Source organism: Vulpes vulpes, chromosome 14 (genome assembly GCF_048418805.1).
Source record: "Vulpes vulpes isolate BD-2025 chromosome 14, VulVul3, whole genome shotgun sequence".
Classification (NCBI taxonomy): domain Eukaryota; kingdom Metazoa; phylum Chordata; class Mammalia; order Carnivora; family Canidae; genus Vulpes; species Vulpes vulpes.
This window is the reverse complement of record NC_132793.1, coordinates 11595192-11739370: the sequence shown is the minus strand read 5'-3', so window position 1 is coordinate 11739370 and position 144179 is coordinate 11595192. Positions and strand designations below refer to the sequence as shown.

Here is a 144179-nt window from a genome sequence, read left to right as displayed (position 1 = left end):
TGGGGATTGGAGTCTCGACTTCAGAGGAGAGGTTGAGGCTGGAGATATTAATTCAGAAATTGTCAGCTTGTAAGTATTTAGAGCCATGAGATGGGATGAGATCACTAAAGGAAGAGCATGGAGAAGTGGCCCAGGTCTGAGTTTGGGGGCACTCAATTACTTTGAAGCCAGAGATGAGTAAGAACCACTTATGGGCTAAGAGGACAAAGTGCCCGATGGCATGCGACATTGCAGTGGCTGGCCTCCAACTCTGGCCCATCAAGAACCACACCCTCTGCTACTCACACTTTTGTGTGGCTCCGCCCATTTCCATTCCTGGTGGATTCTGTGCAACCAATAGAACAGAAGTGACGTGCCTGACCTCTAAGGCTTAGGACCTCATAAGAAACCCTGCAGCGGCCACCTTCTATTTTGGAATAGTGCTCTGGGATAAGCCAGTTGCCACTGAAGAAGTTTGACCACTCTGGGGACTGCCATGACGCGAAGAAGCCACGTGGAAAAGCTCTAATGGAGAGAAAAAGATGGCCAGCCAGTTCCTGCTCTCCCAGCCACTGCAGTTGAGGCAGTGGATGAGCAGAGAAGCCACTTTGGCTGTCCAGACCAATCTAGCCTTGAGATGATGTCAGTAGCAACTGTTTTCTGGCTGCAACTGTATGAAAGACAAGCAAGAAACACCCGGTGGAGCCCAGTCCACCAGCAGGACTATGAGGGATATTAATAAATTGTTACTTTAAACCTGCAAGTTCTGGGGTGGTTCATTATGCAGCAGTAGATAACCCAGGTGGGAGTGAAGAGAGAGGGGGCATCGCTCCTGCCCCCACCTGGAGCACAGTGCCCTGCAGCCCTGACCCATGGGAAGAGGGGTGTTAGACCTCAGCTGGCCAGCTCACTGCATTCGGATGGGTTCCCTTCTCCCTGCTAAAAGGAGAATAAGCTTCTCTTTGTGCACACAGATGTGGCATCTGCCAGAGTCCCGCAGCCCCCAGGACCCTCACAAAAGGACAGCAAGGGAGATTTCCTGGGAACTGGGTCACCAGTTACTTGGATGCTTCAAACCTGGCAGGACAGAGAGAGGCTACATATAGGGGGCTGAAAACTATGCTGGTCCTTGTCATGGGGCAGGCTCAGGGGCATGTCATGGTTGGGAATGGCTGCCTGCCCCCACTTGACCTTTATCAATAAAGACTGCCTTTCTTTTTCTCCGTTTCTGTTCTCTGCCTTTCTTCTTTCTTTTCTTTTTTTTTTTTTTTTTTTAAGATTTTACTTATTTACTCATTCATAGAGATGCAGAGAGATAGAGAGTAGCAGAGACACAGGCAGAGGGAGAAGAAAGGTGGGCAGCCCCAGTGGCGCAGCGGTTTGGCGCCTGCCTTTGGCCCAGGGCGCGATCCTGGAGACCCCGGATTAAGTCCCACGTCGGGCTCCCAGTGCGTGGAGCCTGCTTCTCCCTCTGCCTGTGTCTCTGCCTCTCTCTCTCTCTGTGTGACTATCATAAATAAATAAAGATTTAAAAAAAAAAAGGAGGGTGTCTTCAAATGCTTAGTTGGCATGGCAACCACTTCTAAACTTTGTAGCTATTTCTTCTAGTAGTTCTTATTTCTATCAAGCTAAATAATGTACTTATGTGGACATTTGTTGATTTATTAGCTTTGGACATTACTGATTTTTGCCCTAGCCTAGTATATGAGGATTTAGTTTACTTATAGTATCCCTGTATATCCTCTGTCTTTGTGTCCTTCCTTCCTTCCTTCCTTTTTATTTATGAAAAATATTCCTGACTTCTCACTTACAGCAGTGATTTCTTTTTAAAATAGACTTTATTAATGAGGTGCCTGGATGGCTCAGTCAGGTAAGTGACCAATTCTTACTTTTGGCTCAGGTCATGATCTCAGGGTTATGAGATGGAGCCTTCCATCTGCATCAGGATACTCAGCATCTCCCACTATCAACATCGCCCACCAAAATGGTACATTTGTTACAATCATCAACCTACATGGACACATCATTATCACTCCAAGTCCATAATTTATATAATGGTTCACTCTTGGTGTTAACAGTACATTCTATGGGTTTTGAGAGTGAATAATGACATGTGTCTACTGTTAGAGTATCATACAGAATAGTTTTATTGTTCTAATGATCCTTCATCCCTCCTTTACCCCAACCCTGGGAACCCACGGGGGTTTACTGATATTTTTACTGTTTCCATGGTTTTGACTTTTCTAGAATGTCATATAGTTGGAACCACCCAGTATGCAGTCTTTTCAGATTGGCTTCTTTTATTTAGTAATATGTCTTTAATGTGGGACCCAGGAAATTTAACAAAAATCCCCTACCCCTGGACAAGCAGAGCAGGACTGATTCCATTTTGTGCTACACCCGCCACCTCCCCTATGACCCCCACATAACCTGCTTATTGCTTAAGGCGCTGCCCCACCCTAGTCCAGCCGCTGGGACACCCTAATCGGAAATCAGCTCATAACAATGAAACCCCGCTTTGTGCCCGCCAAAACTGCACACCAGTTCTGACCAAAGTAATAGGGCAGCTCAAATGAATACTATAGGGTAAGATGTAAATCAATTGGCCACCTGCGTGTGGACCGACATGACTGTGCAACTTTCTGCGTATCCCATGGGCCACTGGCCCCTATAAAGCTGCTGCGCCTCTTAGTCTCGGGGTCCAAGTCCCTGCTCCGCTGTGTCGGGTGCACTTGGACCCAAGCTCGAGCTTGTAATAAACCCTCGTGTGTTTGCATCGGTGTTGGCTCCTTGGTGGTTTCTCGGATTCACAATCTTGGGCACAACATTTAAGTTTTCTCCATGTCTGTTCATGGTCTGATAGCTCATTTCTTTTTAGTGCTGAATAACTTGCCATTATCTGGATTATTTAACGCTTCACCTACTGAAGGACATCTTGATTGCTTCCCGTTTGGGCAGTTATGAATAAAGCTGCTATAAACATCTGTGTGAAGATTTTTGGATGGACATAAGCTTTCACTTCATTTGGGTAAATACCAGGGAATGCAATTACTGGATTATGTGCTAAGACTGTATTTAGTTTTGTAAGAACCTGCTAACCTGTTTTCCAAAGTGGCTGTGCCATTTTGCGCTTCCATCATCAATGTATGAGAGTTCCTATGGTTCCACATCCTTGTCCACCTTTGATGTTGTCAGTGTTTTGAATTTAAGCCTTCCTAGTAGAAGCATAATGGTATCTCGTTTTAATTTGTAATTTCTTAATGCGGTTTCCAATTTACTCACAAAATATTGAGCATCTTTTCATATGCTTATTTGCAATCCATGTATCTTCTTTTGTGGGGTGTCTATTTCAATCTTTTGAGCATCTTTATACTTTTTTTTTTAAGTTTATTTAAGTATTCTCTACACCCAGCTTAAGGCTCGAACTCACCACCCTGAGCTCAAGAGTCTCATGTTCTACCCACTGAGCCAGCCAGGGGCCCTTTGCCCATTTTTAAATCAGGTTTTTTTTTTCTTTCTCCCCTGGTGTTGAGTTTTAAGAATGTCAGTTTCAGATACGATTTCTTTTTTTTTTTTTTCAGATACTATTTCTTTATCAGATGTGTCTTTTGCAGTTGTTTTTCTCTTAGTCTATGGCTTATCTTCTCATCCTCTTGAGTAATACAGTGTTCTGTTTTAAAACAAATAAACTAAGTTTTAAAAGTGAGTCTATTCACAGAAAAATACTCAGGAAATAATGATTAAGGTATTAGAAATATAGCCAAAAATGAAGGTATACCCAAGGGACTTGTGTTTGGATAATATTGATGATACACCTAGAGTCTTCAACACATCTTGGCTCCCAGGCTCCCTTCCTGGCAATTATTATGGCTATCACTATTTTAAAAATATCAGTAGCAGGACGCCTGGGTGGCTCAGTGACCAATTCTTGGTTTTGGCTCAGGTCATGATCTCAGGGTTGTGAGATGGAGCCTTCCATCTGCATCAGGATGCTCAGCAGTTGAGCCTCTGCCTTCAGCTCAGGGCATGATCCTGGGATCCAGGATGGAGCCTCACATCCAGCTCCTTGCAGGGAGCCTGCTTCTCCCTCTGCCTATGTCTCTACCTCTCTCTCTCTCTCTCTCTCTCTCTCTCGGTGTGTCTTTCATGACAAAGTAAATAAAATCTTTAAAATTATATCAGCAGCTCTTGTTGGTATCATTGCTATTATAATTATGGTTACTAGCTGTTCCTAGCATTACTGCCACATGCTGTCCTACTCTTATCTCTTACAGGACACTGCTTTGGCGAACTTCCGTATTTCCTCTGTCTCTCTGGCACTTGGGGGCAGTGGGGCACCCTGCAAAGTTGTTGCGGTCATTATTATCGTTGCCTTGGTTTCATTCGCTGTGCAAAGTTGGGACAGGACGAGTTGGGGGTGGGGTGGGGCCGGGCGGTGGACATCAGCTCCGCGACAGGTAGGACGTGGGTCTGGGGAGGGGTCTGGCTGGTAGCCTCCGCCCCAGCGCGGGGCGGGCCAGGTGGGGTCGGTCCCCGTGGGCGTCCGTCCGGTCCCCAGCCCCCGCGGGCCATGGCTTTGCGCAGCGCGGCGCGGCCCCTGCGCCTGGTGCTCGGCCTGGCGGTGGTGGCCGAGGTGTCCCGGGCCCGCGGGTCCCCGCGCTGCTCCTGCGACCAGGTGTGCGGCGCGGGACTGCTGCGAGGACTACGCGCGGGGCTGCCCAGGTGCGCCCCGGAGCAGGAGGAGCGGCCGAGCGCGGGGCGCCCGGGAAGCAGGAAGGGAGCCGCCCTCCCGGGGGTCCTGGGGTGCAGGGGCGCGCGAGCAAGGGGGCCTCCTGCGCGCACGGAGAGGGCGCCGCCGGCTGGCACAGGTGCGCGGGGCACGGTCAGGGGCGCGCGTCTGGGGGCAGATTGGAGCAGTAAGCTGCAGGGTTGAAGCGGGTTTGGGAGGAGAGGGCTCAAGGCTCTCACATGGGCCCAGGAGGGCGGGCACGAGGGAGGGGGACTCGTGCAAGAAGAACCAGTGCGGGGCGCAGGCACCGAATAGCCATGGGCACGTGGAGGCACAGAGGGGTGCGAGAGGGGACAGGGCGCAGGTGCTCAGAGGGGCACGGGAAGCATCCAGGGGTGCGAGGAAGGAGAGGGCTTGGGTTGGGGTAGGGTGGCCGGATTTAGCGAATAAAAATACAGAAAGCCCAGATTTGAGATAATATATATTTTAGATAATTAATATATTTCAGATAAATAATATATATATATATATTTTTTAGTCTAAGTATATCCTAAATATTGCATGGGTCGTACTTAGGTTAAAAATTGATTACTTTTCTGAAATTCGAATCTATCTGGGCGTCTTGTATTTTATCTGGCAATGCTGGCTAGGGCAGGGATAGGGGCACGGAGGGGTGTGACAGGGGAGTACCACACTTGTTGCATCACCGGCAGGGAGCTCACAAGGTGCAGGGAGAAGGTGATGAGAATGGAGGGAACTGTTGAAGCCTAGAGTGGCTTGGAGCGGAGGGATGCCCAGAGTGGAGAGGGGATCGGGTGCTGGGTGCTCTGAGAAGGGCAGAGGAACTGGGGGTGTGGGGTGTGGCAGGGCACAGGTTAAAATTTGGGTGCGTGAGTGGAGGCAGAGGGTCCTGATCCAGCCAACTGACCAGGGTCTAAGCAGGTGACATATTAAAAACCCTGCCAGAGTGGTATCTGCCAGGCTTTAAAATCAGAGCTGGTTTTTCTTTGCTTTCTTTCTTTTCTTTTCTTTTCTTTTCTTTTCTTTTCTTTTCTTTTCTTTCTTTCTTTCTTTCTTTCTTGTACACTCTATGCCCAGAATGGGGCTTGAACTCACGATCAAGAGTCGCATGCTCCAGTGACTGAGCCAGCCAGGCACCCCACGGGCTGCTTTTGAGTCTGCAAGTGGAGGACTCTGCCCTTTTTATATTCCAGAAGTAAATTTTTCACATCCACTGGAGACAAAAATCTAAATTGCAGCACCCTGTAAAGTGGATGTGATCCAACTTTCCTTTGTCAGGGTGAAAAATGAATGGACTCTTCTACCCCGAGACATCAGTGGGGCTTCTTTCAGGAATTTACATTTAAAAGAGAGGATAATATTTAAAAATTCAAAATTGAAGGGACCTAATATTTATTGATCACCTAGCTACTCTGTGCCCTTGGGCTGCCCTGGGTGTCTCATCAAATCTGACTACTTTCTCCCAGCACACTGGGGTTCAGCAGGGGGGGAAAGCATAGCTCAGAGGAGAGGGTTTTGGCCAGCCAAGGCGATCCAGCAGGTTTTAGATCTGGATCTGAGCCTACCTCTTCTCGCTCCTAGGGCTAGTTCCTACGAGTGTGAGTGGCTAACAGTGGACCTTCAGGTAACAGCGAGAGGAAAAAGTCATTTTGGGTGTAGTGTATTCCTAAATCATAGCAAATGAGATCCTACCCCTCAGATTAAACTTGCTGAAGAACTGTTTTTAGGACATCTTTTATACTCACCTGCTTTCTATGCAGAGAGCGCATGCAGCCATGGGGTCTTTCGGAATTTGGGTCTGACATCACTGGTTTCCCTGTACCCACAGGGGCTCCCCTGCCACAGCACAGGAGTGAGGGGCCCAGGAAGAGGACCAGGCAGAGGGATCAGTGGCACTTTCCCACGATCTGATCCACACCCACAGAATCACGTGAAGTTATCAGCTCTCCAGCATTTTCCTTTGCATAAAGAGCTTGGGCTCCTGGGTCCTGGAGCCTCAAAACTGCACCTTCCTCTTTGTTGTGCTCCTTTGGGAAGGTGGCAAAAAGACAGCAGGCCTAGGATCTGCCCTTGCATCTGGGGGCAGAATGACCAAGTGTTGGTGAATGGATCAGGGAGAGGGTCATTTTCTTACCGCCCAGGGGAGCATGAGGAGTAGTCAGGAGGCAAGAGATGGGAAGGAGAGAAAAGTGTATGTTTTTTCTTTTTAAAAAAGATCTTATTTATTTATTTAAGAGAGAGACAGAGAGTGAGAGCAAGAGAGAGAGAGAGAGAGAGAACGAGCAGGAGCAGGGGAACAGAGGGAGAGGGAGAAGCAGGCTCCCCACTGAGCAGGGAGCAGGATGTGGGCCTTGATCCCAGGACCCCGAGATCATGACCTGAGCCAAAAGCAGACGCTCAATGGACTGAGCCACCCAGGTGCCCTGCAAGTACTGTTTTAAGTGCTTTAAATAAACTGTCTCCTTTAAGCTTCATAACAATCTGACAGGATAGACAGGATTGTTGTGTCTATTTTACAGATGAAGAACTGAGGCACAGAGAGGTAGTACCCTGCTCTGAGTGGCACGACTATTAAGCAGCAGATCTGGGATTTGAACTCCTCTTCTTCCTTCCTCCTCCTCCTTCTTCTTCCTTCCTCCTCCTCCTCCTTCTTCCTTCCTCCTCCTCCTCCTTCTTCCTTCCTCCTCCTCCTCCTTCTTCCTTCCTCCTCCTCCTTCTTCTTCCTTCCTCCTCCTCCTTCTCCTTCTTCTTCTGGCTCCAGAAGCAGTCTGGCTCCAGATCACAGTATTATACAGCTGCTCAAGGGCGGGAGGGACTTTGGCATGTTGGCAGAGAGAGCCTTGGCCCTGCAGGTGAAAGAGGAACACTTGGGATGCCTGGGTGGCTCAGTGGTTGAGCCTCTGCCTTCGGCTCAGGTAGTGATCCCTGGGTCCTGGGATCAAGTCCCTCATTGGGCTCCTCGCAGGGAGCCTGTTCTCCCTCTGTCTCTGCCTCTCTCTCTCTGTTTCCCTCCTGAATAAATAAATAAAATCTTAAAAAAAAAAAAGAAAGAAAGAAAGAGGAGACCTTGAGGCTTCCTATATCTAGTTCAGTATAATAGATGGCCACCTGTTGTGTGTCCGCCCAGCTAGAAGCAGTTGGGCCTAGGAAGATGGGGCTCTGGCTTCCCTCAGGCTTACAGTCTATTTTTGGGAGGCAGAGTAGTTATGAAAGAAATAAAGAATTTCAGTCAGAGCAAGATGAGCCTCAACAATGATTAGTGAGAATGGGGTGAAGACAGGGAGAGGGTGGGGCTGGAGCTATTAGTAAGGCTGTGAAGGATAGAAAACATTTTCATTTTCCAAGTTTACCAAATGTGTTCATGTATTTTATACTCTTTCATTCTCACTTCAATCCTGTAAGGATCAATGTCCTTGTTTATGCACTTGTGTCTTCATTGTACCAGTCAATGCTCTTAGGGTTGTAGCACAGTTCATACTGATATAAATGAACAAGGGGGTTTATTGGCTCAAGTAACTGAAAAAACAATCTATGGATTTTGGCTTCAGGCATGGCTGGATCCAAGGACTCCAAGGATGTCATCAGGATTCTCTCTTTCCACTCTTTAGCTCTCCTTGTGTTAGCTTCATTTTCAGGCATACTGTCACCAAGTAGTGGCAAAGATAGTAGCCAGTAGCTCCAAACTGATGTCCCTAGTGAAACAAGAGCATCCTTTTCCCAAAACCCTAGGGACGGTTCTGTTAGGCCCCATCAGGTCACAGGCTCATCCCTGATCCCATCAATCACTGAGCTTAGGGAGAAGGAATATGCAGTTGAAATGTGTCTAGGTCACATACTCCATCGTAGGAATACAGCCCTATTCGGACCATGTAGACGGAGAGTGGGGAAGGGTTGGTTCCTCAAAAGAAAACTTGAGCTAGTTCTACCAGAAGTTGAGGGTAGGGAGGCTGGGAGGGCAGACAGCTGGCCCAAACTGAGCTGTGGGAGACCGTGCATTTCAGGGAATTCAAGGAGAAAGCGTGCTGAGATATGAAATGGGAGGAGGAGAAAGGGAGTGACTGCGGATGTGTTGTGGGAAACACTTAAGACTTTTAGCTACTAGGCTTGAGGATCTCTCTGATCCACTAGCAAAAAAGACCTTTTGTGAACCATCTCAGTTGGAGACAGGAAACACCAAAGGATTTCAGGCAACAGGCTAGAGCCAGAACTGCATTCCAGAAAAATCTTAATGGGCAGTGAGAAGGATGGACACTGAAGGGGGTTGGGCAGAGGTTCAGCAAGGAAGGCGGGGGTTGCATGGTGCAGAAAGGCATTTCACCAGGAGCTTGGGTCTTTAGAAGTCCAAGGAGGGTCCAAGGGGACTGTGGGACGTTTGGCCCGGCTCCAGCAGGCTCGGATGGCACGATGTTATCTGGGTCTCCAGGGCTAGGTGAGCAACCTTAAACCACTCTCCACCCCTCTTTTTAAACTACACTGATAAGCTAGGATTTCTCCTCTACTCAGAAGACTGGGATGGCCTTTGTTTTGAGAAATACTGCCATCTGGTGGTCTCTTTTGCAATGCCAACCTGTGATCCTATTTCTTTTTCTTTTTTTAAAAGATTTTATTTATTCAGGAGAGATATAAAAAGAGAGAGAGAGAAAGAGAGAGAGAGAGGCAGAGACACAGGCAGAGGGAGAAGCAGGCTCCCTGTGGGACTTGATCCCAGGATCTGGGGATCACTGAGCCAAAGGCAGATGCTCAACCACTGATCCACCCAGGTGTCCCAGTGTGGTCCTATTTCTTTCATTGTTACTAAGGCAAGATTTGCTCCGCTCATTCACTACTCACTGAATCCCTCTGTGCCAGGAACTGTGCTTGGTGCTGGGATTCAGCAGGGAACAAGGACCTTGCTTCCATGGAGCTGACATTCTACTGGAGGGGGCAAGAGCTTTGAATAATCCCATGAATGTATCAAGGTCATGACCCTAGAGCTAGGTGAAGTGTGATGACATTTCCCTGGGAGTGTCATGTGTGCATGCTCCTTGGTGACTTCACAGATGCTGGCAACACGGAAAGATTATTGTAAGGTGTCATCTGCCTAATTTTCTGCAAAATCGCTTCCCTGCTTGGCTGGCTCGGCGGGTCGGGTCAGGGCAGGGCCAGGGATCATGGTGGGATTTGTGCTTCTCCTTGGTCCAGCTGCCAAGCCAGAGCCTGAATGGGATCTGCAGTCTTCCTGCCAGGTTGTCCAGCCACCCTGTGAGAAGTCCCGGTGACAAGAACTCATCTCTTCTAGCAGTCTCTTGTCTGGACAATTGCATTAGTGGTCTTGCTTGTCTCCTTGTTTCTGCTCTCACCACCCCCCCGCCCCCCGCCCCAGCAGCCAGAGACATCCAGTCAAAACCTGACATGTGGGCAGCGATTTAGCGCTGCCTGCAGCCCAGGGTGAGATCCTGGAGCCTCAGGATCGAGTCCCACGTCGGGCTCCCTGCATGGAGCCTGCTTCTCCCTCTGCCTGTGTCTCTGCCTTTCTCTCTCTCTGTGTGTCTCTCACGAATACATAAATAAAATCTTAAAGAAAAAAAAACCTGACGTGTGATCATGTCATCACTCCTCTGCTCAAAAACTGGCAATGGCTCTTCTTCACACTTAGAATAAAATCCAAATTCCTTACAGTAGTCATCAGAGCTCCATGAGTTCTCACTGCTCCTCCCTCTCTGACATCACCTCCTACCACTTTATTTTGGCTTGTTCTGCTCCAGTCACATTGTATTCCTCACTGTCCCTTCAGCATCCAACCTTGACCCTGCCTCAGGGTCTTTGCACTGCCTGTTCCCTCTGCCTGGAATGCTTTTCTCCCAGATGTCTACCCAACCCCTTTCCTCACCTCCTCCGATGTCCTTTGTCATGGAGGCCATCTGTGACTCCTCCATCTAAAAGTGTCTTATCACCTCACCATGGCTGCTCTTATTCTGCTTTGTTGTCAGAGCATCAATCATTGAAATTTAATGATATACTGTTTACTGTCTGTTTCCCCCACAGAGTGTCAGCTATTTGAGGGCAGGGCTGTTTCCGCTTTGCTCATCTGTGTTCCCAGCACCCAGGCCAATGCTTAGCGCACAGTAGGCCTTCAATAGTTGTTAAATAAATGCATCAAGACCCTTGTTGTATTGAGCATTTACAATCTGCTCAGTGCTTCTCATTTGTCATTATGCCAATCCTGGGAGATTGCAGTTTGAATCCAAGTGTGTCTGACGCCAACGCCTTGCCACGACTCCGATATTCCACCCCCTTAAGCCTCCCCTGTGATATGGATTTGACAATAGTGCAAATACATTTGGAGCCCGGGTCCTGGCAAGTGACAGATGGTATGCCCAGAACAGTTGAATGGAAGAGAATTTGATGAGGGCACTATTCACAAAGGTGAGGGCTGGGTGTGGGAGGAAACGGTGTTCGGGAGCCTGGTGAAAGCAGGATCCATGGCTGAGGCTCCCCCCACCCAGGGGTAAGGCTGAGGAAGGAGTGGGGGGACTGGGGGTACACAATAAACACCTGGGCTACACTTTCCTCCCTGTCAGTGGGCCCCCATTGCCTGAACTCAACTGGCAGCCAGCTGGCCAGGGACCCTCCGTGATGCACAGGTTTCTTGAGGGCACAGAACAGAAGAGGATCCAGGAGAGCATAAGATTGTGGTGAGGAACACGTGAAGTCAGTATGTGACTTGCCTGGTCCAGCACCGGTGACATAATTGACGTCATTATTAGGTGGGTGGAGAACGCAATCGATGATTGCTAGGTTGTCATACTTTATTCCTCCCTCCCTCCCTCCCTCCCTCCCTCCCTCCTTCCTTCCTCTGAGCTTTTCAACTCTGCTAAGAGTTGAGATCTATGCAAGGAGTATGTGGCTTCCTGAGGTGCCAGAAGCAACGTTGTCTGTTTTTATAACACAATAACCTCATTCCATCAATTCAAGGATGCGCACTTTTTTTTTTCTTTCACATTTTCATGTTGCTGAACTGGGCCCTGTCTCATAACTGATGAGTGCTTTTCATGAGGACAGACTTCATCTTTCTTGTTCACCCTGTATTTCCAGCACCCAGGACAGTGCCCGTCTCACAACAGACTTGGTAAATATTTGTGGAGTGAGTGAATGAATTCTGACAGTAGTAGCAGCTGTGTGTGTGTGTGTGTGTGTGTGTGTGTGTGTGTGTGTTGCTGTTGGCTTGCTGGCACATCTGTAGAAATGATCTTCCTGGTGAAGTCCTCAGATCCTGTGTTTCAGCTTGATGGCCTTCTCTGTCTGGCTTGGTCCAGTCCTGATCCAGGACTGTGGACTTGGATGAAGATGCTGAAGGTCCCAGGGGCTCCATCATCAGAAAATACCTCCCCACTAGGCCCCCAACTGTGGTAGGCACATCGAGCATCTCAAGGACATGGACACCCAGCAGCATCCTTCTTTTATTGTGATGAGCTATTTCAGACATACTCCAATATAGAGAGAATAATATAATAAACCCTCATGAAAAGCTAAGAAGTAAACCTTGATGAATGCCACTAGCGTTTCTGTATTCCTTTCCTCTCACCTCAGTAGCCCTCCTTCCTTCTCTCCTCAGAGGTAACTGCTATGCTGAATTTGGTATTTACAATTCCCATGCATATGTATGCATGCGTTTATATACATAAATATATACAATTGATATTATGTACAAATATACACATACAAAGAGAGAGCATGCGTGCCTATTCATGATTCACAGTAGTTATGTTTCTTTAAAAAAGATTTTATTTATTCATGAAAGACACGAGAGAGGCAGACACACAGGCAGAGGGAGAAGCAGTCTCCCTACAGGGAGCCCAAAGTGGGAGTCGATCCCGGGACCCCAGGATCAGGACCTGAGCCAAAGGCAGATGCTCAACCACTGAGCCACATAGGTGTCCCTAGAGTAGTCTTGTTCTATGAAATCATAGTAAACACTGAATTAATGAATACTCAATCATTGCTCCTAGGGGAAATAAATACATATATATCTCACATAGACTGTAATCTGAACCTAAAACAACTCATTTTGGTAGATTTTCTTTTCTTTGTTTTACAAAAGAGGAAAATGAGGTTCAGAAGTGCTAAGTGGCTGGCCCGAAGCTGCCCCACTACCAGGTTCCAGAGTTGGGATTCAAACCCGTTGCGACTCGTGCAACTGGCCCCGGAGCTGGAGCTCTGTGAGCTTCCCACCATCACCTGCAAGCCTCTGTCCAAGAAGGCAGACCTGGCTTGTTTGAACTCAGCTGGGAATGTGCACATCGGGTGACTTAAATTTTTTACTGCTCTGCACATATCTGCGAATGCCTGCAAAAGCACCCCAAGTATTGATTTGGGGGTTACAAATAAATTTTAACAAAAGGCAAGTGGGCAAATGCAGACTGTGAATAATGAGGATCGACCATATATATTCTCATATATATGATCCCTGTATGAATTCTTGAACACTGTACAGCACTGTTTTGCAGGTTCTAAAACTTTGTGTAAATCCTACACACCAGGAATAGCTTCTGCAAGGGGCTTCTTTCCACTCCATGTTGTTGGTTGTGCTGTGGTTCATTTACTGCTATAGAAGAGCTAATGTTTACGGAGCACTCGTTATGTGCTGGGAGCAAACACTCGATATTCGTATCTGACTGAATCCTCAAGGCCGCTCCCAGATGAATACTGTCCTTCTTCCTGTTTGATGAAGGAAGAAACTGAGGCACGGAGAGGTGACATCAGTTGCTGTTGAGAGCTTGGGAAATGTTTATTGGAGGAATGAGTGATGGAAACAGTCCAAATGATCACCAGCAGGATGATGGGTAAATATAACATGGAATTCTAAGTTTACTTAGATGTATAAATAATTGTCACGGAGAAACTTTCTAGCAAGGCACGGACTCAGGTTTGCAAGAGATCTAGAGCGTTTATGTGGTATTTCGGGGAGTTTGACTTGTGGGGAAGGTGAAGCCCTGGCTGCTGGTCAAATTCCATAGACATTGCCTGCCTTCTCTTCCAGCGCTCTCCTGCGTTGTGGCCAGTGGAGTGGCTGGAGTCGCTGTGTCAAACCCTGTCGGATCTCCTACCGCGTCCCCTGGAGACACGTCCTACAGGAGCCGAGGAACGGGGGTGCTCCCTGACCCCCTCTGGAAGAGCAGGCAGGCTGTGTGGCCAGGGAGTGGAGTGCCAACAGTCTTTAAGTGAGTTGGAGTGGCCCCCCGGGGTGGGGCAGGTGTCATAGGGAATGGACTTGAGAGCCTTCTGCGAGTTCCTGTATGGGGTGTGAGTTTAGGGTAGGATTTTGTCTTCCTTTACCCTCATTTGCCCTCCTCACCGGAGGAGTGAGGTCAGAAGCTCTGATTTCCTCTGGGCATCTCATGTCTTTTTTTCTCCTCGTCTCCCAGTGTGAAGCAGTCAGGCCTCGGTTTGTATGCAGGTGGTAGGAAACCCATCTTAAACTGACCTGAGCAAAAAGGTGTGGCTTGTAGTAACTAAAATTCTAGGGCCTGCCTTCAGGCATGGCTGGATCCAGGAACTCAAGGACCAGTGCCAGAAATCTCTCTTCATCTCTCAGCTGTTTTCCTCCAGTTGGCCTCATTGTCAGGCAGGCTCCCACCCCCCTCACTCATGGCCTTTGATAGTTCTAGGCTTCCCTCTGATTAGCCTAGCAGCTGACAGAAAAGGTCCTTGCCCCTAGTTTCAGCAAATGTCCTAGGATGAAGTCTCATTAGCTTGACCTGGGTCACATATCCACTGCTGACCCAATCAGTAAGGCCAGAGCGATGGACTCTTCTGATTGGCCAACCCAGGACGTGGGCTCCTTTTGAAACTGGGTGTGTGTGGTCAGCCCCACCTGAATGCTAATAGGGAGAGGTGTTTGTTGTTCCCTCCCTCCACGGAGGGAGCCCGAAATGGGACTCAATCCTGGGTCTCCAGGATCACGCGCTGGACTGAAGGCAGCGCTAAACCACTGAGCCACCCAGGCTGCCTAATACACAGTTTTTAGAAGCAGCATAAAGACTAGGCAATGCCGGGTGGCGCAGCGGTTTGGCGCCTGCCTTTGGCCCAGGGCGCGATCCTGGAGACCCGGGATCGAATCCCACGTCAGGCTCCCGGTGCATGGAGCCTGCTTCTCTCTCTGCCTGTGTCTCTGCCTCTCTCTCTCTCTCTCTCTCTATCACGAATAAATAAATAAAATCTTAAAAAAAAAAAAAAAAGACTAGGCAATGCCCATTTTACAGAATAAGTTGACCAAGGCAAGTGAGAGTGGTTTTCCTGAGCAGGCAGGGGGGGCCACATTGTCTCCTTCCAGTCTCTCCCCAGATTACAGCCTGGTGGGAGGGGAGGCCGTTCTATAACAAATCTTACCATGGTGCCACCTTCCTACTTTAAATTTTCCAATAGCCACCCAGCACCAGAGGGGTGAAGCCCAGACTCCTCATCAGGTCTCTAAGCTCCAGTCTCCTGCAGCCTCGTCTCCTTCCCTCTGCCTGAGTTTTAAAGGATCCTTCTGACAGCTGAAAAGGGTCAGAGGACAGCAAGGAGCCCAGGGATGAGGTAACTGCACAGGTGCAGGCAAAGGAGGATGGTGGCTAGACTAAGGTGGTGGCAACAGGGTGATGGAAGGAGAGAGTGACCGAAGTCCTTCTCCCTCTCTCCTGCCACCACATCTGACCTTGCCGGACTCATTTCCTGCATAGACGTTAGTTTTCCAGGAAGACCTTCCTGTCTGCCCTTACTACTGGGTGCCAGGCACTTTGCCACAATACTTGGCCCTGTGAGGCCAATGTTACTATTCTGATTTTACAGAAGGGGAAACCAAGACACAAAAGGGATGTCCTCTGGCTTCTTTATATTCCTGAGGAATCTCTACTCTGTTATGGACCGACTCCTTGTTCTCCTCTTTGTTCCCTGTCTGCTCCAGGAAGGAAAAGAATTGGAAGTTGGCTCAACAAAATACTTTTATTAATTCATTTATCCTTTCATTCCACTATGCCTCCTTTCTTCTATCCTTCCAACGTCCTATCCGTTCATTCATCCACTCATCTGTCCACCTTTCGGTCCATCTATTTCTTTTTTTTCCATTTGTCTATCCATCCACATGTCATTGTCTCTCCATCCATCCTTCTTTCCATTCATCAGCTCTTCTACCAATAATTTCTGTCTCTGCTTTTCTCCATCCTCCCACCTCCCTGTCTACTTATCCATCATCCATCCATTCTTCTTTCCTTTCTTTCTTCCATTCATCCATCCATCCATTCATCCATACACTCAGCTATGAACTTTCATCTCCTCTTTTTTACTCACTCATTCATCAAAATTATTCATTTGAGGGGTATCTGGGTGACTCAGTCAATTGAACATCCACCTCTTGATTACAGCTCAGGCCATGATCTCAGGGTCGTGAGATCGAAACCCGAGTTGGACTCTTCACTCAGCAGGGAGTCTGCTTAAAATCCTCTCTCCCTTCCTCTGCCCCTCCCCCATTCACATGCACTTTCTTTCCCCCAAACAAATAAATAAATAAATAAATAAAATCTTTAAAAAAATTCATTTGAAAAACTTCTATTGAGACCCACTATATAACCCACCGTGCTAAGCCCTGAGTGGCAAAAATCAATCCGACCCTGTCTCTAGCATTGTATAAGGGTAGTAGTGGGGACCACCTACCCAGGTGCAAGATCCCACAGTCTCCTTTGGGCTGCCATCTAAACAGCTCAAACACCAGCTCAAATAGCTCAAACACCAAAACCCTGCTTCATGTGGTGTCATAGTCTGGGGAGTGCTGAGCCACCTAACTCTTTTCTCCTTGGCCCACAGTCCCTGCTCTGATAACCACAGGCAGCTACGGAAAGGAGAGGAAAAAACGAGGTGTCCCCATAGAACAGGAGACGGAAGGGTAAGTTAATGCAAATGAACCCAAAGTCAAGCTAAAATTTGTGAACACTTTTCCTTGGATTAAACTGCCATCATGTCTCTCTTTTACTTTGGTAGTATCAGCATATCCCCATTTCTTGTCCTGTTATATCTATAACATGGATTTTGAAGTCTTTAATAATTGGTCTCAAAAAATTTGTTTCCATTCAACTTCACTCATTCATTCTCTCATTGCTTCACTCAATGTTTATTAGATGCCTATTTTATGACAGGTACTGGGCTAGGCTTTGGGGCTACAGCAACGAGCAAAAAAGGACGTAGATGCTTGTAGGGTATTCACAGGGTGAGGTCAAGAATTCTCCAAATAAACCACTAAATGGTGAATAGAAAGTGTGTTGGGAAGACAAACATTCCAGTTTCTACAGACTTCTGGTAAGGGACAGATTCCTGGGGGGTTCTGGGGCAGCTCAGAGAGGAAGGGGCTGGGGGCAGCTCTGGCTCCTCAGGCCTCCCCGAGGCTGCAGCCACCAGAGGGCAGCAGCCCCACACCAAGTCTCCCCAGAGTCCTTGACAGGCTGCGTCTCTTGCGGCAGGATGGGGGCGGGGGTGGCATTGACTGCTAATTGTAGAAAAAGTTGGGTAGAAGTAAAATTGTAATTGGCTCTTATTTCAGATACTCCAGAATGGGGAACTGCCCTTTTAAATACTTCTCACGACACATCTTTTCTATAAAATAGGATCTTTTGTGAAATGCAGTGGCGCGTTTCAGAGTGTCACTTTGGGCTTTTTTGGGTTTAGGTGGTTCCATTTTAGGCACTGCCACTTAGTAGCTGTGTGACTCTAGGCAAGTTCTCTCTCTGATGCTTAGTTTCCTAATCTGTAAAGTGGGGCAACACCTACCTCTCCGGCTTTCTGTATTAAATGGTTCATTCAGGGAATTTTTATGGAACCGGATACTATTCTAGGAGCTGGACACAACCGTGACCAGAACAAACAGGAGTTCCTGCCCTTCTGGGGCAAGCATGAGTGTGGGACATAGATTGAAAAATAAACCACACAGTCTTTTGGATGTGATGCTTAGAAGAGGCTTGACACGTGGAAGTCCTCAATGACGTTAGTTTCAAGGAGTAGAACTAAGTCTCTTGTCCTATGTGACCTGTTGATGAAGAGTGGGCTGCCCGAAAGGTTTCTGTTCTTGGGGAGAAGTTGTACCAAGCTGGGCTCTCATAAGACTAGGTTCCCAGTAGGTGTGCCATAAATGCTCACAGGTGTCTGGGGTGATGTCTCCCTGTGTGGCTGCAGGTACTGTGTTCAGTTCCAGCTGGGACCCATTCCCAGCTGCCGGCAGGTGAGGGCACCCCATGCCCAGTGGACAAGGTATCTGACCCAGGGCCACACGGTTTGTGTGAGGTGTGAGTGGCCGGCCCAGAATGCCAGGAGCCGGGGCTGCTATGGGGATGGCGGCGGGGCCAGAGGGTAAGCAGTAGAACTTGAGCTTGGGGAAATGTGATTGTAAACTCTGGGGTGTCTCTGCTACCTGAGAGACAAAGGGGCTGTAGGAGTGAGATGTTGACTCCTGTCTGGGGTGGGGCCCACGAGGGTCCTGGGAGGAGCAGCTCCTGCCTCTTCCAGCTGTGTGACCTTGGGCAATCTCATAGCCTCTCTGAACTCCCATTTCTTCATCTGAAAATGCAGCTAATAAGAGGGCCTCCCCATGGGGTATTGGTGAAAGTTAAGCGAAATTGTGCAAATTGAAGAGATAGCATAGTTGCTGGGACCCAGAAGGCACTCACAGAAAAGGGAGCTGGTATTATTACTGAATCCTTATAATTCCCTTAAGAGCCAGCTTTGGCTGCCCTTATTTTACAGATGGAGAAATCAAGGTTCAGAGAGGCAGTGTGACTTAGTCAAGATCACACAGCAGGTTTGGATTATATAAGCTTCTCAGACTGCCTCCCTCAAGGTCAGGTGTCTTACAAAATACTCAATATGCTAATTTTAACGATAGCTAATATTTATTGAGTGCTTACTATGTGCTGAGCATGATTCTAAGCTCCTTTTAAAAAATTCATTCATTTGGGGGACCTGGGTGACTCAGTGGTTGAGCGTCTGCCTTTGGCTCAGGGCGTGATCCCGGGGTCCCGGGATCGAGTCCTGCATCGGGCTCCCTGTGGGGAGCCTGCTTCTCCCTCTGCCTATGTCTCTGCCTCTCTCTGTGTGTCTCTCATGAATAAATAAATAAATAAAATCCTTTAAAAAATTCATTCATTCAATAAATATTTGTTGAGCACTTACTATTGAGCACATGCCAGGCAATGTTCTGAGCACTGAGGAGATGCAACCAACAAAGCCAGTGTGATTCCTTCTCTTACGGAAACAGCATTCTTCTATGTGGAGACAGACTTTGGGCAAATTAATCTATAATCTGTCAGAGGTGAGATAAGTCTTAGGGAAAGAAAGCAAAATTGGGGGAGGGATTTTGTTATTTTTCAAGGAAAGTGAGCTAAGGAGGTTGCATTTGAACTAGCTAACTAAGGAGGTTACATTTGAACAGGAATCTGAAGGAAATGAGGAAGGTAGCTGTGGGGATAACTGGGGGCAGGCATCCCAGGCAGAAGGAACGCAGGTGCAAAGGCCCCGAGGTGGGAGTGTTCACCATCATGTCCCGAGGGGAGTGAACAAGGAGGAGTGTGGAAGGAAGTGGAGTGGTGGCATCATTAACACACATGATGCCATTGAAACATTCCAAGTAAATGTTAAAGTGGATACTTTTAGGATCCCCTCTTTCCAGATGGGGAGATAGAGATGCAAAGAGGTGCCCAGGGTCACACACCCAGCAAGCAGCAGAAAGGGGATTTGACCCTGAACTCATTAGACCTGTTGCGAGCCAAGCTCAAGAGACTAGACTGTTTCCCACTAACAGTGCTTTCCCAGTGCGGGGATTATTATATGAGAGCTGTCCAGGGAGTTATTCTCACATTTACAAGGGTACATTAATTTCCTTCCTTTTAAAAGTGAGTGGCCCTGCTCACTGCAAACCTAGAGCAGGGAATGTCGATGCCAGATGGGGTGTTAGGGACAGATGTATCTGAACAAGAGGCATTAGGCCTACCCGATCTGGGTTCAAACTCTGCTTTTGGCCCTTACTAGCAGTGTGGTTCTGGGCAAACCCTCCTCCTGACCACCACCCGCTCAGACTGTTGGAAGGATCCCAAGCCCTTTGTACAGCACCTGGCCCCTTGTAGATGGTTAGTAGTGGAAGCTGCTATCATCACATCTAATCTATAACATGGGTATAATAATATGTACTTTGTGAAAATTAGGTGTAATGTGTATGATGACCCTGACACACAGTAGGTACACAATAAATAAATGGCAGCCAATATTATTACACTCCAGGGAGGCCCTCTCTGTTCACCCTCCTGTAGCTTCTCTCCCACTTTCTTGTCTTAGACCCCCAATTTTCCCATTATATATTTGTTCTTTGGCTTAGATGCTCACTAATTAGAGCCTCAGTTCATCCATCCATCTTTGGATAAGCCTTTTTAGCCCTAAAACTCTGATGACACTCCAATTTCTCTTTTGGATGCAAATACTCCAGGATGAAGAGCATGGTGTTTTGGTGAGGCTGAGATGGAGGTCACAGGAACTCCTGCCCCCACCAGGGACAGGCGGCATGGAAAGCAGAGCCAGGGCTGTGCCAGAGAGAGGCATCTCTCCCTGCCCCCACCCCACCCAGGGCCAGGCTCACAGAACAGGTGATGGAAGGTCTGATTGGGGCATGAGCTCACCAGGCAGGACTGGGCGGGGGGGGGGGGGGGGGGGGGGGGGCGGATCAAAGCGAGGATGGAGAGAAGCTGTCAGCCGGATTCTTTCCATGGGCAGCTGGCGAGGGCGGGCATGCAAAGGGCATGGGCCTGGGGAGGGATTAGCCTGTCAGTTGGGGATTTCAGGAGGGTTTATTTAGCCTGAGAAGTGTCTGTGAGTTTGGGACAAGCAGAAGGAACATCTGCCATAGTCATGCACCTACTGTGTGCTGGGTGCCAAATAGGTGCTTTACATGTGAATACTCATTCAGACCTCATGAGGCCTTTTGAGACGGGGTATGAACTCCATTTTATGTAAGGAGAATGGCAAAAAGAACGGTAACTTCAACTACTATCATTTGTAAAGTACCTGTTATGTGCCAAGCACTGTGCTTAGGCCGGTAGAACAGTGCCTGGCATGTAATAGGCGCTCCATCAGTGTTTGCTATTATTGTTAGTTATTATGTTGCATTTTTTTAAAGATTTGAATTACACCTACAAAGAATTGGCTAAAACATATATGAACAGGTTAACAAATGTTTGGAGAAGAGACATCCTGAGATAGTCACCACCCAGGGAAGGAACAGACCCTGGGCAGCCCCCTACGACCCTCATGCTCCTCCTAACCACAAGCCTTCCCTTCCCCATAAAGGAAACCACTGTGCTGACTTTTATGGTAATCCATCCTATAGTTTTCTCTTTTTTATTTATTTTTCTTTTATTTTATATTTTTAAAAGATTTTATTTATTTATTTGAGAGAGAGAGAGTGCACATGAACAGGGGGAGGGGCAGAGGGAGAGGGACAAGCAGACTCCTTATTGAGCAGGGAGCCTGATGTGGGGCTCGATCCCAGCACCCTGAGATTATGACCCGAGCCAAAGGTAGATGTTCAACTGACTGAGCACGCCCAGGTGCCCCGAAAATGATTTAATTTTAATTTCTTTTAAAATCAGAAGAAAAAAGATTAGCAATAATAATGACGATGAAGATCTAATTATAAATCTAGCTTGGATTCTATTTGCCTTTATACAATACAGCCATAAACTATGAATTTAAAACTTTTTTTGCACAGTGGAAGGAGGGGACAAGGCAAATGTCCCTGGAGCCCAGGAGAGTCCCGATGCCACTGAGCCTGCCCCATGTCTTGCAGGAACCAGCTGTTGCAGTGGCAAGCGGCCGGCCACCCCTGTTGCCGAGGGATCTGGGAGAGGCTCAGGCAGCTCCGAGACTTCCTGCCCCTGCGGTCCACAGCCTCGTCTTCATCTAGCACCTGTGACCCCCTAACTGTCCAGATCCCCTATTTCCAAAGACTCCCTGGCTGGCAGGGAAACCCCCAGGGCTTGGGATCCCACGGGATGAGGGAGTAGGGGAGAAGTCTGCAAATGTGACACTGGGGGAACAAGCTTTGTCCTTATGTTGATACTGAAAATAGCTTTATGCTTCCCCTCCATGCCAGCTGAGTCATAGCCTTACTGACATCTCCCACTAGTTCAGGGCTTCCCAAAGTTCATCTCCTAAACATACTCACGTGGCTTTTCCCCTGTTTTCCTTACCTGCAGGCTTCCTTTTTATTTTATCTTACTTTTTTTTTTACTCTCCATCCCTACTTCTTTCTTTTTTAAAGAAGATTTTTTTTAAAGAAGATTTTTATTTCTAAGCAATCTCTACCCTCAACATGGAATTCGAACTCACAACCCCAAGATCAAGAGCTGCATGCGTGCTCCTTTGACTGAGTCAGCCAGGTGCCCCCATCCCTATCTTTTTGCTGAAATACATTTGCTTTCAAAGGAAGCTTATGCTTAAATACATGTGTTTAAAGAGGAAATGTTTTATCACAGCTAGAAATAAAAATAAATAATAGTAGCTAACTTTTATGAAGTACTTATCACGTGCCAAGCACTGCCCTGACCCTTTATAGGTCATTGGATCTCATTGGATCCTGAGTTAGGTGCAATTAGTATCCTTACATGTGAGGACGTTGAGGCACAGAGAGGTTAAGTCACTTGTCCAAGGTCACACAGTCGGTGGCAGCGAGGGGGATTTGAACCCAAGAGCAACATCTCCTGCTAAGATTCCCTGCATGAGTAATAATACATCAGCAACGTGAGGGCAGGGTCTTTCCTTGCTTCCTGCTGTGACCCCTGTTATTTATTTTATTTATTATTTATTTATTTTTTTTATCCCTGTTGTTTAGAACATGGAATAATGCTCAGTACATATTTGTTGAATAAAAAAATGAATAAATGAATAGATGAATGATCGGTTGCCATATCACAAAGACAATCAGAAAAATAAATATAATGGAAACCAAGCAAGTCTGGGTAGATACTTCCTGCCCAAGAAGCTGAGCATGAAGCCTGTTCTCATCTCCTTCAAACAAGGAATTAGCATGTGTCTGAGAGATGGTAAGGCACACTCGTGTCTAACGGGGATTTATTCTTTGACAAATTGAAAGAATTATAAGGGACTTGAAAGAGGACTGATTTTCTCCATTTGGGAGTCGTCAGATATTAATATATTTTTAAACATCTTTATTGAGATAAAACTCACATGCCATACCCGTCCCTCGTTTAAAGTGTACCATTCGGCTCTTTTCAGTATATTCATAAGGATTCTATAAGCATCCAACGGTCTAATTTTAGAACATTTTTTGGTCCCCTCCTTACAACGGATCTCCTACCAGGAGCAGTTACTCTTTACTCATCAGACCCCTCCAGCCCTAAGCAACTACTAATCTACTTTTGGTCTCTACGAATTTGCCTATTCTGGATATTTCATATGAAGAGAGTCATACAAACAGTCTTTTGTGTCTGATTTCTTTCACCTAGGATTATGTTTTCCAGGTTCATCCGTCTCAAAGCGTGTATCCACACGAGAGCCAATTATGTAATGCCCCATCCGGGGTTCCAGTAAGATCATCTCAAAGATGGTCCCACTTTGGGAAGCACTCCTGCAATGGATGGTGAATTTGCGGGAGTTGTGGCTTGCTCCTGCTGCTTGCTCCCTGCTGGGGTGGTGCTGGTCCAGCTTTCCCTGCCTTGGGGTCCTGCGGCTCCAAGGATGGAGTTGGGGGAGGGGTATATCTTTCAGCTGTCCTTGGGGCCTGCCAGGGACTGGCCCACATGTTGATACTGCTATGTCCTCCTTCCTAAATCAGGACTCTGGGCACTCCTGGGAATCACTGTCTGTTCCCTTGTCCAGGAGTGCGAATGAGTCACTGGGCAAATATTTGAGTGACACCTGTGCATGCGAGCCTGGGGCAGCGGAGCCCGGAGAGGTACAGACTGGCCAGCAGGAGAGAGCCAGCGCGGCTTGACTTACAACCAGGCCGGGCTCCCCAGAAGCAGGCTTTCCCTGCCTCTGCCCCTACACTTGCTTTGACTGCAGGAGGCCATTTTTGCGTGTGTGGAAATCCTTTTGTGAGTTTAGTTGCTGTCTTCCCAAGCCAGATGTAAGTGCCTGAATTGCCCAATATACATTTTGGAGTCCCTCATAGGTACCATTTTTGCAGCCCCCAAAGAGCGATGCCTCTTTTACTCAACCCTCAAAGGCCATGTAAGTTAGGTGCTCTTTCCCCCCTTTTTCAGAAGAGGAAACCGAGGCTCAGGAGAGTCAAGTGGCAAGGTCTCATCAGAACAAGGTGTCCTGGTTAGGAGATGCTGGAGCTGGGACTCAGAGCCCATGCTCTTGACCAAACAGGAAAGCAGAAGCTGTGGTGGTGAGCAGCTTGGTTACAGGTGCCCAGAAGGCAGAGCCGTCTCTTGGGTTTCATAAAATGGGACATTTACCTACATCTCCCTCTGGAGAGTGTTGCTGGAGCTTGTGCAGTGTTGGGGAATCTGCTGGGGAGGGAGAGGTATCTCCATCCAGCCAATACTTAAAAAAGATCAGAAATGTGTTGAGGAGGGAGGTGGGGGAGCAAGCAGTGTGGTATTCCTGGAACCTTGCCCCACACCTAAGGAATTCAAGTAAAGGGCCTTTGGAGGATGAGTGACCAAAACTCAACTCAACCAACTTTAGCAAAAAAAGGAAAATTATTGACTTGTGCAATTAAAATATCTAGAATAGGTCGGCCTTCAGCTTTGGCTGGATCTGGGGTTTCAAAGGCTGAAGCTCTTGTATTATTTTCTTTTGGCTCTGCTCTCCTCTGTGTTGGTTTTATTCTTAGGCAGTTGTCTTGTGGTGGCAGAGATGGCTCCCGGGAGCTCTAGACTTTCTTCCTGGTTCAGCATCACCAAGAGGAAGAGCGCTTCTCCTTACCAATGGCTTTATCCTTAGCTAAAGTCCTGGGGTTGCTACTTATTTGCCTGGCTCATCTCACCTGCCCATCAGGCAGTGGGAAATGGATTGCTCTTTGACTGGGTCTGCGCCAGGGCCACATCCCTGGAGATAGGAGACGGATCAGTCCTTCCTGAATCATTTAGATCAAGAATGGGGAAAGGATGGATAGTTCCCTCAAGGGATGTGCAAGGTGCTGGTATCAGAAGCAGCAGGAATGGGATATGGGCAAATCCCAAGGCAACAGAAGCCATCCTCATGGGAAGTGGAGGGGCTACTATCTGGCTATCTGGCTTTGCCACCAACTTGCCGTGTGGCCCTTTCTCCTTCCTGAGTCTCAGTTCCCCCATCTATATAGTGATTATCTTCACAGATTAACCCAGCTCTGAACTCCTGAGGCCAAAACACTTCATTTAGCCAACGGCCCTGCATCCGAGCTTCACAGATGCAAGCCGTGGCTTAGGAATGCATGGCCTTCACAAACCCTGAGATTGAACTTGGGACAGGACACCCAGCCTCCTGTTCCTGCCCATCCTGGCAGGGTACAGCCTGTGATGGTGGGAGGGAAGGGCTCCAAGGAGGTTTCTTTGCACATCTCCAGTGTTCTCCATCTATAATTGGCTCCGAATGAAATGATCTCATCCTTGAACACTGAGGAAGAAGGGTGGTGGTGGTGGTGGAGGAACAGCTCGCTGGCAGCATCTGACATAATTTGTGACTAACCCGTTTCCCTCCGGAAAGAGAGATGATCTGCTCACTTGAAGAAGACGTAAAAGTTTGGAAAAAACATGTCTTGGTAGTCCATTGAGGAGACTCCAGCTTTTGGGGCTTCTGAGAAGCTCGAGGCATTTCTCCACTCCACCTAAACCAGGTATCTTTTGACTGTTGCTCACAAGTCAACTCGACCACCTGTCACATCAGCCACTGGTTGGGGAGGAGGTGAGCGTGGCCAGTCCATCAAGCGATTTAACTTGTATGGGTTTTTGATGGGGTTTTGTGGCCAGCTGAAACTCGTTTAAATGCCCATACATTAATTTTGAAAGATGGGCTCCTAATCAACTCTGAAAAAGCTTGTCACAGCACCATCTGTTTGGCGTTTGTCACTATTGCATTACATAAGAGGAAAGACATTTTTAAAGAATGCGGCTGCATTTAGTAATTGGATCGCCGGAGAGGAGCCAAGCTGGGGCGGATGGCACCGTGATTCAGAAATGCCACAGGCCCTTCTCCAGGGTGGGGCGGCCTCCCCAGATTCCACTTTGGTTCTGTCAGAGACCCGAGTGCAGCCCAGCTTGGGGGACAGGCCAGAGATGGCTTCTGTTCTTTTCTTTCCATTCCTCTCTTATGCTTCCCTTTCTCCCATTTGTTCTCTCTCACCTGCCAGCTCAGATCAGTTCCACCACATATTAGCAATAACCAAATGATTTCACATCCCTGAGCCCCAATTTCCTCATCTGGAAAATGAGGATGATAATATAGTGTTGCTGTGCAGTGTAAATGCATTAGTACGTCCAGGTTCACACATTGGGCTGACCTTCTTAGAGTTATGAACATCATTTTGAGGAAAAGGTCTTCTGTCCCTTCAACAGGCCAGCTCAGCTCTGCCTCAGGGCCTTTGCACATGCGGCTTTTCCTGGCATACTCTTTCCTTATATCTTGGCATGGCTGTCTTCTTATTCTGGTCCAGCTCCGATGTCACTTCCTCAGAGAGGCCTTCCCCAACCACCTTAAGTAAAGTACTGCCTGCCCTGTTTCCTCCAGTCATACACATTCATCTCTATTATTTTCTTCCCAGAACTTGTTTATCGTCTGTCTCCCAGAGGACCTGGTCTTTCTTGGTCGCTGCTGTATCCTCAGCACCTAGACTATTGCCTGGCACATGGTAGGTGCTCAATAATTATTTGTTGAATGAATGACTAAACTCATTAACCCTTCATGACCATCCTGTAAAGCAGGGGCGGGGGGTGGGGAGAAGTGTCTGCTCAGGGTCGTATTGCCAGGAAAGGATAAGAAGGGAGGTGAGGACCCAGGTGCCCTGCTTCCAAGCTTCCTGTGGCCCCCAGGTGGGAACAAGATAGATGTATGGACCTTTGGGCCCCCCCTGCCATCCAGAAGCATTCAAGCAAGGAGTAAGCCCAGGGAGCAGCCTCTGAGAGTGGTAAGAGTGAGCCAGCCAGGCAGCCAGGAGGCAAGACTGTTTACAGGAGCTGGGGCCATCTCCATGACAACTGGACAGCCTACAGCTTCCTGCTTCACTAGGGCGGAGGTGTAGCTTGGTTGGGATCCAGTGAGGACAATGGGGACAGGGACTGGCAGAGGAGGGGGGACCCAAAACACTCAGTATGTGGGAAGGAGGTCTTGTTTCTGAGAGTTACCTAAAGGCTGGAAGAGCCTGGTGATACATAAGTTTGTGTATGTGCATGTGTGTGTGTGCGCGCACGCACGTGTGTGCGTGTGTGTGTGTGTGTGTGTGTGTGTGTAGGGGAGAGTCTGGGCTGTGTGCAGCCAAGGTGCCTGGATTTGAACCCTGGCTTTGCCACTTCTGTACTATGATGTTTCGTACAAGTAAATTAGCCTTTTGGTATCTCAATCCCACCCAGTGTAAAGTGAGCATAGACAATAGTAGTGTCTTATAGGTAGTGTCTTATAGGGTACTTGGGATGATTACATGAGAGAAGAGGCGCCTGGTTGGCTGAGTCAGAAGAGTGTGTGACTCTTGATCTCGGGGTCGTGAGTCTGAGCCCCACACAGGGTGTAGAGATTACGTAAATAAAAGTTTCTTTTTAAAATGAGAGAATACTCTTAGAATGTACCTGGCAGGGATGCCTGGATGGTGCAGTGGTTGAGCTTTTGGCTCAGGTCGTGATCTGGGGGTCCTGGGATTGAATCCTGCATCAGATTCCCCACAGGGAGCCTGTTTCTCCCTCTGCCTGTGTCTCTGCCTCTCTCGGGGTCTCTCATGAACAAATAAATAAAATCTTAAAAAAAAAAAAAAAAGAATGTGCCTGGCGTTGTTATGTAGTTCTCGAAATCAACTTACATGTGACTTTAGGTGGCCTTCTTCCCATGCTGGTAGGGGATTTGGCTTCATCATTCTCAGGGATCTCCACTTTCCTGGATTTTTTCATTCATTTAGCAAATATTTATTGAGCATCTACTATGTGTCAGGCAATGTTCTAGAGGCTGGGAACACAGCAGGGAACAAAGCAGACAAAAATCTCTGCTTGAGCAGAGCTGACACTTTAGCAGGGTAGATAGACATTAAGTATGATAAAAAGGAAACATCCTAGGTCAGATGATTGTAAATATTCAGGAGAAAAATAAAGCAAGGTTGAGGGATGTGGACTGTGAAGTAGGGATTGCAATTTCAGACAGCAGTATGATGTGAGGGTATCAGAGCCTCACTGAGAAAATGGCCTTTGGGCACTAGTTGGAGGAGGCAAAAGAGGGAGCTACCTGGTTAACTGGGGCAAGGGCATCCTAGGTGTGCAGAATATAGAAAATGCAAAGGCCCTGAGGCAGGAAAGTGAGCATGTATGAGACTGTATCATGTGGTTGTACCTCTTGGCAAGTCTGCATGTGTGATGTTATGTGGCACACATTTAGTGGTAGATGGGTGGTTATGGATGGAGATGTTTGTACGTGTTTGTTCATGCACTGGACCGCTGTGTTCAGCCACAGAGGCTGTGCCTGTGTAATTCAGGGGACGCCATCCATGCAGATTGCAATGGAATGGGACATCCTAGAGGTGTGATGTGTAGTGGCCCTGTGCATGTTTATAAGTAAATATAAAAACATGTCTGTGAAAATGTCTATATGTGCCTGTGTCTGGACATTTGGATATAAGTGATATGTAAATGTGTGTATGTGAATATATCCTTATCCAAAATGCTAATATTTTATCATGGATTTTTGCTTTAATATTGATTTTTTAAAAATATGATTATCTTAATTGAGTGCAAGGCAAACCATAAGAGACACTGAACTCCAGGAAACAAACAAGGTTGCTGGAGGGATGGGGGGTGAGGGGATGAGATAATTGGGTGATGGGCATTAAGGAAGGCACTTGACGTCAGGAGCCCTGGGAGTTATATGCAACTGATGAATCACTAAATTCTACCTCTGAAATTAATAAAAAAATATGATTTATTTATCTGGTGCTCCCCTCCTCCCATTTTATGCCACAGTGAGTGCCTCACTCTCCTCACCCTGGTCCTGGCCCTCCTCTGCCCCCGGGGACGGAAAATGAATGTGAGGGAGGCCTGGCTGAGGCAAAGGAAGCCTTTCCTTCCAGTTTCTTCCAGTGTCTGTGCTCATCAGCACGTAACCAGAATCCAAACCCAGTCCCAGCACTTCTTGTTCCTTGGAGATAAGATCTGCTAAGTGCTAACTGCATGTGAGGGACTTGTATATGTTATTTAGTTTTATCCTTACAACTGTCCTCTGGTGTAGATATTTGTTCATTTGATGGAATATATTTTTATTTAGGGCCTACTATGTGCCAGGAGTACCATCTGGTATTCCTTCTGGTCCAGCATCTATTCCTTGTCTTTCCCAGTTTTTCTCTAGGGTACCTGGTCTCTCCCCAGCACGGTCCAGGTGGTCCAACCTGGGCTTTCTGTGCCCCTCCCCCATCTCAGGGTTGGGCATGTGACTCGGGTGACCCAATCAGCACAGTCTATCCATCTGGCTATAGAGATTGATTATGGGATGCGTGTATGATCCACATTGTTCCTGAGTGAATTCTGGCTCGTTTGCTGCTTTTTGGGGGAAGAAAGAGCTCTCTTCTAAGAAAGATATTTAGGTGTAAGAATGATATAACCCTGGAGCTCCTGGTGAGGATCCACCGCATGCAGAGAGGTGAAAAAACAAAACAAAACTTAGCCTTATGACATTTTTAGAGCCCCTAAATCCAGCCATACCTGAAGCCATTACCTTAAGACTTTCCAGTTCTAAAAGTTTACTTTTTTTTAAAAAAAAAGATTTTATTTATTTATTCATGAGAGACACAGAGAGAGAGGCAGAGACACAGGCAGAGGGAGAAGCAGACTCCATGCAGGGAGCCTGATGTGGGACTCGATCCTGGGACTCCAGGATCATGCCCTGAGCCAAGGCAGATGCCCAACCGCTGAGCCACCCAGGCGTTCCTAAGAGTTTACTTTTTAAAAATTCTGAATTAAGCCGATTTGAGATGGCACCTGAAATCCTGTGCTTGGCATCTTCATATATTATCTCCTTTAATTCAGAGATGAACTCTGTGGGAAAAGGGTTATGATCATAAAGAAACAACCTCAGGGAGATAAGTAGCTTGTCCAGGGTCACACAACAATTTAGTAGGCGGAGCTTGGACTTGAACCCAGGCTTTTCTGACTCCTGAGCTTTTCTTCCATTGCACATTGTCTAAGCTCCAGACAAGAGGGTCTGTGGGGGTAATAGACAAAAGGCCTGAGTCCCAAATTAGCTACCATTTCTCTGTGTGACCTCGATGAGGTCTTTCTCCAATATAAGCCTCAGTCTTGCCATCTGTAAGATGGGGAAAATAGTAGTGCCCATCCCATTAGGTTGTCATGAGGGTTAAATGTGACAACAAATGTGAGTAAAGTGCTTAGAACAGGGCTGGGCATGAAGCAGTGAACATGAGCTATTATTACTGTGGCTCTTTTTTTTTTTTTTTTTTTTTATGGAAGGAAGTGGGTCTTGGGGCTTCACCCCTTGCCCGTAGCCAACATGTTCCCTGCTTTCCGCCTGGTCACAGTCTCCCAGCAGCCCTCAGGTGGTGCCTTCACCCATCTCCAGCCAGATGCGCAGACCCGGCTCACTTAGCCGGGAAGTAGGCACTTAAGGAGTCACTTCCCCAGTTTCTCTTTTAATTTTCGTTACATAAATTTCACATTTCCTGGAATAGAGATCTTGAATGGCTGGACTCATTCGGAAATCGAGTCTGCAGAGGACCTCATTTATATTAATGGGGTCTTGAGTCTAGCTTGCAGGGAGGCCGAGACAAGGATGGATAGTAGGGCTCCCCAGGCCGAGCTGCTCCAGGTTGAGCCTTGGATAAGCAGATGCCTATAGATTTAGGCTGGGACCACTCCTATTATGTGGGAGGCTCCTGGATGCAAGGACTGTGTTATGCCTGGTTTGATCACCCCTCAGTGGCTGCCCACTGCTCAAAGGAACCCTGCTTGACAAGGTGCTGCGTGATGGGTCCCAGCTGACCTCTCCCACCTCTTGCCTACCCCTCTTCTCATACATCCCTCTCCAGTGAAGGTGGTCTCTGGAGAATATTCTTGCCTCAGGGCCTTTGCACTTGCTCCACCCTCTGCCAAAAATGTTGTTCTCCCAGCTTTTTGTATGGTTGGCTTTTTCCTGTCAATCAGATCTTGTCTCATGATCACCACCTCTGGGAGGCCTTCCCTGATTGCCCATCTAGAGTAATATTCCTCAGTCACCCTGTATCTTATAACTTGCAATCTGGGCAAGGGACAAGCTGCAGTAACAAACACACATGATTGACTATAACAAGGACTTTACAAAGATACAACACATTTAATCCACACCACAGCCCTTGGAACTAGCTGTTGCTAGTATCAGTTCATGCTGTAGGTTACACAGCCAGAAGTAGGCGAATCAGGATTTGAACCCAGGCCAACTTGCTCCCAATTTTCTGGGTTCACCAGCCCTGAAGTCACAGGAAGTTAGAGCTTACTGCCACAAGGGCTGCAATGGTGTAGGTTCAGGAGGCTGTGGGAAGCCAGGAAACCACTCCCCCTCCTGCCCATCCTGCCTTTGAAGGATCAACAAAACTTCCTAAAAGATGTAGTGCCTTAGCCATGTCTAGAATTTGTTTAGTTTTAACTTTACCTTATAGCCAAAGAATTTTTAATGTCTCTACACTGTCCACAGTTAAATTTTTAAGTAATGCATATTATTCCAGGGACAGACAGTGCTATTCATCATTTTTGGGCAGTTATGTGCTCGCAATTTTGATATTTTCCCAAATGCTACAAAGGACCAACTCCCTGAATTTAGTGAGGTAATGAAGGGCTTAAGAGTTGGGCTCCAGGGGTGCCTGGGTGGCTCAGTTGGTTAAGCGTCTGCCTTTGGCTCAGGTCATGATCTCTGGGTCCTGAAATCAAGTCCCACATCAGGCTCCCTGCTCAGTGGGGAGTCTGCTTCTCCTTCTATATCTTCCCCTGCTTGTGGGTACTCTCTCTCTCTCAGTCAAAAAAAAAAAAAAAAAAAAAAAAGAGCTTGGGCTCCAGACTTGGGTTCAAATCCCAGCTCCGCATGCCTGGGACAGGGACATCTCCAAAGTCACTGAGGTGGTTAGATCATCGATAACTAGAAGGCGCTGCTCCCACTCCACCATCTAGGCCTTGGTTCCAGGTGAGACCCAGGGGCGCTGAGCCAACCTTCTCCCCTGCTTAGCAGGTCCTTGGGAATTAGGTTAGTTTAAGAAAATAAAGCAATGTGACATTTCAACAAGAAACTAGTAAGAGTAGCTGTCTCTGGAAAGGGAACCTGGGTGGTGACCTGATGGGGTGAGAGAGAGAGATTTTCCTTGCATATCCTTTCATACCTTTCCAATTGACACCATGTGAAATTATTACCTAGTAAATAAGTAAACATTAAAAAAAACTTAAAAAGAAGGGAAAGTATTATTTTCACATATCTCTGTGGATTAAGCTTTATAGAGTATACTCATTTTCTTTATTCACCTCAACAACCTGGGAAGTAGTTATTATGCCCCTGCCTGACACCCCAGAAAACTGAGCCCTCGAGAGGGGCAGGGCCTCACCTGGGGTCACTTGGTGAATTAGTGCCAGAACTGAGACTCCAGGCCAGGCCTTCTGACCTTCGGCTAGGGCAGTCTTTACCCCACCAAGGACCTTTCTTTCCTTCCCCAGTGGAAGCCACGTTGAGGTGTAGATTGGGGAGTGCTAATACGTAATTATACATCAGTGTGTGTCATGGGATCAGGGTTCAAATCCAGAGTCTGTCACTTGCCTGTTCTGTGACCTTAGGTAAATCTCAAAACCCCTGGGGCCTTAGTTCTACAGTGGCTAGCCTGCACGATGGCCTCCCGTGATTCTCATGGCTCGTAGTCACTCCTTCAGGTCATCCCCTTCCACAGTGAATAGGGCTGACCTGTGTGGCCTAGGAGATATTGCAGAAGTGCCAGTGTGCATGACTTCCATATCTGGATAAAAAAAAAAAAAAAGACATTGTGATGGTGGAGTATTATTTAGCCTTAAAAATGAAGGGAATTCTAAAAAAAAAAAAAAAAAAAATGAAGGGAATTCTGACACGGGCAACAACGTAGATGAAACTTGAGGACGTGATGGTGAGTGAAATAAGTCAGCCACAAGAAAACAAATGCTGTATGATTCTACTTATATGAGGTCCCTAGAGTCATCAAACTCATAGAGACAGGAAGTACAATGGTGGTTTCCAGGAGCTGGGGGAAAGAGAGTGGGGATTTGTTGTCTAAAGGGTTTGGAGTTTTGCAAGGGTTTCAGTTTTGCAAGATGAAAGAGTTCTGGGGATGGATAGTGGTGATGGTTGCACAACAGTGTGAGTATAACTAATGCCACTGAACTATGCACTTAAGAATGGTTAGAAGGGTGCCTGGCTGGCTCAGTTGGAGGACCATATGGCTCATGAGCTCAGGGTCATGAGTTCCAGCCTCATGTTGGGTGTAGGGATCATTTAAAAATAAAATCTTTCCAAAAATAAAAAATAAAAATAAAAATAAAAATAAAATCTTTCCAAAAAATGTCTGGGGAGGGTAAAATTTATTTGATGTGTATTTTGTCACAATAACATAAGTGTGGAGAAACATTGTAGCTTCTGTCTTTCTGTTGGATCATTCACTCTGGGGAAGCCCTCAGTGGTATGTGAGGACACTCAAGGAACCCTATGGACAAATTCAGGCAGTGAATTGCTGAGGCTTCCTGCCAACAGCTCTGCATCAACTTGCCAACCATGTGAGGGCGCCATCTTGGAAGTTGGCCCTCCAGCCCAGTCAAGCCTTCAGATGATGGTTGTCCTGGCTGACATCTTCACTGCAACCTCATCAGAGAGTCTGTTCCAGGGCCATACAGCTAAGCCACTCCCAAATTCCTGAGCCACAGAAACTGTGTGAGATAATAAATATTATGGTTGTTTTAAGCCACTGAGCATTGGGATAATTTGTTACTTAGCAGAAGATAACCGACATATTTCCTCATCTATAAAATAGGGATGATGATCATTTCACAGAGTTGTTGGTGATGATAATTTTATGATGATACCCATAATGATAATTTCATAGGTTGTATTTTATAGGGTTGTTGCTAAGAATTAATTAGCAAATCACGTAAAGGGATGGGAAGAGTGCCTGACGTGCTGTAAATGCTCAGTAAGGGTTAAGTAGTATGACTTCATGTTCTCTGTGATTTCTGGCATTGGTAGGAGCTCAGCTAGACAATAGACTTCCATTAAGGAATGGATGTAGGCTGCAGGTTGCAGTAGCAATAAAACTTACAGTAATAGTAACAGCTACCATTATTGAGTGCTCACTGTATGCCGAGCTTTGGGCCAAGCAATTTATGTCTTTTCCTTGAAGCCCTTGCAGCTCCTTGAAGTGGCGGCTATAATTTTCTCATTTTACAGACCTGAAAACCTAGGCCCAGAGATGGAAAAGGACTGGCCCTAGGTCACACAGCAACGAAGTGCTGTTGCTAGAATTTGAACTCAGATACTTCAGATCCAAGTTTTCTCTTCAGCACCACAAGACTGAGCTGCAGCTTGATGTACCCCCCACCCCAAGCCCATTTTTCTCCTTTGGCCAGTTCCTGCTTATTAGCATGGGGGCGGGGAAATTGCCAACACATCTGACAAATAATTTCTTCCTTCATCGCACTTCTGCGAGTGTCAGACTCCCTTCTGCTCGGGAGACCAGAGAGTAGCTTCCCTTAGAAAATTTTCTTTTTCTAATTGCCATGTCTTCTCCCAAACTCTCTCCTTCCATATCCAGGACTGGGAATAAGAAGAACACACACATCCAGAAAAGCACGAAACTACCTGCCCAGCCTTCCTCTCCTGTGGTGTCTCCTCTGGGACAGTTTATTTAGCCCTGAACCTTTGCAGCCTGGCACCTCCAGACATGCCGCCAGCTGGCTCCTCACAAAAGCTCGCCTAATATTTGCTATGGGGACATGTGGCCATCAGGAGGGGCATGTCCCCAGACAGGCGATGAGCTCAGGACATGGGCATCGCCACACCTGCTCCTCTCCCCGAGGAGGGTGGAGGAAACAATTGTGTAACCCCTGACAACACAGCCTTTTTCGGAGCCCGTGTGTGTACTTGTGTGTGGGCAGGAGGGCAGATGGGGTCTGGAGGGAGGGACAAGGATGTTTGCACCTGCAATGTGGTAGTGGCTGTGCTGGGCCTGCTTTCTCCCATGTCATTGCTGCTCAGCTATTTCTGAATTGGAGGAAGAAGTACATTTTGCATCATGACCTGTAACACATACAATTGAAATGGAAATTTCATGAATCTGGACTCACATTGTGAGCAATGCATTCTATTCTATTCCAGTCAAATTGTTCTTTCATTTAAAAAAGTACTAGTCATGACCCATGAAATAAATTCCAAAGTCCCCTTGAATACAGGTTCCTGATCTGGGTCTGTGAACTTGCATGAGACAAAACTCTGTATCTTTATTTGCACTGACCTCCAGCTGACATGTAACATTTCCTTCGGTTACAAACACAGGCAACAAATCATGGTAGTATTAGCAGTTCTTGTGACATTCTCACTAATACAGATCATAGATTATTTTGTATTCCTCAAAAACAGCACTTATGCCCTTCCCTTCCTCAGTGTTTTGGTAATTACTAGACCCACTGCGAGATCTTGTTATTTATTAATAGAAGCACATGTATTACTACATCACATAAAACATTTTGATAATTGCATTTCAGTAGAATAGGTTTCTTTTGTAAACCTATGCATTTTATTTCATGCACTAAAATTATTTTTCTGAGAAGGTGTCCATGGGGTTCATTGGACTGCCTGGGGGGTCCAGGGCACACAAAGTTTAAGAACCCCTGCATCATGAGTGGGTCCCAGTTTATGAAATGCTGTCTCAAGCTGTAAACTTCAGGGAGCGGTGCCCTAGGGTCTCTAATCCGCGTGTGTGCCCTGAGCCAGCACCGAAACCACGTTGATGGCCGTTTGTGTAAACTTACCTGTGCCCACCTCTATACAAGGTGCTTTATATAGATCATTCAATTTAATATTGACATCAGCCTTGTGAGGTGGTTGCTATTTTGTACCTCATCTGTCTCTCTTTACCCAATTTCATTTTTCTTCTTCACACCACTGTGTCAGACATTTTAATCTGCTAATTGGCAGCGTTCCTCTCTAGGATGTGTTACTCTTTTCACATTTCTTGCAAGACAGGTCATCCAGTAACAAATTCCTTCAATTTTTGCCTGCCTTTCCCAAGGTAGTTTTGAAGGGTATAGAATTCTAGGTTGGTGGGCTTTTTTTTTTTTTCTCTCAACATTAGAAATCTTTCATTCCACTCCCTTCCTGCTTGCATGGTTTCTGAGAAGTCGTATGTAATTCTTATCCTTGGTTCTTATAGGTGAGGTGTTTTTTTCCTGTGGATTCTTTCAGGATTTTTTTCTTATCTTTTTCTCTAGTTTGAAAACGACATGCCTAGTGTAGTTATTTTGGGGAAATTTATGCTTTGTGGTGCTTCCTGGATCTGTGGTTTGGTCTGACATTAAGTTTTGGAAATGCTCAGTCATTATCATTTCAAGTGTTTCTTCTGTTCCTTTCCTTCTTCTCTTTCCAGTATTCCAGTTATGCAAATGTCACACCTTTTGTACTTGTCCCACAGTTCTTGGATCTTCTGTAGCTTTCAGTCTTTATTCTCTTTACTTTTTAGTTTTTGAATTTATGCTCTACTGGAGGGGGGTAAACAATAAAATATAGTGTGTCAGAGATGGTGTTATAGAGAACAATAAAGCAGAAGGGGACAGATTTTGAGAGGTGTGTGTGTGGGGGCGGGTAGGTTGCCATTATAACTAGGATTGTCAGATAAAGGGGATGCTGAGAAGGTGACACCTGAAGGTACTGAAGGGATGTGTCATGTGGCTAGCCTGGAAAAGATGTTTTAGGTATAGGGGACAGCCAGTGCAAAGACTCTGGGATGGAAGTGTGTTTGGTATATTGGAGAATTGAATGGTGGTCAATGTGTCTGAAGGGGAGTGAGGGAAGGGAAGAGTAAAAAGACGGGATCTAAGAGGACTGAGGGATTGGGGAGGGGGGCTGGGAAGGAGCAGCATCATGAGGTGACTCCACATTGCGCATGTTTGAGGCACAGTGAGGAGGCCAGTGACAATGGCACCTCGCACCCTCAGGGGAGAGCTGTGTGTGTGTGTGGGTGAAATCAAAGGGACAGGTGGGGCCAGGGGATATATGGCCTTGCAGACAGCACCAAGGATTTTGGATTTTATTCAAAATGTAATGAGAAGGCTTTGGAACTTTTTGACAATGAAGTGACATGATCAGGCTGACAGTTTGACAGGATCCCTCTGGCCACTGTGCTGAGAAGAGCTTGAAAGAGATGAAGGGTGGAAGCAGAGAACCTGGTCTGGAGGCTGTTGCCATCATTAGGCAGTAGATGGTGATGGTGTGGCCCAGAGCTGCAGCAGCGCAGGGGACGGGAAGCACAGATCCCAGATCTATTTTGGAGGCAGAGCCCACAGGAACCGCTGACAGGCCATTCATTTCAGCACTGTTTGTTATTACAAAAGTTTGGAAGCAATGTTCATGCTCAGCTGTAGGAGACTAGCAATTACTGTGTACAATAGAACACAACAGAGGCTCCCAAGAGAATGAGGGAGCTCTCCATGCATTAATACAGACATGCAGAATGATTTTCGAGATATATTAAATGACAAAAGCAATATGCAGAGCAGTGTTTATGGTATATTACTATTTGTGTGGGTAAAATAAAAAAAAAAAAACAAAGCAAAACACATAGAAAGACACACACATGGTCCTTGGATATTCTGTTCTGGGTTTTTTTTTGTTTTGTTTTGTTTTGTTTTCCAGTCCTTATTCTCTTTGCTTTCCAGTTCTTGAATTTATGTTCTCTTGGAGGGAGGAATTTACGCTCTGTTTGAAGGGAAGTAAACATTAAACAAAATATATAAATAAAATATAGTGTGTTGGGGTGATGTTACGGAGAACAGTAAAGCAGAGAAGGGGGATGGATCGTCAAAGTCATGTGTGTGACTCCCATAGGCACCGTGAGACGTTTTGATGAGAGAGAGGTGGTGGGGCCAAGAGTGTCCAGGCCCAGTTGACACGAGAGCCAAATAACCAGAATTTGAACTTTGGTCCGTGAATGCAGCATGGGGTGTGTTACCATTGCTTGCATATTGGGGTGACAAGCCAGTTACATTTTCATACCCTCTCTCTTTCAGGTGGAGAAATGCGGCCAGTGCTGCCCCTATAGGTCCCCAGGGATTTAGTCTTCCCCGCAGATCTTCACATCCCCATCTCCCTGAGCCCTCCAGAAAATAATACAAACTCCACCAAGCTTGTTTTCTCCATACCTTTTTATTGAACTGTGCATACTTCATTAAAGGACCATTTGCTTAGAAATTCTTAAACGTTTGGACATATTTTACAAGACAGGACAGCAGCTGGAGGTCACAATTTCATCTCATCACATGCATAAAAAGACACCGTTTTTTTTGTTGTTTGGTTTATGTGTGTGTGTGTTTGTGTGTGTGTATGTGCACGCACATGCACATACACACACACAATGCTCATTTTCACCTTTACAGGAAGGACTAGAGACATCAACTGACCAGAGATGAACAGGACCCACAAATGCGACCCCGAGAAAAGAATGGCTAAGGACATTGGTCTTTTATGGCTAATGTGATAGGCTTGGCCCCCATTATGGGTGGGGTGATCAGAATGGCTTTGCTGGCAGGAAAGCCTCAACATCACACCATGGTTCCTGGGAGAGACAGAGGGTCTTAGCTAATGGAATTGGGGCACACACGACCTTAGGGGGGCACTGGGGCTTGGAAAATAGGGGAAAACCCATTGGCTCTCAAAGTCGGAGGGCGGGTTGGCCCTCTTTTCCAGCTGGACTTCCATGGCTCAGGGAATGCAATCCAGTTTCCAGATGTCAGCTCCCAAATTCCTGCCCCCAGAAAATCCCTTCTTTGTGAGCTAAACTAGAACACGAGGCTGAGAATGCAGGATAGGAAAGTAGGAAGGAGCCTGGGGCTGCCCTGTGGGGCCCCTGGAAGCGTAGCTCTAAGAAGACTGTGGCCCTTAGGGCAGACGAATGTCAAATTTGGACATTCACTTGCCCCCAGCTGAGTCAAGGGGCAAATGGCATTGGTGGGGCTTACAGGCTTTAATTGGTGGGGTTTACAGGGGGGCGGGCATCTCCTTCTTTCCCAGTTAGCAATATCGTCAAGCCAGGCAAGAACCAATGAATTCCTGTATTTACTCACTCAGAAGCCAATCGTTTACACATTCACTCACTCAAAAGAGTACTGGTTGGGTGCCCACTATGTGCCGCAGGCCTACACTGGGGGACAATCCTGAGTTCCTGGCACAGAAAATGACGTTGCCAGCCCTTGGCCTGGGACTGAAGCCAGGGTAGGTCTGGAGAGCAAACAGGTCAGCTGCCCCCAGCCCAGCAGCTGCTGACCTTCTTCTTTCCTGTCCATTAGGCACATGGAGCTTCGATGTCAGGCCTATCGGAGAGAGCCCAAAACCCTAGTGAAGATCAGGGGGCCATAAGCCAAAGCTGTGGAGAAGTCTGAATCTCTTAGGCATCTTCTCATGTGCTTCCTTCTGTGTTTTCCAAACCTGGATTAGCTCAGGGAGGCAAGAAGTGTGGGATGGTCTGTGTAGGACCCTTGAGAGCATCTTGAGACAGAATTGGGAGTCTCCTTCGTTTTCCAGAATTGTCATGCCATTGTAGCCACCAATGTGACATATTTCTGCAGGACAGAGCCTCAAAGGGGGATCTTGGTAACTGGGTTTTTGTTTCATTTTGTTTTGGGAGAGAGTATCTGCTCAGTCAGTTCATGCCACCCTATTGTCTTGCCTCACTTCATGATAAAACCACCTACAACAGCCTGGACTTGGGGTCACCCTGAGGACAAAGCCTCACCTCCTCCAAGCCCACAATACACAATTAGGGGGAGGGAAGCCTCGCCTCTTCCAAACCACCTCTTGTATAAAATACTCTCCTTGGAGAATGCAGTATCCAGATTCACTCGGGAAGGGGCTACAGATGTGGGAGACTGGCAGCTGAAGCCTTGTTTTGCTGCAAAATTGGATTACAGCTGCCTCTCTCTTTTGGTCCTTCTGGACTTGCTTCATTGGGTGGGGAATTTCAAATGTCTTGAATGGGATTTTGTTTTATTTGCCAGAAAAAAAAAAAAAAAAGCCCTTTTGGAGTGGTGCCATTTGCTATTGCCTGGGCAGTTAGACGGCTGGCTAGTGGATAAAAGATAATTGCATCTCTTGTACAAAAAGCCTCAGGTCTATGAGGCCACAGGGTCTGGGCAGAAGAGCTGAAGCACCATGAGATGGCCAGCCAGAGATGGGACGATTTCTTGGCTGGTCTGGGAAGGTAGCATTAAGCCTTATCCTACCCAGTGTGGTTGGTTCCTGTTAGGGCACTGGGGATGGGTTAGATGAATGACTGGCAGGGTCATTAAAATTGCCCAAGATAGGAAGCAGCAGGGAAGCAGGGTATCCTGCTGCCACTTCCTTCCCTGGCACCCTTGCAGAGAACTCCAGATCCTAGAATTTGAGTTTCTGCTAACTGTACTCCCTCCTTTTGCCTGATGCCTTGAGCCTGCACCCAGATGTCCAAATCACATACAGACCTCCCTGGGGGAGGGGGATGGATTTCCCTGGTTGTTCAGTCCAGTTGACATGCAATGTGAGGGCCCTCTGCAACATCCATTTTGTGCATCATCTAGCTTCTTTTTAAGCAGCTCATGCCCCAACACAGCACCGACTTCCATGGTGAGGCAGCCCTGCCCATGAGAAGCACCTCCTTAATCCCAGCTGAAGTTGACCACTTCGTTCTCTCACACAACAGTGGCTTTTGGATACTCGCTCGCTCGCAGCCCTCCTCCAGGCAGATGGTTTCTTCTTTGGGAGAACTGCCCCCCTCCCCCCCACCCTTATCCTGGCCAGCCCTTGGATCTTTTCAGGATCTTTGCAGAGAGGAATGAACGTCACAATTGTGAGGGGAAAAAGATGAGGGACCACTGGATTCACCAGAGCCTCTTCCGAATCCACTTCTTCAGGTTGGTATTTGGGGATGTTCAGGAGAAATTCCAGGTTAAGAAAACCAGGGGCAGTAGATAGAAACCCAAACTTCCCAATCTCTCTCTAGATGAAAACAGCCACAGGATAGAGTATTTGCTTATCTGGGCATCAAACCTAGTGAACTACTGAGAGACAATTTTATTTTCTTCCTGTGCAAAAGTTTTAAAAAATCTAGTCTATTTTATTGGGCTCTGGTTCAAACCAGATTACCAGGAATTTTGGAGGTGGGAAAGCTCTACATTTGTCCTTGGATTCGTTTCCTCTTGGAGTTTATCCAAGGGGATGGTTCATTGCCATGGGGGCCTGGATTCAGCTCAGAACTCTGATCTGGGCAGAGGCCAGAGTCCTGAAGCTGATAGTGAGGCAGATGGGGGTATGAACACCTAAATAAATGCAAGTTGGAGATCATCTGGCCTTTCTTCATCTTCCTGCATGAGTTGAAGAGTGGAGAATTGCTTTCTGCTGAAGATCCTGCTTCATGAGATGTCCTCTGCCCCCCTGAGGCTGGAAGCTGCCTGGTGGAATTAAGACAGTACAGAAACTCCTCAGGGCCCAGATAGGTAGAAGCTGGAAAGACACCACTGCCCTTGCCACGAGTCTCTGGTGCTATGGAGGCAGGCAGCTGGGAGGGAAGGGGAGATGAGACGGTAGATTCTGGGGGACATGTCTTCTCAGGGTTTGGCTGCAAGCTTGTCTATTATTTTTTTATTTGCCTTTTTTTTTTTTTTTTTTTGTGAGGATGTTGGAAATGGATTAAAATAAGGAACTGATAAGAGGTTGATGAGATCTGAGGCCCAGCAAGTTCTCTGAGGTTTGTAAGAACCTGAAAATGCTCTGGCCTTCGGATCCAATTGATGTTACAGGGGAGTGGGGGACTGGAGATGGCAACAGGCCAGCCAAGAGGGGCTTGGGTGTGTTCTGGACCTCAGGGGGAAGTTTGCTTGCATGAGATTTTCAGTCCCAAGATCTCTGGGGATGAGAAAATTCAGTCTCTTCAAAATGCCAGCTGGGTGGGGGAGAAGGAGCTGAACCAGCCCACATTCCATCCTGATTTTGAGGGCCATCGGTAGCCCTGCTTCCCCTGGTCTCACTCCTGCATCTGTGCCCTGGATTCTTAAGAACAATAAATAGGAGAAACACACAGACAGAATGAGGATAGTAACAGTGTCCACAGACTCGAGGCCAAGTGTCAGGAAATGCCTGCATGAGGAAGTCAGAATCCAATGTCTTCCCCATCCTCAGAAAGTCAGAATCAAAAGGAAGAAAGCCCAAGGGGTGATGGGAGGAAATGAGAAAGACCAGAAAATATCAGCTATGAGAATGACCAACCATAAAACTCCTAAAATGTTATTCTATATTACAAAAGAAGCCATGAGACTTAATATCCCTATTACAAATTTGCTAAAAACACACATATGCCTACATACTTTTTATCCCAACAGATAAAAAATAGACTACTCTGAGACACATGGATATCCTACAATACAGCCCTGCATCAGATACTTCTAGAGCCAGAAACATGGCAACAGAAAATGCAGAGGTAACTGTTATTTTGGGGGCGGAGCCAGGCTGGTTTGGGTCCCCCTGGCTGAGGGAAAGCATTTGCATGCTGTCATATAAGCCGGGAGAAACCAGAAACAGGAAACTGAGCTCAGGGCTGCAGGGGACCCAGAGGTGACCCCTTCTTCCTCTCCTCACTGGAAAAGCCCTTTCCCAAAGGATCATGCCCTGGAGGCATGTCACTTCAATCTCATTGGATGGATTCAAAGTTACCTAAATGGAGGCTGAAGCCTGGGGTTGTGTTACTTGAGACTAGCTGGCAGAGAAATAAGGAAAGGGGGGCATGGAGGGGAGAGAAGAGAGGAAGGGGGAGAAAGAAGGAGACCTGGCTCTAGTGACCCTTGTCCATGGTGAAGTTTAAATTTCAAACCCTTGTCCGTGGACGAGACACTCCAGCCGTGACTTGGAACAAGACAGGTATGTTACAAACATCAATACATCACAGTTGTACAGAAGAGAATACTGTTGGTGGTGGTGTTTTCTCCTCAGAAAAGTGGGTCTTATTAGGAGAAAGGGCAGGGGTGAAGCTACAGTCACCAAGACGCGGTGGAGGAGAGCTGGGAGTCAGTTTGGCAAAGTTTGTCGTCACCAGCGCTACTCGGGGGCAAGCCGGGTGAGGTGAAAGGAATGGCCTCCTCAGGATTTTGCTGTTCCCCCCTCTTCTGTCTTCTTCCTTCTTGATCCCCAGTGCTTTTAGAGAAAGGGACTTCACGGAGACAATGTGTTCTATCCTCTTTTCTTCTTTCCCCATGAAGTGTGCTTAAGATAAAATTCCTAGAGAAGGCACTGAGAAATCTACTGCACCAAAGTCCTGTTGTTTGTCTTTACCCAAAGATAAAAAAGTGAAAACAAGCCGACTCCTCCAGAGCTCGCCCACCTCTCTCTCCGTGGGTCGCAGGCTCCCCCGTGTGTGATCGGGGACACACAGAGACCTGGTCCCTAGCCCTTACTGCTAATGGTGGAAGTTGGAAGCCAAGGTCCGCTGGGTTCTTGACCAGGGTTTCACCGAATTCGCCAAAGGGACCAGGCATTCACCAGCTCCAGCCCCTAGTTTGGTTTCTTTGGGTTGACTTGTTTTTATTTTTGTTTTTTCCCATTTTTGTTGGTTCAGGAATGGGTAGGACATGGATCACTGAGTTAAAGTGCTTATTTGCCTGCAGACCATGCTCTTTCCTCTCCTCCATGAGGACCTGTCTGTCTTGGTCAGCTTCTCCGTGGAGACTCTTAGGTAGATTTCCCAGTGCATGTACACAGGTACAGGTAAGGTGTACAACATTTTAAAAATCGGGGTACGTTCCTTTTTTGGCAGGTGGGGCCTGGGAAAACTTACAATACTCTATTTTGAGTTGGGCGCAGGATAAAAGCTATATTCCCACAATACATACACCAAGTAAAAGAAAAAAACCAAAACAAAATGCAATACTTTCTAAGCATAGTATATGCTGAGTTTCAATTATTCTGTTTCTATAAGAACTCTATAGGACTCTGGCTAGTAAGCCTGAAAAGGTAGGTTCTTAATGATACTTCTGAATTCGTCCTTCAAAAGTGACTCAATAAAATGCTACTTTAAGGTCAGACAAACTACACGGGAAACAGAGGGCCAGGTCCTGTGTGACCACACAAGGCAGAAAGGGCCTTTGGTTACAAGGAGAGTTGCACCAATTGGTTATTAGTTTAAAAAAAAAAAAAAGAAAGAAAGAAAGAAAGAAAGAAAGAAAGAAAGAAAGAAAGAAAGAAAGAAAAACCATATCCAATCTGTACACTTCTCATCTGCTTCAACCAACAAATGAAATGCCTTGATTTGAAGAAGGGGTGGTAAGTTCCTTCTCGCTATATATATGGCTATATTTAAACATGTTCACTTTCCTGATATGTAAAATAGACTCTATTATTATTGTTATTAATTTTTTACAGATAGCATCAGCTCTAAAAATATCTGAATCGGAAATCACAACTATTTACTTTTATCAAAAAGCATTTGTTTGTTTTCCCTGAATTTTCACGTTTGTGCTGACGGCCGACGGAAATGGTGATAAAAACAAGGAAGAGACAGGTGAGCTGACATGGCCTGGGGAGGACTGTCCGGCGGCCGCTCCTCTGGAGGCCCCCAGCCCGCACCGTGTGCCCCGCAAAGCACTCGGGCCCGCTGCTGCTTCCTCTCTCTGGCATGCCCCCAGCACGGGATGACCTCCCACTTTCCCTGCCCCTTTGCGGGTGCTGCTGGGGTGCTCTGAAGAAACCTCGGAGCGTCAAGATACTTCGGCCTCGTTTTGTGCAGTAACACACACACTCGGAGGGATCCGCGGTCCTTGGAGACGCTGAGAAGCAGTATGGACCAGGTACGTATTCAGTAGAGAACACTGTGTTTTTAAGGGAGGTGGAATGACTCCATGTCATCATACCTGTGACAGGTGGTCCAACCTCATGCCACTGTACAGAGGGCACGCAGAAGGACTCTGTGATATCTGTGTACTGACAGATGGATCGTGCCATCATACTAACAGGCAGACCAGTAACATATTGTATGAAGGACGGGCGAACCACTCCATGTTTGTTCCATCAGGAAGACGCATGTCTGTCACTGGATTGTGGATTGGCAGATCTACGCTACTGGACTTGGGACATCATCCATCAATGTTGTATTAAGAGAACGACATCGGTCCATTGTACTAAAGACAGGCAGATCAACGACAGGTCATCTTTACTGACAGATGGGCCAACAACATGGCATCATGCTGATCAGTGGCTCAACCCAATGTTTCTGAACTGAGGAATGGCCAACACTTCCATCCTGGACCCGACTCAGGCAGGCCAACGCCAGGTCATCAAACTAGGACAGGAAGACCAACACCAAGAAATACACCAGAACCATTCACAATGCACACGAATACTTATTGCTTTTGTCTGTACTGGCTGCATTGATGGCTGCAGAAAGGAGGGCTGAGTTTCCGTACAGACAGTGACACTGAAAACACACCAACAGCTGGTTGACAAGAAAGAGAACAGAGTAAACACCCAATGCCCACCGTCTACTGTACTCTTCTGAGATGTGCATGTTTCTGGTACACGTGACTCTGTGAGAGGCCCCACACAAGGGCTCAAGTACCCTTCCTCGCAAAGGGGGCTAATGGGAAGCTTCAGAGGGGCAGGGAAGGAGCCCACAGACTTTGACATGGCAGACGGCAATACCAGCACAAAATCCCCCACCGTGGCCGGACACAGGCATGGAGCAACCACCCAACTACAGTCCCAAAAAGTGGCCCACGGGAAATAGTGCTTGTTTTAAAGTGCAAGATGTTGACACTGTCCCTGGTAGAACCTATTTTTGAAAAACATAAAGTGCTTTTTATTTTAACTTTTTTTTAAAACTTGAATACCACAGGAAACAAAAAAGAATTTCTATTATAGTAGATGCTTTCCCTGCTGCAGCAGGAAGTATTCAAAAGTCTGAATTGGGCATTTCAATTGGGGATTCTTTTTTTTCCTTTCATTTTTTGCAGGTAAAAAAAAAAAAATCAGATTTTATTCTGTTCTTCGGTAACATACAGTCTCTTTGAATAAGCTATTTCTTTTGCATATTTGACACTTGCATATCTTTTGAGTCTACACTAGTGATGTACAGAAAGTGTTTTCCTTATACAACCCTAAAGCAATGCTCACAGTTCCTACTGTTGGCTGAGTGCCTGCCGTCTGAACCCTTCCCAGATTGCCAGGGGGCGATTAGAATCAAGTACAAGTGGTGCAACTCACCCTGATGATATTTCAAAATAAAATCTCAGGTACTACGGAACACTGAAGTCAATGAAGACATTTGAGTAAGGGTTTTGCGCTGGGATCGTGGCTTATGGCGCAGAAATTTCCCCATGACATGAGTATCTTCTGTAGCCTTCTAACAGTGGGATCCATCCAGGAGGTGATGGACAGGAGTTCCTAGAGGTGGCCAGGTAACACCCAAAACGAAATTGGTCAACCCAGCCACTTATTGTTCCAGAATCCTTCTCCAGCTGAAGCCAGGAGGGATGGTGATGCTGCCCCCACCTCCAACCCCGAGGCTGTGATGGAGAGCCATGACAGACAAGTGGGGAGTGTGTGGCCTTGGTTAGGTCCAGCATGTGGTAGTGGTGGCTGTGAGTTCTGCCCATGTTATCTTCCAAAGAGGGCAGTGGACTTGTTACAAGGAGACACCATATCCTGTGGCTTGGCCAACTTCATTCTGTCGTACCTGTCATGGCTCTCAAGGCCCTTGGAGAGCCTCCTCTGGAGTTTCACTTCTGTCTGGGGGGCTTTGCAGAGCCTTTCTGAGTTCGTGTGGAAAAGCTCTGTGGCAGGTAAGCTGAACAGCACGCCTCTCAGGTCTTGCGACAAGTCTCTGTTGCAGCTGGGGTAGCTCAGATGCTCTGATCCCGTGTGCTTCCATGGGCTCCTCCTCCCGGCAACACGCGGACGTCAGGGGAGATGTGGTTCTCGAGTTTGCACTTTTCCTGACCACTGGGGCCTTTTCCAGTCAATGCTTCTGTAGAGTAAATACAGTTCTGCCTCAAGAACTTAGGGGAGGTGGGTAAGGGGGAGCTTTCAAAGTGGTTCTTCTCTGATCTTGTCCCCACGCTGAACTTGGGACTGGTGCTCACATGGACGCCCTTGGGAGGGCTGGAATCTACACTGTAGAGCACCTGCCCCTCATCATCTGTGTCCGCATCAATGTACTGGTGGACACCTGCTTCGAAGTTGAATGCTATTGCTGTGTGTTTCTCAGGTGATCGGGGGGGCGTCCTAGCACTTGCTGTGGTGTAGATGGAGGACTCTGGACTCAGTACAGGCCTGTCCAAGAGTGTGGCACACTCCAGTCCAGCGACAGCAGCTGCAGCGCCCCCCCGGTTCCTAAGAGGGTCATGGTACATCCCCAGAACGGGGACTAGTGGACTAGGATCACCCTCCATGAAGTTGACTTTAAGTGCTCGGAGCTTCAGGGGGTTGTTGGTCTTCAGAGAACTCTTGGGGCTCTCAATGAAGAAGGTAGAGCGATGGCTGGCATCAGGGGTGGGGTTGGCCTCTACAAATCTACCGCCACTGGCACCCAGAGCTCCCCGCCAGCCCATTTCTGGGGCTATGCTGCCCCCAGTCTTGCTGGGAAGTGATGCCAAAGGGCTGTGGGAGAATCTGGTGGCTTCAGGGAAGTCTGTGGCACAACTAATGAAGCTATCAATGCTCGACATGCTTCGCATATCGATGACCCCTTCTGTACGTGTGGGCAGAGGGGCTACAGGGCTGGGGATGCTCTCCATTTCAAGTTCTTCCTTTGGTTTGCTCTGTGTTGTTGACTCCTTGGTATTGAGGATGGGTTGAGATTGGGTCTTGGCCATCTTATTGTACATGTCTTCCAACTGCTGGACGTTCAGGTGCTGAGGACTAGAAGAGGATCTGGCCTTCTCAGGGGACCCCTGCTCCTTGGTTTCAAAGGACTTACTTGAGCTAGTTTCAGATAGTGTCCTCTTTGTCCATTTCCATTTGTTGGGAGACAAGTGATTATCTTGCACTTTGTCCTTCTTACCCATATTTTCTCCATTTTTCTCAACCACAATGTCCATCATTTCGATGCTCCGGGCAAAAGCATCTTTCATGTTCATGGATACAATGCTGCCATTCCTCTTGGCTCTCTCCAGAGCCTCTCTCCGCTTGATTGCTTTCTCCTGCCTCTTCTGCTCCTTGTAGAACTCAGAGAAGTTATTGACAATGATGGGGATGGGAAGAGCAATCACCAGGACCCCTGCAATGCAGCAGAGCCCCCCGACAATCTTCCCCAGGAGAGTCTTGGGGTAGATGTCTCCATACCCAACTGTTGTCATGGTGATGGTGGCCCACCAGAAAGAGGCTGGGATGCTTTTGAACTTGGTGTCATCCTCATCCTTCTCAGCAAAGAAAACAAGGCTGGAGAAAATCATGATGCCCATGGCGAGGAAGAGGATGAGCAAGCCCAACTCATTGTAGCTCCTCCGCAGGGTGAAGCCCAAGGACTGGAGGCCAGTGGAGTGGCGCGCGAGCTTAAGGATGCGGAGGATACGCATGATGCGGAAGATCTGGACCACGCGGCGGACGTTCTGGAACTGCAGCACACTCTTGTTGGATTCGGTGAGGAAGATGGTGACATAGTATGGCAAGATGGCCAACAAGTCAATGGCATTGAGTGGGCCCTTGAAGAACTTCCACTTCTTGGGTGAGGAGAGGAACCGCAGCAGATACTCCATGGTGAACCATGCAATGCACACGGCCTCCACATGGGCCAGCTGGGGGTTGTCTGTGGTCTGGCCAAACTCGTCAAGGCTCTGCAGCTCTGGCAGCGTGTTGAGTGACAGGGCAATGGTGGAGAGGACGATGAACATGATGGAAATTATGGCAAGGATCTGCAAGGAGAAGAGAGTGGGATTTAGTTACCAACCTCCAATAGGCTGGTCATCCTAACACCCTGAGTCTACAGGATGCTCCTCAACATTCAAGAGTATTTTCACATCTCACTAGTCACTTGATGCCTGGATGTTTGAGCTAAAAAGGTCATTTATTCAAATCCATTTACTGTACGGACGTACAAACTGAAGCCCAGACACTGCAATGATTTAAGGCTAATACTTCCAGGCCGGGGGTTGGCAGTAAGGACACAGGAGATCTGAAAGACGGTGTAGGGGTGGCAATTTAGAGCTTGGGGTCTGGTGTCAGGTTGTTCTGGGTTTGAATCCCAGCTCTGCTGCTTGCTTACCTTGAGCCAGTTGTTCACTCTAAGCCTCATTTTATCTTCATCTGCAAAATGGGATGGTAAATAACAGTGTCTACCTCAGAGGGCTGCTGCAAGGAGTAAATGCATTAACATGGGCAAAGTGTTTAGGACAGCTTCCAGCAGCACACAGAGAGCATCTGATATATGCCGTCCATCCTTGTAGGGGGTGGTCTCTCAGTCTACAGCACCCCATCAGCCTAGTCCACCCAGCCTCCAAGTGGTCCAGCTCTTCTTTGCTTCCTGCCCTGTCCCGAAATGGCCTGCTATGTCCCATGGGACAATACCCTTGCTGCTCGGGTGGGCATGAGAGGCTCCGTTCTCTGCAATGAATCCCCACTCACCACACGGGGTTGTCAAGCCTACATTTTTACTTTGATCCCTCTCTTTGGGCCTCTTCTGCCTCAGGTTCCCAAATATCACGCTTCTCTGGCTACATGGTTTGTTGGTCAATCCTGCATGGCTGTGTCTCTTCTTTGTTCAGTGAACTCCAATCTATCTTTTAAAACCCGGCCCATGTGGACCCTCCCTGAGGTAGAGGTCAGTGATTCATCGACCTTATACCCAGTGCTCAGTAATCACTTTACAAAAAGAAATATCCGATACATACAAAAGTATATCAGATTTATATATATTTATAAACCATAATCAAGTGAATGCCTGTGAACCCATGACCTGGGTGAAGAAACGGTATGTGACAATAATGCTGACATTGTCTGTGGGTCCTTTGCCACCCTGTGGGTAACCACAATTTCTTCTCATCCCTTTTCTTTTCTGGAGAGTTTTTTTTCTTTTTTTAATTTATTCATGAGACACACACACACACACACACATACACATACACACACACAACACAGAGGCAGAGAGACACAGGCAGAGAGAGAAGCAGACTCCATGCAGGGAGCCCGATGTGGGACTCGATCCCAGGTCTCCAGGATCATGCCCTGGGCCGAAGGCAATGCTAAACCGATGAGCCACCCGGGATGCCCTTTCCTGGAGAGTTTTAAATACAGGGCTAATATGCCCCTAACAGATCACTATTTTGTCTGGCTCAGGACTGACAGCCTATTGTATGTTGTTTTGCTGCTTGTACTACTCTTCTACTCAGTAGCCAAATGCCACCACCACACACTGCTCACCTTGTCTCTATTTTAGCCTTGTCCTAAGAAATGACATTTGCAAAGATGCTGATTTTGCGTACTAGGGAAAGATGCGTTAAATATTCATTAAAATAAATAGCTGCTTATTGGAATAAAACATTCCGGCAGCATACTTTGGGAACTCCTTCCAGAGTTAGGAGTGTGGGCTCTAAAGGTAGAATCCAGCTCTGCTACCCTGTCGTTTCCTGGCTGGGTGGCCTTGGCATTGAAACATTCCTTGCCTCAGTTTCCTATGAATATTGTGAAATGGGGATATTCCAGTCATTCATAACTGAGAAGTGATTTTGTCCCCTCAAAATCTGACAAATGCCACAGGAATTTTTGGTTGTCATGACTTGGGGGTGGAGTGCTCCTGGCAGCCATTGGGTAGAGGCCAGCGATGCTGCTGAACACCCCGCTGTGCACAGGACTGCAATGAGGAATTATCTGGCTCAAAATGTCAATAGTACCAAGGCAGAGAAACCCTAGAGTATACCAGTAGCCAGTCCCTCATAAATTATAGAGAGGGGGACAAAGTGATTATGCATGTAGAATTATTAGCACAGGGCTAGACACAGAGTGGGTCTGGTTTTCTGGGGCAGCCAGCCAGGGCCTTGGGTGAGCCCTGCAGGTTACTGCTCTAGGTGGGTACAGACCAACCCCTACCCCCCTCCAAAGGAGGAAGCCTGTAGGAGGAGGAGCAGATTCCTGGGAAGCCTGTTCCTTTAAGAGCTGGGAGGTCCCATTCTTGCTCCCCCTCCCCCCAGGCTAGCAAGGGAAGCCTGCTCCAGTTTCTAACCCCTAGACAACTCCAGGGAAGGCCAACATAATTGATGTTCTGCTGACAGATGCATGAATTATGCACCCGGCATATTATGCACATATTATGTACAGTCCTTAGGGCCTGTTATTCTAAGGGCAGGCACCACCTGTGTACCTGAGAATGTGCCCTCCCCTCCCCTCCTCTCAGCCCCAGGACACCTAGGAAAGAAGAAAAGGGGGAAGAGGCCTCACTGGCTCCTGTGGGAGGGCCATCTGCTGCTCAGGGTTGTGTTGGGAGGGTCAGAGCACCTTGGGCCTCTTTCCCTGCCTGCTGTGAGGGTCTTCCCTCCCCCCCACCCCTGCCCAGAAAAGTTTCCTTTCTTAGACCCACTGAAACCTTTAGAGTCAGGGCCATACTTCCTGGCTGGGGAACTTCCAAGTGGGAGTTAAACCCTCTGTGCCTCAGTTTCCTTATCTGTAAGATTTGGGCTATTGGGGGGGGGGGGGGGTTGGAGGCTGCAACTAGAGTTCAATGAATTCATAAGGCCCTTAGATCAGCTTTTATTGCTGTCATCACTCTGTAGCCTTATATTTAATGTATGAGCTGGTTTTGGATATGGGTTTGAGTCCTGACACTATTATCCCTGGCTGTTGGCTTTGGACAAATCGTTTCCCCTCTCTGAGCCTCCATTTCTCCACTTTTATCTCTAGAAAGGAGATGAAAGTAACTGAGCACTTACCATATAACAGCTATTTAATATGTGTTATGTTGTTAAATTATTATCCAGGTGATTTATCATCATGCCCACTCCCTGCCCCTGGACTGGTTGCTGAGGTTTGTGGGCCCCAGTGCCTGCTAAGGCAGCAGACATCCCACAAACAGCCTGAAACCCAAACAAACAGTTTTGACCTGATCTCTGGGAAGGACCCTAGGGGTGGGGGGACCAGCCAGCACCCAGAGTCCTCCCAGCCCTTGTCAAACCCCTGTCTGGGCCTCTGCATTTCCAGCTTTGTTTTCCTGGGATCTGAGCCCAATCAAGTTTGGGCAGGACTCCAGGAACCCAGGGAGCAAAGGCAAACATCAGGACAAGGGACTTGGAGGCAGTCCTCAAATTCCCTCCCTGTGAGGAGATTCTGGATCCTGGAACCCACCTGTCTGCACTAAATGGGGGCAGAGGCTTTGGTCCTCTGGGGGAAGAGAAAAGCAGGTGGGAGTTCCCAGGGTGGGATCCAGGGGTCCTGGAGCTAGGCCCTCCTCCTAATTGTCAGCTCTGGTGGTTGATCACGGGGATGCCCACCTTTGGCTCAGCAGCTATAAATACAAACTGTTTATCATTTCCTCCACATACTCCCCTGCTCTTCCAGGAATGTGAACAAGGCACAGAATATCTGTGCATAAAAGGGCACAGGCTCCTGTGTGAAAGATGGGGAGACTCAAGCAGAGAAGGGAAGGGACTCATTCATGGGTACGCAGCCCATTGGGGTCAAACCATATAGGGACATTAGAAGCTCTAGCAAGCTGAGAGATGATCAGGGCTTAGAAATTGCCTTTTTTTTTTTTTTAACAAGTGTCATAAATGATTTAATAATTTTAAATTTTAATTCCAGGATAGTTAACCTACAGTATTATATTAGTTTCAACATACAGTACAGTAATTCAACAATTCTGTACATTATTCAGGGCTCGTTGTGATAAGTGTACTTTTATTTGGAAACTGCTCTTCATGCACAAGCAAGTGTATAGCAGCATTATCCCTAAATAAAAAAGTGGAAGCGACCCAAATGTCTATCAACTGATGATGTGATCAACTGTGGTATATCCTTAGAATGAAATATTACTTATCCATAAAAAGGGATGGAGGACTGGCACAGGCTACAATGTGGGTGAACCTCGAAAACATGATGCTGAGTGAAAGAAGCCAGACATGAAGGACCACATACTATAGGATTCCAGTTAAGTAAAGTGTCCAGATAAGGCAAATCTATAGAGATAAAAAGCAGATTAGTGGCTGCAGGGTAGGAATATGGATTAACAGTTGTAATGATGTCACTGGGGTGATAAAAGTGTTCTAAAATTGATTTAGGGTGATGGTTGCACAACTTAGAAAATTTACTAAAAGTCAGGGAGCTGCACACCAGGAATGGTTAATTAGATGACATGTAAAATAAGCCTTAATAAAACTATAAAATTTTTGCTTTCCATAAAGAATATCCCATTGCTTTTGATCCTCACAACCAGCCTGATAGGTCCCAGGAGAGAAGCAAGACTCCAACCAACCCATAGCCCTGCTGTAAATCCTGTAATGGCTCCACAAACTCTTGGATAAAGTTCTAATTCTTCACATTTAACTGGTATGTGTAATTATCAGGTGCTTTGCTAATTGCTGGGGATGCAACACGGATAAGAAAGACTGTTTCTATGGCCTCAAGGAGCTGGGAGGGAGAGATGGACAAGACAATCCATAAACCCATAAAAGAGCAAGATGATGTCAGATAGTATTAAATGCTACATGTTATTGAGAAAAGCAAACCAGTGGGATCAGTAGGGAAGCAAGGGGGTAGGTAGGGTGTCCACATAAAGTTGGGTAGTTAGGGCAGACCTATTTTAGGAGGTGCCCTGGTTGTTGAGACTTGAGGATGAGGAGTATATTGTTCGAAGACCTGAGCATTCCAGGCAGAAGGCATAGCATGTGCAAAGGCCCTGAGGTGGGAATGATTTTGGTTCTATCCAACAACACAAAGCAGCTCAGTGTAGGTGAGGGCTGAGTAAGAGGGAGAGTTGGAGGGGATGAGGTTGGAGAGGCAGGAGGAGCTGATGAAGAGTGATAGGTTTGGGTTTTTATATTGACTACCTTTCTTCTCACTCTCCAGACTATTTCCTGAATTTCCCACTGCATATTCTATACTGAATCCAGGTGAAACCACTTATAGTTCCTAAGCCTCACTGCCATGGTTGCACATACTTTGAAGTCCTCACCATACTGTTCCCTCTGCCTTCTGTGCCCTTCCTCCTCCACTTCTCCTGGCTGATTCCTACTGCCCCATCAGCCCTCAACATAGCGGCCAGTGAGCCTGCTCTGACCCCCAGGTCTGGGTTGGGCATGTCCATCCTCTGGACGCCCACAGCTCCGAAGCTTCGCCCATCATAGCACTGATCTTACTGAGCTGAAATTTCCGCTTCTGGGTCCTGCAAAACAACGTCGGCTCATGAGGACCCAGGCTGAGTCTATCTCGTACTGCTGTGTCCTTAGCTCCTGACACAGTGCCTGGCACAGAGTTGGTGCTCCCTAAATAGTTGGTAAGTGAATGAACAAGCAAATGAATGAAAGGGAGGCTCAGAGAACGAAGTGGCTTTTCCAGGGCCACATAACTTGGAAGAGGTAGATCTGGGACTTGATCTCTGGTCTGTGGGTGTCCACAAGACGGTTTCACAAGATGGTTTCAAGGACGTAGGAGGAGGCAGCTTCCGGACCAGCAAACCTTTCGCTCCTTTTATGGCCCTTCCGCTTCCCTAGCTTTAAAGGGAGATTATAGCCAGGGAGTTTTAATTAGAAGGGTCACTGGCTCAGATCCGATTAAGGGGATTGGGAGCAGACTGATGGTCTGCCCCCCTCTCCTCACTGCAGTGGGGGCCACCGGTGGGGGATTGGTGAGAAATTGGGAGTCGAGAGCCTGCAGGTGGCGCTCCTGGGCACAAAGGGACAGGATGTGTCTGGACAACAATGGATGAAGGCAGAGGCTCTGGGGTGAGCCAGGCAACAGCCTTCAAAAGGGGGCAACGGAGTCACAAAGGCAGAAAGGGGGTACAGTGGCATTGCTGGGGGGTATTGTAGGCATTATAAATCAGAGGCCTTTGGGCTGAAAAATTTATTTTTACTTATTTGCTCAAGTTTCAAAATTGGGAAGATTTCACATAAAAATCCAGATTTTCACATTCCCTTGGAAAGTCAGATGATGTCTACACTCAACCTGCATTCCCGACCACAACCATTGCCTGGAGCTAAGAAGCAGTGGCTCCTGTAGACAGGGCTCAGGCTCCCCAGTTTCCCACAGGCCCCTTCACTCCTTTCGTTATCTATCAGGTCACTGTAGGTGTTGGGTTTGCCATCCTGTACCCACACACATAATACTGAAGACTGCAACCACTTACTGCCCTTGCTACTGTGTGTAAAGAACTTTCCCGACGAGATCTGCATCTAATTGTGAAAGCCAGGAACTTAGGGTCATCCTTGTTTCCACCTCCAATCCATTACCAAGTCTTGCCAATTCTGGCTTACAAACATCTTTGGGTCCGTTCCATTCCCTCTCTACCTGCAAGCTACCACCCTGCCCCAAGCTACCAGCACTTGGTTTGGACCACTGCAAACAGACTCCTTCCTGGTTTCCCCCAAAGAAACTCTGGCCCACTGTGGCAAAGACCATTAAATATCCCCAATATCTGTTCTTCCCTTCATCCATTGTACAGTTTTAGCTGGACGTGAGGCTACCCAGAATAAGAACTGTATTTCCCAGCTTCCCTCGCAAATAGATGAAGCCATGTGACTAGGTGTGACCAATGGAATATGAGCAGAAATGATGCTTGCCCTTTGTTTTCTCTTTCTTGCTGGCTGGGAGGCAGATGTGATAGGCGGAGCTGAACTATCTTGGATCTGAGATGGAAGTTAATCCCAGCCCTAGACTGGTCCTTTTAGTGAAAAAGTTTGCTAACTCCTAGTCTACCTTATAATGTCTATCTTGTTTAAACCACTGTATTTTGGGGTCTTGTTGTTAAAATCACTTAGTCTATACTCTGCTGAACTCTCCAGGCTTATCCTGTACCATGCTCCCCTTTGCTCTTTCACTTCAGGTACATTAGTCTTCCTTTGGTCCCTCACCATTCTCATGATCCTTCCTGCCACAGGGCCTTTGCCCACACTATGCCTTCTGCCTGCAATGCTTTTTCCTCCACTCTGCCTGGTCAGCTCCTCCTCATTTTTCTTAGCTCAGCTCAAGTGATCCTCCTCAGGGAAGCCATCCCTGAACTTGATTTAATCAGGTCAAATTTGTAATTGCAGTCTTTCAGAGTACATGTCTTTCTCTTTATAATGCTATCGATGTTGCAATTTCACAATAATGTCCACCTCTGTAGAATGTAAGCAACTTGAAGACAGAAGTTTGTGTTTGATTTTTCTCAATCTTGGGTCCTCAGAGCACACAGTAGATGCTCAATATATATTTATGGAATGAAGAATCTCATTTCATTCTGAAAACCACCTGCAGGCTGTGCTGTACCCCTTGCCCTCATTTTATAACTGGGAAAACTAAGGCTTACAAAGACAATAACCAGTGTGACAACAAGGGAAGTGGCTGAGGCAGGGTTCGATCCTATGTCTTCTAGGCTCTGAAGCCCTTCTGTTTTAACACCTGAGGACCTTTTTAATCCCAGAATCCTAGGGTCTGGGTTATGGTTCTTTGCTTATGTCCTCACTTGAACCATCTTCCCCAGATGATCTGACTCTTCCCTACCAGATCTGAGCTGGGCATCCTTCTCCTAAGAGGTGAATTAAGTTCCCATGAGCCTTGTTAAATTAAAGTAGGGATTCTGGGAGCTGGTGACATTACGACCTGCCATTCTGAGGACGATGCCTCTGGTGGTGGTGGTGGTGATGGAGACTTGACTCTGGTCCCAGCAGAGGGAGGAATGCATAGTGAGAAATGTGATCAGAGTAATGTTCTTCCTGCCTGAGTGATCACCAATTCCCTGTATTTGCTGAGGGCACACAGAGTTGAGGAAGGGACTCTGGGTCTCAACAGTGATGAATGGTATCAGTCCACCCCTGCTGCAGTGAGCAGTGTAGTGAATAAAAAACAAGGAGCACAGGGAATGTTAGGTAAGGACAGTGTCCATGGCTTCTGCTGAGCTACAAATCTATCCCTTTGTCCCCTGAATCTGGCAGGATGGGGAGTGGAGTGGATAGCCTTTGAGAGCCTGGCCAGGGCAGTTGAGGGTGCTAAAGGAAGCGAAATACATTGGTCTGGATGCTGGGATTGGACACCACTCTGGCTAGTGTCAGAATGATGGCTCCATGGTCATTCTTCACAATAGCCCGATTTGCTGGTTAAGGTCCAAAATATATTTAGAAGGAAAGATTTGGGTGGCTTAACAACAGATCTTTTTCATGTAGCATTTTAGTCTCACTAGAGATTCACATTGAGGTGAAATGGATGCATGGGTAGTCAAGAGACTTACTTTCTATTTCTGGCTGGGCATCCTTAGGCAAGTATCTTCACATCTCTGGTCCTTCTCATGGAACAGCCATTGAGAATCTGCTGGCTCTCCAGCATAGTTCCTTTTCAAGCGGTGACTCAGGGAACCAGAGGCTCTATCATCCCAAATGTGACTTCCATTCTTGCCAAGGCAGGGGAAGGGATAGCGTGGAGAGGTCATGCTTGCCTGTGGCCAGAAGTGATTCGCATCATTGCCTCCCTTGACAGAGAAGTCTGAGATCTACACCCTGCTTTCCTCTTGGGGATGCAGTAAGTGTTCTGAAACCTATAAAATGCTTCACAAGGGCTATAAGGAGATGGTCTCCAATGCAGGTATGTCCACAGTATGATGCACCAGGAGGTGCAGAAAGAAGTGACTGGCATTTGATGAGTAAGTCTTAGAGACCTGCCATCCAACGCTGTACCCAGAGTCAACAATTCTACATAGTACACTAAAAATGTAAAGAGGGTAGATATCACGTTAAGTGGTCTCACCATAATACAAATAAAAATAACCAGGATAGATTTAATAAACATAATAGCATTGGAAGCAGATTTTTAAAAAGAGAGAAATTCCTGTTATTTCTACTTTAATAATGAAAAGAAAAGAAGAAATCCAGTTTTACTGATGTCGAGTCTATGAACCAACACTGGCACCCTGCTTGCTCTCTACAGCTATCGGGGAAACAGAAGTGCCCTGGAGGAAGAAGGGGAACCTCCATTCAGCAGGGTGGCAAAGAAACGCTCACATCTTTGCCGGCAGCCCTGCAGTGTATGCCTGGCATGGAAGGGACTTCTAGCACTCATTCCTCTCCCATTCCTGTCTTCTTCCTGGGCACACCGGAGGCTTCTACTTCCTCTGTGCAGAACTATGTGACTCGCTGTGGCCAATGGGCTTTGCACCGGGATGATGTAGATGGCTTCTGGGCTGAGGGTGAGTGGGTGTGAATTCCCTTCCTCTCCTCAGCAAGAATGGAGGTCTCGTGTTGAGATGACAGTGGATCCTGAGTCACCACCACTTGGAAGAGGGCCATGCTGCACTGTTACTGGGTCCTTAGTGGGAATCGCACAGTGAGAAATAAAACGTTGATGTGTAGAGTCATGAGATTGTGTGTTTCCTCATCACTGCAGGGTAATCGAGAGTAGCCTGACTAATTCATCTAGCTGAGTTGGGAGTGCAGATTCTATTCTCTGGTTTTAAGCAAACTAGTCCTCGCAGACAAAGGCAAATGGCTTACAAAGATCCTTGTAAAGAAACAACAGCTTGGAAGTATTAGTAAGGTGAACCCAGGTAAGCATCAAGATAACAGCTAAATTGATACTTCTGGTATGAGCCCAACCAGCGGTGACGACACAAGGTTAAAAACAATGATGATCTCATCAGATCTGACAAAAAGTTAACTGCAAGGGTCAAAGTCATCCGGAAGACTCTGTAATATGAATTTTCATCCTGTCTTTGACAGTGAACCCTGTCCTCATTCATTCATCAAACACAGGAAGAAGCATGATAAATGAGTAGAAAAATGAATAAACTAGGTCCAGTGGGAGGGAGGCACTAAAATGTATTGGTTAATGAACCCAGGCCTGGGGCAGCCCGGGTGGCTCAGCGGTTTAGCACCACCTTCAGCCCAGGGCGTGATCCTGGAGACCCAGGATCCAGTTCGTGTTGGGCTCCCTGCATGGAGCCTGCTTCTCCTTCTGCCTGTGTCTCTGCCTCTCTCTCTCTCTGTATCTCTCATGAATAAATAAAATCTTAAAAAAAAAAAAAAAGAACCTAGGCCTGCATTTGACTTCATTTTATTATTATTATTATTTTTAAAGATTTTATTTATTTATTCATAGAGGCACAGAGAGAGAATGAGAGGCAGAGACGCAGGCAGAAAGAGAAGCAGGCTCCATGCAGAGAGCCTGACGTGGGACTCGATCCAGGGTCTCCAGGACCATGCCCTGAGCTGCAGGCGGTGCTAAACCGCTGCGCCACCGGGGCTGCCCCATTTTATTATTTTTTAATAGAGTTTATTTATTTACTTATTTATTGAGAGAGAGAGAGAGAGAGAATGATCTCAGAACTCTGAGATCATGACCTGAGCCAAAATCAAGAGTTGGATGCTTAAACCAATTGAGTCACCCAGGTGTCCCACAGACTTGTGTTTTAATTCCAGCTTCCTGATTTTCCAGCTGTGAACCCCTGGAAAAATTAACCTCTCTGAGCCTCGGTTTCTTCACCTGCGCAATGGGATCAAACAGTTCCTACTTCATTAAGGATTCTATGCGATCATGCATGTGGTGCCGGGCATATAACAAGGGCCCAGGGAATGTTCGCTGCATATTTGTTTTAAACTGGAAGGAAGATGTGAGCTTCATATAAGACCATTTTAAGGTGGGGTCTATTATCATGAGCTATTATTACTATTCATTGGTGGGGGACTGAAGAGAAGAGTGGAGTCAGTGGGACCTGAGTTTAAGTCCTGCCCCTGGACAATCAATGTTCCCCATTGTTGTCGCCTCTCTGAGCCTAGGTTTGCTCGTCTATAAAAAGGATATAAAATACCTACATGGTCAGGTTTTTATAGGGATTAATCTTGTTCATTTGCTTATCTGTCTGTCCATCCATCCACCTGTCCATCCATCCATCTGTTCAATGATGCACCAGGCACCATCTTAGGCTCAGGATACAGCAGTGAACAAATCAGGCTGAAACCCCAGCTTGTGTGGAGCTGACCATCTTGTAGAGGGAAGGATGCAATGAACAATAACAGGTCATAGGATGATTTTGGGTGATGGTAACTGCTAAGAAAATATTCAGCAGATTGGTAGGAAAGGGATGAGTAGGAGATGTGTTTACCTGAGGTGGTCAGGCAGGGCCTCTCAGTGGACGTGACATTCGAGCTGAGACCTGAATGATAAGAAGGAGCTGGCCATGTGACCATCAGTGGGAAAAACATTCCAGGCAGAGGGAACAGCAAGTGCAAAGGACCTGGGGTGGGAACATGGTTGGAGCAGGGAGACTGAAGTGAAGAATAAGAGAGGATGAAGCGAGAGAGGGAACAGGGGCAGAAGTTCAAGGGTCTTCAAGACACATGCAAAGTGCAGCACACGCTGTGCTTCTTATTATTGGCAGCAGTCTTCCCCTGTCTCCCTTCATGCCCTGCCAAGGGCCCGCTTTGGATAATGAGGATAATCATTCTTGTGTCCCAGAAGAGTCCCTCAAATACTCAGCCAGAATCCCCCCAACAAGCCACCTTCTCCTCTCAGGGATTTTCCAAGCACCGAAGCCACCCTGCTCCTCAGCTGAAACTCCCACTTGGCAGTGCTGTCCTGGGATTCGGGCCCAACCCCTCTCCCTTCACTGCAGCACTCTCTGCCTGTTACCTGCTGCAATGTCCTGAGGGAAGTCTGCCCTACGGTCTATGACAAGTGTCATTAATATACCTTTTCTTTAACACCTTCCTTCTCTGGACCCCCACTAGCCTCTCATTTTCCTGTTTTAAAAGGCAAAGTCAGCAGAGCCCTCAGCACCTCCCATTTGCTGTCCCTTGGGCCTGGAGAGACTCTTTCCCACCCTCTCTTGCACACACACACACACAGCTGGCTTTCTCATTTCCTTCAAGACTTGGCAGAAATGTCACCTCGGAGAAGGCTTTTCAACTTCGCCCGGAGTGAGTTACATGCCCATCTATAAGGTAGGAACTAGGTCCTATCATTCCCCTTCTTAAAGCCCTCCAGTGGCTGCCTACTGCACTTAACCCAAGGTCCAAACTCTTACGGGGCTTATATGGCCATTGTCTGCTCTGGCCCCCATGCTGACCTTTCTTTCTTTCTTTCTTTCCTTCCTTTCTTTTTAAAGCAGAGTTGTTTTTTTTTTTTTAAGATTTTATTTATTCATGAGAGACAGAGACAGAGAGAGAGAGAGAGGCAGAGACACAGGCAGAGGGAGAAGCAGGCTCCATGCAGGGAGCCTGACGTGGGACTCGATCCCGGGTCTCCAGGATCACACCCTGGGCTGAAGGCAGTGTTAAACCGCTGAGCCACCTGGGCTGCCCCTGTGCTGACCTTTTAGATCTCTTCTCCTCTGCTCTTTCCCACTTTCCTCCAGCCACACTGGCCATCTATCAGCTCCTCAACATGCCAAGAGCATTCTTGCCTCAGGACTTTTGCACTTGCTGTTTTCTCTGCCTGTGAAGCTCTCCCTCCAGATTTCTCAATGGCTGGCTCCTTCATATCCCTCATATTTCCTCCTTAGAGGGGCTGTCCCTGACAACCTGATTCAAAATAAACACCTCCTAGGACACCTGGCTGGTTCAGTCAGTGGAGCGTGTGACTCTTGATCTTGGGGTTGTAAGTTCAAGCTCCACATTGGGTGTAGAGATTACTTAAAAAATAAAGTCTTAAAAAAAAAAAAAAAACCCACAAAAGTCCTCCCCAGCTACTCATTCCTCCCTCACTGCTTTTCCTCCTTGGTGATTTGCCACAAACTGCAGTTGTCTTGTTTATTTATTTGTTCACTCATTCATTTTCTGCTTCCCTACCTACCCAGACTAGCACTGTGAGGTCAGGGACTGTGTCTGTCTTGCAAAGCTGGATCCCCATTGCCCAGCACAGAGTTTGGTATGGTGTTCTCACTCCACAAATTCTGGTACCTTAAATGAAAAGTGAATGGGTAGATGGATGGATGAATTGTTGGTTGGTTGGTTGGTTGGTTGGTTGGTTGGTTGGTTGGATTGATGGGTTTAGAAGCCAGGGCCCCAACAGGACCACCCAAAATGCAATGTTCATTGAGTCCTCACCCTGTGAGGACTAAGGGAAATACAAGCTTGAATTAGCAGCTGAACATCTAATAACAATGACATAACAATAACAAGCCAACATTTATTGTTTTCTTACCATGCCAGGTACTGTGTCAGCTGCTCTACATGACTAGTCTCATTTCCTCCTTATATCAGCCCTAAGAGGTTGATATAATATCATAATCCCTGTTTGCAGTTGGGAAAACCAAGGCTCACAGCAGTGAGACTTCATGGAGGAGGAATTATTTGGACTGAGCCTTGAAGGATGGATTCCAGCAGGAGGAAGTGTTCAGGTAGAGGTGACCACAGGTGCAAAGCCTTGGAAGTGGGGAAAGACAGCCAGCACAGTTTGGCTGGGGCAGGTGTGCATAGAGAGAGAAGGCTGGTGAGAGCAGAAGCTACCACTTACAGAGCACCTACTGAATGCCATGTCCCAAAGCATTTATTTACAACCATCCCAGGAGGTAGGGCCTCTCATCACTGCCATTTTTCAGAGGAGCAATCTGAGGCCCAGAGCAACTAAATAACTTGCCCCGTGTCACACATCGGAATTAGGATCGAACTCAGGCCCACCTAACTCTGGGTACTCAGGGGTCCGAGAGGAGAAGACAAAGGCAAGCTATTAACTGAGCATGTACTAAGAACAAGCTCAATATATTATCTTGTTCAAGCCTCACAAGTAGCCAGGAGGTATGACTGTGGTGGATATGATTTTGGGCTGTGTGGCATTATTTTTTGAGAATCAACGCTCCTCCACTCTCACATATAGAGTGAAGTTGCCTCTATTCCCCAGTCCCAGTGAGTAAGAAGGAAGCCCAAGTTTACCATTTAGGATAATTCACCACCCTCTTCCTGGCCATAGTGATTGGTTTAGCAGTGTAGACACGACTCACACTGGCCGTTTAAGTTTTATCTTGGGGGCTTTTTTGTTTTGTTTTTTTAATTATTGGGGAAGTGCTCTCTTTTATCAGGGGCTGCTGAGTTATCACAATGTCTACCTGCAGGGGCCAGAGAGTCATCTTTGGACCTTTGAAAATAATCTTTCAAAGAATATAGCCAGTGCTAAGGGATTTTATGCCAAGAAACATAGGCAGGTTGGTGATGATACTAGTTAAGCACCTGGATACAGCCATTCCTGAAAACAGGATCCTTGGACTTTCCATTAACATGGACTGATGAATACCTTTTTTTGGTTAGGACAATTTGGGTTCGATTTCTGACCCTTGCAAATAAAGTGACCTGGCCAACAAAATTCTCACCTTCATTTAGCAGGTGAGAGAACGTATTCATAGAAGTAAAGTGACTTGTCCAGGATCACACAGCCAGGAGGTAGCTGAATCACATTGTGATATCATAGAGAAGGTACCTGGCATCTAAAAGGTCCTCAACAAATACTGTCTTTTTCCTCCACTGACCAAGAAATGATAGACCAAAGGACTAGAAGGGAACCCCCTGAGCTCTAAGCTGCTGGGCAGATTCTGGATTCCTTTTGGAATCTTCTGAACCATACTGGGGTCTGGCAGGAGCAGGAACCAAGATTCAGGAGTTGGCAGGGAAAGTGAACCAGCTGTCAGGATGTCTGCATTTGAACAAAATTCCTGAGGTTCCCACTCCTTCCAAAAAATGCCCTCTGAGGGTTCTTGCTATAACCCAGGGTTCCCAGGAAAGGACCTGAAGTCTTAGCATTTACTTATTTACTTACTGATTGATTTAAAATACAGGTGACCTTCCTGAATGGAGAGTAAGGCGTTAGCCCGCCAACTCTGACGTTGGACTTGCAATTGGCTTGCAATCTTGGCTCTTGCCAGCTTGGTGACCTCTGATATATTACGTAACCTCTCTGAGCCTCGATTTCCCTTTGTGGGAGATGAGTAGATTTGGAAGATGAAATAAGACAAAGCAGATAGATGTTCTTAGTACAGACGCTGGAACCTCTTTAGCTTTTGGGTTGTGCAAGGGAGTTTTACATACAGGCTGGGCCCTGGCATGGGTAATGCTGTCAGTTTTTCGAGCCTCAGTTTTCTCATTTGTAAAATGGGTGTTTGTGAGGCAGTAACGAAAATTGTGGGTGCAGAATGCATACTACCCCACGTCCTGCCACTCAGTGCCAGTGAGGGGTGAGTGGCCATAAGTGTGAGTGGCAGCCACTCTGCCAGCCAGAGGGCTCCACCTACCTGTGGGCAGGTTGTTTGGGCCCTCACACTGAATTATTTAGCAACATTTTTTCCGCTATGAATTCAGATTTCCAGCTTCTCAAAAAAAAAAAAAAAAAAAACCTCTAAAATTTGAAGCTCTGGGTACTCTGGAGATGTCCTCCTTTGTGGCAACTGGGCTGGATCTGAGCGCCAGCTAGTCCAGGACTGTGTGTTTTTTAAAATCTTCCACATAGACCACATGAGTTGTTTATGAGGCCTGCTTGGGATCTCTGCTGGGATCTTCGTTTGTGAGCCTAGGAATAAATCATTGCAAGCGTAGCCGGTGATGAGGGAAAGGACTCAGCAGTGCCAGGGACACAGTCATGGCTTCCTCAGAATGCTGGGCCTGCCACTGGGTCCACGGAGTGCTCTGAATCAGGACGTGTGGATGGGATCCCTGTCTGCTCTAGCCCCTCACCCATCAATACCGTGGCTTGATTGTCCTGGTCTGTGGGGAAGCCATGTTGTTGCTTCCTTAGAGTCCTTGGCTGCATTTTTCTCCCCTGCCCCTCCTGCTTCCAGACTTCTTGAAGCTTCTTCCCAATCTCCACCACCTGCTCTGCCAATTAAACAAAACAATGGCATAACAAACAATAGGGTGCCCCAGGAGGGTCTTTCTGAGGAGGTGACATTCATGTGGAGATCTGAAGGATGCACAGGAGCCAGGCATAGCAAGATCTGAGGACAGGGTGTTCCAGGAAGCAGCAAGTGCAAAGGCCCTGAGGCAGAGAAGAAATTGACATATAAGAAAAAGAGAAAGGAGGGGATCCCTGGGTGGCTCAGCTGTTTAGCGCCTGCCTTTGGCCCAGGGTGGGGTCCTAGAGTCCCGGGATCGAGTCCCACATCAGGCTCCCGGCATGAAGCCTGCTTCTCCCTCCTCCTGTGTCTCTGCCTCTCTCTCTCTCTCTCTCTGTCTATTATAAATAAATAACTCTTAAAAAAAAAAAAAAAGGAAAAGAGAAAGGAGAACAGTGTACTGAAGCCTGGGAGGAATGCAATGGGTGTCAGAGATGAGATTGCAGAGAGAGGTGAGGAAGGTCTTAAAGACCTGATGAAACATTTTTATTCTGAGAACCACAGGAGCCACAGAGGGCTTCTTAGCAGGCCAGTGATATGGCCTAATGTGGGTTTAAAGAGCTTCCAGGTGTGTTTGGTAACAGCCTGTAGGTGGATTGGGATAGATGCAGGAATCTAAGTAAGGAGGACAGGCAGGTGTCCAGGTGAAGGATGGTGGCTATTGAGAATAGAGAAGACAGGTTCAAGGCATATTTTGGAGGGGAAACTAACCAATCTGCTGATGGTTCAGATGTGTGGGGTGAGGCAAAGTCAAGGAAGAGTCCCAGGTACTGTCCTGAGCAACCAGGAAGATGACAGTGGCATTTCTTGAGACAGGAGGACAGGGTGGAGCATCCTGGAGAGGCTGCAGGAGCACCTGGGGTCAGATCATGACAGCTTGTGGATGAAGCCTGAGGGATCCAGATGAGACCCTGTAGGTAATGGGGAGCTACGGAAGGCTTTTGAAAAATAGCAAAACATTCAGTCATTCAACAAAATTTGTGGAGATAGAGGGTCCACATTCTGCTCCCTTCCTGACAATAACACTTCCCCCATCCAGCTAGGAGTTAAGGGGCACAGACTGCCAACCTGGAGCCTGGGTGTGGATCAAGGGATGTCCCCTGCTGATCTACGGGTTCCTTTCCCTTCCTCCTCCACCTCCTGATTAAGGAGCTGAAGTGCATTTTAAAAATCTTTAATTACTGACTGCTTGTTCCCCCTCTAAAAGCTCTACAAATGAAGGGGCTGTCTTCATTACTTCTGTGTCCCCAGCCTTGACCTGTGCCTGGAACATGGTTAGTACTTGATAACTACTGAGGAACTGAATTAAGAAGAAAAAGCCCCAGTCTGCCACCTTTAAGGATCAACTGAGATACTATAAAACCTGGTATACAGTAGGCATTCAATAAATGGTGATGAAAATGCACAGAAGATACAGTCATACTGTCTGCAGTCCTGGCCCAGTTTCTGGTAGGTCTGGAGGCTCTTCCAGGCCAGGATGGGCCTGAGGGGTGGGAGGGAGAGAGGCCTGTGACCTGTACTCCCGGGCCCATGTCTTGTGCCTGGACAGGATAGGCGTGGTGTCTGTACTAATCCGGCTAAGCAGCCGGATGTGTAAAGATGTGTAATCCAAGGCATCCTGTCCTGCCAGCTTTAGCCTGACCTTGGCTGGGGATGACCCCAGTCCAGGTGGGTGTCCCTGGCCTCCCAAGGCTCTCCGGAGTTGAGACCCTTTACACAGCCAGGGACAGAGACTAAAGGGAGGTCTTCTTGGAGGGGCAGAAGTGGCAGGCTCACCCAGGCCTCCCCCACCCTCCACCCCTGCTAAGTTGGGGAATGCATCTCTGCACCCCTCCCCTATTCCTGCATCTCTGTCTTATAGTCCTCCCTGTTGGGGGAAATGTTGTACAAAGACATTGTGTCAGAGAAGAAAAGAGGAATCCATCCATTCACCCCTTCAGGAAACATTTATGGATCCCAATTCCTGTGCCAGGCCCTGTTCTGGATTCTCAGGACACAGCGGCGACCGAAGTAGATCTCGTCTTTAGGAAACTCTGGGGTAGCAGGAAGTGGGGGGCAGTAGATATTAAATGAGGAAATGTGAATCAGCAAGGTCACTTTAGGCACTACAAAGACAGGCTCCTGGCATAGAGAGAGAGACCGGGTATAGGAAGATGTCATTAGCTATGGTGGTCAGGGAGGGCTCCTTTGAGGAGGTGATATCTGAACTGAGACCTGAAAGAGAAGGATCCTAGCTGTATGAAGATCTCAGAGAGGGGCACCCAGGCAGAGGGAAGAGATTTTGATCCTCACAATTCATATGATTTGGTACTATTACTTCCATTTTTTGAGCACTTACTATGTGCCAGGCTCTGTTCTAAGAACTTTCCATGCATTACATTGTTTAATATTTAAAGAACCCATGACTACCATCCAATTTTACAGATGAGGAAACTGACCCACAGTGAAGTTAAGTGCTTTGTCCAAGGCCACACAGATAGCAAGTAGCAGAGTTGGGGTTCGAACCCAGGTCTGCTCCATCCTACAGCCTATATATGCTATTCCCTATCCTCAGAGCCCAGGCAGGAGAAAAATTAATTGCTGTGCACCTACCAACCACCAGGCTGTTTGACTTCTTTTGTCTTTACCTGCCCTGACCTCTGAAGGCCACCCACTGGTCCCCTGTCATGCACATATCTTTCCTCCACTCTATCACCACCCAGTTTACCTCCAGCTCAAGAGTGGCCATGTGACCCCTGCTGATTCAACCTGCATAGTCCAACCCTCCTAGCCATGGTGATTAGCTCCGGGATGGGCATGTGACCACGATGGGCCAATGACAGTGAATCCTAGGAGGATTTGGCTGCTAGGGAGGAGCAGTTCTTTTCTTGAGGGGGACTATCTAGTTGGGAGATGGGAAGCGAGAAAAAACAGAGAGCTTGCCTGAGAGTGAAGCTCACCCACAGGAAAGCAGAGACAAAAGATGGAGAGAGAGTGAACTGCAATGACAAGTCCTGACGTGATGGCTGGAGGGCCTATATATGTGGGGCCAGAAGCCAGAGCTACTTCTGGACTTTCCAGTTGCTTGAGCTTATCACTCACTCCTCTCTTTCTTTTCTCGCTTATGCCAATTTGAATTGGATTTCTGTCGCTAGCAACCGAAATTAGAACTTTTTTTTCCTTCTGGAATGTCTTCCTCCTCCCTTGTCTTCTCCACTGCCACCAGCAGTATTATTCTTACTGCCACCAGGAAATAACCAGCACTGCTGTCACCAATACTGTTACTACTTCCATTAATACTTGCATTACCACCGCCAGTAATAACACCATCACTGCCACTGTGCATAATTTCCTCTGGGGTCATTCTCACTCCTATGATTGACGCTGGCACTACCGCTATTACCTCTGTTAATGTCGCATTCTCTACCTGCAAAACTCTCGCCAGCTTACATGGCACTTTCACCATCCAAGCTGGGTTCCACTGCCCTTCTGTTGTCGGGGCAAGAAAACTGAAGTTTGCAAAGAGGATGGCATCTACCTACAGCCATAGGCAACACTGCTCAAGACTTTCAGTCATTCGCTCCCTCATCCACTCATTCATTCATTACAGGAAAGTCACTGATGGCCTTCCTGTGGAGAATGGGCTCGGCTAGATAGATGCTAGGACGCTGTGGGGCACAGGGACCTGGTTCCTGCCCTCACTGAGCTGCCAGTCAGGTGGGCTCTAGGACTTTCCAAGGAGCCTCCCTCCCAGGCCGCACAGGGAGCCTAGCCAGGATCATTCTTTTCTCCTCTGGGTTCTGAGACTACGATGGAGGAGCGCAGTTTATAGGTAGAAAGGAAGGACTGCTGTGATTTTTCCCTCTTACTTAAGTGGCGGTGGGCCATGGCCAGCCTCTGAATCTTCCTTGTGGATATGTGTGGGGTCCGGTAGGGTTTCTCTACTGATTTCACTGCTCTGCATGGTGCCTTGCGTGGAGCCGGTCACACAGTAGGAACTTGGCAAACGCTTATTCATGGATTGTTTCTCAGAGGCAGAACCATGCTTCCTCCTTCCACTCATCTCCACATCCCTCCACCTACCCATTCTTTTTTCCCTTTCTTGCTCTCATCTTCCTCCCTCCAATTCTGTCCTCCTTCTACTACTTCTCCATTTTGGATCCATCCACCTTCCATGTACTTAGCCGGCATCTGACACGCTTTAGCCTTCTATCATCCATTCACCCCTTCCTCTCTCCCTTCCTTTCCTATGTTTGTCTTTTAAATAATCCACTACTTGAATCAATTCCTTATTCGTCCTTCAAACACATCAGGCCCTGCATCAGCTGCTCCAGATGCTCCAGAGAGAGCACACTTGAACCAGACCCTGTCCCCATAATCCTGTTTCCTGAGCTCTTTGAGGGGCCCCAGCTCTCATCCTGGCACACGAAGCTCTTCAGCCATTGTTTTTTTCTCTCTGGCCTATGTTTGGAATCTTCCCTAGAGTTCCAGCCCGTAGACCAGGAGAGGCTATAATAAACACAACCACTTTCTTTGGCTGTTCTGGGAGCTGTTCTTAACCCCTGCCTTTGGGGAACACAGCCCTGGGCATAGCCAAATCGCTACACAACTCTGCACAGCTGCATACTAACACACTATAGTTCTGCTTAAGCGCCGACTGTGTACTGGCATCCTGGAGAGTGTCACGAAGAAGATAACCTTCAAAATTTCTGAGCCTAAGGGGCCCTTCCCGGTTCAACTCTTCCTTTTTCTTTCACCCTTTCTAGGGTTGGAGGCCCAGAGAGGGGGGTGACTAACCAGGCTGGTCTGTGGCAGAACCAGGCCCAGAGTCAGGGGCTCCTGACTTGGCGCTCTGTCCCTCACCTGACTGTCTGCTTGGGCAATGATGGATAATTCCAGCCTCCAGGTTTTTGCTCCTGCTATGCTTCTTCCCAGCCTCCTTTCCTAGAATGTTAACGTTTTTCTAGCTCTTAGCAATTTGCAAGGAGCTTTCAGAGATTGAATAAACAAACAAAAACCCTGATTCTCACAGCCACTTTCAGAGGCACTCTGAATTCCTATAGGACTTCTTATCTTCCCTGACAACCCAGCCCCAATCCCATGCTTCCTTTTAAAAACCTTCCTTCCGGTTTCCTGAGTGGTGCTCTTTCCCTGGCCCTTGTGGCCAGCCCAGGGTGGTGGGGAGGGAGGGGGGGTTGAATCCGCAGCCACCCAGTGGAGCCAGGCAAGAAGCACAAACAGCTGGAGTGGGCCTATGTAAAATGCCTGGAGGGGCAAGGGGTGCTCCGATCACCTCTCACCAGCTCCAGAAGGGGACAGAGGTGGCACAAAGTTGGCCTGATTCTTCAACTTCTCAAGAGAAACAAACAAACAAACAAACAAACAAAAATCCAGTTTTTCCCCATGAAATCTTCCAAATTGTTAATGCTGGCAACTAATTAAAATACGTAAATGCAGCTCAGTTCTAACAATACACATTAACAGGCTAGATCTGCTCCCTTCCCTTGACAAGTCATCTGTGAGCTGCTTCCTCCTCCCCCACAAATTGCCACCAGAGAGCCTCTGCTCCAAGAAGAGCTTATCGCTTTGAATACAAACGATGTAATAACCACAGTGGCAGCTACCACACACTGGATATCCAAACACTTAAATCACTCCTCTGAGATACTGTTACTCTCATTTTACAAATGAAGAAAAGAAAAGGCTCAGAGGGGCTAGGGAACTTGCCCAAGGTCACACAGCCCAGTGGTGGTGGCACTGCCCCCCTGGGAGGCATTCTGGAAACAGGAGGGTGGGCAGGCATTTCTGATCATCACAGTGATGGCATGGGGATGCTGCTTGTCAGTGGGTGGGAGCCAGGGATGGGAGATGCCCGTGTTGTCCAACTAGCTCTGGGTCATGAGTTCTCATCTCAATCCTGTCCCCATGCCAACGCTGCCCCTACAGCTTTCTCTCTTCCCTTACAGCCATTATTGAGCTCCAGCTGTATGCCAAAGATTTTAGATCTAGTAGCCCAATGAAGTAGGTACTATTAGTATCCCAGCTTAAAAGACAGAACAACAGCAGTTGGGAGCTAGGGTGACTGGACAGGGGTTCCATGAAGTGGCAGCAGGGCCAAGCCGAAGGTGAAGGAATTTAAGGGAGTCCCCAAAACTCAGTAACCAAAATAAGTAACATTTTCATGCAATATTTTAGAAAATCAAACTCAATGCAAAAAGTTCATGTTGAACAAAATATCTAAGTCTTCCATAAAAGCAGTCTCTGCTATGTTGAGCCATCCTAGAATCTGAGAGAAAAGGACACATTGATCAGGCTGACCCTGGGCTTTTGTGCCTGAGTTGAGTGCTTCACCCTTGTCCTGACTCCAAGCCACAGAGTCAGGGCGTGAACCCAAGGCTGTAGGTACTAACGGTACCAGTACCGGGGAGGGGGGTGATGTCAAGGGGTGGGGGAAGCTCTCTATCACCAGTCTCAGTAAGATGGGAAGTGAGTGGGGCAGCCAGTCTTCTACTCTCAACTCGCCAGGCCTTGATTGCAACTGGTTAAATTATAGGCCCCTGAAAGCCATGATTTGTAAAGCAGAAGACAGACAGGCCTTTAATTAGAGCCAGGCGGGTGGGTGGCTGGTTAATACTAAGTTCCGTAATAAGTGCTGTATTTTTGAATTTGTTGGCTTGATCACACACATTCTGGAGGCCTCTTTGGAAACCTGTTCATAGAAAATAGGGTAAACAGCTATTTCCACCCTGAGAGACAGAAAATGATTTTGAAGCAGGGTGACTGTCAGGAGGGCAGGCGCTGGGGGCAGCAGCTTGGGACCTGCTGTGTGTGGCGCAGCAAGCCCTCCCTGAGGCCTGCTTCCTCACCTGCAGCCTGAGAAGACCTTCCCTGCAGGTGGCAAGGAGGACTAGAAAGAACACTAGGTAAGGGGCCCATAGCTCAGGGGCTTGGGCCTAAGGATGACCACAGAGGAGGAACATTTAGTCATTTACTCTTGAAAATCCCTTTCTGTTGCAAGGACCCAAAACCTGCAAGTCCAAAAGGCAAAAAGTATTGAACTTTATTTCAGATGTGGCCTTCTGAGGCAGGATGTGTTTATCTGATGTGGGGCGGGGGGTGGTAAGGGGAAGGAGTACATGAAGAATTTTTCTGTCTCTCTTCCTTCTCAAATGAGAGAAACCTACTTCTTATGCTGGGATAAGAAACCCAGTTCCAGCAGAAGTCTGGCATTTAGAAAAGCTCATTATGGTTCAAGTTCTAAGAAATAGCCGGCAGGGGTTCCAGACCCCATGAGCTCCCTGTTTCTGGCTATAAGCACTCGTGGAAGCTGGCTAACGTGCACACAGTTAGTCTGGTATGGTGGAGAATTCCTAGTGGATCCAGCAAGGGGCTGCTGACTTCCTTGGGAATCTCCAGTAGGGAGGAGTAGCAAGGCTGGTGAGGACTGGTCAGGAGATCATTTGTGCTGGTTTTGCCTCCTTGACTTCCCATGGTAATTACTAAGGATGTGCACAAATTGGATAAAAGGACAGACTACTCTCAGTGTGCAAAAACTCTAATGCAGTGTAAATAAACAAACCATTAAGTTGAGAATGGATGGAGTGACAGATAACAAACACGGACCTCTACTCAGAGACTGACTGTTGGCTGGAGGCTGGATGTGGAGATTCTCAGGGCTCTCAAGGCATGTTCTGGAAATTCGAGGCGATGTCCCCAGAATGGGAGAGCATGCCTCAGCCACCGAATGGGTTGGGGCTGGCCTGCCAGAACACCTGAGACAATCCTGAACCTAGACTCTGACTTCATTTTACATATAAACACACCAAACATCGGGGCACTTGGGTCGCTCAGGGTTTGGGTGTCTGCCTTCGGCTCAGGTCATGATCCCATCCTGGGGTCCTGGGATGAGTCGCACATCAGGTTCCCCACAGGGAGCCTGCTTCTCCCTCTGCCTATGTCTCTGCCTCTCTGTGTCTCTCATGAATAAATAAAATCTAAATAAATAAATAAATAAATAAATAAACACACCAAGTATCTTCTGCCAAGGTTTTAATATACCCAGAATCTTCCAGAAATGCAACTACTGGATAAAGCAGAAGAACTGTACTTTCTTCTTTTCAGAACTTTACCAAGAGTTAGTCACCACATCAGAAAAATCACGTGGCTGATGGCAATGCCAGTTGTGGTGTTTGAGCTGCCAACACACCTGTGGCTCTCTGTTTTTGTCACTGTCACACTCACAGTGCTTCTATGTATAGTGAAGGCATCTGACACTTTCATGGTGTTTTCTGGTGTCCTTGTCGTGACCATGCATTTGCATATTGGGATGCACACTGGTTTAATATAATTACTTCCCCCATGATTCTCCTTTCCATTAAAGGCAATGTGCTCCCTAGAGAAAGTTTTGATTGTCACCCTGGGTGTGGAGTAGGGTGGAGGTGGGTGATGGCTACTGGCCTCGTGAGTAGAGGTTGGGTGGCTGTTAAGCATCCTACAATGCACAGGACAGCCCCACACCCATAGCAAAGAATTTTCTTGTCCCAAACATCAATAGTACTGAGGTTGGGATGTCCTGCCTAAAAATCAAGTCTTTCTTCTGGGCTACATCAACTCCTGAGAAGGACCCATAGGATCTCATTGTCTTTCTACTTGGTGATTAATTGCCCACTAGGCCTGGGGATCCCACTAGACCCCAGTTCACCAGCTCCCACTTTGACTTTTCTGTTCAAACCTCGAAGCACCCTGGACATTGGTGCCTGGCTGGTAAGACTCCTCTAAACATGGGCAGACAGAAACACAGAGTGTCATCAGCCTGACCAAAGTCACACAGAGAAGGAAGTGCTGGGGCTGGGATTTGAACTCATGCATCCTGACCCCTAGCCCATTCTCTGAAGCTTTGTTCTGAGAAGTGACCTCCTTTGGGGTTTTCTGTGACCTCTCTGCTTACCACTTTCCATGCCTTTCTGGTTAGAAATGAACCCTCAAGTTACCATGGAAACAGAAAGGTAGGTGGTCTCTGAATCCTCTCCATTGGGGATGGGCTGAGGCTTTGAGCTAGCTCTTGGAAGGACTTCCTGATGATGGCATTTTGCCTATGGTGGGATGGAGGAGGGGCATGAATGGTGGGGCCCAAGGCGGCAGCACAATACGGGGGCTGAGAAAACAGTGTTTGGGTCCAAACTGGGGTCTAGCATCTGGCTTCCACCCTAAACCTCGGACAAATTCCTTCACCTTCCTGAATCTCAGTCTCCCCATCTGGGAAATGGGGTGGTGATGCTTCCTAAGTCATTGAGTTGTGAGGATTTGATGCGAATATTCATGTGGAAGCCTGGCTCAGGGCTTGCTCAAGGAGGTGAGCTAGGTGGCCATTAGCTCCAGGGTCTGTGGAGGCAGGGAAATGCTCTGGAGAATTCTAGAAGGTGACAGTATGTCCTCATCTCCAGAGGGCAGAGGAAGGCAAACAACTCCCTTGTTTTAAGAATTCTAAAACATCACTCTGTCCACTTTCATGCCACAAAGTTTTCTCTCTAGACCCTTAACCAGCAGCCTCCTAGGCACTGAGTGCTTAACCAAGAGGGGAGCCCAGAAGCTTGGCTCAGCCCTTCTCTGATTTGGGCATGTTTCCCATATTATATCCATTTGGTCACCATATACTGAGTACATTCTGTATGCCAGGCACTGCCCTAGGCTCTGGGGTCAGAGCAGAGAACGAGGCAGGAATTCACTGTCCTAAGAGGAAGACTCCCCCTCACCCGCTGACCTAAACACATAGCAGAGAGGGAGTTAAGGAGCAATGGGGAAAAAGTATCTGTGAGAGGGAGGGCCTCTGATCAAGAAAGGGCCTCCTGAGGATTCCTGCTAAGCTGAGGTCTGAGGATAAGCATAGCAAGATAGAGGGAATAGCAAGTGCAAAGGTCCTGAGGCAGGAATAAGGTGTGTTTGAGGCCCAGAAAGGCCAGTGTGGAAGCAGCAAGGGAAAGAGGATCCAGAGAGGATGACAGAGAGGCAGGCAGGAGCCAGATCATTCAGGGCTTTGGAAGCCAGAGTGGGGGGCTTCCAATTTACTCTAAGAACCTAGAGGAAGGGCTGCCTTATCTCTTGGGAAAACCAGGGCTCATGGGAGAACCTGTCACCTGCACCATGGAAATCTGGCTGGTTTGTGTGTAGCCCTCCCCTGGGTACGAGCCCTCACTGCACAAAGTAGCCTCATTCCTACCTCCCACCTTTGCTCAGGCAGGTTCCCCTGCCTGGAATGCCCTTCCCTTTACCCTAACTGGTCCAACTTCTCCTCAGTCCGCTGTCCTGGGAGGCCCTCCCTGACAGCTATAGCCATGGGGACCTCTTCCTCCTTTGGCCACCACTCTGACACTGAAATCCCTGGGAGGATTTTGCTAGCAATGTAGATTCCCGGTCCTTCCCTGAGAGACTGATTCAGGAGGTTGTGGTAGGACCCAGGAAACTGCATTTTAAACAAAATCTTCAAGGTGATCCCATTACAGGGCCTTGGTGACACCCAGCTGCCAGCATTTTCCCAGAGCCTCCCAGGCAGTAGGGTGTGAAGTGTGTGTATAGAGTCGGGGGGGGGGGGGCAGGAAGAGGGGCACAATCAGGGAATCAAAAGACTGTGGGTTCAGATCTTAGCTCTGCCTCTTACCCAGCTGGGTGACCTTGGACACATGCCATCAGCTCTTGGATCCTCAGTGTTCTCATCTATAAAATGAGGATAGTCATACCTAATTGAAGTGTTGTGAAGGAGAAGACAAATAACCATGTACCTCGCCCAGGGGGTGCCCTACCATGGGCTCCCCACCCCGTAGTTGCCTCCCAAGGACCAGAGTAAGAAGAGCTACCACACACTGAGGCTTGTTGTGTACCAAGCAATGTTCTCTAGCCCAGGGGTCAGCACGCTTTTCCTGTAAAGGGCCAGGCAATGAGTATTTCAGGCCGTGGGCCATGTGTCTGTCACAACCACTGCACTTTGCACCACAGCACAAAGGCAGCCAGAGACAAACAGAAGCAAAAGGGCGTGGCTGCGTTCCAGTAAACCTTTATGGACACTGAAATTTAAATTTCGTATCATTTTCACTTGTCATGAAGTGGCATTCTTCTTTAGATATTTTTCAGTGCCTTGGAAATGTAAAAGCCATTTTTAGCTTGCCGGCCACACAAACACAGAGTGGGCTAGATTTGGCTCATGGGCCCTGGTTTGCTGAGCCTTGCTCTAGACACTGCAGGGATTTGCTCCTGGGACCCTCATGAGATAACCTTCGTTTCGGATGGGGAGGCAGAGGCTCAGAGAGGATGAGACCCATGTGCAAGGTCCCATTGGGTCTGTGTTGAGAGAGAGAGCTGTAAGGTCTGAAGTCAGCCAGAGCTGGATGCGGAGCCCATGCTGTTCTCCACTGTGCTCCCCTGCCTCGCTGAGGTCACACGAGCCTCAGATGTAGACACCACCTTTCAAAAACCAGTGACCTCTTCTTATTGAGAACGAACTTTGATATCGTTTCAGCTGCTGCTATTTGAGTGTCTATCACAATAGCCCAAATCTGTATCCTACGTGATTCTGAGAATACCTGGGGGGCATACTAAGTGGGGTGGCCAATAATGGCTTTTCTGAGAGGAGGAGTTTGAGCTAAGATCTGACTGTGAGAAGGAGCTGATTAGGAGAAACGCGGAAGGCAGAGAGCCCCAAGCAGAGACCAGTAAGTCCAAAGGCCTTGGGGTGGGAGGACCCCCTCCCCCAGGGCTACTATAGGTTCCAATGGACATCCCACCAACAGGCTGTGTTATTATCATCCATGGGTGTTTTACTTCTGTGGCAGGTGGATTGATTTCTCTAAGCCTTAGTGTTCTCATCTAAGAAATGGGATAAACAGCACTCTCATCATAGGGCTTTTGTGACGGTTGATTGAGTTAATGCATATAAAGTTCTTAGGGTGGTGTCTGGTGCATAATGGGTGCTCAATAAACAGTGGATGCCTTCCCTGTCTTCTCTGAAAAGAGATGGCATCCAACAACATGCTTCCCAAGGTCAGAGGGAAACCTCACTGATGACTTAATGTGCAAGAGCAGCTTTCTCAGATGGAAATTATCTCTCATACCTCTTTAATATCCTTTTCTACTCCATCCATCCACCCATCCACTCATCCATCTACTTATCCACCATCTATCATTCATTCATCTGCTTGTCCATCTATCATGTATCTGTCCACCCATTCACATATCCATCTACCCATCCATCTACCTATCCATCCACCCATCCTTTCATCCAACCAGGAAGCATTTACGTCCAGCCTGTGCCAGATTCTGGGGATGCAGAACCTAAATAAACTCAATCTATGCCCTTGAGGAGCACAAAGGCCCTTGGGCAGAATAAGTATCTAAACTGCCTTATAGAACATGACAGAAAGTGTAGAGTTTGAGCCCCACTCTGCCACTTCACTCAAATTCAAATGGCCTTGAGACAGTGATTTCACTTCCCACAATCTTAACTCTGATCAGTAAAACGGAGGTGATAATCTCTACCTCCAGAGATGAGATGAGGTCAGCTAGTTAAATTACTTTTTACAGAGCTTGGCACATAGTAGGCATTCAAATGGTTCCCATTATTCTAGCGGAAACCAAGGAAGGTTTCTTGGAGGCTTCTAGGCATAAAAGGATGGAAAGAATTAGGATACGTGAGAGTAGTAGAAGGGAAGGGGAATCCCAGGCAGAGGACACAGCAAGAACAAAGGCAAAGAGGCAGAGAAATTCAGGGTTCAGAGAGGGTCAGTGGAAGAAGAATGTTCTGGTTTCCCTCCTTCGGTGTTCTTGGAGCAGCAGGGTCCCCAGAACTGAGAAGGATGGGGGCTGGGGTAGGATAGGGGTGAGGAACTGCAGTTTGGGTGACCCAGATAGCCACAGGCAGATAAAACTGGGTCATGGTAATTCATCTCTGCCACAAGGTGTGCTCCCCTCCACCTGCCTTCCGGGCTGGTGGGGCTGGGCTGGGTGGGAGGAGATTTGTTTGGACACTTGGATATCCCATGGGCTTGTCAAACTCCATAAGGTCAAGTGGAAGGAGGCCTGGCTGGCACAGTCGAAGGAGCATGTGACACTCTTGATCTCAGGGTTGTGAGTTTGAGGCCCTTGTTGGGTCTGGAATCTACTTAGGAAAAAAAAAAACACACACACACCAAAAACAAAAAAAACGTCAAGTAGAGTTCTTGGTTGGTCCCCTACTACCTGCTCCTTACTGGGTTTTTCCTGTTTTGGCAAATGGCAGCTTCTTCCTCCCAGATGCTCAGGCCACAAACCTGAGAGTCTTCCTGTCTATCAGCAAGTCCTGCAGACCCCACCTTCAAAGCAGATTCAGAGTCTGACCACTTTTCCTCACCTCATCACCACAACCTGGTCCAGGCCACTGACATATCCTGCAAGGACTGTTGCATCCCTGCATCCTCTCCCACCCCTACTATCTGTTCTCTACTCAGAATGATCTTTGTAAAATGTACATTGATCCTGTCACTGCCCTGCTCAGAGCTTCTGATGGCATCCCACTGCACCTGCAATAAAGGTCCAGAGGCCTCACCACGACCTCAAGGCCCCAGCTGAGCTGGGCCTGACTACCTCTCCTGCCTCACCTTTACGCCATCACTCACACTGTTTCAGCCACAATGGCCTTCTTGCTGTTCCTCCGATGCCCCAAACTTGCCCCAGCCTCAGGGCCTTTGCACTTGCAGTTCCCATTGCCAGGACTGCTCCTCCCCTGGATCTCTCTTCCCTTCCCATCCATCAGGTATCAGCTTGGATGTCACCTCCACAGGGAGGCCTTCCTGTCCACCTTGGTGAAGTGGCCCCCCAAATTTGCTATCACAAGACCGTCTTTCGGGGCTTTCAAAGCACTTAGTCATTTCCTTCTTGACTTGTACATGAGAATGTAGGTTTTATGAGGGGGCAGGGACTGTGTCTCTCTTGATATATCCTATATATCCCCAGCTCTCTGGTATACAGTAGGTGCTCAATACATGTTTGTTGGCTGAACGAATATATAAGGTCTGGGGTGTGGGGGCAAGCTGAGGAAACTTCTCAGAATGAGAATCATAGATTCACGGGAACATTTCTGAGACATCTGAGTGGTGAGCTCCTGAAGATGGTCACAGCCACCATGCCCATTGTACAGATGCGGAATCCGAAGCCCAGTGAGGGCAAGGAACCAGCCCTCAGGCACACAGCCCTGTTGGCAACAGAACACACCAGGCCTCCTGCCTCTTAACCCCTCAGCTAAGGGCTTGGTCCTGGTCATGGCCTCACAGAATCTTCCTGATTGTCCCTGCAGTCTGTGGACCCTGCCACCCTGGCCGCCCCTCCTCACAGCCCTGCACCAGCCACCCCATCTTCCCCTGCCCCACAGGTAACTTCTCTAGACTTGCTGGCTTCTGGAAAGCCCAGCAGGAAGCCAATAAAACCACAGCCTTTTTCCCTCAGCAACTGTAGAGCCAAGATCACTGGGTGAGGGGTCTGTGCTCCCTCTGGGGTTCAGCCAAGGGTGACCCAGCCTCAGAGGCCTCTGTCCTCTGAGGTGCTGCCTCCTGTAGATTCTAGACAGGATGGCAGGTGGCAGGCCAAGGTTTGTAGCTCAGCGTGGTGGAGTGGCCTTGGGTGGGACAGCCTCTTCTTTCCCCGAGCCTCAGTCAGTCTCCTTGTGTATAAAAGGGACAAAATCACTGACAGCAGTGAAATAAACAGAAAATATTTTCTTGCTCCTTCAAGAAAATATCAATGGCCACAGTTTGAGCACCTACTGTATGAACTTCTCTATGTGCTTTCATTGCAGCTTTCAAGCCTTCCAGAAGGGGAGCCAGAGTAAGAGACACATTCACAAAACAACCCAGAGAGCACCTCTCCATGGAATAAACACTCTGTCCACCACGTGGATCCTTACTATGCTAATGGACTCGGGCATTTTTTGTTCTCGTTTTTTTTCAATGGCGGTTGTGACTCATTAAGTTGCTTTTTTGACCCTTGGTTTGAAAAGCACTGTGTTAACCCATTTAAACCTCACCAAACCCTATTAGGGAGGGACTATTAATATCTCCATTTTATGGATTAGGAAAGGGCCCCAGAGAGTGGCAGCTGGCCGGAGTTAGTGACACATATTAGTTGTCAAGCCAGACCCCAAACCACAGATAGGGCCCTGTTAACCTTTCCACCAAACTGGGCAACTTCCCTTCCTTGGCCCCGGACAACTCCTCTCTTGATTTCTATAAGCAAGATGTCAGGTTAGTAGAACATATCCCAGGGTTGAATTAAAATAATGAGCTGTGCCAGAGGAAGGGTGCCAAGGCCAGCCAGAGTGGGGAAGAGGTGGGGAGGGAGGGGGAGAAGGAGAGAGAGAAGAGAAAAAGGAAGGGGGAGGGGAGGGAGAGAAGAAAGAAGTGGGGGAGAAGGGGAGGGAGAGAGAGAGAGAGTCTGTCTGACCTGAGAAAGGCAATGATATTTTGATTGGCTCAGTTTCCACCTTGGCCTCCTCTAACCCTGTCTGCCAGAATATCCCAGGTACCTTTCTGCAAGATATGACCCTGTCATTCCTCTGCTTTAGTGTTCTCGATGGCTCCCCAGTGCTTTCAGGATAAATCCACTCCTGACTGTGGCTGTGCAGACCCTGCAGCATCTGGCTCTTCTCTTCTTTTCCCCAACCCGTGTTGTCTCCCCATCTCTGGCTTGGCTGTTCCAAGGGGCCATGCATGGGCTCTGCTCTCTCTCTACTCCTCCTATCCATAATAATTCCAGCTCCTCCTTCAAGGTTTCTTTAAAAAGTATGTGGGGGCACAGGGCTAAACCCGGCTGGCAATACCCCCTTCCTGAACTAACAGCTGGGAAGGGATCCTGACAACACTCAAATATTGAATGAAAGGATAAAGGCTTGGGAAACCTGGGTGGTTCAGTGGTTGAGCATCTGCCTTTGGCTCAGGTCGTGATGCTGGGGTCCTGGGATTGAGTCCAGCATTGGGCTCCCTGCAGGGAGCCTGCTTCTCCCTCTGCCTGTGTCTCTCCCTCTCTCCCTGTGTCTCTCATGAATAAATAAATAAAATCATTAAAAAAAAAAAAAGAGGATTTAAGGCAGGGATTGGCATTGGTGAAAAGGCAGATGACTGACCTTTTCATTTCACGGTGGGCACTCTGTTCCGGGCCCTACTCAGAATGCTCCTTATGCTTTACCTGTTGCATCTTTTTGCACCAGCCCTAAAAGGTGGGTGCTGTTCTTATGTACAGTTCATAAGGGGCAGGATCCAGTTCCCTTTGGGCAGACTGGCTTTGAATCCACCAGGCTTCTTGGTGGCTCTAAACAGTGAGGACACAGATAAGGCAGGTAGGTGGGTGAGGGCAAAGAAGGGAAGGTAACTTCATATTTGGTGGCCTGAGAAGGTGACCCTTGAGCTGAGAATGACAGGGAGCTGGCCTCCAAAAGATGGAACAAAGAGTGTGCTAGGGTGGCGAGAGCACTGGGCGATGCCCAGCCCCACTCCAGCCCCCTGACAGGTTTCCATCTTTCCTAAAGTATGCTTGGCCCAGGCCGGTATGGGCACAAGCTGGGCCAGAGCCAAGTCCACTGAGGCCTCCTCTGTGGCAGAACACTGAGCTCTTTCCTTTCTGTGAGTGACCTTGGGGAAAGGTCTAAGGGACCCAAGAGGGGAGGGACTATCAGTCTCTCCAGTAACCAGAGGTCAGGAGAAGGCCATGCCTATCTCCTGGAATATGATGTCTTTTCAGTTGTCATAGATGTATGTGGCTGCATTTACTCATGGACTCCCACCTCATCATGGCCCACTAGTGTCCCCCCCACTATCACCCCTGGCCTCTTTAACCTCATCTTGTACTACTCAACCCCTCACAGGCTCCACTCCAGCCACAATGGCTTTCTTGCTGTTCTCCTACTATATTGAGCTAATTTCTGTCCCAGGGCCTTTGCACTGCAGTCCCAACTGCCTGGGATGCTCTTCCCCCGTTTTGTGATGCTATCCTTAATCTAACTTCAGCTTCAGGAAGTTAGGGATTGGGAGTGTGGAAGAGAGGGGGCCATTCCTCTTAGATCTCACAATCCCTAAGGGTCTTAAACAAGAGCCTTCACGATGTGGACATAAGGTCACTCACTGCATCATAGTTTATTAGATCAGAAAGTTTGGAAACAACCTCAGTGCCCATCAACAGAGGGAAAAGTTAAATCAACAGTGGGCCATCCACACAAAGAAATATGATGCAGCTGTAAAAGAGAACAAGGTGGCTCAATACGCATAAATAGGGCATAATTCCTGAGACATGTGGTTAGCAAACAAAGCAAGATGAGAACATTATGTATAACCAGCTCCCCTTTCAATAAAACAAGGGAAAAAAGAATATACGTATATAGGGATCTGGATTTGCTTATATATGGATAAATTATTTCTGGAAGGGGTCAGAAGAAATCGGTAACAGTAGCTGCCTCTGGCGAGGAGAACTGGAGACAGGGGCAGGAGAAGGACTTTTCACTGTGTGCTCTTTTGAACCCTTTGGCTTTTACACTAAGAAAATACATCACCTACCTATTCAAAAAACTGACATTCCAATATTTTTAGGATTTTGACCTTATCTTTAAGTGGGTTACATACACAAACAGGGACACAGTGACAGGGATGGGATAAAGTTCATCAAACCACGCCACCCTTACCTCCTTTACTGGCTCTCTCTGAGAGAACACCATGAATTTCAAATATAAATATATAGATAAGTAACACAAATCCTGGAGTTATTTTGTGTGCCTCACAATTATGTTGCATTGTAATGGTGGGTCCAAAGCACAAATTTGTTCAATTTAATATTTTAAATATACTGTAATTTTAGGGATGTTTTGTTTTGTTTGTTTTTAAACAGATTAATATTCCAAGAGCCTCGAAAAATAGAAGTCTCCCAGGCTTCTCTTGGCCTGAGGGGACCTTGTCCCAGTTCTTTTCAGGGAGAGACCAGGGAGGCTCAGGGGAGAGGAATAGCAAATCCACAGTTCCACATTTAGCTGCTCCTAGGGGACTGTGACAAGCTCACCAGGCTGCAAGAGGCAGGGCCAGGCCTGCCACTGGGAATGTGGCTCCTGCTGAATGTGGGCAAGAGGGAATTCCCAGCTTCTAAGGCTGGTCTTGCTGTATACTGGGAGGAACCGTGTGCTGCCTTTTAGCTGCCTCTTCTGGAAACAGCCCCTCACAGTATGGAGCTAGAAGCTCTCTACCCAGTTCTGTCCAAATCCAAGGCCCAGACTTTTGAGCCACTAGATCAAAGTGAGAGATGCTGATTTAGCCATGGCTGTGGCCTCACCTGAACCAAGGTCAAAGTTTCCCAGGAGAAATGATCAAATGGCCCTACTAAGAATGTAGAGGACTTTGACCCAATGTGCATGTCACCCTCTGCTGCCTTTGAAGCTCATGTCCAGCCTGCACCTCCCTTGATTCTCATGACTACTCTAGGAGGCAGCAGGGTTGGCTTCATACTGCCCATTTTATAGATAGGAAAGCTGAGATCCAGAGTGGGGAAGTGACTTGGCTAAGGTCACACAGCTGGGGAATATCATACATGGCAGGGTTTTCCAGTCCAGAGCTTTCTTGAAGACACTACCTGGAGGAAACCAGGGTAGGCCCAGCTTGGTGCCTTGGTCCCAGGGCATGGATGGGAGAAGCCCCTTCTCACCAGGTGGGCAGAGGCCAGATGGATTTGGCCAGCTCTCCTGCTGAGCCTGGTACAGGGGAAGCATGATGAGCCACCAACGACAGGGAATCACGGAATATCTATAGGCTCAGCGAGACCTGTCAGATCTGCCTCCAAGAGGTCATCTGACACACGCACGCCCACCTCTCACTTCAGACAGCCCACTGGGCCAGGCCACCATCCTTTTATTTCTGCAGGAACGCAATCACCTCCTCACCGTCTTCCTGCTCCTGCTTCCACATTCCTCCAGAGGGGTCCTGCTAGAACCTAAGCCACATCATCTGACTCTTCGTGGTTCAAAACACCCCCAGGTCTCCCAGTGAGACCCCCTGGTCTCCTAACAATGAGGCCCTGTATGGCCTGGCCCATCCTTATCTCTTTGACCTACCTCTCTTCATTCTACCTTTCCCTCATTCCATTCCAGCCACACTGGCCTTCTTGCTGCTCCTGAAACATTCGAGGTACTCTCCTGCCTCAGGGCCTTTGCACTTACTATCTTCTTATGCCTATCTCATTTCTTTACTCTTTCAGATCTCTGCTCAAGTGTCACATCCCCAGAACAGCTTTCCTTGACCCCTCTATTTCACCTGCCTTGATTAATAACTATCCCCTTACCTCTGACATATTACATCTTTGGGTAGATATTATATATTTAATCATATCTTATTGTTTACTGTACTTCCTTCCCTTCCAGGATGCAAGCTTCATGAACTGTGGGGTCTTGGCCCTTTTCTTGGCTGCTATATATCCTCAGCACCCAGCAAGGGGCTGGCATACAATAGATACTAAACAAAGACTTGTCAGAGGAACAAATGTGTGGATTCCAGGTCTCCAGGTGAACTCCCCAGGGCTCTGACTGGGCCAACAGGCTCTGAAATGCCTAATGGATCTTTTTCTCCAGGAAATGCAAACCTAGCTTCCCACCGGGGTTAGGCAATTCACCTGCTGGCCATATGTCCGAGTCACTGCAGTGATAGTACTGGTCACTATGTTTTTGTGATTGGAGGCAAAACACACTCTGCTTCCTCAAGGCAGTCCAACAAACACAATGCGAATTTTTTGGAGCCCAAGGTAAAATTTGCAGAGTGAAATCTAGCTCCAAATGTGTGGTTTACAAGGAAGCAAAGGGGAACCAGGGATTATTTCTTTGTAAATAGCAGATGAGATCTTATGTAAAGTTGGCTTCTCTTGGGGTGGCTCCTATTTCCAAAAACCTCAGAAAATAATCATTCATAATGATAGTTACTGTTAACTGAGCAGCTATTATGGGGTGAAGCACTGTGGACTATATTGAGTACATTGTCTACTCAATCCTCAAGATATCCTTGAGTAGTATCCCTGCCTGCATGAAAAGAAAACCAAGGCTCAGAGAAGTGAAATGCCTTGCTCAATGTCCTGCAGCTACTAAAAGGAGAAGTCAGCACTCAAACCCTGGTCTTCTAGCTCCAAATCCAAGACAAGATCCTCAGAGGACCTGGGCACAGGCAATTTGCTGCTAAGACAGCCCATGCAGATAAGCACAGGCCTGCAGATCAGGGCCTGAAAAAAATAAGATTTCTAGGTCATCCCAACAGCAAAGCCAGCCAGTCATGCAGCACTCCAAGTTCGGGCTGGGGTTACGACTCACTGTTGGTACGTTCCTGGAAGATATCCAGACAGCTCTGGCCATTTTCTCCTAAAAGCTTTGGTGAAAGGCAAGGGAAATTGTGTTTGGAAAGCTCTCTCTGGATTCCATTAAAGCAGGTGCTTAGGCCTAGAGCAGCCACATGTGCACTGTCCTAACTCACTTGTGGGGCTTCTCTATTCTGAAAAGACATTGTGACCCAAGGCTGGGCAAGAAAGCCTGCATTTTCAAATACACAGCCTATTGGGGGTGGGGTGTCAGCGGCATGGGCCTGGGGGCATAGAACCAACACAGCAGGGACTTGCTTCGGGCTTGGCCCATGAGGCAAAATGAAATTTGGTCCAAACCAACTTTGGCCAATATGAATGATAAGGAATATCTTGTGCTGGGATGGACCCTTATGGTTTAATAGTCCTGTGGAGCATTTTCCTCCAAAACCTCTTGACCTACTGATATAACTCTCCAGTCATGTGGGTCTTAAAACACATTGCTCACCACTCCTCCATCAAGAGACAAGCTTTATGCCCTTTCCTCTTGAATTTGGGCTCTGTAATTGCTTGTTGAGTAGACTAGGGCAGAAACAACATGGTGTCAGTTTCAGGGCCCAAACTTTGAGAATCTGGCATCTTTCACTTCCTGTTTCTTGGGATGATCACTCTTGGAACCCAGTCACCATGCTGTGAGGAAGCTCAAGCTACTTCACAGAGAAGAGACAGCCAGGAACAATTCTATGTCATATGGGTGAGCCCAGTTGAACTTTCCTAGTTGAGCTACCCCAGTGGACACGCTGTATGGAGCAGAAATGGACTAGCCCCACCCCCTAATGTACCCCCTGCACATGCTACAGACTAATAAATAAATTATTTTGTTTCAAGCCACTATATTTTGGGGGTGGCTTGTTACACAGTGATAGGTAACAAGAATACCTTCCCATACTGGAAGGAATTCCAAATCCAGTTGTCGGACTTTAATAACAGAGAGGCCTAGTCATTGGAAGAAAGGCTAATAAATCAGGCCACAAATCTTCATCTGTGGATGGTACCCCACCCCCCATCTCTCCCCAGTCTCATCAACTGGAATAGCTACGAGTAGTGTTAAGTTCTTCCCTATTTGAGACAGAATCTTCCTCTAGATCCTCTGTGGTCAGGTGTGAAGGTGACAAAGGTGGAGAATAGATGATTTCCTTAATTCAGGATTTTAGATATTTTTCATGGAATTATCTGGTAGTTATCGTCCTGTTAAGAATATCAAAGGAAACAAGGCCACTGTATAGGAAAGCAACCAGGAACCTTTCCTTCTGCTCTTTTAATGATTGTGTGGGGCTGCCATGGAGATAACTGGGAAGAGGTGCAAGAAGGCAGCCTATAAACTCTCTGTGAATGCCTCTTTTTCTAGGGCTTGGCCTGGCTCCATGGAAGTGGGTTTGTCACGTGATTCAAAAGTCTCCAGAACTCTGCAAAACTATCCCTCTCTCTTATTTTAAGTTAGCTAGAACTCCCAAAAGGCCCACGACAACAGGACAATGCCCAAGAAGCAGGAATAGAGGGATCGGAGGAGTTAACAGTCAATGCCTGCTCCATTAATGACAATGCCGCAAAAGCTTTCATCAACATTATGTTGGAAAATTCTTTCAGGAACCCAGTGAGGATGACTAGGTATAAACTATGGTCTGGGGGATCCCTGGGTGGCTCAGCGGTTTAGCGCCTGCCTTTGGCCCAGGGCGCGATCCTGGAGTCCCGGGATCGAGTCCCACGTCGGGCTCCCAGCGTGGAGCCTGCTTCTCCCTCCTCCTGTGTCTCTGCCTCTCTCTCTCTCTCCCTCTCTCTATCATAAATAAATAAATAAAAATCTTTTTAAAAAAACAAACAAACAAACAAACAAACAAAAAAACTATGGTCTCTCCAAGACAATGTAATACTGCTCAGCAATAAGAAGGAATGGACTACTGATAAATGCTGCAGCACGGATGAACCTCCAGAACATGATGCTGCATGAAAGAGGCCAGACTCAAAGGGCCACACACTGTGGGATTCCATTTGAGATAACCAGAAGAGGCAAATCCATAGAGACAGAAAATAGATTGGCAGGTGCTGGGGAGTGGGAATGGGGAGTGAATGTACATAGGCATAAGGTTTCTTTTGGAAATGTTCTGAAACTGGATTATAGTGATGGTTGCATGACTCTGTGAAATACTGAATTATATGTTTAAAATGAATGGATTTTATGGTATATAAATTATTCCCCAATAAAGCCACTAAAAAAAAGAACCCAGGGAAGTCAAAGGTAGGATACAGAGGTAGGGGCTGGGAGTGGTTAAAGCCATTGTGGAGCATAGAAGATAAATGGTTACATATTGGTCAGAAGTGTTAGAAACTGTGATTGTTTTGTCACAAACTGGGGAAATCATTGGGCAGAAGACCTCTGACTTCCTACTACTCAGAAAAAATTATATCATGAGCAGCATAAAAGCTGAGAATAATAATGATAACAGCTAACACTTATTAAGTCTGATTTCATGCCATGCTGTATAAAGCATTTTACACACATGGACTCTTTTGCTCCTCCCACCAGCCCTATAGAGGTGTTGGGGGATAATTCTCCATGGGCCTCCTGAAGTCTGCATGTTTTCTGAGCAAGAGACATGGAGAGCTTGCTATGGACTATTTTCTCAAGACTGTCATATGGCAAACAGCCTTGGAAGAGAAAAACTATCTCCCTCTGGGGTGGAGGGCAGAACTGTTTTTTTTTTTTTTTCAGAACTGTTTCTTAACAGTGTAATAAAGAACACTTCTCTCCAGGGCAAAGGCTGGGCAATTTTGCCAGGAGCCCCCTTCTATGACTGAGGGTTTCCTACCTTGAGGATCCCCAGTTGTGGCAAATCCAGGTGGTGTGCTATGTAGGCTGCTTTGCAGTGCCCCCGTGGAACTTAAGGGCAAAGAGAACTGATGGGAGTGTGAATTCATGTCACCTGCTGTGCTGGGAGTAATAAAGCCCTTTGTCTCCGACCCAAGAATCTCATATTTCCTGCCAACACCCATGAAACTGGCAGCTCACCTGTTAGCTTGCAAGCAAAGTAAAATCCCAGACCCTCTGCATTTCTTGACATTCGGCACTCACGTCACCCCCATTTTACAGATGAGGACTCTGAGGCCCAGAGAACTGGATGTTCTTGTTCAAGGTCACATAGCTAGCAAGTGACAGAGCTGGGATTGAAACTCAGACAGACTGGGAAAGGCAGAAGACCCGAGGAAGGGATTGGTGAAGGCATCAGCTGAGAGTGATGAGAGCTGAAAGCTCCAAAGATACACAGAAGGTCGTACCTCTCAGCCTCCCAACCCCACACACCCCCAGATGCTGCCTGTCCCCACATCCGGCTGCTGGGGCTGAGCAGCCAATTTGGGACGGCCGTGATATATTTAACGGTGAGTCACGCTCTCCCCCAGCAATCAGCAGTGGCAGGCTTGGAGGATGCAGGGAGCATCTCTGGGAATCCATGCCCGAGGGTCGCCATGGCAACCCCACCCGACTCGCTTGCCGGCAGCTGGGATGCCAGCGCCTGAATCGAGGCAGAAAATAGTCTCATGGCCGACTGTGGCCAAGGACAGTGGCAGGCCTGCCACACGCCATCACCAGTGGGTTCACCAGGGGTTGTTGCAGGGGGTGTGAGACTTGGTGATACGGAAGTCTGGTGGTTGTGCTGGTGAGCTCAGAGTCGGCCCATGGAGACCTGGAGTTCCTGTCTTGCTGGGATGAGGGTGCTTGGCTTGAGGGTTATTTTGGTGAGTGCCATTTCTTTCTGTCTTGGTTCCTCTTGGGTTGTCTGTCTCTCTCATACATACCCACTCTCATAAAGAACCCTCTCCATCTGAGGCTTCTAACCAAGCACCATTATGACAGCTAAAGACTGAAGGCAGCTTGGGATGTTCACTACAGATTTATCTTCCAGGATAACTCTGAAGACTCCAGAACATGATCAATCAGCCATTCCCACACCCCCACAGCAAATAGGAATATTCCAGTGAAAGCAGTTTGGAATTCATTCATTCATTCATCAATTTGTCCTCTTAACTGGCTGGACTTGGTGATCTCTCTATCCTCATCTCCTGCCATTCTCTCCTCTTACTCCACCACTCTAGCTCACCAGCCTTCCTGCTGTACCTTGGAACATACCAGGCACTTCCTGCCCCAGATAGCCACAGCCTGACTGCCTCACTCCCTTGAGTTCTTGGCACAAATCGCAGAGAGAGACTATCAAGACCAGCCCACGAGAAAGCACTCGATTCAGCTCCAAGAATAAGGGCCAAATATATACACCTAGAACCCAGATCGTGACTTAGTTTGTTCTGTGGGTAACAAAGAGAGGGAAATTGAAAATGAGTGACTTATAAATTGAATATGGCCCATAGATATGTTTTGCTTTGTCTAAATACTGTTCTGAAAAATTTGAATTCATTGCTAACATCTATAAAATTGGGGAAATTTCATTTTAAAATCCCATGTTTCAACTTCTCTCGAAAAACTTGAAGATCAAGCTCCACGTTCGTGCATATGTAACAGCAACTGGCTGGGGCTGAATAGTGGTCCCCTCTCTAGACAAGACATGAGCATTCCATCTGCCAGAGGCTCCATGGCCCTTTTCATTCACTTACGTGGCCACATGCAGCCTCCAGGAGCCTGTGCTTACCAAGTCTGAGGTCTCTAAGGTCTTTGGTTTGGGATGAAAGGAGTAGAGCATAGCAATTGCTTTGCTTCAATCAGAAGAACTGAGTTTCTGGACGGATCCAGGCATTCTAGGTGAAGGCTCTGGATAAACAAAAGCCCAGAGGTGTGAAATCGTAGGGCAAGCTGAAGGACTGCCAATAAGTAGTCTGGAGTGGGAAGAAGCCATCAGAGTCATCTGGGATTAGAACCCAAAGGGCCTTGAATACCTTGATATATCACTTCAACTTCTGAGGGTAATGGGGAGCCACAGAAGATTTTGGAGCAAGGAAAGATTAGAGTTCACAGTGACATGGGGATATGGGAGTGAGAATCACTCTTGATATCAAGTCTGGTGCAGGGTTCTCTTAGGACCTGACCCCAGTGTGGAGTATGTACAAGGGTGAGAGGACTGCTGTCACCCACCAGCACCCTTGGCTCCCCACTCCCTCCTGGTTGTCTTATAATAACAGTGTTTTCAATACGGACGTTCTGGGTCCCCTGTGGTGGATCTCTCAGTCATCCTTCCAGAGAGAAAACAAAAAACACTGTTTTTCCGCGTCTATTTTAGGTTGCTGCCTACATCTTTGTTCTTCGTGAGGAACACACACTCCTGGGGGGGCCCCTTTCTCAGCTGTGGCCTGGCAGCCAGGTCTGGACCACCAGGCTGGGTTCTGTCATGGGAAAGAACCAGCAGATGTAATGGAATCGTGCCAATTAGGCCGGTTGCTGCACGGGGATGATGGTGTCATTAAGTCCCAGAGCTGTGGAGGAGAGGGGGAAGGTAGCTCATTTCAGCCCATGTGCTCATCCTAGGCAGACTGTCTTTGACTATTCTGAGCAGCTTTGCCCCCAAAGATGTAGCCTGGAGTTTCGAAGTCTACACTGTATGGTACATTCATGCTCATTTTACTGAGAGGAGAAGCAGACTCGACTGTACCTGGATGGATCCAGCTGACTCTTTCTACAGATGATAAACTGAGGCCTGAAAAAGGAGCCTGGTTTGCTTAAGATTGCAGAGCAGTTGGCCACAATCTGTGACTGAAAAGACCAGAACGCAAAATCTCGCAAGCCATGTACTTTGTCTGCCTTGCTCATAACTCCATCCCCATCACCTAACATAATATTTGGCAAACAGTAGGCCCCTCAATACATAATGTGTCAGACGAATAAACAACATCTCGCAGCTCTTCTCAGCTTTTACAAATAATTCTCACACACATTCCCTGATTTTGACTGTCATGATTATTTTTCAAGCCAGGATGGCATTTGTCCTCATTTTGCAGGTGAGGTTCAGAGAGGTTTAGTTGCCTACCTGAGATCACACAGCCTGGAAGTGGCAACAGCTAGCTTTGCATCTACAAGATCTCACTGTGGGCTGAGTATCCCTTAGAACCATCGGGTAGAGGAAGAGACCTCGGAAAGCTCAGCTAGGCAGTAAAAGCCTGATCCCAAGGACAGCTCTGGCCTGAGTCTTGCTATACAATCTCGTGGGGTAGAAAGAGACTAAGAGAGTAGTTTCTCAAAATGTTAACCACAGTTGCCCTCTGACCCAGCAATTCCACTCCTGGGTATATACCCAACATAGCCACACAAAATTATATATCCACACAAAAACCTGTACATGACTGTTCACAACAGCACTATTCCTTATGGCCAGTGAGTAGAAACAATCCAAATGTCTATCCACAGATGAAGAATAGATGGAGTGTGGTCTGTCCACACAATGGAATAGGATCCCACCATGAAAAGGGATAAAGTGCTGACACACCCTAAACCATGTAGGAACCTCAAAAACACAATGCTGAGTCAAAGCAGCCAGACACAAAAGGCCACAGAGTACACAACTGCATTGGTATGAAATGTCCAGAAAAGACTAATCTATAGATTACAGGAAGTAAATTAGTGGTTGCCAGGGGCTGAGGGAAAGTAGGAATGGGGAGTGACTGCTTATGGGTACAGGGTTTCTTTTTGGGGTGATAAGAATATTCCAAAATTAGATTGTGATGATAGCTGCACAACCAGTTTTGTGACTACACTAAAAACTATTGAATTATACATTTTAAAGGGTGGATTTTATGCCATGTGAATTATATCCCAACAAAACCAGTTTTTATTTTTATTTATTTTTATTTTTTTTAAAACCAGTTTTTAAAGAGACCAAGAGAAGCATTTCCATGACAACAGAGTTTTAGAAGGGAGAACACACAAATGAAAAAATGGGTAATCCCGTACTGTCATCCTGTATGACTCAGGAAGGATTTCAACCCCAAGCCCCAAAGATTCACCTGAGGGCTTGTTCTCAGAAAAATGAAAATCTCCAGGGCACCTGTTCCAGGTAATCCTCCCAGATATCCCAACCAGGGATGAGAAGCGGAACCCAGTCTGATTACTGGGCATTATTCAGTGTCCAGGTGCTCTGTTTGTGACATTTCACTGAAGCCATGCCACAGCCTTACTCTATGAAAGAGAATATCATCACCCCATTAACCAGGCAAAGAAATGGAGGCTCCGAAAGAGGAAATGACTTGCCCAAGGTCCCATTTGCTGTGACCTTCACTGTCCTGGTGGTGGTTTCAGCCCAGAGCATCCCCATCTGCTGCTGATAGAGTGATTCTCCACATTTCATCAGATTTCAATTAAAAAAAGCCAAATATCTTTCTCAGGACCCTACTTGCCAGGGATTCTAGGCTAGATTGGTGCTGTTTTTCTGGATTCCATCCTGCTAATATCTGTTGTGCTTCTGTGCGCCATGGACTCTATAACCACTTCTCAAATAACCCTGATGCTGGGGTTCAAGGAAGAAGACAAGGCTGCTGCTTTGTGAAGTATTTGCATGATGCAATTTCACAGGCTTTTTCTCCTTGCCACTAAATGAAATGAAAGGCTCTACCTTCTTCTGAAGCCTTAGGTTCAGCCCTGGAGCTTATAGGTCTGAGAATTTTTTACCCACGTGCACAGGTAGAGCTGTAAATATATACCCTTTTGTGTCTCCATCTGTTTGTGCATTTGTCCAACCATCCTTCCATCCATCCATTTCCCATTTATTTCATGGGCCTACTATGTGCCAGGCACTGGGTTAGTCACTAAGTACAGTGGAAGAAAGGTAAAACAAGCTCCTTGTCCTCACAGAGATCACAGCCTAGTGGAGGAAGACAGGTCTCAGTAAACACACAAAATATCAACATATATTGGGATGAATGTCACCAAAGAAAAGTTCAGAATAATAAGGAGGACCTAATTTCTTTTGGGGAGCAGGAGAGGACTCTCTGAAGAAGTTGATAATGTTGGGTAAGTATGATGTATCAGAGAGGGATACTCTTGGTTTAAGAAGTAGAAAATGCTGACTAAAAGAGGTTCAAACAGGCAGGGGATTTATTATCCCACATAACAGAAAGTTCTGAAATAGGGTTACCCATAACCAAGGGGCTTAACAATACCATCAAAGATATCCACATTCTCTACCATCTGCTCTAGCATCCTCAGAGGTTTGTTTGCATTCTCAGACTGGCTCACTTCATGGATCAAAGGTGGCTGCCATTGCTCTAGCCATCACATGAAGACATGACCATATCCAAGAGCAGGAAATAGAAGATCCTCTCATTCTATCATTTCCTGAGATAGAGGAAAACCCTCCCAGAAACCTCCCAGCAGACTTGGTGACTGGCATGACATATCCCTGCATAAGTAAAAGGGATGATGCCATCATGATTGTCTCAAACAAGCAGTTCTTACCCAGGTGTAATTTTTCCCTCCAGGGGACACTGGGAGATATTTTTGGTCATAATAATTGTGATCTGTGTGTATATTTGTGTGTGTGTGTGTGTGGGGGTGCTATTGGCATCTAACAGGTAGAGGCCAGGGATGCTGCTAAACACCTTACAGTGTACAAGACATCCCACAATACAGCATGATCCAGATGTTAACAGTGCCAAGGTTGAAGAACTGCCTTAGACCAATCTGAATCAAATTCTGAATCACGGGGGTACCAGGTGGAAGCAGGTAGAGGAATTGGTTGGGAAAGGCTTCCTTAAAGGGTATAATAGCTCAGATGAGTCTAGAAAGATGGACATTGGGGATCCCTGGGTGGCGCAGCGGTTTGGCGCCTGCCTTTGGCCCAGGGTGCGATCCTCGAGACCCGGGATCGAATCCCATGTCGGGCTCCCGGTGCATGGAGCCTGCTTCTCCCTCTGCCTGTGTCTCTGCCTCTCTCTCTCTCTCTCTGTGATGACTATCATAAATAAATAAAAATTAAAAAAAAAAAGAAAGATGGACATTGGCTAAAGCAATCCAGGGAATGAGTCAAGCCTACCATCTGGCCATGTGGCTGAGCAGAAATGCAGACGAGCTCCTCCATCTTGCCTGCCTCTTCCAGTGGGAGATGCGCCCACATGGCAGGGACCTCGCCTATCCCACCCACTTCTTTATCCTCATTCCCAGTACCTGCCACAGTAGTTGTTCAACACTCTGATGTCAAAGAATAAGTGAATAGGATAGAGGAGACCCACTCTTGACATTGAAACCCCAACAGAGGAAATTCCCGGGTGTCACACAGAGTAGACACATTCTGGAATAAGCATGGGGGGGCAGCCATTTGGCACCAGCAAGACCCCACCATTATACAGATGGGGAGACAAAGGTACAGAGAATGGGACAGAGTAGTCCAAGGTCACTCAGCAAGTTGGGGGCAGATGCTGGCCAGAATCCATGTGCCCCTTTCCTAAACCTGGATTACCACCAACTGATAGATCTGAAATGATCATTTGGAGACACATGAACTGGCTGATCAGTTTCTAGTTACTAAATCTAAGTCTATTTTGGGTCCCAATTCCTTACAAAGCTGTCTTTCTGGATTCTCTTCCCTCATGACACCAAAAGGATGCTGAGTGGGCTGTCATTCTGTCAGTGACATGCCCTGCTCAGACTGCAAAATGGCAGCCAAAATGGCCAGCCCATGAATATGTTTTGTTTGGCCCACTCAGTTCTTTAAAAAAATGTATTATTTGCCTTCTTTGCCAACAATAAAAATAATTGGGACAATGTGCCTATACTCCAAATTTCTCACATCTCTTGGATAATCAGGAGATCTGGAGAAACTGTATCCATTTTTTTGCATGGCAGCCATTCATTGGATCTGGGTGGTGGCTGCCCCTTCAGTAGGGATACACTGCTCCATTCCATTCCATGGTCCTCTTGGCATGTCACTCACTCATGTACGGGCCCACCTAGCCCCAAAGGCATTCTGAAACTGCAACCTAGCCCCATTGATGGGGCATGAGGTGAGTGGGCAAGGCCACGCGGGGATCCCAGGCAGGGCACTCTCCCCATCTCTCAGAAGGAAGCCCTTGGTAGCCATGGCAACACGTTGCCATTTGTAAACAGATCTTCCACCTGAAATGCAGTGACAAGTACATCTCCTTTCTCAGCTCAGGCAACATCAGCTCCTGGCACGCCCAAAACCCAAGGCAAGAAGGGGGAGGAGTGTGATCTGCCTTCTCCAATCTGGCCCCCAAATGCAGACGCCCCAAACACCCCCATGTGTTCAACCAAACCAGAGATGGGGCGTTGGGGGCAGGGAGTTGGTTTAGATTTCATCTTATGTAAAAAGACCAGAAAATGTTTGATTAGAGACAGAGGAAGGCGTGGGTGTCTGAGCGGGGCTCTGATTCTGGGCAAATGTACACATTCCCCAGCGCCCGCCCTCCCCTTCACTTCCTCTGGGCAAAAGCAGACTCTCCTTGCAGCTCAACACAGCCAGCTTCCCCTCAGCCATGACCCAGCCCTTTGTCGGGATTCTGGAGTCCCCAGCGCATCCACATGTTTCTAGGCTGCTTACACAATCCAGAGGAAATAAAGGAATGAAATGAGAATCAGCCAGAAATAAGGAAATGCCCCACGCAATATTTCCCTTTGAAACGGAGAGGCTGAAACCCAGAACAGCAGCAGAAATTGGAAGCCTCATTGAGAAAAGACACACAGAGAGGAGTGCCAATTAGCACCCAGGTCCCCTTCTGGGAGTGTCAACCATAAATATTAATGGCCATAATCATCTGGTATTAGTCATAATGCCTTGTAAATTAAGGTCACTTTACTGGGGGTAAATAGCCGCATTAATAGCAGCAAAAGGTAACAGTGCTGCTGGCTGCTGGCCAGGTGTAGCCCTCAGAGGCGACAGCATAAATCAGAAGAGACAGGCTCAATCTGTCAAGTGGAGCAGTGGCATCTGGGGCAGCTGGGGTGAGGGGGCAGATCTGATCTGAGAGGTGCAGCTTCAGGCAGGTGATGTCGGGGGAGACAGAGCTTCCAGGGAGGGGTGAGGCCAGGTAGGCAAGGAGAGGGGGGCTAAAAAAAAGGAGTGAAGGCTTGGGTTAAAGGGCAGAGGGTGGGGGTTTGAGCTGCTGCCCATCATTGTTCATTACGGTAGGTCAGACAGCTGTGATATGCGATGCAGCCTCTGGCCTTCCTCCTCCCTCCCTGCCTCTCCCCTGCCAGCGCCAGAGTCTCTGGAGGCTTGGTTAGGCACAGGAGACACAGAGCCTAGAACTCACAGACACCGGGGTCTCCTCCCCAATGTTTTCATTTCTTTTATAATTAGAAGGGGGGGGGGGATGAACTTTTAGACTGCAGGAAATGTTTTAATATAGTAGTTAATATATTTGTCTTTATACCAATGCAGCTATAAAATAAAAGCTTTAACTTTTTTTTTACCGTGAAAGGCAAAGTGCCCCAGGGCCTGGGAAACTCCTCCTGTGGTCCTGCTTTCTGCTGCCCCCTCCTCTCCAATGCCTCCATTTTTTCTTTCTCTATCTTCTCCTCCCCTAACTGTGGAATCTTAAGCAATCAGCCCTGCTTTATGGAATCTGTTTCATCCTGTGCAAAACAGGCTAACAATAATAATTAATAATAGTCACAGTTAAGTGAAATAACAGCAGTGGAAGCTTTTGACACAAAGTGGTATTCAGGGGTGTTACTTCCCTTTCTTTCCAGGAGGTTCTGGGATCCTGGGAGTCAGAAGCATGATTTGTTTGAAATCTTGGGGGAGACAGACTCTCCGGTAATATGACCCCTTCAGCTCCCCTTGCTAAGTGCACCATCAGGCTCGCTCTCTCTCTCTCTCTCTCTCTCCCTATTTGCTGGGCTCTCCCATTTCTCTAAAGGGCAAATGGTCTTCTTGACCTGAGAAAACTCATGAGGCACTTGATGAGGCCAGCTAGATCAAATAATGCCCCTAAATTCCATCAGAAAGAAAGAATCCATTAGGGCTGGCTCCGACGAGGGAGGGGGGCTGCACAGCTCCTGTCAGCCAGGACTGGATACATAATTGGCAGAAAGAAAATGCTGGTCCCTTGTTACGCAGTTATTGAGTTTCAAGACAGTGACAGCAGAGTATTAAACAAAGTGGGGGGCCCTTCTGAGCAGGGAGCCCCTGTAGGAGTTGAGTGTCCCTGGCAAAGCCTGAGAGTGGCTGTGGCAGTGGGAGTGGGAGGGGACTGCCCTAGTGTGCAACCTTCTGGCCCATTGCAGGCCCTGGCATGTAACAGGTGCCCATCAAGCCCACTCACTCATGGTTCGCTCGCTCATTGCTCTAGAGTTTGGCCTGCAATATCAGAGGACACCTGGCCCTACCAGTGGACATCTGGGCCAGGCTTGCCACCCCGTGTGGGGGTTAAGACTCCCTTTGCTGGGGCTGCGCTCTGGACCCTTTCTCTGTTCCCAGACACAGTGATCCCTGTCTCCAAGTTATGCTGACCACAGGCTCCTCCACCCCTGCCAATCACAAACATCACAAGCCACGAGTACAAATAAAACAGAATCATAACAGTCAAGATAGTAAATCTGCAATTTCTCAAGTACCTGCTGGTTCCAACCTAAGTACTCAATCTATCCTGGCTTATTTTAGTGCTCATGCCAACCTTCTGAGATGGGTTTATCTCCTTTGATTATCTCCTTTGGGCAGGGAGGAGTCTGAGGCACAGAGAGGCAAACTCTCTTGCTTAAGGCTACACAGTCAATGAAGGCTGGTGTTGGACCAGAGCAGGGAAGGGAAAGGTGGGTCCTAGTGCCTCTTCCCAGCCTGTAGGCAGGAGGCCCACAGACCCATAGGAAATGCCTTCTCCTGGAAATGGAATAGAGAGCGTGGCTGAGAGAAGAGGAGAGTATGGCCCTGGTAGAGTGCTGGGCTGAGTCCTGAGACCTGTGTTGGAACCTGGGTTCTGCTACTATGTTGGCCTGGAAGGTTATGCACCCTCCTCTCTGCCTCTCTCCAACTTTGCTGACTTCACCTTCTACACCCTCCCTTCATGCACTCCAGGCCAACACACTGGGAATCTTCCAAAGGCATTCCCACCTCAGGGCCTTTGCACTTGCTGCTTCTATTTCCAGAGCACCCTCATGCAGCTATTCACGTGGCTAGTTATTTTTCTGGTTTAAATTCAAGGACTACAGAGCATGTGTACATTAGGGGAGCATGATGTATCTTCTCTGTAAGAGAGAGGCCTCCGATTGCCTCACTTGGTAAGATATGGAAAGTGCTTCAAACAGCGCCTGGCACTCAGTAAACACTGCAGAAGTGCCCATCTAACTTTGCAGCACCACCGCTCCCCCCACGTGTTACTCAGATCCCCTTTCCTTCTCTATTTTTCTTCATCACACTCATCTGTTCCTGAAATTTACCTTATATGTTTATCTACTTTGTGCTGTTCGTCTCTCTCCCTAGAGGATGAGCTCCATTGGGCTGGCACTTTGTCTTAGGCACTTTGGACCTTGAGTTAGCAAAGGGCTCAGCTGGTGTCCTGGGGCCAGGAGATCACTTCTCTGAGCCTTGCTTTCCTCACATGTACAAAGGAGGTACCATAGCCGCTGCAAAAGCTGAGGAGCAGAAGGAAGGAGAGGAGACCCTGCCAGGATTCTGTGATGCTGGTAAGGGAACTGCAGTGATGTCACAGTTTCTAGAGCTTAGCCCTGAAAAGCTAGTCACAACTGCTGGTCAGTGGCCCAGACCCGCCGAGGGTGTCAGGACATGGTGCCCACTCAGCTGGCTACCAGTCACTTGAGTGAGCATGGAAGGCTAGCCTGGCCTGACCTCGGAGGGTCACCTGGGCTCCAGGTTTCAGCACTGCCTTGGCCTGGAGGGCAGCTGAGGGGGCAGACCCCGATAGGGATCCCTCACCTCATAGCACATCATTCAATTCACAGGGAAATGCATATCAGGGCAGCCTGGGTGGCTCAGCGGTTTAGTGCCTGCCTTTGGCCCAGGGCGTGATCTTGGAGTCCCAGGATCAGGTCCCACATAAGGTTCCCTGCATGGAGCCTACTTCTCCCTCTACCTGTGTCTCTGCCTCTCTCTCTGTGTCTCTCATGAATAAATAAATAAAATCTTTTAAAAAAATGTAAATCTAAGCCACCAGCAACGACCACCTCACACCTAGTAGGAAGGCTAGAATAAAAAACCAGACAACATGGGGGGCCTGGGTGGCTCAGTTGGTTAAGCATCTCTGCCTTCAACTCAGGTCATGATCTCAGGGTCCTGGGATTGAGCCCCACGTTGGGCTCTCTACTCAGCGGGAAGTCTGCTTCTCTTCTCCCTCTCCCTCTGTGCTCTCTCTCTCTCAAATAAATAAAACAATTTATTTACAAAAAAAAAAAATACACAGTCAGAACAAAACAAAAATACGAGACAACAGCAAGTGTTGGCCAGGATATAGAACTACAAGATGGTGCAGCAACTTTGGAAGAGTCTGGCAGTCCCACAAAAGATTAGACACAGAGTTATCATATGACCCAGCAATTCCACCCCTAGGTGGATACACAAGAGAAGTAAAACCCATGTCTACACAGAAATTTGTATACAAATGTTCATGGAAACATTACTTAGAATAACCCAAAGTGGAAACAACCCAAATATCCATCAAACGATAAAGGGTAATCAAAAAGTGTGCTATACATACAAGGGGATGTTATTCAACCATAAAAGGGGAGCTAAGTACTGATACAAAGATGAACCCAGAAAACATTATACTTATACATTATAAGTAAAAGAAGCCAGACACAAAAGGCTGTACATTATATGACTCATTTATATGAAATGTCCAGAAAAGGCAAAGAGACAGAAAATAGATTAGTGGTTGCCTAGGACAGGGACATCCGCTGGTGGGGAAATGCACAGTGATTACTGATAGGTATGGGGTTCCTTTCAGGGGTGATAAAAATGTCCTAAAATCGATTATGGTGATGGCTGCACACTCTGTATATACTACAAAGTATTGAATTGTACACTTTAAATAGGTGAATTATACATTTCCCTAGTAATATCTCAACAAAGCTGTTGTATGTATGTATAGAGATAATGTTTGTGAAGTATCTACTATGAGCCAACTGAGCCAAGCAAAATAAAGTCCCTGCCTTGTCAGAAAGTTAACAAGGAGACAAGAGAACATATGAAAGTGTAATTTGACTCATGATGATAAGAAAAATAAAGCAGGAAGGGAATAGTGTAATGGATGAGGCTGGAGCTGCTTTAGATGGCAGAGGAGAGGTATGATATTTGAAAAGAGATCTGAATATAAAGTTAGAAGGAGCCATACTTAGTGGAAGGGCACCAGGGGAAGCAGCAAGTACAAAGGCCCTGAGGTGGGAGCAGTAGGCCAGTGCGGCTGGAACATAAGGAGCCAGAGAGAGGGTAGAAGGAGATGAGGTCAGGGAATTGTCAGGGGCTGGATCATGGAAGGCCTGGTAGGAACTGTTACTTTATTGTGAGTGAAATGGGAGCCATGGGAGGGTTTTAAGCAGAAGGGTGACGTGTTCTCACTGAAGTGTTCACGAGATCCCTCTGGCTGCAAATAGAGAATGGACTTGGGGGAAGGACGTGGGCAGGATGGAAGGTGGGAGACGAGGGAGGAGGCTACCACAACAGACCAGGTGAGAGTGAGAGATGATGGGGGCTTGGCTCAGGGGGTGGAGGTGAAGACGGAGAAGTGGAAACGTGGCCAGTGGATAATCCCATCTGTGGTCTCACCCCAGCCACCCCACAACCCTGATATTTATAGGGACACTGGTTGCCATTTAACATGAACTAGCTGTCAGCTGGGAGCGGGGTTTTCTAGAACAGTCTGAACTCCTCACACTCCCCAAAGTCAATCCTGCATCCATCTGCCCAGAACTCTGAAAAATCCCATAGATTCATAGACTCCAGGTCCTTGTTGCTTTGATCCCCTGTGTCCAAGTGTCCTGACCCCATTTGGGCCCTGGTTCACCCCCCAATACCAATTTCCATGAGAAAGCCAACCCCATCCAACTCTTCATCATTCTGGTAGACTTAAAAACTCAGTTTCTACATCTATAAGATGGGGATAATAATAGTAGATGCTTCCAACAACTGTTGCCAGGGTTAAATGAATTAGTGTATGTAAAAGCACTTAGGACAGTGCCTGGCACTCCATAAATGTTGGCTGTTACTTACTATTGTGTGGCTGTATTCCAATCAGTGGTGAGGGGTATTTGGTTGGTCTTTAGGGGAGGATGTCATGTTGGAAAGGACACCCACCCAGAGCTAACTCTCTTCCCTCTCCCTACTCCCACCAACAAATTCTTCTCTTGGTCTCCTGTAACACAATCCTACCCTCTTTCTGGGAAGCACTGACCCCACCCATCCACACCCCACAGGGTCTCAGTCATTTCAAGAGGTCTGGAGAAGCCAATTCCCCAATAGCACTGGGCCCCTAGGAGGAATTCTCCTGCCAGCAGCTAAAAGAATATTTATTATCTGTATCTTGTTCAAGCATGGAAAGAGGGAGAAATATGCCCAAAGTCACAAAACTTAGATGCAAGAGCTGGGAATGTAATCTACAGCTGATGCTAAGTGATTAAAGATGGAAAGCTACTTTTATTACATGCTTATTATGTGCCAGGCATTTTGTATGCATTGCCTTTTTAAATATTGTATTTTTAACATAATTTTTTTTTTTTAGAAGGTAATATGTGCGGGACGCCTGGGTGGCTCAGCGGTTGAGCGTCTGCCTTCAGCTCAGGGCGTGATCCCAGTCTGGGATTGAGTCCTGCATTGGGCTCCCTGCATGGAGCCTGCTTCTCCCTCTGCCTATGTCTCTGCCTCTCTCTGTGTCTTTCATGAATAAATAAAATCTTAAAAAGAGAGAGAAGGTAGTATGTGCATACAGTTTTAAAATAAAAAGGTACAAAGGGATATACAGTTACAAGGGGAGATGAGATCTCTCTTCTGCCTCCATTTGTTGTCATTCAATCACTCCCCAGGTGATTACCATTCCCATTTCTTACAGATCCACCCAGTGACGTACTAGGAGTTGTAGACTCTGCTTGCCTACCTCTTGCCTGTCCGTCCTCCACCTAAGAGAACCCTAATTTTGCTCAGGTAGCAATGTGTCTAGATAAAAATATTCATGTTCCTAGACTCCCTTGCAACTGGGAGCAGCCGTGCTCTGTACATTGAAGTGTAGGTGGAAGTCCCTAGGCAGGGCATTCTTTTCCACTCTCTCACCCCCACAAGACCAGGCAACTGGAAGACTTTTGTCTTTGTATTTTCCTTTTGCCCTTCCTTTTTCTTTCAGCCTGGAATGTGGACTTGATGCCTGGAGGCAGAGCAGCCATCTTGAGAGCATGAGGATCAAAGCCGCATGCCCAGAATGGGGGATTGGGAAGAAGGAGGATGTACTGAGTCCTTGAGAGGCTGTGCCAGCACCAGTCTCCCAGCTCTGGATTTGTGTTTGTTCAAGCCATGACTTGAGGCTTGACAAGAGGTCAATTTTGAATTCAATGTTGAATTTTCTGTCCCTTGCAGCTACATGTCTTTCTAACTGATGTGCTGTGCATACATAAGCATTTATATTTACATTCTTTCTTCCCCACAATCATGGTAGCATACACTATGCCCACCCTTCGGGATCTTACTTCTTCACTTAATGATGTATGTTGGAGGTTGTTACAAATCAGTACACACATAGCTGCCTCAAGCTTTTTAAACAGTTTTTTTTTTTTTTTTTTTTAATTTTTTTTTTTTTTTATTTATTTATGATAGTCACAGAGAGAGAGAGAGAGAGAGGCAGAGACACAGGCAGAGGGAGAAGCAGGCTCCATGCACCGGGAGCCCGATGTGGGATTCGATCCCGGGTCTCCAGGATCGCGCCCTGGGCCAAAGGCAGGCGCCAAACCGCTGCGCCACCCAGGGATCCCTGCCTCAAGCTTTTTAATTAATGTGTCAAAGACTTTGTACAGATGCCCCAGAGAGCTTTCAACCAGTCCCCTCTTGTGCCACATTTGGATTGCTCTCAAATTTGCAAAGATTATCCAGGTATATATTCCATTTCCCACATGTGAGGGAGTATCTAAAGGAGTAGAACTGCTAAATGAAAGAGGTTTGGCCAATTTGCATGCCACCAGCAATGTGCCAGTCTACCTACACACTGTCTCTAATCCCTTCAACAACAAAATATGATAATGCTGAGGGAATTGTACGTGGCCTTCCCAAGGGCATTATAGGTAATTGGTGCAACTGGGATTCAAATCAGGGCCTGTCTGATATCGAAGCTGTGCTTATGAATACTTCTATGACATTGCTTTCCAAGTAGGGTAGATTCCAGGGCCTCTCCACAAAGAGGGAAGAGTGAATATGACTGGGTACTGGTCTGTGCCTGAGAAGGAGTGGACTAGAGTGGAGCTATGAAGAGACCCATGTGTCCAAGTCTAGCTTCCAGCTCAGGTCTGCCACTGCCTTGCTGTGTGAGCAAGTCCTGCCTCCTTGTTGGGCTTCAGTTTCCCCATCTGTAAAATGGACAGCTTGGAGCTGTTGATCTCTAAGACCCTCTAGTGCTCAGCTTCTGGATTATCACCATGTCTGAGGGTCTCCTGGGAGCTGCTTTTCAGCCCCTAAAATGGAAACAGTCTTCTAAGTGATTTTTTTTCCTCCATTCCCGACCAATCAGAGGTCAACAGCATCCAGGGGGTTCTATTTCTATCTGTGGTCACAATCCCTGGGGGAGGCCATGCTGAGGGAGCAGGGAACGGCCTGATTGCCCTGTTTTCTCTGCGGATCACATCTTCCCTCAGCTCTCTGACACCCAGACTCTCGGGGCAATGATTCCAATTATGGTTTCATATACTGAGAGCTTACATTGGTCAGGCCCTGACAAAGTACTTTACAAATACAATATATACAAATCCAGAAGAGAGGAACTATTCTTATCCCCATTTTACAGATAAGGCAAGAGAGAGGCACAAAGTGGAGAAACAACCAGCCTAAGCCCCCTCAGACAGTAAGTGGCAGGCCAGGGTTTGGACCCCAGAAAGTCTGGTGCTCTTACCACAGGATTTCTCCACCACCGCACTGTTGACATTTGGGGCTGGATCATTCTTTGCTGTGGGGGATTGTCTGGAGGATGTTTAGCAGTGTTCCTGGCCTCCGCCCACTAGTTGCCAGTAATACCCATTCCCCTGATGTGACAACCAAAACATCCCAGACATTGCCAAGTCTCCTCTGGGGAGGGGGGTCCCAAGTCCCCCCGGGTGGAGAACCACTGCCTTAACCACAGCTCTGGAGGAATGGATTCTGGGTCCATCTGGAGACTCCTAGCTTCCTGAGCCCAGCTTTGCTCCTGGGAGGCACTGCCAAAGGCTGAGAGACCCTTGTGGGAGGACCATGCCCTGTCAAGAAGTGTTGCAGAGCAGCTTTCTCTGAGGAGAATCATGGGAAAACTCAGGGAGGGGCGCTGATGGGCAGCAGAGAAAAGGCCCAGGTGGTAGGGTGGGTTTGGAGGTGAGCTGTGTGACCTGGACAAGCATCTTCACCTCTCTGAGATGCAGTCTTCTCAGCCAAGATCAAAGATAACTGCTTGCAAAATTGAGGTGTGATGCTGAAGTAGAGTGTCATCATTACGGGGGAGGAAAAATGAAAATCAGAAACTGCCTCAATGCAGGGTCTAGTTAGATAAATTACATAGCATGGAAGATTATGTTGCCATTAACACAAATGAGGTTAATGTGTTTTTGCTGATGTGGAAAGATCTCTAAGATTTATTAACTTATTTATAGTTATAAAGCAAGGTATGGAGCAGTATATATGACATAATCCCATTGGTATTAAAAAAAAAAAATAAGGGACATCTAGGTGGCTCAGTTGGTTAAGTGTCTGCCTTCAGCTCAGGACATGATCCCAGGATCCTGGGATTAAGCCCCATGTCCGACTCCCACCGCCAGCAGGGAGCCTGCTTCTGCCTCCCCCTCTTCTGCTCATGCCCTCTCTCTCTCTCTTGCTATCTTTCTCTCAAATAAAATCTTTAAAAAAATAGAAAGAAAAAAATTGAACTTTCAACATATCCTTATTGAAAACCTACTACTTGCCAGACACTGTTCTAAGCAGTGGGAGGAAACATGGACAAAATAGACACAAATCCCTATTTCCATGGAGCTGGTGGAACGTGAATATGAACATACAAACACATGAAGATTTTATAAGGGTGTATAAGAAAGGCTCCGATTTCGAACCTGGAGAGGTGGAGGTGAGATTTCCATCTTTCCGTGGCAGATCCTCTGGTATTACTTAAATGTCTTCTCCATCTGTATGCATCTATTTTCATTCTCAGTTTTAAAAGGCTGCATCAAAAAATTAGAGGGAATGCCAAGTGCAGTACCTGGTCCACTGTAAATGATTGCTTTTAGTATGATCACATAGTAGGTGACTGTTTCTTGGGCACCTACTATGTGCAGGTATGTGCTGGGTGCTGAGGACACAGTGGTAAAGTAAGAAAGGTAAGAAACTGCCCTCAGGGAGTGGACACCCTAGTTGGTGGGGGAAGACAGCCATTAGAGAAGTAACTACAAGTGCCATTACTGTTACAACGGAGTGGATCATGGAGCCATCAGAACCTAACACTGGGGTGGCCGACAGATCTGGGGAGCTGGAGCCTGGGCTCTAGCCCTCTCTCACTGATGTAACTTCTACCCTGGATTGTTCACAGAGTGTGGCCCCTGCAGGGCTCTGGAACTAAAATCTTAATAAAAACAGCCAACACTGATTGAGAACTTACAACCAACCAGGCACTCTGTAGGGACTTTATATGTGTTCACTTATTCAATCCTCAGTACAATCCTATGAAGTAAATACTACGTTTGTCCCTGTTCTACAGACAAGAAAGCTAAGGCACAGAAGGGTTGAGTAACTTGCTCAGGGTCACACAGCTAGTAAGTGGCAGACCAGAACTGAAACCCAGGTGGTCTGCTCCAGACTCCACACTGTAACTACACCCCTTCATGACTTTCTTCTTTTTCTCCTCTTCAGGAACCCTCCTCTGCCTCCACACCCTCCCCAGACATGAGGATGGTCTTCTGGTCCCACCTCCAGCAGAACATGCAAGGACTGGAGAACAGCCCTCTGCACCTTCCCCTGTCCCAGGGGCTCACAAGGCACCTCAGCTATGCCCTCAGGGCCCGGGCGGAAGAGGGATAAGGATAAGCAGAAACACCAGGAGCTTCCCAGCCTCTCTGCCTTCCTGTCCTTGAGGAGTAAGGACCTCAGCTGACTCTTAAACAGCCAAGCATCCAGACTAAATATAACCCCAGCCCCTGAATGAGCCCTGCTCTGAGTCTTTATTCTGGTCATATTGAACCCTGACTCTGGCCAGATTCCTTCATGACCCTGGTCCTAATTTTAACTCTGACCCTGGCTACAAGAGAACCCTGATCCTAGGCTGAGCCATGACCCAGGTCATACACTAAACCCTGGGCCTTCTCATTGGTTGAGCCCTGATCCTGGTCACACATTGAGCTTTACTTTGACCTCAGATACACAGCCGTCTCTAAATGCTAGGGGTCTGGAGAACTCCCAGAATGCCCTCTTCTCACCTCCCCCAGAGCTTGGATCAGTCATCCCCTCCACCTGTGCAAGGAATGTCCAGCCTGCTGTCTCCGAGGGGACCTGGGAAGTCCTAAGAAAGACAAAGACAAGAATGTAGACAGAGCTAAATACTTGGGAGGTCCCTTCCTGTCCAGATGTCCATGTTCATGTACATATTTATGCCCAAATAAAATTCATCAGCAGACTTCTTCTGTCTTTAAGGAATGGAGGTCAGACAGCAGCCTGCCCCGCAGCTGGACAGAATTCTATCATTAGAAGGAAGTGCCCCCAGCAGGGAAAGACTGTGCCTCCTCCCTCCCAGCAAAGCATTACTCACTCTGCCCTGGCTCTGCTTCATTCTGAGGGGCCAAGGAGTTCCTGATGCTAGAGACATACTGACCCAGGGAGCCTGTCCTCCCAGTGTGGCTGCCTGCCCCCGATCCTGGGAATCACTCCCAATGTCTGAACAGCAGGGGTGTCAAGATTTGTAAAGCCCCCCCCCCCCCCCCCCCCCCCCCGCCTGCTTCCTAGGTTGCAGGGCTTGACACTTCAGGAGAATGTCCTTGTGGCCTTGCTGAGGAATGAAGTTGCCTTCTTAAGGCCCTGAGGGTTCCCTGAAAATGGGGCTGGGGATTGGGGTGAAGAACACACATTCATCATGCCTCCCTTTTTCACAGAGTGCAAACACTTGAAATCGAGGACACTGAGCAGATGCTAAGTTTTCTGCCCCCTTCTCTGGAAAAGACTTTAGTTTCTCTGGGTTGAGAGTGGAGAGTGGAGAGCCACAGAGGGAAGGAGAGAAGCGTGGGGGTGTCCTAGATGTGCATCATCCAAGCCCTACCACTACCTAGGACAGCCCATGAGTTGCAAACTCTTTGGAGAGTCAGGAGTCAAATACCCAGTGAGCACATCAGGGGGACCAAGAGGTGGAAAAGCGGCAAATCAGCCTGTCAGCCATCTTGTGGGTCAGCTACAGAGAGGCGATGGTCAGTCACTCATCCATTTCAACAGACACATGGTCAGTTAGCCAGACAAGCAGATGGACAGACTTTCTGTCATCATCTGTTAGATACAACAGACCCGTAGTGGACAATCAGGCTGTCAGTCATCCTGTCAGTCAGACCAGGAGATGGAGAGAGAGAGAGACTCAGTCTTTCATCTAAGTACCAACAGACTATTAGCCAGTCGGACAGACACACAGACAGGCAGATTAACTGTCAATCATTCAGTCATTGGGTCAGACATCCAGGTAGACAGACAGACAGATGACCAATTGGTCAGACATTCAGAAAAGCATTTAAACAAGAAACGGGCACCTGGATGGCTCAGTGGTTGAGCATCTGCCTTCGGCTCAGGTTGTGATCCCGGGATCCTGGAATCAAGTCCCACATCAGGCTCCCTGAAGAGGAGCCTCTGCCTCTCTCTGCCTATGTCTCTGCCCCTCTCTCTGTGTCTCTCATGAATGGATAAATAAAATCTTAAAAAAAAATAAACAAGGAAATGGACAGACAGGCAATTCATTGTACATGGAATTAGATACAACAGCCAGTCAGGTAGGCAGACACACTGTCTGTCGGTCAGGCACCCATTCGGTCAGAGCTCCGACAATGCAGGCAGACAAGGAGCTAGCCCGTTCTGCGACCACTCAGTCAGACACGAAGACAGACCGATGAACCTCCCACCATCCGTCAGATGCACAGCAGTCACCCAGACACCTGTGTGGACAGAAAGACACAGCCAGACAGCCCTCCATCTAGTCGACCAAACTCCCAGGCAGGAAGACAGACAGTGATCTAGACTTGCAATCAGTTTGTTAGTTGGACAGATCATTGGGTAGGCAGGGGACAAATCAGATGTCAGACACTGTCAGGGAGATCCACCCCTGCCCCCTGGCCAGTAACACAGCTGGTCACTATAGTGACATCCAGGCTGAGCAGAGCTGTAACTGGACCCTGGGAGGGATGTTGAAGAATAGGACTGGTGGTCCTGAGCTCACTGATAACTGGGGTCAGAACATGCCTCTCAAGACCTTGACACAGCCCTATAGGCAGTCAGGGAAAGCTTCTTGGAAGAGGAGGGAGGAGTGACAACATAGCATTCTAGGTGGGCTAGTTGCCCATCCCCCAGTCAGGATTTGAGGCAGTTTTCCTGTTTGTGTCCTCCTTTCCTTAACCCAAGTGTTCTTTTAGCTAGGGAGATGGGGTCCACACACATTCCCCTACCTTTTTATCCACACTAAGCTGTGTGGGACCCCAGGAGCCACCCCTTCTCCCTCTGAAGCACAGTGAACACATTGCCAGGGCCTGGGAAGATCTGAAAGGCTTACTATTTTTATAGGTTGCAGGGATAGAGAAGGGGCTGCAGTATGTGTGTCTGTGTCTGTTGGGGGGCAGTGTGTCATCACAGTTGTGCCCCCTTCTTTCTCCCTGCTCCCCTGCCAAGTTCTCCCTTCCTCCCTCCTCCACTAGAGCTGGAGGTTGGGAGGCCCTCTCAGGCCACTTCCCATTTTGGGAATTGGGCTGAGAACTATGCAAGGAGACCGAAATAATTCCTTTTTCGAGCCTGGCCAGGGCCATAGCAGCCCAAACATTGGCACCAAACCAGTGCGTGGAGGTGGGGGGGGGGGGAGGGGGGAGGGGGGTAGCTCTCTAGGAGGGGGCGGGGCTGAGCCCTGGGGCCCAGAGAGACAAAGGCCTGGGTGTTTCCGCAGAAAAACTTCCTCTCCCAGCCCCAGGGCTAGTTACCAGGAACCTGGAAGACTTAGAAGCTCCCCACTGGGAGCCACCGGGCCAGAAAAGGGTGGGGAGGAGGGTGGGGGAGGAGGAGGGAGCCGGAGACAAAGAAAGAGCAGAAAAGGAGTCACGCAGGCCGCACTGGCAAGACAATTTGAAAAACAGACCATTTCTGGCATCCAAGAAGGGATCTCTGACATCTTCTGAGAACACGGCGCCCTCCTAGGAACAGATGGAGCATCTGCGAAATGGGGCTGACCCACTGACCACGCAAGTAAGAGATGGTCGCTGGGCAAGTACTGAGCACATAGTAGATGCACAGTAAACAGAGTTCAAACCCAGCTGGCTTCGCACCTCACACCTGGGCGACGCTGTCTCCTGCCTGACCTGTAACCCTGCACAGGCCACCTCTGCCCGCTTGGTCCCACGTCTCCTGTCCTCTCCTGTCCGTAAGACGGAAGCAACGACACAAGCCACTCTCCAGGGGCTACAGGATTAAATGACACGAAGGTGTAGAAAATCCAGCCCGTGGTAGGTGTGCGACGCATCTCAGTCTTTCCTCCTGCCCTTCCCCTCTGGAAGCATTCTTATTATTCTTTCCAGGGGGATTTGCAGCAACTCCACCAAAGGCAGATCTCAGTCCACATTTTCTAGGTGACACCCACCTGGAACCAGCCTCTCTTCTCTGAGCCTGTTTCCCCCTCGCGTTAAGTGACAATGAAGGGACACCTGGGTGGCTCAGCGGTTTAGCACCTGCCTTCAGCCCAAGGTGTGATCCTGGGGTCCTGGGATCGAGTCCCGCGTCGGGCTCCCTGCATGGAGCCTCCTTCTCCCTCTGCCTGCGTCTCTGCCTCTCTCTCTCTCTCTGTGTCTCTCATGAATAAATAAATAAAATTAAAAAAAAATAAATAAACGACAATGAAGATAAGAGGAGCCGTCCCTGAGCTCTTCCATCACTGTCATCACCAGAGGGCAAGTCTGGGAATTTTAACTCCCAGCATGCAGTGGTCTCCCGGGTCCACTCGGGAGCCAGTTGGTCTGGAGGAAGCCAACGCCCCTCTGCCAGGGATAAGCCAATCAGCGCATTCCATCTCCAGAATAAGCCAATCAGCGCATTGCATCCCCAGGATATGTACGTGCCCTCCAGCCATAGTGATTGGTCAGAGTGGAGCATGTGACTTAAACTCATCCAATCGGATTGGCTTCTGAGACTTGGCAGGGATGCTGGGAGTTTTCTTTTCTTCTGGGGGCATGGTGTGCAAATGTGATTCAGGGCTCCCCGGAGGGCACCCAGCCCAAGAACCAAACTGACAGAGAAGGGCGTAGCAGAGTGGATCGCAGACAGTGTGAGGACATCCTGACCCCCTCCTTGACCTGGCTCGAACCTCATTTATTCCATCCAACAAATGCCCTTTATTGTCTGCGTCCGTTTGATTTGACTTTCCCCTAGAAATGTCTTATGCTTCTTTCGTGACTTCCCACATCTCATGCAACTCTGAGCAAAGGAGAGGGAGAACAACAGCGACAACTCCATTACTCCAGTAATAATTGGTCCAAGGAAGACAAATCTAATGTTGAAGTCTGGAAGATGCTTAGAGATCACCCTAGTTGAACTGTGGTCAACCCTCCCATTTCAGAGATGGGGAGACTGAGGCCCACAGAGAGGAAGGAGTACCGGCCAGGGCCTGTGAGGGCCTGACTGAGCCAGGGCCTGTGAGGGCAGAGGGATCATTATCTCTTTCAGGCCTGCCTGGTGGCTTCCTTCGGGTAAAGATTCCTCGCATGCTTTTTGGGAAACTGTGCCTTCACTCTGGAGCTACCTGGCTTACATGAGGCTGACCCTGGCTCTGGCTCCAGGCCTGGCCAATCAGAACTGTGCATTCCTCTGGCAATGACAATGGGCTCAGTTTGGGCAATGACAATGGGCTCAGTTTGGGCACTGACTCAATTAAGCCAATCAGAGTGAGTCCCGGGACTGGCACTACAGGCAAAAAGATGCTCTCAGTCCTAACCAAGCCCTTTTTTTAGGATAGAGAACAGGCTCCAGCCAGGTTCAGAGCCTGTGGCGGGCTGCAGCAGCCAGTTACAGTTTAAGGATCTAGTTAATTTCCATGGTGTTGATTTTTAAACTTGACTTCCACTCAGGTTGACCAACGCAACCTGGTTTGCCAGGACCATCATGATTTTAAAACAGAAAAGTTCCATGTCCAGGGAATTGTTTCAGTCCTAGGTAAATGGGGATAGGGACAGCTGGTCACCCTACTTCAATTTATGGGTATCAGATACTAGCTATCCATTAATGGCAGATTCGTTTTACAATAAACTTACATAAATTTAAAAATGGAGCCAGTTAAAGGGAAAATACTAACAAAATAGTGTACCTTTAGTGCAAGGAAATGGGAGAAAATCTTGAAAGCTGCCTTTGGATGTGAGTCATCTTTGGGAGATACGCAATGCCTGCAAAGTTGGAAACCCACGCCTAGTCCCTGGGTCAGTAGCCTACTAGCTGTTTGATCCTGGATAACCTGCTCACCCTCTCTGAGTCTTTGAGTCCTCTGCGGAAGCAGGAATGGTGTGGGCAGGCAGGCTCTGTTAACTCACTTAGCATGTGGGCTCCTCCCAGGGCAAAACCTGTAGCCAAGAGCAGCTCACAAATCCTCGGGGAGGCCCGTCATCTCCCTACTGCGCTTGGCTGATTGGACCATATCTGCAAATTAGCCACCATTCATCGGAGACGCCCTTTAGAGATGCTAATTGCCCGGTGCCCATGAGTCCCCACTCCTCCCTGGCACAGGCGGCTGGCTGTCAATCCCCTGCCATTATTGTCTGATAACAGTGCTTGATTCATCCACATAGACCAGGATGCAGGCATGCCATTAGCATCTAACTATGGCACAGTGCACAGAGTGTGGTTTACTGATGCTCGTGCATGTAGCACACAGGTGCCAGCAGGCATCTCTTCCTGTGGACACACGTGTGCCCTCATGTATGCCTGCTTAGCCCCCCCAAGTGTGGAAGTGAATTGATGTATATATGTGCTCTGTGAACCACTCATAAGCCTACACAGAAAGAGTTCCAGACAGGTCCACACAGGACCCATGGACATGTGTGTGCATATAGGCATGCTACATGGGTTTGCTGCCAGGATTAAATGACAGATGCCTGGAGGGGCCGAGAACAGTGCCTGGCATGTGATTAGTTAGCTTTCAATAAATGAGATCTCTATTGATCATTTTTCCCCAATACTCTTGTATTTGTGGAGGTATGATTTATACCCAATAAAATATATAAGTTTTAACTGTTCAGTGCAATGCCTTTTGATAAATGGATATACCTGTGTAACCCCCACCCCAACTAAAGTATACAGCATTTCCACTACCAGAAAGTTCCTTCAGGCCCCCTTCCAGTCAATATCCCCAAAGTCAACTGCTGTTCTGACGTCTTGCACCATAGTTTAGTTTTGCCTACTCTTGGAGCCCATATAAATGGAATCATATCATATGTTCTTGATGATAACTATTTTGCATGCTCGGATGTTGGCCAACAAACATTCACAGACACAAACACCCGCACATACGTGCATGGGAGCTCATGGATGTACCTATGTACACACTCAGTATTTCCAAGCTGTAAAATCTCTTGGTCTTAGTCTGCAGCTCAGCTTGACCTCACTAGGTCCAAGTGGCTAAGGGAAGTGAAGGAGCTTGTGGCAGTGGGTCCAGACTCTGGGAGGCTCCTTCAACATCTCAGTCAGCTCCTTCTTGCTCGATGACCTCAGGCAAGCACTTAAAATCTCCATTTTCCCTTTGTAAAATGAGATGATTGACTTCCACCTTGTAATAACTCCCCTGGATTGACTGCTTACTATGTTGACACATAGTGTCAGCAGTGTTTTAAGGGCTGTGGCAGTCCAAACCCAAGTCCATCCTTCCAGCCACCTTAGAATCTAGGTATAATTATGACCCCCCTCTTATAGGTGAGGAGCCTGAGGCACAAAGAGGTCCAGCAGCTTGTCCGAGGTCACACAACAGAAGAAAGAACAGAGTTGTATTTGAACCCAGTCTGGCTCCAAAGCTTCCACTCACCACTATTACAGTATCATTCATGGAGAGACTGTAAGGATATTGGCTTTGTCCATATACCCCGGCACAGAGTAGGTACTTAATATTTAATGTAGCTGCTACCGAAAACATTTGCATCCATAATCTCAGTAATGTCTCAGAACAACCCCATTTTGCAGATGAGGAAACTGAGGCTCAAATAAATCAGTTGCAAAATCCCAGATTTTCTAACTCTGAATCCCACATTTTTTCTATTCTCCTGACTAGAGATGTTCTATTCCACGGGAGGACTTTGCCTGTTTTGCTTATTGTTATGTTCCCAGCACCTAGAAGGGTGCCTGGCATATATTCAGAACTTGACAAATGTTCTTCTAATGAATGGGTACAGCAGGGAGCCCAATGCCCTCCTTTATGGTGCAAGGACCTGAGATGGGTGTCACTTGTCCAAGGTCATACCATGTCTTAGCACCACGGATTCTCCCTGCCTGGCTCACCCTCCCTATTTACTGACCTGAGCAGGCCGAAAGATTTGGGAGCCCCTGAGGCACTCTCAAAGGCCACGTTAATGGGGAGCTGGCATGGAGCCTCTCCCAACTTCATTACACCATCCAAGGTCAGGGCGGAAGGCTGCCAGGCTAAACCTTAGAAAATGCTGGCCAAAAGGACACAAGGCTGCTGCTTGCCAGAGTTTCTGCACTGGGGAAGGGGAGCATTCCTGGAAGAGAGTGAGGAGGGAGGGCCCAGCCAGCCTTTAAAAGCAGTCCACAAACAAATGCTTGGTCTGCAGCCGGCTCTGACTATCATCCCCACCAAGCCAGCAGAAGAAGCAAACCTCCTGAACCCAGCAGAACACTGCAGTGTGGCCTGGGGTGTGTGCTTGTGGGGACCTGGTCAATGAGAGCCCATCCTGAAGATGGAGGAAGATGAGGAAAAGGCTGCGGGGCAGCCTGTCCCTAGGATTTGTCTTTGGATATGTTTTAAACACACTGATCACTTCCTCTCAGGACTTAGGTGGGTGTCTGCAAAAGCAGAGCCTGAGGGGAGGATTGTTAGGTAGCAGATGCATTGAGGGAGTGCCTTTAGGAGACATGGAGAGGGAAGGAATCCGACCTGGAAGGGCAGGAGCTGTGCTGGAATGTGGTCTCTGCAGGCAGCTAGCCCCAGCTTGACCCCGTAGGGAGCTCAAGGGCTTGACCACACTGGGGTTGGTCTCACCTTCAAGTAAGAAAGCTGAGCTTCTGCCTCCCTGATTTGTTTGTCCTTGGCTACAGGCTGCCTGCAGGGAGGCTGGAGCGTTGGAGGCTTCGGTCCCCCAGGCAGCTGGGTGGGGTGTGGGGTGCAGCAGCCAGGAAAGGGGATGTGGGTGAGGCCCCCTCATTGCACAAACTCATCAGTGCCTACACCTGCCCTGCATAGGGCCAAACCTCAGAAGAAAGAAGAAAAGGACTGAACAGAGATGAAACTGTTTCCACTACTTTCCGCGACAGGCCACTGCATCTAGGGTTTGAAAAACAAAAACATTCAAAAAAAAAAAAAAAAAAAGGCACTTCCCATATCAGGGCTGACGGGGCCTCTATTATGTCTGTGGGAGGCTGGAGTCTACCAGGCACTGTGGGTGGGGGTAGCACCCGGGAACAGCAGCCCTCAGTCCCCTGAGGAGCTGGGCCCACTGGCCTGACCCAGGACAGGATGGGGCCTGGCTCCAGCACCAGGCAAGGTGGATGAAGTTACAAGGTGAAGAAAGACAAGGTGGCCTGGCTGGGCCTCAGGGGAGGCCCGAGGACCAGCCCTGGAGGGTGGCTGGGAGATCTGACCCTGTGGGGAGGAGGGACAGCAAAGCAGGAGCAGGGTGCAGAGAGTCCTTGGGAAAGAGAGGGCTGGGCCTGCAGGCCCCACCCTCACTGCGAAAGGCCCCAGACCCTCTGGCTCTGAGCAGGGCCTCCCTCACCTTCACCTCCACCGGAGCTGAACCCTCTCCCCTGAGCACAGCACTCTACAGTGAGCAACGCCCCTGTTACCAGCTCAGCAGGTGGAGGGAGCGAGCCAGGGGCTCAATTCTACATGAAGGGACACGGAGGTACACCATGACCCCTTCATTAAGTAAGTACCTGCTGTGTACCAGGCACCATGTCAGCTACTCAACATAAACAGACCAGAAACCCTGCTCGGATGGAGCATATATTCAAGTGGGCCAGGAGTGCGGAAAGCGAGAGGTAACAATTACTATGGAGAAATAATCATAAAAGCAGGGAAGGGAGAAAGAGGGCCATGGGTGGAAGTTGCCACTTAAAAATGGACAGTGAGAGACAGGATAACACCAGCTTTGGAGTTTGGCAGGTTTGAGATTCGAATCCCAGCCCTGACAGAGTCTTGGGCACCTGACTTGGTCTCTCTGAGCCTGTTTCCTCACCCGCACAAAGGAGGCTGCTGTGCAGAGGCCATGGCTAAGGGGCTTTCCTTAGGCAGGGGCAATAAGCTTTTGAAGTGTGCTTTGAGGGGCACCTGGATGGCTCAGTCAGTTAAGCATCTGCCTCCAGCTCAGGTCATGATCTCAGGGTCCTGGAATTGAGCCCCATGTCAGGCTCCCTGCTCAGCGGGGAAACTGCTTCTCCCTCTACCCCTGGCTCTTATTCGTTGCTTTTACTCTCTCTCAGATAAATAAAATCTTTAAAATAAAAAAGTTTGCTTTAAGGGCCACCTGCATCAGCATCAACTGAGATCCTTGTTAGAATGTAGATCCAGAGCTGCCATAAGAGCCCTTGATTCTCTGGCCTGGGGGAAGACCCAGGAAATCTGAATTCTGCTAACGTTTGGGAGCCCCTGACCAAAGGCTTGGATGTGGGGTTAGCCTGTGGCTGCCTCCCTGATGAAAACTCACAGGTGCCCCTAGGGGAAATGCCCTTGTGGATCACAGGCTCAGCAGTGTGCCCCCATTATGCAGATGAGGAACCAGAAGACCAGGGAGGCTGAGTGACTTGCTCAAAGTCACACTGCTGATGAGCAGCAGAGCCCGATCTGGGATGGTTGACAAATGGATGCAGAGAGGTAGCAGCCGGTCCAGGTAACAAGCAGTGGGTGCCAGATAGTGAGAGTGGGATCAGGAAGAGAGTTGAATCTTGTCCCAAGAATCTAATCCTTCTAGGCTGGGAGAAGAATGTGTGCTTCCTTCCCATTGGAAAGTGTTAAATGACCCTCCCTGGACTCCAGTTCATTCCTTGAAAAAAACAGGATCCTACTCTCTGTCACACGGACCAGCCAGGGCACCCCAGGCTCCCAGTGAGCCCCTTCCTGCAGCCCAGCGGACCCTGGGCATGCCAGTGTGGGACACACACCACCAGTAGTAGATGCATTGAAATCTGGATTTCTCAACCTCCCTGCACAGTGGAATTACCTTGGGAGCCTTGACAAATACCAATCCCTGGGAGCCACCCCTAGAGATTCTGATTTAATTGGTCTGGGGGTGACCTGGCATTGGGACTCAGATGATTCTCCTGTGTAGCCAAGACTGGTGTAGTTGTACAGAGACAAGACCTCTAATCACATTGATTCAGCATCAACAGTGCCAGCCTTGCCAATTCTCCTTCAAACCTTCGGACTCCCTTAAGGGGAAAGTCTAGTTTGAAGCTAATGGGATTTTAACACCTCTCTAACACATGTACATCCTCCCTTTTAACTCAAAGAGAGCAGGTGTCAGGCTCCAGCATCTGGCTAGAATTTCACAACATGATTTATAGTGAATGGTACCAATTCTTCACAGTACCAAATTTCCCCTTAAAACAACCCGATTTGAATAAAATAAGTGAATTAATTTAAGGAATAATATTAAGCAAACCTATTTCAGGTATTTCCCCTGGATCCAGTGGCAGTTTATGACCCAGGCTGGTCCAACCCCTCACTCATGTTCTCCTCTGGCCACAGAAACGGTTTCAGAGATGAGCACATCACTAAGGTGCATCCAGTCAGAGCCAATTCTGGAACTTTTGCTGGAAGAGCCAGGAAAAAGGCCTCTCTTTCTACTCACCATGGTGGTTATAGGATGGAGTTTGGAGAAAATGTCAGTTCAGAGAGGGAAGTGACTTTCCAAGGCCACTGGCACTAGTGGGGAACTGAGATTTGAACCATATTCACTTGCCACTAAAGGTAGTATGGCTTCATAATAAACCACATTTCTGGTGAATTCACTGGGATCCCTCAGAATTTCTGTTTCCTGGGTTTAGAGTCTTTATATGCAGCATTTGCTTAAGGAAAATTCAATAGCACCCTTTAGAACCAAAGTACGGACCTTTGGTTTAAAGCTCTTAAAAGACACTGTAATTATCATTCAATACATTTTGAGCACCAGAGAAGATGTGGCTATTTGTAAAGATATTTGGTGCCCTTATTCCTTTCAATTTTGGATAGTAAGAAACTTCTGGTTGGAGTCTCACCTAGATATTTCAGACTATCTTACCCACTCCCCACCAAAAGAGTATGATGTCTGCTTCCTGCCTACTGTAATAACCTTTGAATTCATCCATTCATCCATCCATCTATCCATCCATCCATCCACCCACCCACCCACCTATCCAACATAATTTTACAGAATGCTTACAGGGAGGGAGGCACAGTGCCAGGTGTGGGAGAGACATACAAACACAGCAGACAAGTCCTGCCATCTGAGAGCTCACAGTCTACTCTGAGTCAAGGAGGGCAAGTAGTAATCAGATCATTCTTTGCCTTGATATGAAATTACAATGGGAACAAGGGCCACCCAAGAGAGGCACACAGAACTTTGAAAACCATAACTGGGGATTTGACCTTTTCAGAAATCAGAGAAGGCTTCCTGGAGGAGGGGAAGCTTCAAGGTGAGCAGGCAATAACTGAGTAAAGAAGAGAGGAAAAGTATTCCAGGTAGAAGGAACAGACTGGGTTGCAGCTCTGAACTCCTCAGAGTCCCCAGAGAGGCCCTACTCTCAACCTGGACAGGTGGAGGGTGAGAAGTAACTGAAAGGACAGGGCGCCCATGGTGATGGGCTATATGGGACAGGCTTTGGAAGGCAGCTAAGAAATCTCTTTGGGAAGCCCAGGTTCTACAGTTTTCTGAGTAGAAAGGAAGGGGATCTGGCCACCTCCTTCATAAAAAACCTCCGTTCAGGGAAGATTATCCCCCATTGTTGAACTTTGGAATCCATAAACATTGACCAAGGGGAAGTAATGACAAATTTTTAGAAGAAATGCCAGGGCCCATCATGAGGGAAATGACATCAAGTTTGGGAAGTCAAGAGAAGGATGCTTATGTAGAGTCAGAAAAGATGAATTAGGCAGCCGGGTGGCCCAGCGGTTTGGCGCTGCCTGCGGCCTGGGGTGTGACCCTGGAGACCCGGGATCGAGTCCCACATCAGGCTCCCTGCATGGAGCCTGCTTCTCCCTCTTCCTGTATCTCTGCTTCTCTCTCTGTGTCTATGAATAAATAAATAAAATCTTAAAAAAAAAAAAAAAAAAAGAGGGATCCCTGGGTGGCGCAGCGGTTTGGCGCCTGCCTTTGGCCCAGGGCGCGATCCTGGAGACCCGGGATCGAATCCCACATCGGGCTCCCGATGCATGGAGCCTGCTTCTCCCTCTGCCTGTGTCTCTGCCTCTCTCTCTCTCTGTGACTATAATACATAAATAAAAATTAAAAAAACAAAACAAAACAAAACAAAACAAAAAATAAAAGAAAAGATGAATTAAGGTGGTCAAGGGGGCCAAGGTGGAGGCTGCAAGATTGTTCTAGTCAGCATAGCATGTGCAAGGGCCCCGAAGTAAGACTCAGAATGGAGTTCTGAGGATCTGCGAAAGGAGATAAGAGCCATATAATGTGTGTAATATGAAGGTAGGTAGTAGTTCATATAGGGCCTTGGTAATAGGATAAAGGTTTTGGAAATTATCCTGAGAGCAATGAGAAGCCATGAAGCCATGAAATTAATGCCCTTTCCTACTACCACTTCCTCTCACCCCCATCCAAACCTCTGTATAGATGAGTAGATAAGATGGGAGGCAGACTCAATGAAATGCTATGAGGCCCAAAAAACTCTCTAAGACGATATCTGAAGGGTAAATTCATCCATCCATCTATTCATTCATTCACTCAACAAATTTTATTTAGTAACTACTATATGCTAGGCACAGATTTAATACTGACAGGGTAAGCAAACCCTGTCCAAGTCCCTCTCTGATGGAGCTTATAATGTAGTGAGATGAGCCAGATAAACATATAATATACCAGGTAGTGAAAAGGGCATGAAAAAAATAAGGAAGGTAAAGGAATGGAGCATGAAGGTGGGGGAGGGGGAGTGAGAAGGTGAGGGAGGGGGAGCATGAAGGTGGGGGAGTAGAGCTATAGTCATTTACTAGGGGATGAGACCCGGCCACTCGCCCCTATCAACCACCTTTCCACTGAGTGTCCATCACGGGCACTTGCACAGTGTAAGTAGAGTTTAAAGATGATTTTGTAGCACCTCCCGGTCCCACCATCAATGAAACTCTCCCTCCTGCTGGCACTAAGTGCATTCGCAATGACCACAGTGACCAACCAGCACAGTATTCCACTTCCCCACAAGCTGCTGCCAGCCACACATCTCCCAGGTGGGGAAGCCACAAGCCCTTGGCATCTTTTCGGACCCTTGCCTGACACCGTTTGCCTTTCTTTGGAGAACAGGGCGCTGAGATCATTCAGGAGCCCTGCCCCCACTCTGGGGTTGGCAGGGCTGCTTCCCTGGGCCTGCTCCAGGTCAACCAGCAAGAAAAAGCAAATTAAAATGGGGTTGAGAACAGGTCAGGGTCTTGGGCAGGGGTGAGGCAGTGGAGTCATTGCTCAGCTGCCTTCCTGAGGATCATGTCACCTCTAGGATACCTCCTGAGTGGATGGGTGTCAGAAACACCAAGAAGAAAGAGGCATAAGTCACAGAATCCTACCAGCTAAACAGAGGTTTGGGGACCTTCTGTGGTTTGCATTTCTTCGGGAACTGCTGCCAAGGGGGTGGACAATGAAGCATGAATGATACACATGAGGGACAAGGCCCACAAAATAATGAGTCAGGGACAAGAGTTCTGACTCCAAACACCGAGGTTCTGATGTGCCTGCCAGAATTGCAATCATGAACGCCACTGAAATGTCCTGACCTTGACCTTCAAAATTCAGACTCTAAACATGAGTTCCAGCCTGGAATGTCAGCGTTCCGACCTTGCCTGCTAGAGTTCCTATCACAAGTGGCAATACCCTGGCCATGTACTCCTTGGGTCCAATTACAGATTTGAGGATTCTGACAATGGATGACAGCCTTCTAACCCTGAAGCCCAGAACTGTGACCCTGAATGCCAGCATCCCAACCACGAACGTCGCTGCTGTGATCTCGAGCAGCGTTAATTCCAACCTTGAGCATCAGAATTCCCATCCTGGGGACCCAGTCTCTGCCAAGAATTCCTAAATGCTCAAGCTTCCCAGCCTGATTTTGTAGAGCCAACACTACTTTGCAAGGATCTAAAGCTTAATTCTACACAACACACTCTTCCATGGGCCCGCAGCCCCTAGAAATAAGCCAAATGCTCAGATGGGGAGGACAGGAAGATGAAAATGAAAATAACACCAGCTTATATTTTTTGCATACCAGACACTTTGCTGAGCACTTTACATGCTTTTTCTCATTCAGTCCTCTGGACAACCCCTGGTACCTCGCTATTCCCATTTTACAGATGAGGAATCTGAGGATCAGAACCAGTTCAGTTTACTGACTTAATATCCAGTGCTTTTTACAGCCTTATAGCAGTCTTTTCATCCTGCTCTGGTTGGAGGTTGGATAGGGGAACATTGGTTCCTATTAGCTAATTAGTTAAGGATTTACCCATTCATTTCCCTGACTTGTGTTGGCACCAGCTGGGGGTGCCTTGAATTTTGAAGCCAAGTCCCAGGTGGTTGGGACAGTCATTCATTCAACAAACACCTGCCACCCTGTCTTGTGCTTGCTGCCAGGAGGGAGGGGAGGGGGACCTGCTGCTTCTGTCACCCAAGCCCTGTTCTCATTTCTTCCTTCTAGAATGGAGAGCCTCAGAGGCAAGAAACAATTCCTCTTCCTATTTCTAGCCATCAGAAGGCTCTGTGCCTCAAAGGCCAAAAAGTAGCGCCCTAACAGCTAAAAGTGGTTCACAGGACTATTCAATTTGGCCCATTCAAATGTTTTTAATTTTTTAAAATTATTTGCCAATATTAATAACTTGGGATATCTCAAATGAAAAATTAAATCTCTGGGGGTGCCTGGGCGGCTCAGTCAGTTAAATGTCTAACTCTTGATCTCGGCTCAGGTCATGATCTCAGGGTGGTGAGATTGAACCCTCCACTGAGCTCCTCGTTCAGTGGGGAGTCTGCTTCTCTCCCTTTTTCTCTCTCTCTGCCCTTCCGCCCACTTGCATATGCACTCTCTCTCAAATAAATAAATAATTCTTTTTTAAAAACAGTAGGTATTTATTTGACAGAGAGGAGAGAGAGAGAGAGAGAGCGAGCGTGCACAAGCAGGGGGCGAGCCGCAGGCAGAGGGAGAGGGAGAGGGAGCAGCGAGTCCTTGCAGAGCAGGGAGGTAGATGCAGGGCTCGATCCCAGGACCCCAGGATCATGATCTGAGTCAAAGGCAGATGCTTAACCACCCAGGTGCCCCTCAAATAAATAAATAATTCTTAAAAAAAAAAAAAAAGAAAGAAAGAAAAAAGAAAAAAAGAAAAAGGAAACCTCTGGCAGGGCCCAGAACTCAGCCTGGAGCTGAATGGCAGCTGCCTCTTTCCATGGGCGTGTATGCTCCAGCCCCTGCTTCCTGACACGGAGGCTGAGTGTTAACTGTCTCGCTCATTGAGGTATCACAGTTCTCCCAACCAACTGCTTTGCTTGTTAACACTACCTACCTGGCCCCTGTGGCCATCTGAGTTCCAGGTCCCTGAGGAGGCACTTTTTCCTTGACAGATTCTCCAGGACTAAAGGATCGTCTGCTCCTCCCCCAAGACTTCTGAGTCTTTCTTCCTAGTGGGCAGGGCTGCCTTTATGGGGGTGCAGTCTACATGGTCCCCCAAGGCCCTGTGATTAGAAGGGCCCTGAGCCTGGTTGCACGCTCTGCTGTCACTGTCTCGAAATTCTTATGAATTTTTGAACAAGGGGGACTGCATTTTCAGTTTGCACTACACCCCCTCAAATTCTATAGCCAGCCCTGCCAGCATATCGCTCAGTAATTAGGGGCATCCAGCATACACGCACGCACACATGGACTTCTCCAATCTGTCTGGAAAATTACCCCTTTGGATTGGTCTATTCTCCCAGTCATGAGGCCAGCAAGGGTCTAACATTTTTATGGAGGGGTGTGGGGCTTGGGGCCAGCAACGTGGAAGGAGAGGGAGCTGGACTATGGGACTTGCCTTGGTTCGCATTTGCATAGAGCTTTATGTAAGATAAAACTGCCTACCTTCCGGGCACTCCTTGGCACAGTCACTGCATGAAGCATTTGAGCAGGCAAGGTGTCGTAGTCAGAGGCTGGCTTCTGGCAAGGTTTGGGGTAGACCATCTTTCCCTCTCCTTCTCGAGAAAAGGAGGAGGAAAGGAAAACCAACAATGCGAACAAAGCACTTGCGCTTGGCCTGGCACCATGTTGGACGTTCTGGTGCACTGGTCTTTCCTGTTTGGCAGAGCTACCAGACCTCACACCCATTTTTCAGCTGGGAAAGCTGAGGCCAGAGAGCTGAAGGGCTGTCTGCCCAGGTTCTCAGAGCTCATATATGTGACTGTGTTGGGATTATGAAGCCAAGCCTCCAGAGTTCCAAACCAGAGTTCTTTCCATTTATCCTACCAGGGACGTGGCATAGGAGACAAGAGAAAACATTGGTGAAGAGGAGGGGAAGGACGCCTGCCCCTGGTTAGGTGGGCCTAACCTCAAAATAAACCATGAGACATTTTATCGTGCAAAGAGTATAAATGCCACCACATCCAAATTGGTCATTCAAGGTCAGGGAGGGCCCTTCTGAACAGGTGACACATGAGCCAAGATCTGAAGGATGAGAAGAGGCAGCTGGCATTGCAAGATATGGAGCCAGAGGCCCAGAGAGGTTAAGTAATCTGCTCAAGGTCGCACAGCTAGCTAGTGCCTTCATTTCCTCCCTCCGGCCCTCCAACAAACCCCCTCTGACAAGGCCCCTCCTCTGCATCAGGCCCTAGGGCTATGGCAAAATATAGGTCAGCAAACTTTTCCCCTAAATGCTATTGTAACTCAAAGCGGCCTTAGATGATAGGTAAATAAATGAATGTGGCAGGTGTTCCAATACAACTTTATGAACTAAATGAGCAGCCCACCCACCCTGCTTTAGAACACAGAAATGAAGAAGATACAGTCCTAGACTTTGAGAATTTCCTGCTTTACTTGGGGAGATAAAACAAACTCAGAAGAAAATAGAATCCAAAAGGGAGCCTGCTAAATGACGTAAGAGAGAAAGACAGAATGTGAAAGAAAGGTCATTTCTGCAATTTGGGAAGGAGAGAAGTCAAGTTCAGGTTCTCAGAAAGGGCCACCTGCACCGAGAGGCCCTCTCTGACCACACCCTGTTGTTCTCTATCAAAGTATCTTGCTTCTCTCCTTCACAGCATACAGATTATGCTGTGTGGTTATTGTCATTTACTTTTTTTTTTTTTAAGATTTTATTTATTTATTCATGAGAGACACAGAGAGACAGAGACATAGGCAGAGGGGGATGCAGGCTCCCTGCGGGGGAACCTGATGTGCGACTCAACCCCAGGACCCCGGGATCACAACTTGAGCCAACTTGAGCCAAAGGCAGACGCTCAGACCCCTGAGCCACTCAGGTGCCCTGTCATTTACTTTTTTATTTGTTTAATGCCCATCTCCCTCCGGGTGGCTAGAAACTTCATGAGGGCTATGGATTATTTTTGCAGCTTACTTTTATTCCCCCCTCTCTTCGTAGTAGTACCTCAATCTCTCCTTGGGGTACCACCTCTTTTACTTCCATCTCTTGGTCTCTTCCCAGGTCCAGTCACTAAGATGTGATCCAGACTTTGCAAAGTGATTGGCTTGGAGATGAGCAATGAAAACCAACCCATGGATTTTGCTGGATTTATTTGGAAAGAAACTTGCTTTTCTTTCCAGGATGGAAAGGAGTTGCCAGAACTTATCTTTCCAGTCGTGTTGGTATAGCCTGCTGAGAAGCCAGAGCCTAGAGATATTAGAGACCAAGTACTGATGGCATAATTAAGTCCCTAGATCCAGCCTTGCCTGAAGCTATTCCTAACCCAGGACTTTTCAGTTACATTTTTTGCATAGGTTTGTTTGAGCTATCAGTTACCTGCAACCAAAAGAATCCTAATAGTAGATACACAAGTGCTTCTCAAACCCCCAGCACAGTGCCTAGAATACAGTAATACACAATGGATATTTGTCACACAAACAACAGGTGGCATTGAAGCAGGACCTCAAAACATGCACATACACCCACATAAAGTTATAAGGTCCAGAGAAGCCCAGAATGGAAGCTAACTGGGAAACCAGAAAGATTGTCTCAGGAAGAGGAGAGGATGACTGAATGAAATTGCAGTCACTATATTCAAGGAATAATAAGTGATGTGTAAACATATCCATAGCGTGGGAGACAAAAGAAAATCGATCCCTTCAAAGAGAGTGGGAATTCCAGGCATGATGAACAAATGCAAGGCAGGTCCAGTATCATCATCTTATGTCTATCTTCTTTTTGCTTCCCACACACCCGTGGCAGGGCAATCATGGGCTGTGTCACTGGCACACTTGGGTTTACAAGGACTCTCAGAGGCAGAGCTGACCAAGGTCAAGGGCCCAAGGATCATACGGGCCTTGAAAGACTCAAGGATAAACCCTGAGCAGCAATTAGTGAAATATGATGGTCTAATTTTAGAAGCTGTTTGATTCCAGGTCCATTACCTGGTGGATGTGAGTGATGGTGTGCGATTGGCAAATGTAACATTATTCTCTCAGACAGAGTCCGCCTGCCAGGCCACAGTGGGCAATTATGGTGGAGACTGGCCTTGTTGTAGAGGAAAACACCTCACATGTCGAATTTAATTGTGTCTCCTCGCTGTGGATGGAAGGCTAGAGGTCACTTCTTTCTGGCCTAGGAAGTGTGAGCATGGCAGTGCGCAGGTAGAGACAAGGAAGGTGGGAGGAAAGAGGGGGGTACACCTGGGAGATCTTTGCTTTGTAGGCAAGATTCCTCTGATCAGTCATCACACAATCATGCAAGTTTGCTCACTCATTCACTCAACAAACGTTTATTAACACTTATGCAAAAACAACAACAATAGTTATCTTGTACTGAATACTTGCTGAGTGCCTGGGACTGCTCTGAGTGCTTCATAGAGAACCGTCACCCTGGCTGTTGTGAGACTCCCCAAATGATGGATCACGAAGTCAAAGCCCAGAGAAGTTAAATCATCCCCCCAAGGACACACAACTTGAATCATCACTGAGCTGGGATCTGAATCCAGGCAGTCAGGTTGCAGAGCCTGCTTTTTTAAGCATCCCCATCTCTCTGTGGGCTAGGCCTGGCATCCACAGAACAGCCCATAAGCTACTCTTCACAGTGTTTTGTGAGAAGAAGGTATGAACACCAGGTTTTTGGAGCACAGAGGAGGGAGCAGCCAGTGCTGCCTGAAGAGGATGTGGGTGGTGAAGGGAGGAAAGAGAGGCTGCAGCAGACAAGAGGAAGAAGGGGGTGCAAGGCAGAACAATCAGCCTGGGCAGAGGTGTGGAGCAGGACTAGGGAAGGGTGAAGTGGTCCGGGAATGCAAGAAGGTGGGTGTGGTATGGGCAGAGAGGTCACAGAGAAGGTGTGAGAAGAGGTGAAGGTGAGAGGTTGGCTGGAGCCTTGAAAGTCAAGCTAAGGAGTTTGGACTTTATCCTGGGAATAGTAAGAACCACGGAAGGGTTTTTGAAAGGGGGTGACATGAGCAGATTATACTTGAGAAAGGTGGGTCTGGTTCTCTACATAGGATGGACTGGAGGAGGAAGGCAAGAGGTAGGGAGGCCAGTGTGGAGGCCCAGTGGAAAGGCCAAGGTCCAACAGTGACAGACAAGGTCACCCCTCTAATTTTATCCCCCCAGCTCCCCGCTGGCTCACTCTGCTTCCAGCCAGTGGTCACCTGGCTGTTCCTTGACTAACCCAGACATACTCCTGACCCAGGGCCTTAGCACATGCTATTTTCTCCATCAGGAACACTCTTCCCCCCAGAGTCCACATACCTCCCTCTCTCCTTTTCTGCAGGTCTTTGCTTAACTGGCTCCTTCTTGATGAGCCCTTTTCTGATCATTCCTGTTAAAGTCCCCACCCAAACATGTTCTCCCCTTCCTGCTGACCTTTCTTCATGGTGTATCACCAACCAAAATATTACATTGTTTGATCCTGTAATTTCATCTAAAATATTTCACCTTGTATCTCTAAAAGATGACTATTTTAAAACATAACCACAGTAACATTATCATACCTAAAAAATGGCATTAATTTCTCAAGAGCATCAAATATCCAGTCTGTGTTCATCTTTCCTGATTATTTCCTGATTCCTTTTTCACAGTTACCTTGCTCCAATCAGTATCTGTTTTTGTTTATGCTTTGCCTGATTTCACTCTCTCTCCTTCTGGAGTCTCAGTGCCATGAGGACTGAGATCTTTATTTTGTTCTCTACTGTGTCCTCTGCACTCGGCACAGTGCCTGGCATGCAGTAGGTGCTCAGCAAATCTCAGTGAATGAATAAACGGAGCCCATCATAATCATAACATCTGATATTGGTCTTGTGGGCATTACATGTTTCTTGTTGTTATTTACTATTTCACCTTATCTATTCCTCACAAGGTTGGGATGCCTGGGTGGCTCGGCAGTTGAGCATCTGCCTTCAGCTCAGGGCGTGATCCTGGAGTCCTGGGATGGAGTCCCACGTTGGGCTCCCTGCATGGAATCTACTTCTCCCTCTGCCTGTGTCTCTCATGAATAAATAAATAAAACCTTAAAAAAAAATCCTCAGAAGGTCTTCATGCAGTAGGGCTGTGATTAGGTCCATTTTATAGACAGGGAAGCTGAGCCATGTGGCTCAAGGACTCACACCTAGAAAATGGCCAGGGCCTGAGACGCATGTCATGGACTAGGCATGCCATGGAGCTTGAGGGTTTGTGTCTGCCCAGGTACTGCCTCCACATCCATCATATATCCAAAGCCACCACTCTTCACGGACTCCTCTTCCCTCCCGCCTGCCAAGGCTGCGATCTCCTCTTGCCTAGAATGTTGCAACATCCTCCTGGCAGCTGCTCGTCCTTTATTTCTGTCATGCCCACTTCCCATGCAACATCCAGTGGGTGGAGGCCAGGTTTGCTGCTAACCGTCCCACAGTGCACAGCACAGCTCCTCACAACAAAGAATTGTCCATCTCCAAATGTCAATAGCGCTGAGGCTGAGAAGTAGAGCTCCAGTTGAGAAACGTTGCGTTCTGCATCCCAAGTGTGGCAGAGGTTGATGGGAGTCTGACTTCCAGAAATGTGTTAGTAATAACAATGAAAGCCCCAAAGTTTGTAAACAAATTCCTTTTTTTAATTGGGAGTGTGTGTGTGTGTGTGTGTGTGTTTTTTTTTTTTTTTATGATAGTCACACAGAGAGAGAGAGAGAGGCAGAGACACAGGCGGAGGAAGAAGCAGGCTCTGCACCGGGAGCCTGATGTGGGATTCGATCCCGGGTCTCCAGGATCACGCCCCGGGCCAAAGGCAGGCGCCAAACCGCTGCGCCACCCAGGGATCCCTCCTTTTTTTAATTGGGAGTGTGTATTCTAAATTATCTCTAGGACAACATCATTCATTCATTCGACAAACCTTTATTTGAGTGCCTCCTCTGTGGCAGGCACTGTTCTAGGTACTTGGGGTACATTAGAGAACAATGGAGACAAAAGCCCACCTCTTTGAAGCTTGGACCCAAGTAGGGGACAGAAAAAGTGATTTCATAATAAATTGCATGCTATGTCAGGTGGAGAAGAGTAAAGCAAGAGAAGGGAATGGAGAACACTGGGGGTCCTACTTTATAGGGTAGTCAGAGATTGCCTTGCTGAGAAGATGACATCTGAACTGAGATCTGAACAATATGGATATCTACAGGAAGACTATGGGCAGAAGAAACAGCAAATGCAAAGGTCCTGAGGTGGGGGAGTGGTATGCCTGAGGAATAACAAAGAGGCCTCTGCGGGTAGATTGTAGTGATGGACAGAAGGAGAGTGGTAGGGAAGGAGGTTGGAAGGGTGTCCTCTGGAGGACAGGGGAAACATGCTAGATGCAGGCAGATGATAGATAGGATTGGAGTTTTTTTTCTCTGAGGGAGATGGGAGTAATGGGAAGATTTTGAGCAGGGGAGTGAGCAGATCTGACTAACAGAAGTCCCTCTGGCTGTGTGTGGGGGACAGACTGTGGGGTGTGGTGGGGTGAGAAGGTGGAAGCACAGACAGGAAGAGGCTCCTGTAGTGGTTCAGATGGGAGAGGATGGGAATCTGAGTTAGGAACACAGCAGTGGGGCAGTGAGAAGTGGCCACAATCTGGACAGGTGTCACCCACACTTGTATTTCCCTCTCTCTCACTTGCATTCCACAGAGCTTTCATGAATGAAAGAGGAATGGTAGAGCCATGCTGGGTATGTCAGGGACTATCCCTTATCTCTGCCAACAATTACCCGGACAGCACCTCCCTATGTCCCCGGCACTATGCACATAGGTCCTTTGCCTGTTAGGACCTCTGATGCCCCCTGCCCTAGGGCTCTCCCCAAGAGTCAGTCATCCAGAGCAGCAAATGGAGCTAAAAAAACCAGGCGCCCACATGAGAAAGGATAAAGTTGGTCCCTTACCTCATACCACACATATAAATTAGCTCAAAATGTGTCAAAGACCTCAATGTAAGACCTAAAAGTACAAAACTCTTAGAAGAAAAGGTAAGAGGAGAGCTTCATGACATCAGATTAAGCAATGACTTCTTGGATATGACACCAAAAACACAGGCAACCAAAGAAAAAATGGACAAATAGGACTTGATCAAAATTAAAGATTTAGGTGCATCAAAGACACAATCACCCAAGTGATAAGGCACCCTACAGAATGGGAAAAAATATGTACAGATCATAGATCTGATAAGGGGTTAATATCCAGAATATATAAAGAACTCTACAACTCAACAACAAAAAACAAACTTGATTAGAAAAGGGAAGTTACTTGAATAGACATTTCTCTAAAGAAACATGCAAATGGCCAGCAAGCACATGAAAAGATGCTCAACATCACTTGCCATTAGTGAAACACAAATCAAGACCACAATGAGACACCACCTCACACCCAGAAGAATGGCTATTATCGAAAGAACAGAAAATACCAAGTGTTGGTGAGGATGTGGAGAAACTGGAACCCTTGTGCCCTCTTGGTGAGAATATAAAATAGTACAGCTGCTGGGGAAAATAGTATGGTGGTCCCTCAAAAAAAAAAAAAAAAAAAGAATTACCATGTGATCCAGCAATTCCAGTACTGGATATGTACCCAAAAGAATTAAAGGTAGGGTCTCGAGAAGATATTTGTATACCCAGGTTCAAAGTTGCATTATTCAGAGCAGCCAAAAGGTGGAAGGAAGCAAGCCAACCATTGATGGACTGATAAATGGTCACACCAAGTGTGGTAAGTACTACAATGGAGTATTATTGAGCCTTAAAGAGGAAGGAAATCCTGACACAGGCTATTATGTGGATGAACCCTGAGGACATCACACTGAGTGAAATAAACCAGTCACAAACGGACAAATACTACATGATTCCATTTATATGAGGTACCTAGAGCCGTCAACTTCTAAGACAGAAAGCAGAATGGTGGATGCAGAGGCTGAGGGCTGGGGAATGGAATGCTATTGTTTAATAGATACAGAGTTTCAATTTTGCAAAATGAAAAATTTCTGGAGACTGGGTTGCACAACAACGTAAATATACTTAACACCATTCAACTATATACTTAAAAATGGTTAAGACAGTGAATTTAATGTTTTATGTATTTCGCCAGAAATAAAACAAGAAATCATCTAGGGGTTGTGTTCTAATTGTGGGGCTCAGGCATAAATGTTTTTCAAAGCTCAAGTGATCTGAGTGTGCAGCAGGGATGAACGCCACCGCTCTGTGAAGTTCGCCCTATTTATTAGGTCTAGTTCCCAGTCTTACAGAGGGGAGGTGCCTCGTGAGCTTGTACAGCCAGGAGGTGGTGGAGGTAGGATTTGAACCCAGGCCCCTGTCTCCCATGGTAACATCACATTTTATTTGCTATTTATGGTACCAGGGAAACATTTTAAGGAGAACTGTGCTCTGGACATCAACATGTGAATTCTGACTTCCTGGCTCCACCTCGTCATGCCCACCTTTACCAGAGACACTTTACCAGAGAGAATCTCTCTCTTCCTCAGGGAGAAGATTGGGCCCTTATCGATTAAATTACCTATTAAAATAATGCTTAATGCAAAAAAAAATAATAATAATAATAATAATGCTTAATGCTGACCCTGTGTCTCCAGTACTTCCACTCGGTAGCCTTTAGGGGCAAGGTCATCATGGATCAGGAGCCAGGAACATTCTCAAGTCAGGTGGGAGATTTCCTTCTTCTTTTAGGAGGATCTCCGGTAGGGGTTTTATTGGCAGATGCTGTTAGCCCACAAGACAACCAGGACACTGAAGACGTGACATTTCCCACAGATCTGTGATTTGTTCCCCAAAAATCAGACCCTAAGATAAGGATCCAAGTCCCAAGTAGCTTCTGTGGAAAGTGATCCCAGAAACACTGGTAGGGGAGAGGAGCCATGAGACAGGGGAAGGAAAGAGCCAAACAGGGTGTATTATCAGCCAAGGAACTACTGTGGGCATCAGGAACTCCAGGGCCCTGTGTGGACCGGGCACTTCTGCGTTACACCCCTATCCAGGGGTGAGAAGCTAGGGTGTTTATATAGCTTCCCTCATTGGTCAGCAGTTGAGGGCTGCTCTGGATAGGGCACTAGGTCCCTGTCTTACTGGACACCACTGGCCAGAGGAAGCCTTCTAAAGGCAAAGAACTGCAGGTGTTGGCAGGTGGGAGTTGGGCTGGTGGCACCAAAGTGGTAAGAGCTAAAAGGATTTGGGTGGGACACTGCATCTCCTCTAACGGGGCTGAGTCCCCATTCAGCCCCAACTCCCCCTCTGATGTTGCACAAGTTATATAACCTCAGCTTACAATGAGCACGTCATTTTAAAAGAAGAATTTTTTTTTAAAGGAGCTTATTTATTTGGCAAGATCATCAGGAGGGTTAAATAAGACGATGTCAATTAACAACAACAACAAAACCCTCTAAAAGTCACCAAAGGCTTTCTATGTGCCAGGCCCTTTGCATGGATTAACTCATTTAATTTGGTAGCAATTCAGTGAGACAAGCTCTGTCACTGACCTCACTTTATGAGTGAAGGGACGGGGCCAAGAGAGGTACAGTAGTTTGTCACAAATCACACAGTTAGTGAGGAAAGGAACAGACAGACTTTGAACTTGGGCAATCCAGCTCTAAAATCAGGGCTCCTGTCCATGCTAACATCAAGCCTAGGAAGTACACAAAGTGCTGGGTATGGAGTTGGTGTTGACTGCATGCTTGTTCTCTTTCAGTTAATGAAGCTTTGGCCAAACTGCTCATTTGGCCAACACTTCTCCTCCATAAGCATTTTCATATTTTCACATTTCGTAGCCTTTCAAAACCCCCAAGAGACCAGCTTCCAAGGTACGATCCTGGTCAAAGTTCCTAAAGGAGGGGAAAGATCTTTGAGCCTTGGTGAGGATACCAGTGAGGTCCCAAAGGCCTGGAAATGGTCCCTCAGCTTTCACTGACTTGTTGTGACCCAGGCAGGTCGCTGAAGCATCCTCTGTGTTTCCTTTTATCAAATGGGGATACTGGATTTCTGGAGCACAGCTTCAATGCCTGGCATCCACTATCATACTTAGTTCCTTGGGCAGCCCTGTGAAGGGGGTTTTATTGCCATATTCATCTACAGATTTGGAAATGGAAGCTATGGGAGGTGAAGTGATTTGCCTAAAGTCCAGAGCTAGGAAATAGCAGGGCAGGGATTCCAACCCAGGACAGTGTGACCCCACAGCCAGGATTCCAGATCTCTACAATATTGTTTTTGAGGAATAAACACAAACATCTAGGATGACCAACCTGGGGCTGGCAAGAGCCTCAGCCAGATGACTCAGAGCACTGAAGGGGCCCATAGATTCCAAGTTGGTTTCCCTCATTTTTTCATTTTTACCGCCCCCCCCCTCATTTTTTCTTGACGATAATACACGAATCCCCCTGGCTCAGGTTAAGGAAACAGAAGCATCATCACATTACAGGCATGAAATCTCAAGGGGCGGGCAGTGATTCGGCAATCAACAACACTGGAACAGGAGATGTTGCCAACCAGGGGTGTAGCTAGCATAGAGGAATCCCCTGATAATGCTAATAATTGCTGTTGTCATTTACCAAATGCTGACCATGTGCCAGACACTTTGTGCAGATTATCTCCCTGTAGCCCTCTCCGGTGGGCTCCATTTTATTTCTCATTTTCTAGATAAGAAAACTAAGACTCAGAGAAGGGAAGGCTGTATTCCTGGTAAGCTATGGATCTGAGAATTGAATCACATCTGCAGGAGCCCAAAGAGGATTCTTTTTTTTATTATTTTTTTAAGATTTTATTTTTCAATAATCTCAATACCCAACATGGGGCTACAACTCACAACCCCGAGATCAAGAGTTGCACACTCTTCTGAGACAGCCAGGTGCCCTACCCTCACCCAGAGATGATTCTTAATCAGATCTGTGGTGAGCAAAACACTGACCACTATCTTTAAATAAGGACCACTCCCACTTTTGAACATAATAATATATAATTATTATCATTATTCACATTTATAAAGTACTTTCCATTTGCAAATTATAATTACATCTGAAATCTCGCTGAGTCATCGAAACAGCCCCAGGAGGTGGGCATTGCTATAAATGCCATTTGGCTGATGAGCTCACTAAAGTTCAGACAGCTTGAATGATCTGCCCAAGATTCCAGGATTAAGAAACACAGGCTGGGAACCACACCAGCTGGGGTTCAAACCCTAGCTCTGCCATTTTCATTTCTTCAACAAATATTTATTGAGCATTTAATTGTGTGAGTTCCAGCAAGTGATTTCACCTCTCATAGCCTCAATTTCCTCTTTGTGAAAAAGTCTTAATATCACTTATCGAAGCCATTTCTTCCTGCATCTGAAAATGCCAGACACTTGCCTGCCCTGGCTTCCCTGCAGTGAGAGCATGAGCATGTGACCTGATCCTGGCCAATGGGATTTGAAAAGGAGTCTGATGGGGCTCCTGGGAAAGGTTTGCCTCTCAGGGAAAAAGGTGGCACATGGGATGAATTGTCCCTCTTCATGGGTTGGACCTCATGGGTCTACATTAGCCATCTTGCAACATGAGGCATCAAGCCTGAGGACCAAGCCACCAGTAGCGGCTGGAGAAGCAGAAAGATGGAAATATTCTAGAATCCTAATGGCATCTTGGAGCCATTAACCTGAAACCAGCTATCTTGGAAATTTTTGTTGTTACATGAGATGATGCATTTTCCTCCTTGTAGAGGAGGTTCAGACAGTTTGAGTTTTCTATTCTGTTACTCGTAGTCCACATTGGCAGACTACCATAGGATTGTCGAGGATATTTCGATGAGATAGGGGATATAAAGTACTGCTATTCGTACCTGGCATAATCAATAGTAGCCAATCAGACCGAAATACATGCCCTGAGACTATTCCAGGGAGGGCAGATACTCCTGGCCTGGCAAATTATTTCCCTCTCTATCCTGCTAAGAAAAGCCTGGAAAGTTTTCCAAGAAAGCAGAAACCCCGTGGTGTCCCAGGACCACAACCTCGCCGCTCTGATGGGGCTGACCCAAGTTTCCAAACAAGAATCAATCACACTGCCTTTTGCCTAATGGATTTTGATTTTCACTCCCCTGATGGTGAAGGCTAGAGTCTGTACTTTGGTTTGTCTCCACGTTGCCAGAACATCCCATCAATTATTAACAGCATCAGCTCAGTCTCCCCGTACTGCTATCGCAAGGAAAGAGTTTGTTGCAACTCAGCCCACCCAGTCATAGAGAAAGGACTCTTGATCCTATTTATAGCAACAAGCTCCACCTACTCCGATGTGCTAGGCACTGTTTTAAATCTTGACAAACATGATTTCATGACGACCCTGCAAGGTGGGCCTTTTATCTCCATTTTATAGGTAGAAGGTGAGGGCTTGCTTGCAGAGGTGAAGAACCCACCTGAGACCAAAAACTGGGGAAGTAGTGGGACTGGGCCTGGAGCCCTGGTCTGTCCTTGCTCTAAACATACAAGGTACGGTTGTTCTTACATCTCACAACCACCCAGAAATGATCCTCCATTTGACCATTTCATTCTGTGATCTCTGAGAAATTTCCATAGGCTTTGCTGTTCTGACAAGCAAGGCATCTAACTTGGGGGATGGATGGTGTGGGGTGGGCAGAGTACAGATGATCAGAGGAGGCCAGAGGCCCAGGAAGCTGGGTTGCAGGCAGGCAGTGAGGAATGAGAGACAGATCTCCAAAACCGGACATACACTGACTGACTGATTGCTTGATCCATTCATTTGGTCCACATGTAGTTATTTGGAGCCCCTCTAGGCCAGGCACCTTGATGGGTGCTGGGAACAGAGCAGTGAATATAACTCAAGGCGCTCACACTCTGGAGGCGGAGGAAGAAAAGGAAGCAAATACAATTTTAGATGGCGCTTAAAGCCTATGCAGGGAAGACACTGAGTGAGGTTGCCGAGATAAAGAGGAAGAAGGCTGTTTTAGACAGGGATCAAGAAAGTTTCTTTGAGGAGGGGTTATTTGAGCAGAGACTTGCTCAAATGAGGAATGAGGAGAAGCAGTTGGCCACCGGACAAGCTGGTAAAGAGCATTCCAGACCGCAGGAATAGCAAGTGCAAAAGTCCTGAGGTAGGTTAATGTCTGCCCTGTTTAAGGAATAGCTAGGAAGCCAGTGGGGCTGGAGCCCAGTGAACCACAGGAGAGTTGAACAGATGAACTCAGAGAGGACATGGAGACCAACTCAGTAGGGTCTAGTATGCCATGGTGGAGGGTTTGGATTTTATTCTGAATGTGGTGGGAAACCTCTGGAGGATTTTAAGCAGATGAATAACATGATCCAATTTATATTTTGAAAAGCTCACTCTAGCTGCTGTGCGGGCAATGGATTGCAGGGGGCAAAAGAAGAAGTAGGGAAACTGGGGAGAAGCCTGTGGCATTTAATCATTACGGAAAGAACATCTTCAAAAATCACACTTGGGTTTGAATTTCTGGCTACTTCTGTTTGCTTGCTGCGTGACCTTAGGCAAGTTACTCAACCTCTCTGAACCTCCCTATTTGTGAAAGACGGGATAATAACAGAGAGCTAGCGTAAGGACTAATTGTGTTGTTACATTCCATACACAGTAAATGTTTGATCAATGGTGGTCAGGGTTTCTATACTGAGGGACCAATGAGCCTGCCTGCCTCCCCATTTCAGCTCTGGTTGCAGAATGTCCTAGACCGTCCATCTGCCAGGAATGTGAACTGACAGCCTGAGCCTGGGATCACGGAGAGGTCATGAAGCTCGTCCCTGCGAGCGGATTAACCCGAGGGCAAGATGAGGCTGTTTATTCCCAAACAGCGCCTTTTGCAAGCCCGAACTCCCCTTGCTGCCAGACTGCCAACCCAAACACAGCCCTTTGCTTGCTTCTTCTCTGGGAGGGTGCTCAACCCTCCAGGCCCCTCATTCTCATGTCTTAGGGACAGAACAGGGAGGGGGAAGAGTCATGTTTGGGCCTCAACAGGGTATGTGTAGGAGGAACTCGTGTCAGGCCTGGAAATAGCAAAATAAGTCTGCTGATCCTAAGCCGGTTAAGGGTGAGTGACTGTCTTAAGAGGGAGGCTTTCTGGACACAAAACCTAGGGCAGGATTACTGTCAGAGGCAGCCCACAGAAGAGGAAACCAGGCCTAGAAATCTCTACATTCTCTTTGGGGGTTGCCAGGGAAAGGAGAAAATCTTTAGGCCTCCCTCTACCTTCCTACCAGCCACCCCCTCCTGCATCTACTCTCAGAGGAGTCAGGTCTGGGGAAAGGACTCCAGAGGGTCCCCTTCAGATACAGCCTTGTAGGTGGACCTTCAGTGAGGACCAGCTAAGCCAGAGGGATCCCACAATGAGGGGCCAAGTGGGACAGGAGGCAGCCCGAGCAAATACACGATGCTGGTATATACGTTTCCTCCTGCCTTGTTCCTTTTTCCATGAACACATTTACCTACCTGCCCACCCCAGCCCCACCTGCTCTTGGCCCCACTCTTCGAGAGTGAGTTATGTTCAACATGTCTTTCCCAACAAGGTCTTCCTGGATTTTGACATCAACGTTTCTCTTTTCTGGCTCCCTCTAGGCCTCACGCAACCTCTTTTAAAGCGCTGCACACACTGTGTTGTCATTTACACCCCAGCACGTTGGCCACCTGAAGACAGGCCTCATCTCTCTGAGGCATTCTTGGAACCCAGCCCAACACAAAGCAGCAGCTCATCAACCACTGACCCCCTTCCCTGGCCTGGCCCCCTACCCCAAGTCTTTCTCAGGCCATCATAGCCTCTGCCTTTACCAAAGAGCACAATGGCCCACTTGGTGTGATCTAAGCCTTCCTGCCTCCTCCTGCTTCATTTTTCCCATTGCCTCATTTTTCTCTCTTATTTCAAAATTTACATCCTCTTCTGACAGCCAAAGCATCTTTACAAGCAGCACCAAATCATTCTTGGAATAAACTCACCAAATAAATAAAGAAAGAACAAACCAGGGGTGACCCATCGCCCACAAGCATCCTTGGCCAGCTGCATGCGTCATGCATGCACACACCCACCCCTCAGAGTCCCTTTGCCTCATTTTTCTTACTTATGTTAAAACTGCCTGACAGTATCTCAATGTCCTCCGAGCACGTCTGTAAGCTGCTTTCATGTCTTCCTTGGGGCAAAGTGGGGTTATAAATACAGGGATAAGTCTTAGAATAGCAGGTGACCCCCCCCTCCCACCTGGGTCTAGGACTCCACAAGCCAGCATTATGTATATAGACCAACCTCAACTCCATCCCAGCAAGGCTTTATCATCCCTCTGTGCCTTCTTATTCACAGTGTCCACCCTCTTGCTGTGGGATTTTATGTCTCTGCAAATCCTTTTCTCCAACAGAGTCGAGGTATAAAGTATTGAATAATGAAGGGATGAGGTAACCAGTGCAAATGGGAGCAGGTGGAAGGAGTTGGTCCTCACCTCTGAGGTCTGGGCTACAGCCCCTCCCCCTTTCTGGTCTTATTTGGGAACTAAGCCAGAGATGCCCAGCTGTGGTCCTCAATCTGCAGACACAGGCAAGAGCCCCCAGCGCAACTGCCCGCAGATCCCAGACTCACCTTGGCAGCCACGGAAGAATTGGGCTTCTCCAGAAGGTCCCAGAGCTTCTTCCTCTTCTCTGCACAGCACGTGTTATCGAACTCCTCCCCCTCCCGCTCCCGCAGGGTCTCTGCCTCCCGCTTGAGCTCCTCATTCATCTGCTCCTTCTTCTGGTGGTAGCGGGCCTGGCAGCAGGATTCCAGGTAGATTTCATCGATGCCCCAGTAGTCAAGCTCTTGGCTGAAGCTCAGCGCGCACATCTCCTCCATCATGTGCAGCCGCCCAGTGCGGTAGAAGTTGAGGATGGAGGTGAAGGCGCCCGGATGGCGGTCGAAGAAGTACTCGTTGTCGTCGAGGCTGTAGTCATCGCACACCTCGAGCAGCGAGTCGTGCGTGTTGCAGTCGCGCAGCTTGCCCAGCCGCGTGCGGGGCAGGCGGTCCAGGGTGCGCCAGAGCACCTCGTGGGCCAGACCTCCGACGTTGAGGCGGACGCGCCTCGAGCACGCCTTGCTGCGCACGATCTCCATGGGCTCAGGCGGCAGCGAGCTGGTGGAGCGGGAGCCATGCTTCGTCATGCCCGCCGGCATCGCTGGTCCGGCCGCCCCCGCCCCCCCTGCCCCCCCAGGCCGCTGTCACTGGACGGCGAGGCCGGCCGCTGCGGGGGAGGGGGGCAGGGCGCGCTGTGGGCTGCTGGGGGTGCAGGGGGCCACGCGGGCGCGCGTCACGGCCGTCTTCTCACCTCCATCCCGACCGCTGCAGGGCAGGAAGCGGACGCGGGTCAGCAAGCAGGGAGCTGGGAGCTGGGCGCGGACCCTCCCCACCTCTCCACTGGGGCCCCAACCGGCCTTGACCTTCCCGGGGCTTAAGCGGCTCAGGGCCTGGTGTGGGGGCGGGGGGGTCGCTGAACTGCCTGGCGCTGTCCCTCCCGCCGGTGCTGAAGCCCGCCCCACCCCATGGGTGGCGGGGAGAGGCACCCCCCAGAGGCGCTCGGGGATCCGGGAGGCCCCACCCCGGGTTTCTGCCGCCCAGGCCCGACCCAGCGCCCGGGGCGCTGTCCTCCCCGTCGAGTGCTGAAACTCGCTTCTCTCCGGGTCTCCCCGTCGAGTCCCGCACCAGGCCCCGCGATGGGCAGAGAGGGGCACTGCATGAAAAACTTTATATATATATATATATTTTAAGATCTCTCCTCTTTTCCTTCCCCCCTGCTACTAAATAATTAGAATGTGAGTTCTAGAGGGTAGCAGCGGGTTTGCTTTTTCTGAACCTTAAAAGACTCCGGGGAATTCTAGGGGGATCTCAGCTGCCCACCTGTCGGAGGTCACAACTGATGGGGTGGTCAAGACAGCCTCGCTGTCCCGGAGCGACCCCTCTCCCTAAGCCACGGGAGCATCTCGTGAGGTCGCTCCGGTAACTAAGTGAGCCCTGAAGATGCAAAGCCAAGACCTGCGCGGAGTCCGGCCCCTCCCTCCGTGCCCCTTACCCCACCGCAGGAGGGGCGCGCAGAGTCCTGCGGATCCACCTGCTCCATCCTTCCTTCTCTCCTTCCCCGCCCCCTTCCCCCCTCCTCCTCCTCCTCCTCCTCGCTCCTCTCCTGCGATGGCTTTTTATAACTCCGGGTTCTGCGCCTTTCCCGGGGCTTGGAAGGGAAGGGGTGGGGGAGGTGGGAGGCGGGGAAAGGAGCTGAATTTTCTGGCCTTTTCAAAACGTGCCCTCCTCCCGCCGCGCGCTGGCGGTTTCGGGGGCTACCCGGAGCCCCCCAGCATGTGACCCTGACGCCCTCTCCCCTCGCGCTCCCCCAGGCCCCAGCCCTTGCCCGGACCCCCCCCCCCCTCCGCCCCCATACATCCCCCCTCCCCCGGCCTGAAGCCGCGGAGCCCGGGTAGACCAACAGGCCGAACCGCGGCAGGCGAGCCCCCTGCCCGTGTCCCCCTGTGTCCCCGCTGCTGGCCGCGCGCCTCAACACTCACCCCCAGGGCGGCCGCTTCCCGGGGCCAGGGACCGCGCATCGCCCCGGCCGCCCGGGCGCCCCCGCCCGCGGGCAGCGGCGGACCCGGGGCCGGGCCGGGCCCGGCCTACGCCGGCCGGGCAGGAGACGCGCTAGGGCTGCAGGCGCCGCGGGGCCGGGGCGCCCTCTCCGAGGCGGGGGGCGCGGGCAAGCGCCGGGGGGCGCGGGTGGCAGGTCCGCGATCGGGCGGCGCCTCCTGCTCCACCTCCTCCTGCTCCTGCTCCCGCTCCTGCTCCCGCGGCGGCGGCGGCTGCTGCCTGAGCGAGATCAACAAGTCGGGGCTGAGCTTAGGCTCTGCGCTGGCTGCGATTCTGTCCCGCACTTCGGAGCGCCTGGAGCCGGGCACCGAGGCGGGACGGCGCCACCTGCGGGTCGGAAGCGTGCGCGCCGCTTAACTCCTGCCTGCCCGGGCCAGCCGCCAGGTGAGGCTGGGGGCGGGCTGCGGCTTTGGGCGAAGGAGCTGCACCTGGCAGCCCGGCCCTTCCCACCTGGGCTGCCTTCCCTGGCTGCCTCGCCATCCGGCCTTGCTTTGTCAGGTGAAGATGGCAGGGGTGAGCGCCTACTGTGTGTGAGGCACTAGCATAAGCGACTGAGAAACAGCTGTGCACCTAACACAAACGCTCAGCCCTTGTAGAGCTGTCTGGAGACAGACGAAAAACAAGAAAGTAAGAAAATGTCAGACGGTGATCAGCGCTGGGCGGAGAAGGAAGCAGAGGAGAGAGAGGCACCTAGGGGTGGGGTGGGGGCAGATTGCAATTTTAAATAATAGCCCTTGCTTTCATGGGCTTCCATGCTAGATTCTAAGATCTAATTCTAGGGTGGAATTCTGGATTCTAGTGGAGGAAGGTGGACCATGAAATAGATCAACAGATAAATATGCAGTGTGGCAGCTGGTGGCAACTGCTACGACGAAAAATAAAGTAGGGTGAGGGGAAGAGAGTGTGAGGGGTCAGCTGAACCTGGTGATTCATTCATTTATTCATTTATTCATGTTCCCTTGGGCAGCTGCTTGTTGAGAGCTTACTGTGCGCCTGGTCCTGTACCAGGCTGGGGAAAGGAACCATCTCCCCTGGAGCCATCAAATAATCTCCAGAAATGAATATAGAACCAAAGGATTTACCTAAAGAGGTGAGCAAGGCTTCCCTAAGGATGCCATAGTTGGGCCCCATGTTTACTCATTTATTCTTCCAAATGCATATTTACTGCATGACAAGTAAGCAGGTGATAGGGATACACAGTAAGCCCCCTGCTTTGGAAGAGAAAGCTGGGCCTAAGCCACAGAGCCCCTCCCCTCTCTGGCCCTTTTCTTCATTTATAAAATGAAGGAATTCATTTCCATAGTGTTACACATAATATTACTATATATATATTATATTTTGTATATATTTATATATATTATATGTTATATATATATATAATATATATATAATATATATATATATTAAAGTAGGCTCCACACCCAGCATGGAGCCCAACACAGGGCTTGAACTCATGACCCTGAGATCAAGACCTGAGCTTAAATTAAGAGTCAGATACTTAACAGACTGAGCCACCAGGTGCCTCAATATTACTGTATTTTTATTTTATTTTTTTTTAAGATTGTATTTATTTATTCACAAGAGACACACACACACAGAGGCAGAGGTAGAAGCAGGCTCCATGCAGGGAACCTGATATGGGACTTGATCCTGGGTCAAAGGCAGGTGCTAAACCTCTGGGCCACCCAGGTGACCCTATATTTTTATTTAAAAAAATTTTTTTGTTTATTTATTCATGAGAGACACACAGAGAGAGACAGAGACATAGGAAGAGGGAGAAGCAGGTTCCCTGTGGGGAGCCCAATGCAGGACTTGATCCCAGGTCCCTGGGATCACATCCTGAGCCAAAGGCAGGTACTCAACCACTGAGCCACCCAGGAACCCAATATTATTATATTTTTAAAAATCTGTTTACTTTTCATCATCTCCATCATCATGATCCTTGTCCAAGATGTTATCATCTTGTGGGTAGAAGCCAGGGATGCTGCTAAACATCCTCCAGTGCACGGGATGGACACCCACAATAAATAATTCTCTAGCTCTGAATATTAATAGTGCCAAGGTTGAGAAACCCTAGATTAATTTTTTTAAAAGTCCAAGGTATCTGCTGGTCTGGAAATGCTATTCTCTCAACCAATAATTAGTGAGCACCTACTATATGCCAAACATTACTCTAGATGCTGGATATACAGTGAACAGAATAAAACAAACAATCCCTCTGCTCACAGACTTATATCCTGGTGGGGAATACAGTTAATAAATGAGTTAAATAAATAAATCAGATTGTTTGGGCTGTGATAAATGCCATGAAGAAAAGGAAATAAGAGGCAGTGATAAAGCATGTCTGAGAGAGATGCCAGTAACTTTGGATAGGGTAGTCAGGCAGGGAGGTCTTCAAGGTGATATATCTAAACTCAGAACCTGAGGTCAGGAAGAAGACAACCATGTGAAGTTCTGAGGAAGGGGTTCCAGGCAGGGGAAACAATAAGAGTAAAGGCCCTAAGGTGGAAATGGCCTTGGGAAGGGAGGTTAGAGAGGTAGATAGGACTAGGCCATTCAGAGCCTTGTTGGAATTTTATTCTCAAGGTTAAGGAGTGAATTTGAGGTTTTTTTCTCATCCTGATGGGAAGCCATGAAAGAATTTTTCACAGGGAAGTCCCATGTGCTTATATATTTTTTGAAGTGATTCTTCCAGCTGCTGTGTGCATTATGGAATGCTGGGGGACAAAGATGGCAGCAAGAAGAAACCTCATGAGGCATCTGTAACAGTCCGGGCCAGAGGTGAGGGGCTTGGACTGGGATGATGGTGATGAAGATGGGTGGGTAGTTTCACAGCCATGAGGCTCTGACAGGGGAGATTATTCCCCAAACCCAAGGCTAGTGCTGGAAATTCCATGTCATTCAGATTCTTCCCTCTGGGTGGCCCAAGTCCTACAAAGTTTGGCTCCAGATTTATTTTTTTTTTAAAGATTTATTTATTTATGATAGACATAGAGAGAGAGAGAGAGAGAGAGGTAGAGACACAGGCAGAGGGACAAACAGGCTCCATGCCGGGAGCCCGATGTGGGACTCAATCCCAGGACTCCAGGATCGCTCCCTGGACCAAAGGCAGGCGCTAAACCGCTGAGCCACCCAGGGATCCCCTGGCTCCAGATTTAGATAAAGAACATCTAGATACACCTGGATCTTAGAAGTGCAAACAAAGGAAATAGCTCTGTCTCCCTCTGTTTCCTTGCATAGCACACAGTTTAGAATTTTTACTTTCTGAATGAAAAGTCTCTAACTATTTGAAAACATCTGGCCTTTCATTTCCTAGAATTTTCTGCCATCGTAAGAGGAGAGATTGCTTTGAAATAAAGCCAATTCAGGGGAAAATAGAGCCCAGAGATTGAGATATTGAGTCCTGACAATGTCATTAGAGCTTCGGGATCCAGTTATGCCTGGAGCCATTGCCTCTGGATTTTCCAGCTGTGTGAGCTAGTAAATACTCCCTTTTCACCTAAACCAGATGGAGTTGTGAGATTTTCTTTTATGTTTCAAAGAGTCCAATTGATACAATCCTTTCTCCACAAACCAAAAGTTTACCATCTCCTTATAATGTACTTATAAGACACAGGGGAAAAGAAAATGAACTTATAGGAAACGGCAAAAAGAATAATAAAATTCAGAATGTTTTACAGAGAAGGGGTCCCCTGGTAAGAGTTCAAGTACAACCACGTCATTTTACAGATGGGGAAAAATAAAAAGCCTCTCAAGGGGAACAGCATTCCAAAGGTCAACCAGAGAGTGGGCACCTGAGTGCCAGCACCAGGTCACAAACCACATCTGCTCAGGCC

General features: G+C 47.9%; 1 protein-coding gene across 2 annotated transcripts; it reads right to left on the bottom strand.

The window, feature by feature from the left end:
* Positions 1-38295: 38295 nt before the first annotated feature.
* Positions 38296-140505, bottom strand: KCNB1 (potassium voltage-gated channel subfamily B member 1). Of its 2 annotated transcripts, none has more exons than XM_072735588.1 (3): positions 140268-140505; positions 138321-139053; positions 38296-49032 (listed from the first exon to the last, which is right to left on the bottom strand). In XM_072735588.1, the coding sequence occupies exons 2-3, from the start codon at positions 138885-138887 to the stop codon at positions 47023-47025; spliced, it is 2577 nt and encodes an 858-aa protein (XP_072591689.1). In that variant the 5' UTR covers positions 138888-139053; positions 140268-140505; the 3' UTR covers positions 38296-47022. The 2 variants fall into 2 exon arrangements, with proteins under 2 accessions (XP_072591689.1, XP_025870537.1); XM_026014752.2 differs by lacking the exon at positions 140268-140505 and adding an exon at positions 139781-139833.
* Positions 140506-144179: the final 3674 nt, after the last annotated feature.

Bases quoted from the DNA above. Each gene is read 5' to 3' on its own strand.
- KCNB1 (XM_072735588.1), bottom strand. From the start codon at position 138,887: ATGCCGGCGGGCATGACGAAGCATGGCTCCCGCTCCACCAGCTCGCTG. The intron at 49,033-138,320 runs GTGAGTCTGGGA...TTCTCCTTGCAG, and splicing joins ATTCTTCCGTGGCTGCCAAG to ATCCTTGCCATAATTTCCAT.